The following is a 126,179-nucleotide window of genomic DNA, read 5'->3' on the forward strand; positions in this document are numbered from 1 at the left end:
TTCCCCAGTCCTGTGTAAGTTCTGGCAGCTCAGTGGTGGGGTTAATGGCAATCTCCTCAAAGAGAGCTTATGCCACACCCAAATCTGCTTAGACTTGGGACTAGATCTGATAGAAAGTGCCTGCCTGATTAACTATAGATGGAGGTTCATGACATTGTACAGGAGACAGGGATCAAAACCATCCCCAAGAAAAAGAAATGCAAAAAAGTAAAATGGCTGTCTGAGGAGGCCTTACAAATAGCTATGAAAAGAAAAAAAGTGAAAAGCAGAGAAAAGAAAAGATATACCCATATGAATGCAGAGTTCCAAAGAATAGCAAGAAGAGATAAGAAAGCCTTGCTCAGTGATCAGTGCAAAGAAATAGAGGAAAACAATAGAATGGGAAAGTCTAGAGATCTCTTCAAGAAAATTAGAGATACCAAGGGAATATTGCATGCAACGATGGGCTCAATAAAGGACAGAAATGGTATGTACCTAACAGAAGCAGAAGATATTCAGAAGAGGTGGCAAGAATACACAGAACTGTACAAAAAAGATCTTCATGATCCAGATAATCACGATAGAATGATCACTTATCTAGAGCCACACATCCTGGAATGCAAAGTCAAGTGAGCTTTAAGAAGCATCACTATGAACAAAGCTAGTGGAGGTGGTGGAATTCCAGTTGAGCTATTTAAAATCCTAAAAGATGGTGCTGTTAAAGTGCTGCACTCAATATGCCAGCAAATTTGCAAAACTCAGCAGTGGCCACAGGACTGGAAAAGGTCAGTTTTCATTCCAATCCCCAAGAAAGGCGATGCCAAAGAATGCTCAAACTACCACACAATTGCACTCATCTCACACACTAGTTAAGTAATGCTCAAAATTCTCCAAGCTAGGCTTCAACAGCATGTGAACTGTGAACTTCCAGATGTTCAAGCTGGATTTAGAAAAGGCAGAGGATCCAGATATCAAACTGCCAATATCCATTGGATCATCGAAAGAGCAAGAGAGTTCCAGAAAAACATCTATTTCTGCTTTATTGACTATGCCAAAGCCTTTGACAACAAACTGGAAAATTCTGAAAGAGATGGGAATACCACCTGACCTGCCTCTTGAGAAATTTGTATGCAGGTCAGGAAGCAACAGTTAGAACTGGACATAGAACAACAAACTGGTTCCAAATCGGGAAAGGAGTACTTCAAGGCTGTATATCGTCACCCTGCTTATTTAACTTATATGCAGAGTACATCATGAGAAATGCTGGGCTGGATGAAGCACAAGCTGGAATCAAGATTGCAGGGAGAAATATCAGTAACCTCAGACCTGCAGATGACACAATGCTTATGGTAGAAAGCAAAGAAGTTTAGCCTCTTGATGAAAGTGAAAGAGGAGAGTGAAAAAGTTGGCTTAAAACTCAACATTCAGAAAACTAAGATCATGGCATCCGGTCCCATCACTTCATGGCAAATAGATGGGGAAACAGAGGCTGACTTTATTTTTCTGGGCTCCAAAACCACTGCAGATGGTAATTGTAGCCATGAAATTAAAAGACACTTACTCCTTGGAAGGAAAGTTATGACCAACCTAGACAGCATATTAAAAAGCAGAGACATTACTTTGTCAACAAAGGTCCATCTAATCAAGGCTATCGTTTTTCCAGTAGTCATGTATGGAAGTGAGAGTTGGACTATAAAGAAAGCTGAGTGCCAAAGAATTGATGCTTTTGAACTGTGGTGTTGGAGAAGACTCTTGAGAGTCCCTTGGACTGCAAGGAGAGCCAACCATTCCATCCTAAAGGAGATCAGTCCTGGGTGTTCATTGGAAGGACTGATGCTGAAGCTGAAACTCCAGTACTTTGGCCACCTGATGTGAAGAGCTGACTCATTGGAAAAGACCCTGATGCTGGGAGGGATTGGGGGCAGGAGGAGAAGGGGACAACAGAGGATGAGATGGCTGGATGGCATCACCGACTCGATGGACATGAGTTTGAGTCAACTCCAGGAGTTGGTGATGGACAGGGAGGCCTGGTGTGCTGCGATTCATGGGGTTGCAAAGAGTGGGACACAACTGAGCGACTGAACTGAACTGACTGAACTGAACTGAGGGAGGCCTGGGGTGCTGCAGTCGTGGGGTCGCAAAGAGTTGGGCTGAGCAACTCTTTGGGATCAACGACTGAGCAACTGAACTGAACTGAACTTTGCGCTCTAATCAGAAAACAGAGAGCAGTATCATGAGGCCAGTGCATCTCTAAGGAAGACTTTAGACTGAGAGTATGAGTGAGCACCCAGGTCTTGGTTCTAAGGTCTAGTCTGAAGAAGAAAATTGTGACAAACTAAATGATGCAAGCTAAGGAGTTCAAAATTGACATCTACACACTACTATATTTAAAATGAATAACCAACAAGGACCTACTGTATAGCACAAGGAACTCTGCTCAGTGTTATGTGGCAGTCTGGGTGAGAGGGGAGTTTGGGGAAGAATGGATACATATATATATGTATAGCTGAGTTCCTTTATTATCACAGTATTGTTAATCAGCTATACTCCAATACAATATTTAAAGTTTAAAAAAAAAAATTAGCAATGCAATCTAGAATTCCTGTAGGCACCCATACACTGTGAGAGGAAATAAGGGGCTGTGTCTGAACTGCCCTTGCAGAAATTCAGGCCTGAAGATTTTTGAACCCCAGAGTGTAGAAATGAAAACAAACAAAAAATTTTAAAGCTGATTTATTAAAAATGCAAATGGACAAATTTTTGGACCCAGAAATTTGAATGTTAGGCATCTATTCTAGAGAAATCTTTACATCTCTACACAAGAGTATTTCCCTAATAGTCATAGCAGCATTTAAAATTAACAAGACTCATGGTCTTGTTACAGTGACTTAACTCATAAAAATGGGCTTGCTGTAAAGTCTAATATGAGTCTCTCCTCTTATATCACACCCTAGAGGACTAGCCAAATAAAGTAAATCATGTCTATACCATGATATGTTCTATAGCAATTAAAAAGTAGATACTTAAGTATATGTGTATATATCTACACATACATATATACTGATATGGAGTGATCTTCTAGGCATATTATTAGGTGAAGAAAAAAGCAAGTAACAAGAGAATGCATATAAGATGCCTTTTAAATGTAAAAGGATAGAAATTTTTTCTGTGTAAAAATTAAGGGCTGTGTGTATGTGAACACATATATATATGTATGTATACAAATACAATACACATATGTACACACATATATACACATGATTTTATATGTTTTTAAAATATTTGCAGCAAGCTGTTGACAGTGATCATCCATGGGAAGAAAAGTGAAGTGAATTGGTGAACAAAGAAGACTCTTGATTTATCTATATTATTTGAATTTTATTATGCATTACTTCTGTAATTAACTTTCTTTAAAAAAAATTCCTTCAAGCTGCAAGCAATTTCTATCTGGCACGAAATGGAAACATCAACAGTCCTTTAGTACAGAGAGTTTCTTTGTTCTAAGGAAATCACCTGAATAAGGATTTTAATGATATAAATGGAAAATTAGGACTGGCTTCTGATCTCAAGATGTGGTTGCCAGGAGAAAAAGAGGGGTTTTTTGCAGAAGGTGGGTAATATTTCCTGTATTAACATATCCCTGGGTTAGAGATGGATATGTATTAACATATCCCTGGGTTGGAGCAGAGATGATTGGACTAGGAGATTTCTGAGAACATGTGGCTTAGTTGACAAAGGAATGAGGACCAGAGGAACAGCTTTTATTTCTCACCCAGCCGCACAGCAGCATGCTCTGGAGTTGAGTTCCTGTGGTTGGAAGTCTAAAGACAAGAGGCTTGGAATATTTTTATAAGATGTTTCATGAGACTCTGGCTGTAAGTTGCTCTTTCCATGCCCAGGTGACCAAATGAAGCCCTGGGTCTTGAGACATCCTTCCTTTCTGCCTTGCACAAAAGCACCCTTGGACTGAAGATAAATAACTATTTTGAGCGGTGTTTTTTTCCACTGTACTTTTCCAATAGGCCATTATTGATATTTAATAAAGCTCTAGATTTTCATATATTTATTTTATATCTGGCTACCCTGCTGATCTCTTCCTAGTTCTCATAAATTCATTGTCTCAATATTTTTAGGCATTCCATCTATTATGAGTTGAATTGTGCCCCCACCCCAAATTCATACGTTGAAACACTAACCCCCAGTATTTTAGAATGTGACTGTATTTGGAGATGAGGTCTTTAAAGACATGATTAAGTTAAAATGAGGCCTTTAGGGTGGGCCTCAATCCAGTTTGACTAGTATTCTTATGGGAAGAGGAAATTTGATCCCATAAGATGTGAACACACAGAAGGACAAGCATGTGAAGTACCAGTAAGAGGGTAGCCATCTGCAAACCAGAGATGCCTCAAAAGAAACCAAACTGGCTGACACTTTAATTTTGGACTTCTAGCCTCTATAATGATGACAAAATAAATTTTTTTTCTTCAAGCAACACAGTCTGTGGCATTTTGTTATGTCGCCCTTAGCAAGCTAATACACCCTCATTGGCTGCTCTTCCCCCTCACTGACCTACACTTACTTCTGTTCCTGGCCTTATCACATTGGCTATCTATACACATTCTTTCATATTTTAGGTTACACCAGGAGAAGAGATCCACAAACTTTTCCCACTTTCCCTTCCAAACCTTCCCTACTTTCTAATGAGCCCATTTTTTTTATTTGTTAAGTCACTCTATAAAAAAAATCTTGTTGACTTTGAAGGGTATTACATTTATATTCATTAATCCTATAAAGTTGGTACTGTTATCCTGCTGATTAGGTGTGTAGATTGAAGATCCATGAGGGAATGTGACTTGTCTGGGGTTATAAGTCATAATCAGTCTCAGGTTTTCAGATTTAAATTAAATCTCTTGTTTTTTCTATCATATTATATCCACCAATCAATTGAAGAAAGAAAATTTTGTATTAGGAATAAATAAGTAAGAATTTAGTATCTATTACCATGATACCTTCTTTCTGGTGTTTAAAGTGTCCTTTTTCTGCCTCCAGCTCTTCTCACTTCCTAGAGGGGAGAGGTATTGTATTCAACTCAAAAGCAGAGTAGAATAACTATGGAACAGAATCTTCATCTCATAAGTTTCTCACTCCCAGAGATTTCTGCCAGATTGCTGAAGGAAAGAGTAAATAATAGTGAAAAGTATTCAGTATGGTACAGATAGCTTCTAAGATGTGTTTTAAGGATTTCTGCCCCTTGGTATTCAGGAGTGTGGGTCATACACAGTAACTCACTTCAATGACTGGGTGCAGCAAAAATGATGATCTGACATCTCCAAGGTTAGATTAGAAAAAGACTTTGGCCAGGGTGTTGCTCACCTTCTCTTGCTCTCTTACTTATTGACACTGATGAAAGAATACAGCAGCTTTTTGTGAGCTGCTGTATGGAGAATGATATATGACAAGGAATTTAGGGAGGCCTCTGGCCAATAGTTAATGGAGAACTGAAGTTCTTAGTCCAACGGCTTATGAAAAACAGCATCCTAACAAGTGAACTTGTTCAGTGAGTTTGGAAGCAGATCCTCCCAGCTGAATCCTGAGATGAGAATGCAACCCTCACTAATGCCTTGATTGAAGCATCATGAGAGACTGTGAACCAGAGGACTCAGTTAAGACATTCATTTTCCTGACCCATAGAAACTATGAAATAATATTTATTAATGACTCTAAGCCAGTAAGTTTTGGGGTAATTGCTTATACAACAATAGATAACTAATACATTCAGTCTGGAAATAAATAGGTCCGGATCCTAGTCTTAGCTCTACCAGTAGCTTACAGTAAACTCCAGTATTCTTGCCTGAAAAATCCCATGGACAGAGGAACCTGGTGGGCTACAGTCCAAAGGGTCACAAAGAGTCAGGCAGGACTGCATGACTCAGCACACATGCACAGTGAAACCACGGGCAAATACTCTATCCTCTCTGAGAAACAATCAGCTCCTCACCCATGAAATGAGGCGTGTGGGAAAGAAGATCTCTATAAATCCTTTCCACCTCTCCAACCTTATGAGTCTATGACTATTCCTGGTGCAATCTCCCAAACCTTTCCCGATGCCCCACCTCCGTCTCTCTACACCCCGTCATGCCCAATCTTTTACCAGGTCCCCAGTTCTTCCTTAGGGCTCTGCCTTCCCTGCTCTTTTTCAATCCTGCAGTGAAAGAGAAAAGATATTACTGGGGCAAAGAGGTCCAGTCGCTGTAGCTATCCAAGACCCTTACTGGAATTCCAGGAGCTGAAGGCAAGAGGGGACAATGCCACTACACACCATTGATGGCTATCACTTTTTTAGACCCTTAACTGACTGCGGCTGACAGCCATACCTCAGCCCTCAGGCCATTCTTCAACTCTCATGAGCCACCCATCACACATGCTTCCATGCTTCCTGAAAGGAGCTCCAGGAGACCCTAGAAACCTGTCACCTGACTTTAGAGAACACTTGGGCTCCGAATCAGCCTGGCACAGTGCATGCAGCAAATAGCATCTCAGAGGACCCAGCCCATCTGCCTAGAATGCTGACATGGTGCTTTCTCCAGAACATCTGGTTTGGTTCCAGGGAAAGCAATTCTTGGGACTTGGGAGGAGGCAAAGCGATCATCTGGAGGGAGAAGCCTGGTTGAGGACCTCAGACTCTGGAGCTCAAGTCTCGGTAATCCTGCTGGATTGTCTGGGGTGATGCAGGATATGATCTGCCTCTAAGCCTCAGTTTATCTTCCCCAAAAATAGAGAGAAGTCTCAGAAAGTTCTACCTCTCCTAACATGTCTCTGGTACTAAAGTCCTTCCTCCTACCCACACCCTACATCCCTCTCTTCACACCCTCTTCTTCAAACCTCCCCCCAGAACCTAGAGGGCTCTGCATCTCCAAGAGAAAGCATGAGGGACTGAGAGTTGCTTCCTTAAAGTCAGTAAGCATGAAAAGAAGAGCTGCTGGTGCCATTGAAGTACAGAATCTCTTCCTCTGCTGCCTCCTGCTCTGGTCTTTGGCAACACTTGCCCACACAATCCAATATAATAACCAACAGGCCCTGGCAAATATGGTGGTGACATTTGTGCTGCCTAAAAGAGGAAAATGAAATACAGAAAAGAATTCACTTTTTTCAAAGGTATTTTACTTCTTTTTTACTCCACCTGCATCCATTAAAGTAATCAAGGAGGTAAAGTGATTCATTCATGTTCAGAAGAGTAGATGCCAGAGGAGGCAATGTACCTACCTGCTGTCTCTTTTGACTGTGTGTAAAAGAAAAAAAAAAATCTGACTCAAATAGCTTGACTCTTAAAAGGAATTTATTGGCTCATTTAATTAAAAAGTTGAACGTATACTAGCTTCACTTAGAACCTGTTCTCTTTCTATCTCTCTGTCCTAACTTCAACTTCACCTTAACACTGACTCCCTCCTATTAAGATGGCTTCCAGCAGCCCCCAAAACCATGAACTTTGTCCTTGACATTTATAAGGAGTGTAGGCTCTCTATGTCCCAGTATTCACAACAGAAGTCCTGCTACTCACTCAGACTTGATGAACTTAAGCCACTTGCCACTCTACAAGAGATCATTATTGGCAGGGGATGGGATACCTTATTTGACTAAGCTCCCACTGAACCAACAGCAAAGGTAGCTTCCCCTGAATCACTTGAATTTTCAGACAAAATTGGAGGCCTTTAAGGAAAAGGGGAAATGGAAGCCAGGAAGACAAGAAGTTCATATCTGGTGTAGATACTAATGGTTCTTCAAGTTCGGAGCCCTAGGGTTGGTTAGTTGGTTTCTTTCATTGTTTTTAAGGCCTTGCTTTTATAGTAGCTTTAAGTTTACCAAAAAATTAAGAATATGGTATAGATATTTCCTATGTAATCTCTGCTCCCACAAGCATCTTCATTACCAACATTCCCTGCCAATACACTTGTTATGATTGATGAACTTTCATTGGCACCTGATAATCATCCAAAGTCCACAGTTTACATTATGGTTCACTCTTGATCTTGTACACTCTGTGAGTTTGGACAAGTAGTAATAACATGTATCCATCATTATAACATCATAAGAGTATCTTCACTGCCCGTAAGGTCCTCTGTGTTCAGTCTATTCATCCCTTTCTCAGCCTCTGGCAACTCTAATCTTCTTACTGTCTCCATAATTTTGTCTTTTCCGGAATACCATATAATTGGAATCAAGTGTGTAGCCTTTTCAGATTGACTTCTTTCACTTAGTGATCTGCATTTAAGATTCTTCTAGCCTTGTCGTGGCTTGATAACTCTTTTCTTTTTAGCCCTGAATAGTGTTCCACTGAATGAATATACCACAGTTTATTTACCTACTCACCTACTGAAGGACATCTTGGTTACTTTCACGTTCTGCACTTGAATAAAGCTGCTATAAATTTCCACATTTTGTGTGGATGTAAGCTTTCCATTTTTTAGGGCAGATACCATACCTAAGAGCACAATTGCTGTATCGTATGGTAAGAGTATATTTAGTTTTGTAAGTAACTGCCCAAATGCCTTCAAAAATGGCTGCATCATTTTTCATTCCTACCAGCAAGGAATGAGAGTTCCTGTTGCTCTATACCTCACCAGTGTTTGGTATTGTCTATGTTTTAGATTTTGGATCTTCTGTGATAATAGGTATGGGGTTTCATCTCACCAGTTGTTCTGATTGGCATTTCCCTGATAACATGTAATTTGGAGCATCTTTTTATACGTTGATCTGTTGGCTGCATATCTTCTTTGTTAGGGTATTTGTTAAAGTCTTTGGCCCTAACCTGTTTGAAACCTAACTCCTCATCTGTAAAATGAAAAGTTAGAATAGATCATGTCTAAGTGCTACTGCATGTCCAAGATTCCATGACTGTTTTATGTATAACAGATGCACTAATTGGGTGTCTTAATCCACATCAAGATTTGTGCTGATTAGTCTTTATTGCAAACTCATCTCTGCTCTTCTTGGCCCAGGAAGTTTTTTATTTTAATTGGAGGATAATTGCTTTACAACATTGTGGTATTTGCTCCCATACATCAACATGAATCAGCCATAGGAATATGTTTGTTCCCTCCTTCTTAAACCCCCCCACCCCCACCTCTCACCCCCTCCCTAGAACTCTATGCACAGGCACCCTTGTTAACTGGCTCTAGTTGAGTTTGGCCAGATAGGGTCTTTGTAGATATAATTAAAGTTCTCAGAATGAAGTCATCTTAGATTTATTGTACACTCTAAATCCAATGATGATGTACTTATAATTGAGCACAGAAAGAAGAAGGTCATGTGAAGATGAAAAAAGCAGAGATTGGAGTGATGCATCTACAAGCCAATAAATACCAAGGGTTACTGGCAGCCACTAGCAGCTAGGAGTCATAGAACAGATTATCCTCCAGAGCCTACAGAGGAGATAGTACTGCTGACATCTTGATTTCAGACTACCGACCTCCAGAACTGTAGAATAAATTTATGTTGTCTTCAACCATCCAATTTTTGGTCATTTGTATGGCATTCCTGCTGCTGCTGCTGCTAAGTCGCTTCAGTCGTGTCCGACTCTGTGCGACCCCATAGAAGGCAGCCCACCAGGCTCTGCCATCCCTGGGATTCTCCAGGCAAGAACACTGGAGTGGGTTGCCATTTCCTTCTCCAATGCATGGAAGTGAAAAGTGAAAGTGAAGTCACTCAGTCATGTCTGACTCTTCGCACCCCCACGGACTGAAGCCTATCAGGCTCCTCCGTCCAGGGGATTTTCCAGGCAAGAGTACTGGAGTGGGGTGCTATTGCCTTCTCCGGTATGGCATTCCTAGGGAACTAATATAGTCTGTGTTCTAACTCAACTGCATAGAATCACGTACAGCTTGGCCAGGAATCTACCATCACTCTGCTATCCAGTTTGGATTACTTGGAGATCCACTGGCCTGTAAAAGCATCTATGCCCCAGTGGGATTCCTTATAAAAACGTGTTTATCAAAGAATTTTAGACTCCAAGAAACCAGTGAGATAAATCACATTTAATCCCTCATAGAGTCTTTACTCAGACCATTCAGTTCTAAAGGAGATCAACCCTGAATATTCATTGGAAGGACTGATGCTGAAGCTGAAGCTCCAATACTTTGGCCACCTGATGCGAAGAGCCAACTCATTGGAAAAGACCCTGATTCTGGGAAAGACTGAAGGCAGCAGGAGAAGGGGGCGATAGAGGATGAGATGGTTGGATGGACATCATCAACTCATCATCAACATATCATCAACTCAATGGACATGAGTTTGAGAAAACTCCAGGAGATAGTAAAGGACAGGGAAGTCTGGTGCACTGCAGTCTGTGGGGTCCCAAAGAGCTGGATATGACTTAGGAACTGAACAACAGAGTACTCAATGACCCAAAAGAGTGTGTAGACAGATACATTTGAGTTCTCAGGTTTACTTGTAGGTGTATATATGGCCCACAAACTCACAGCTAGAAGGCAGAGACTAAGTCCATTTCATTTAGTTTTCCTTTTTTTCCATTCATCCTTCTTGAGCTCATATGATGTCTTACACACACAAGATCTGGGACCAAAGTCTGATGAATAAATGAAGGGAAGAAGAAATGAGTTAATTGGCTATTAGTGAGTTCCCAGGCCAGGAGTTTCAGTCAAGAGAAGTAGGTTGCTCTTGGATACATTAGAAAATCCCTTTGCTAATCTATCCATCCAAAAAGGCACAAACACTAGACTGAGAATCATAAATCTGTGGGAAAGTCAGAATTTCATCCAAATTGAATTACCTGTGCCGAGAACAGGTTCATACCTGTCCAGGCTCCTACCCACAACACTCAGACACACTGTTGTTTCCAATGTACTTGGGTATGTAAAAAAGGGCTAAGTGATCCTGTTAGGTAATTTAAACATCTTAATTTGATGAGCAATTAACGCAGTAAAGTGAGTGAATAAAGACATGGTCTGGAGCCAGCCTTCTTGGACTCAGATCTTCTGTGCTATGGACCACTGGTGTATAATCTTAGGTTAAATGACTTAACCTCTGTTCCTACATCTGTAGCTGGCCTAGAAGAAGCACTATGTAGCTGTTTGCCATTGTTGTTATTGCTTTTTGCATACAGGTGTAGCTTGACTAATGGGCAAACCCAGAACCCACAGAGCTTGACTCCTGACCACAGAATACTTCGGTGTGAGAAGAACTCAGAGACTCTGTAAGCATGGACACAAGCCAGGGAGTCGTGCCCACTTTCTTGTTTAGTTAATAAGAGTCTTTGCCCCATTTACTACTTGTGCCTTGACCTTCCTTTTACCCATCAATGAAGCTTGAGAAGCTAATGGTGCAGGTTGAGATGGAGATGAGAAAGCAGGAGAAGCAGGAAGAGGGTTTTCCTTTCTCTAAAAGGAACAGAAATACTGCAGGAAGCCCTGGAGGCTTTATCTCAAATGCCTCTCTTTGCTTTGCACGGGCTTCAACTCTTCCTCTCCTTTTCTAAACTGAGAACACTGTCATTTTGTGAAAAGAATAACAAAGATGCATATATGCCTATAAATGGAAGATGAAGCGGTGACTGAGGGAGTCCTTCTGCCAAGGAAAACAAGTGCAAGGCAGCTGGAAGAGAGGAGCCAGGGGCCCTGCAGAATCAGAAGCTCACCATCTCCTCGGGAGCTGGCTCTGAGCTGTGCAGGCCTGGATGACTGGGAACAGTGGCGCCATGGTCCTGCAGGAAAGGCCTGCCAGGAAGCTTGAGGCCATGGACCTAGGATTTCTGGGAGCAGAAAGCTGAATCTGCCATGGGAAGGGAAGAGAATTGGAGGCTGGGGTCCCAGAGAAAGCACTGTTTAGTTCAACAGGCATTAACTGAATAATCTTTGTGCCCCAGGCATGGGGTTGTAGGGCAGAAGAAGCAAGAGAGTTGTGTTCCTGCTCTTGAAGACCTAGAGTCAATGGAAGTGGACCTGAAAGGGTGTGTGTGTGTGCTAAGTTGCTTCAGTCATGTCTGACTCTCACAATCCCACGGCCTGTAGCCTACCAGGATCCTCTCTTCACTGGGATTCTCCAGGCAAGAATACTGGAGTGGGTTACCATGCCCTCTTCCAGGGGATCTTCCCCGGGATGGAATCCTAGTCTCTTGCTGCTCTGGCATTGCAGGCAGACTTTATTGCTGAGCCACAAGGGAAGCCAGGTTAGACAAATAGAGATGCAGCTGCACCGTTCAAGTAGCACGAACTAGGAGGCTTCCAGAAGTAAGGAGTCACACTCAGTTTGAAGAAGTGGTGTTGAAGGGTCATTTTAAAAGAACGGTAGGATTTTGGCAGATGGGATCATGGAAGGACATTAGGAGCAAACACCTAGCAAAGCCCAGTCAATCCACAGAGCTCAAGAAGATGACAATCCATTTTGTTTTAAATCATTAGGTTTGTGGGTAGTTCGTTATATGGTAATAGATAACTGAAGGGCTTCTCATCTTTCTCTGGCCCTCTTCTTTCTCTTCCATGTATACCTATCATCATGTCCCACCTGGTTGATCACTATCAAACTTCAGGCCCTAGCCCATTTCAAGGACAGGTGTGACAAGACAGGAAGGCAAGGAGACAAAAGGCACCTCTCGGGGAGACAAGAGATCCAATAGGAAAGGTTGGGCCAAAAGGTGAGAAGAGTGTGTAAGTGCGTAACTTGGCAGAGGACCCAGAAAGCTAGGTTGGAAAGTTGATGCTTAGTTCAGGAGGTGAGGAGGACTCCCTGAAAGTTTGCTACAGGGAGCTTATGACCAGTACTGGGGCTTAGGATAACCTACCAACAGAAAGTGAGGATGGATTAGAGGGAGGAAAAGGAGATTCCTATGATTATCAGCTCTTGGAAAGCAGAACATCTAAGGGTTGTGTGACACTTTAGAAGAAATCTAAATTTCCTCCCTAGCTTAGCTACAAGGACCCTGCTGGGCTCATCACTCCTGCCTCATCTTGTGTCACTTTCACTACACTCTAGCAATACAGGTATCTTCCTGGTCCACTAACACCCCAAGCTTTTCATATCTCTAAGACTTAGCTTATCTCCAAGAAGGTCACCATCAATCCCTTCCCTCTTGAATGCACCAGCCATTCTCCTTTTGAGTGGTGGTTTCTAATCCTCCACATCTTAGAATGCAGGCTGGCTCCTGACTGCTTTAATCAACAGGATGCTGCAGAGGTAACATTAGACCAGATTCAGGTCTATCTAGTCTTTCACAAGTTGAAGAGTTTCCTCCTCCCCACTCACTCAGGAGAAAGCCAGCCTCCCCCACCATCTGGAGTCCTCCATGCCATGAGGAAGCCCAAGCTAGCCATACGGAGAAGCCATATGAAGAGACATCATTGACAGTCAACCTCCAGCTATTCCAGACAACCCAGCCCACACACCAGACATATAAGGGAAGAAACCATTTTGAATATCCAGACCAGTCAAGCCTTCAGATGACTCTAGTCCCTGCTGCTACCTGACTACACTTCAAGAGAGACCCTCAGTGAGAACCTATACCTAGCAAAGCTCGATCAATCCACAGGGCTCAAGAAGATGACAATCCATTTTTGTTTTAAACCTTTAGGTTTAGGGGTAGTTTGTTATGTGGCAAGAAATAACTGAAGGACTTATCATCTTTCTCTGGCCCTCTTTTTTCTCCTCCATGTTCACCTACCCTCATGTCCCTCCTGGTTGATCACTACCAAACTTCAGGCCCCAGCCAATATCAAGGTCTTCCTTTCCCACCCTAATTAAACATCCTGGGTTCCACCCTACCCTGAACATGATTACTTTATCTCGCATCCTCTGCTCCCTTCCCAGTATTTTCATAATTGAGTTATTCTGTTCTTAGGTATTTCTTCCCTCCTTTCACTAAACAGACTCTCTGAAGTCAGAGACCATGACAACTTTGACCTCTTCCTCATCTTAATATTTAGCATATAGTATATACCCAATAAATATTTGTCAAATAGAAAAGTCACAGCCTCTCTACACAGCAGAGCCTCTGACAGGATGATGATGGGTGGTGATGAATTTCCAGAGCTCCAGTTGTCTGCCAGGCAAATAAGTGAATAATTATATGTAGTCTTGACATTAGCCTTGATCCAAGGGACTTCTGTGTGCATGCATGTTGCTAAGTCAATTCAGTCATGAAATTGCAACAGATCAGGCTTCCCTGTCCTTCACCATCTCCCAGACCTTGCTCAAACTCATGTCCATCAAGTCAGTGATGCCATCCAACCATCTTGTCCTCTGTCATCCCCTTTTCCTCCTGCCTTCCATCTTTCCCAGCATCGGGGTCTTTTCCAAAGAGTCAGCTCTTCACCTCAGGTGGTCAAAGTAATGGAGCTTCAACTTCAGCATCAGGGAATCCTGAATATTCTAGGGAATATTTCCTTTAGATTTCCTTTAGGACTGACTAGTTTGATCTCTTTGCAGTCCAAGGGACTCTCAAGAGTCCTCTCCAACACCACAGTTCAAAATCATCAATTCTTCGGTGCTCAACCTTCTTTATGATCCAACTCTTACATGCATACATGACTACTAGAAAAACCATTGCCTTGACGTACTCCTTTTCCTATTTGGAACCAGTCTGTTGCTCCATGTCCAGTTCTAACTGTTGCTTCCTGACCTGCATACAGATTTCTCAAGAAGCAGATCAGGTGGTCTGATATTTCCATCTCTTTCAGAATTTTCCACAGTTTATGGTGATCCACACAGTCAAAGGCTTTGGCATAGTCAATAAAGCAAAAGTAGATGTTTTTCTAGAATTCTCTTGTTTCCCCTATGCTCCAAAGAATGTTGGCAATTTGATCTCTGGCTCCTCTGCCTATTCCACATCCAGCTTGTACATCTGGAAGTTCTTGGTTCATGTACTATTGAAGCCTAACTCAGAGGATTTTGAGCATGACCTTGCTAGCATGTGAAATGAGTGCAATTGTGCAGTAGTTTGAACATTCTTTGGCATTGCCCTTCTTTGGGATTGGAATGAAAACTGACTTTTCCAGTCCTTTGGCCACTGCTGAGTTTTCCAAATTTGCTGACATATTGAATGCAGCACTTTCACAGCATTATCTTTTAGGATTTGAAATAGTTCAGCTGGAATTCCATCACCCCCACTAGCTTTGTTCATAGTGATGCTTCCGAAGGCCCATTTGACTTCGCACTCCAGGAGGTCTGGCTCTAGGTGAGTGATCACACCACCATGATTATCTGGGTCATTAAGACCTTTTTTGTATAGTTCTTCTGTGTATTCTTGCCACCTCTTCTTAATATCTTCTGTTTCTGTTAGGTCCATACCGTTTCTGTCCTTTATTGTGCCAATCTTTGCATGAAATTTTGGTCTCTCTAATTTTCTTGAAGAGATCTCTAGTCTTTCCCACTCAGAAGGAGGAAAACAAATATCATGTATTAATGCGTATATGTGGAATCTAGAAAAATGGTGCAGATGAACTATTTGCAAGGCAGGAATAGAGACACAGACATAGAGAACAAACTTGTGGACCCAGTGGAAGGAGAGTGTGGGACAAACTGAGAGAGTAGTATTGACATATACACATTACTAGGTATAAAATAGCTAGCTAGTGGGAAGCTGTTGTACAGCACAGGGAGCTCAGCTTGGTGCACCGTGATGACCTAGAGGGTTGGGATGGGGGTGGGGGCATGGGAGGCATGCTCAAGAGAAAGAGGATATATGTATACATACAACTGATTCACATCATTTCACAGCAGAAACTAACACAACATTGTAACGCAATTATCCTCCAATTTTTTTCAATAAAGATAGGAGAAAAAAAAACATTGCTGCTTTGATTTCCCCGTTTCATCTAAGTTCCCACCTATCCAGATTATACAGACCTTGGAAGTAGGAACCATACCACATCCCTTATCTTCTCTTCCATCTCAGTTCCCTGCTCCCAGACCACAGGATGCAGCAAGTGGCTGGATGTGGAGGAGATGTGCTATAAATTCTGTGGCCCACGGGCTGGGAGCAATACTACTCACTGTAAGTCCCTCTCTTGTCCTAATGCAGCTGTATCACTTCCCCCACTTCATGGAGGGGACTTCCTGGTCTCAGAGGAGGAATTCACAGAATTTCCCAATCACCTGCCGAGGAATGGGTGGGTGCTGGAGGACGTGAGACTTTGCCAGAGCCCCCAGGAGCACCGACCTCTCAGCCCTGGCAACAGTGGTGGCTGCTGTTGCTACAGGCCTTCACCGTGACCCGGCCCTGGGGGAACATCTGCAGACCAGTGGTTGTCTTGGAATAGGCCATGGGAAAGTCCAAGAGAAGCCACGGCTCTTGAAAACCATCCCAGAATCCCACTGAAATGCTTTGCCAGAGTACACTGAGCCCGAAAGGTCTTGGGTTTTATGCTATTTTATCCATTTTTATTTTTTGGCTGGACTTTTCAGTTGGAAATGCGGAACACTAAAGCTATCCCAGGCCATTCGCTCCAAACATGCCACGAGGCTCCCCTGTGGCTGATCACTAGAGGATCGGGACTCGGGCTCCTCAGCCCAGCACTGCAAATGCCAGGCACCCTGAAAACTATGACTGAAAGAGATCCAGGGCCAAGGAAGCAAGGACTGGGACCGAGACCCAGATCTTTGCCTCCAGGCCCAAAATCTTCCTGCTCTGACTAGGGAATATAGACTACCTAAGAGCAAGCACTTTGTCCACGTCTGAGACCCTGATACCCAGAAGAGGCCCTCACTCACATTGGTCCTCAGTAAGAATTTGATGGAATAAATGGATGAATTGCCAGGCTATACAAAGAGATTCTCCAAGCAGAGTGACTTCACCCAGACACACCACATCTCATCTTAGATTGCGATGAATTAGCTGACCACCACCCATGAGCTAAATTCTGTTTGTACAGCCCATGAGCTGAGCATGTTCATTACAGTTTTTAGTGGTAAAAAAAGAAAAGCAAAGAAAAATCATACAGTTGACTCAAACAATATGGGTTTGAGCTATACAGGTCAATTTATGCAGATTTTTTTCAGTAGTAAACACAATACTATGCAATCTGTGGTCGGTTGAATCTGCGCATGTGGAGCCATGGATACAGAGAAATCCGCATACAAAGGAGCCGTGAACATAGAGGAAGCAGGGATACAAAGAGCTAACTGTAAGTTTTACACAAATCTTCAACAGTGCTGAGGCTCATCGCCCCTAACTCCTGCATTGCTGAAGAATGCACTGTGCTTCTTTGCTCATAAAACTTTCATAAAATTCAAATTTCAGCATCCACCAATAAAGTTTTATTGGAGTACAGTCACTCCCATGCACTTCCTGGTATTATCTGTGGCTGCTTTTGCGAAACAGCAAATTTGCTACAAAGTTGCAACAGAGACTGCCTGACCCACAAAGCTGAAAATATTTACTGTGTGGCCTTTTATAGAAAAAGTTTGCCAACCCCTGACCTAAAGATTCTTCCCAGTTAGGTACATGTCTAAATCCACCAGCATTCATTGTTTTGGATTAATGGTTGCTCACTCTCTGGTTTCTCTCTTTCTTTCTCTCTCTCGGTATAGTTTTTGTCTCTGTTCAAAGACAGGGGGTCTTAAGGAAAGAATTTCTAGAGGGGCTAAAGGGTTCAAAACAGGGGACCCCAGGAAAAATTCGGTCCACTTTCTGTATTGCTAAGGCTGAGCACTGTCACCAGCGCTCTGATGAAAAATACAAAAAAGCTCACAGGAGGGCCCATTGCCTTACCCTGGAACACTCATGCCCTCTGCCTGGACTTGCTTTCCCCACCTTACCTCCCTGGATGCCTCATCCATCTTGGAGCAGCACAGACACGCCGGCTTCGGAGGTCTTCCCTGAGCCAGCCACCACGCACACACAGCTCCCCTGGGCGGCAGAGATCGAGGTATGATTTACCTAGATCTAGGGGTTGGCATCCATCCCTTCCTGCCCCTCCCCCAAACACACACCCATGGCCAACACAGTCAATCAGTACAATCTTGTCAGTGAACAAAAGCATAATTCCTAGCCATTTCTGGCTACCTGCTCCCTCTAGACAACCAACTCCTTGCATGTATAAGCCCTGTCTTACAATTTTTATTTTCCCATCTGACACTGTAGTAGGTGTTCAGCTGATACGAATCCTCTCCCGCTTTCCTTCTGTCACCCTACCCTGCAGAAGCAGGTGCAGAATGAAAGCCAAATCTCTTTGCACTAAGGCGCTAATAACTACTTCTCCGGGATCCCTGTAAACGGGCAAGTTCTCCACAGGTGAGAACATGCATCTAGAACTTCAGCCCAGGAGTTCAGATCAGCTTGATGCCAACACCCACCCAAGGTCCCGGGGTGGCTAATATGGTTTTTTCCTCCCAGATAGGGCTACTCATTCTTTGGCTTGTAGAAGGAGAAGCCATAGTCTGTGTTTCCCCTCTAATCTTCTGATGAGCTGGGAAGGTCCTCCATTCCATCTGAGCCCTCTTTCTTCACACTGGGGGGAAGACGAAGCAACAGTCATCCCTAAACCCAACTGAAATTCCTGATTCTTTCCAAGCCAAAGGAAAGTAACTTTCCAGTCTCTCCTTAAAAAGAAAAGACATTCACCTCTCTCAATAGGCATTTCCAGCTGCAGACAAGGTGTTTCAGAAAATTTGAATACAGTGGCCTGTGTCCTGGCATCTACAGCTACCTTAGCGACCTAAAACTTTTATAGATTGCCTGGGATACCAAGGGAATTGGTGGCAGACATCTTAGGCAACCAAACTCCCCAGAACTGATTCCTCCAGCGACCTAAACCTTTTGGAGAAGAGAAGCTTCCTAAACTTCAATTGAAAGGGAAAACTTGAAATCTCTATCTACAAAAAGGACAGAAATCCTACGAAGTGTTGTCTTACTGACCTGCCGTGGTATAGACATGGACGATTTAGAATTTAAATTCTATTGTGAAAAAAATCATGCCTCAATTGAGAATTGAAAATGAGGGATGCAAATCAAGTGGACCAGCAAATGGAAAGAGAATATTTGGAAAGTGTTAGTTGCTCAGTCTTGTCCGACTCTTTGCAACCCTATGAACTGTAGCCTGCCAGGCTCCTCCGTCCGTCAAATTTCCCAGGCAAGAATACTGCAGTAGCTTGCCTTCTCCAGGGGAACTTCCAGATTCAGGGATCGAAGCCAGGTCTCCTGCATTGGAGGTAGACGCTTTATCGCCTGAGCCACCAGGGAAGCCCGTATTTGGAATGGTGGTTCACAAACCTGGACCACTCACCTGGGGAAACATGTTCAAATACAGAGTCCCATGCCTTGTCCCCAGAGAGTCTGATTTCTGTAGATCTGTAATGAAACTTGGGTCATTTTTTGGAAGCTCTCTCAGTGATTCTGATAAGCATTCAAATTTGGAAACCAGCCATGCAAAGAATATTCCTTTCTTTCTCCCCATCATCATGTTCCAGGGTCTCCTGGATCTTAGTTCCCTCAGTTCCTGCCAGCTTCATATTCTAAATCTCAAGTGACAAGAACTCATTTTCTTTAAAATAAAAAAAGGAAGCCGCAGCCACTAAGTGCTATGCTCGGCGCTATGCCCAAAAAACCTGGGAATTTGACGCTGCATCTGGCCCCGGGCTGTTGGAAGGCTGTGTGGTTTCTGTTGAGCTTGCTGCCTGGTTTATTTTAGGTGTTGGGTCTGCAGGCTAGTAGGCTGACCTCCCTTGGCCATTCCCCTGGGAGCAGGCTACCAGTCTCCTGCTGTCTCTGCAGCTACAAGGTACAATTTCCACACGTGGAGGTAATAGGAGCTGACAGTCAGCAATGGCTGGGGTCAGAATTAAACCTGGGGAGACAGCGTTCTGGGGAGAAAGAATTCCTGGCGTTGAGGCTTTATAGGTGGTCCTAACATTGCTACTCACAAGCTATGTGATTTGGTCACTTTCCCTCACTGGATCTCAGTTTCCCTAACTAGGGAACAAGGAGTTGAACTAGATAAAGGCAGCATGGAATGGTGGAAGGAGTGAGTCCTGTGACCAGGCTTCATCACTAACTTGCTTTGTGACTTTGAGCAAGTGAGTGAACCACTGCACATCAGTCTTCTCATCCATAAAATGAGTCTAACAGTATTTCCTTCATAAGATTTATGTGCGAATTTAAGGAGACGATATACGCCAAGGGCTTGACTTAAATTCCATTTGAGGTCCTAGGCACACACATACACACTCACACTTTCTCACCCCTAAACCATCAATCTGATGAAGGGGGTGCCAGATTCAGGTAGAGACGGTGAGTTTGAAGGGAGTTTAGGAAAGGGAGAACTCACAACTCAAAGGGCAGATAAGGAGGAAGGGACATATGACCTTCTTTGAGCTTGAGTTGGAATTTTAACCAATGCCCAGAATTTTAATAAGCAACTGAAGAAAGCAACCCAGGAGTACATAGAGAGAGTTAGTAATTCTGGGTAGGGAAATTTGGGTTTTAATATCTGCCATCTCACTGCCTAGCTCTGTGATCCTGCAGATTCTCTGCTTCTTTGTAAAAGGGAGTTATGGTGAGACTGGTTATGATGATGCAGGAGAAAACACCTTGTATGGTCCTGGAACATGGTAGGTGTTCTATGAATAGATGGATGGATTTCAGATGAGAAAAGTGGCAATGGAAAGAAGAATGCCCAAGCACCTTTATAGGTCATTGAGTGTATTAGTAGAGCTCAGCAATTTCCAGAGTATTCCTGGAACTCTAGAACCCTAAGATGCTCCAGGGAGAAAAAAGTACTCCCTGGTCAATTAACTTTAGGAATGGCAACATGATACATGTCTCTCTTGAAGATTTGCAATCAATTTCAACACATTAGTAATTCTTCAAAGTTCTAACTTTACTTCCAGCCAGTAGTTCCCATACTTAATTCACTTCTCAACCAATTTTCCACATTAAACCTATTAACCTCTCACTGAACTTGGCAGGGGTCTTTCTGGTGTGAAGTAAGGGGAGGGTGGTGAGAAATTTGGAAAAAATTACTTGGGTTTTGCCTGTGTTTCCACTGCATTCAGTTGAGGAACAATCTGTGCAGTGGTGGAAGGAGAGCAGCCAAAGGAGTAAGCGCACGTTCTTGGAAACAGAGAGACCTGCGCTTAAATGCAGTCCCTCCACTGTGAGTCACGCGGCCACGGGCAAGTCCCTTCACCTTTCTTTACCTCCAGCTCCTGATCTATAAATTTGCAGCACTCACCTCCGCAACCCACTGCAATATTCTTGCCTAGAGGATTTCATGGACAGAGGAGCCTAGTGGGCTACAGTCCATGGAGTCGAAAAGAGTCGGACACAACTGAGAAACTAACACTTTACTTACCTCCAAAGATCATTGTGAGAATCAAATGAGTTAATGTACCTGAAGAGGTTAGCATTATGCCTAATACAGAGTAAGCGCTCAATAAGCAGAGAATTGGAGAAGGGAACGGCTGGTGTCATTTTCGTTATGCCACCATTCAAATATCCTCTATCCATCATTTTGCAACGTCCAGTATGACTCAAACATTGAGCCCTGAGTACACATCAGAGTCATCTTTGCCTTCCCCTCTTACATGGGGATCAGCCTAGAGCCCCATCAAGGGGAGAGTAAGCCCATTTCAAAGAAGGCAGTGGTAGGGGTGTCTGATGTGTGCTTTTTCTGAATACACAGCAAAGGAAGAGGGCTCTTTTGGAAGGAGGAGTTGTCCTCCCAAACCTGTCTGGGCTGATAGTGTCAGCTCTTGCAGACTGGCAGTTGGCCACTGGGAGATGGAGAATCTGCTTAGTCATTTCTCAAGAGCAAGAGCAAGAAGCTTGAAAAAGAAGCCAAATATACCCACTGAGAGGTCTGCCAAGTACCTCCTAAAAAGAGAAACGAGGAGCAGTACAGAACTCTAAGCACCAGGATCTGATCAGGGTCACACGGCAAAGACCCCTGGCCACCAGGGTCAGAGACTCACACCCTGTCCAAGTGCCACCACCCTGGGCTGGGGGAGGTTGGCCAGGTTTATCCCGGACCATCAAACTCAAGTCCTCAGCTCTCTGCCCTTTGTTGAAGCATGTTGGCCACTGGCAGCTGCAATCCCTGCAGGGATCCTCTGGTCAGTTTCTCTCCACTGATTTATTAATTACATTCAACATTCATTGAATACTTATTATATATGCTATGGGAAACACAGTTACATAAAAAAATGAAAAAATGTCCCTGCACTTATGGAGTTAACATTCTAGTGGAGAGAGACAGAAAGCACCTAAGTAAGCAAGTAAGAAAATAATTCCAGGGAGTGTAAAGTGCTTTAGGGAAAAACTAGAAGGCTGAGAGCTCAAAGAATTATAAGCTAGAAAAGAATGAAGGTGGGTACTCTGCCCTTCAAAGAAGAGACAAATTTGAGCCAAGACCTGAGTGGGGCAAGGGATGGAGCCAGAGAAGATAAGGAAAGAGAGTGCCCGAAGCAGAAGGGCTGGAGAGCACCACGGCTGCAACAGAAATGAGCCCAGTGTGCAGGAGAGCAGCCAGCATGGCTACAGCCAAGTTAGGAAGAGGACAGGAGGGCAGGAGCGGGTTAGAGATGAGTCAGAAATCCCCCCAGGCCAAGGCACGGAGTCTTATTCCAAGAAGTTTTTGGAAGTTCTTTAATGGTGGAAAGGATAAAGAGCTCAACCTGACTGGAATGTGAAAACCAGATGATAGGAGAGCAAGAGTGGGATCTGGGAGAACAGTTGGCACATCCAGAGAAGTGATGATGGCTCAAGCTAAGAGGTTGGCAGGGAGGGGCTGAGATTTGGGGTGTATTATGATGGTAGAGCAACTGGGCTTGCTCGTCAGTGGGCTGCAGGCTACGCCTGCATGTGAGGTTGATGAAGGGAGACCCTCAGAATAGTGGCCTTCTTCCTGAGATGTGGAAGGCTGCAGGAGGAAAGGTTTGGGGAAAGAAGATACCATGATGCTTTGACAATGACATGAGAGGTTCGAGGTTATATTGGACTCCCAAGGTGAAGGGCTCACCTGGAACTTTGGTGTGTCTGGAGTCCAACTGTCAGCACTGTGGTCATCAGCAAAGTTGCTTAAAGCCCTTCAAATCCCCACACTTCGACAAGACTGAACGTAGTCAGAAGAATGCCATTCGGGAAGAAGACTTTCGCAAAATGTGTAATCCAGTCCCTTTGTTTTACAAGATGAATATGGAGGCCCAGAGAAGGGAAGCAACTCACTCAGTCAAGATCACACAGCAATTTGCTTACCAGGATCCACACCCATGTCCGCCCTACCCTCCAGGAAACATCCTCCAAGTTTGAGTTCTTTTTCTACTACTCACAAAATTGTTTCACACTGATTTCTTCAAGCTATTTACACACTCCCTAAAAACTTCCCTTGCTCTACTACAGGGGAACTTTTCTTTTCTTGTCAAACTTTCTTATCTAACTGAATTTTCTCTACCTCCAGTTTAAGTTCATTTTCTGTTGTAATCACTCTTGTATTATTTTTTCACACTGTGCATGATGTTGTTATACCTGACTTCTCAGAAAATCATGTCAAGTAATTAGGGTAAGTATTTTGATCGCCATTTACAGATGGGGAAACTGAAGCACACAGTCAAGTCAATTATATTCAGTCCCTTAGCTAGGTGAAGATACGGAAAAAAAAACTAGAACCTTGAGGGTCTTAAGTCTCAGCCCAGGGCTCTTCCCTGTGGCCCAGAAGATCTTTTAAACCCATATCCTGAGTCCTCCTTGGTTGATGCCTCTCCCAAGCACTTTATAAACAGAAAGATAATTAACATTACTGCCATCTTTTTTCCACTCCATATAATCCTTTGTCTTTTTAGCTCTCCTCTCTGTGGACTAGATGGATTCTCACTGTCCAAATCCTTTTCCTCTTTGTCCTAGGCACACAGCTAAACTACATTTCCCAGTCTCCCTGTAGTTGAGCATTTCTTTGTGACTGATTTCTAGTCAACAGAATTTGAGCAAAGTTAATGCACACCCTTCACCGTCTGGCCCATAAAAATACTCCAGCTCAACTGTCCGTGCTTTGTCCCACATCAGCTTGATATGCATGAGTCTGGCCACCTTGGAGCCATGTATTAAAGATGGTAGAACTTCAAGATGGAAAGATCCTAGATCCTTCTATCTACATTGGAGAAAAAGAGACTACCAAACAAGAAAATACATTGACACCTTTTGTAAATAACAAATAAGCTTTGACCATGTAAGAACCATTATACATTTTGTGGTCTGTTTGCTACAGTAGCTAATACCGACATGGGTTAGAGACAACCTGTTCTGGCCCAAGAAAACACTCTGCAACACCTAGTGACCACTTTCCAATGCTCAGACTCTTAGCTAAAAGCCAAAGTAGAAGAAAGAAGCTCAGAGACCATAGACTGTGTCCTTTATACAAGAGAGGTTCAGAGGAAGAGAGATCTGGCATTGTCTAAGGTCAAGGACACCCAAAGGTCTTTGCAAGACTAGGGCACTCATTTTCTGGATTCTCCTCCAGAGCTCTCTTCTGAACAAAACATTGCCACTCTACAGACCAATGGTGAGTACAACGTCCAAGACAGGCAGTAGAACAGGACTTAGACAAAGCTCACTATCGGAAGTGTCTCCTGTAAAACAAACTTGTGGTTACCAAAGAGGATACCAGGACCGGGTGAAGAAGGATAAATAAGGAGTTGGGAATTAACATAAACACAAGACTATGTATAAAATAGGTAAGCAACGAGGATCTCCTGCATAGCACAGGGAACTATATTCAGTATCTTGCAATAATGGAAAAGAATCTGTAAGAGAATATATGTACGCTTCACATATATATAAAATAAAACGGGGGTGGGAGGCTTCCCAGGTGGCACTAGTGTTAAAGAAACCTCCTGCCAGTGCAGGAGACATAAGACTTGGGAGTTCAGTCCCTGGGTCAGAAAGATTCCCTGGAGGAGGGCATGACAACCCACTCCAGTATTCTTGCCTGGAGAATCCCATGGACAGAGGAGCCTGGTGGGCTACAGTCCATAGGGTCACAGAGAGTCAGATACAACTGAAACAACTTAGCATGCATGCACGTGTGTGTGTGCGTGTGTAACTCAACCATTTGGCTGTACACCGGAAACTAACACTTGCAAATTAACTTTAATTTAATGTTTTTAACATGGTTTAAAAAAAAAAAAAGAAAGAAAGAAATGTCTTCTGTAGTTGTAACCCAACTCTCCCTATCAGCAGTTTACATTCACCTGTTTATGCTATGTCCTCAGAGAAGTTGACAACTGTCTCATCATCTGCCTTCCTATAATAATCTTCCAGACATTAAAGGGTGAGTAACAAATCGGCTTCCCTGGTGGCTCAGATAGCAAAGCATCTACCTGCAATGCAGGAGACCCAGGTTCGATCCCTGGGTTGGGAAGATCCCCTGGAGAAGGAAATGGCAATCCATTTCAGAGTTCTTGCCTGGGAAATTCCACAGACAGAGGAGCCTGACGGGCTACAGTCCATGGGGTTGCAAAGAGTCAGACGTGACTGAGAAACACCCACACACATCATACGGCCCCTCCATTCTCATTTCTCCAGCACAGCGATAGTCTCACAAGCATGTCTCATTTTCTAAAAAGTAAAAACAATCATGACCATAAGAGCCCCATAATCTTGGCGGCAGCGGTTGAAATGTTTGTCTACCCTGAACTGGCCCCATCATCTGGTTGTCTCTTCCATCACTCAGCAGGGCCTGCAGTCTTCACATTCAGGACAGCCACTCTGGCAGAAAGAAGAGAGGGATACCTTTTGTTGAGGGATGGTTGTGTTGATGGTTTGTGTTGGTTTGTGATGGTTTGCAATCAATCTTGCTATAGATATTCTCCCCACTCCCACATTCCCTGAAGTCTTCTGGACCCTGAACTGTAATCTACAGTGTTAGTATTATTTCAGGCAGAGAGTAAACAAATATGCTTTGCCAAGACTGTCCCTAGTGGTCTTGAACCTTTCTTGATCCACATCCCTATCAATAAAGTCCTTTAATCATGTGCCCATAGTATATCTAGTGAAATATTATAATATCTATAACATATATTGGGCTTCCCTGGTGACTCAGATGGTAAAGAATCTGCCTGCAATGCAGGAGATTCAGGTTCAATCCCCAGGTTGGGAAGATCCCCCAGAGAAGGGAATGGATACCCACTCCAGTATTCCTGCCTGGAGAATTCCATGGACAGAGCAGCCTGGAGGACTATAGTCCATGGGATTGCAAAGAGTCAGACACAACTGAGTGACTAACACTATCTGCTACATTATATCATACATTGAAATGTTTAATAGATACATATTTAGGTATACTTAAGTACCTATTTAATATCTCAATAGATATTTAAGTAATATCTATTGCTATTTAAATAGAAATTATATCTACTGGGGCTTCCCTGGTGACAATGGTAAAGAATCCACCCGCCAGCATAGGAGACATGGGTTCAATCCCTGGTCCAGGAAGATCCCGCATGCCATGGACCCACTAAGCCAGTATACCACAGCTACTAAGCCTGTGCTCTAGAGCCCAGGAACCGCAACTGATAAGCCCATGAGCTGCAGCTGCTGAAGCTTGAACTCTCTAGAGCCCGTGCTCTGCAACAAGAGAAGCCTCTGAAATGAGAAGCCCGGGAACCACAGCTAGAGAGTAGCTCCCGCTCTCCCAGCTAGAGAAAAGCCCAAGCAGCAATGGAGACCCAGCACAGCCAAATAAATAAATACAATTATTTCTTTTAAAAAAGAAATAAAATCTATTGAAATATTTATAAGGACACACATGTGCGATACACAAATTAGTTATATAAATGATACAGTTTTCACAAAAATGAGAACTGTTAAAGGACAAGATAAAAAAGAACAGCATGAATAAAAGTGCTGACAATTTCCTCCCTGGCCCCAGTGGGCCTTTCTGCACAGCCTGCTCTTTGGAGAACACTTGGTTCATCAAAGTTTTCGAACTGAAGTCACAAACTGGCAACCAAGAGGCCAAATGTAGCCCACAAATGTGTTTGGTTTGGCCTGAATAATGTTTTCTAAATTTTCTATTAGTCCCCAACTTGTAAAAAATTGGACCAATTCTTGTAAAAATCTTAGAGATTTTTGAAATTCATTTTATTCACTGCTTTATCCCTGGTGCCTGGAGCATAGTAGGCACTCAACAGACACTTGCTTCATTGAATTTCCAACTTCTCTCAAAAAAATCATGCTGGTACCTCTTCCTGGCAATAACCACCTGGAGCTGAGTAGTGAATGCCCCCTGTACCAGGATGTGGATTCACCAGTCCTAAGCCATAGACCCCACCACCCACTAACGAAGCCCTGTAACCAACCAGCTTCACTCACACCACCTATTGTATGCCTGGTAACTGAACAATTGCTTCTGTTTTAGGACTTCTTGATTACATGATGGCCTTGGTCACCCTCCATGAGCTCAGACCAAACCAACATTCCATCTGGAGTCCAAAGATACAGGTTTGAGTATGATTCTGTCAATTACCATTCTTGGGGGATTTGCTCTCTGAGCCAAAATCTCCTATCTGGAAAATGGGAATTGCAATACCTTTTTTCAAAGGTTATTTGAAAATCAAAATAAATGAAATCATATTTGTGGGCTGTTTTGTAAATTTTGTAAAGTATTACAGAAATTAGAATACAGGCTCAGACAGTAAAGAATCTGCCTGCAATGCAGGAGACCCACGTTTGATTCCTGAGTTGGGAAGATCCCCTGGAGAAGGGAATGGCTACTCACTCCAGTATACTTGCCTGTAGGATTCCATGTAGAGAGGAGTCTGGCAGGCTACAGTCCATGGGGTTGCAAAGAGTCAGACATGCCTTAGCAACTAACATTTTCACTTTCACCATTGTAACAGCTGTGTTCATCTACCAGGAGGACTAGCTGAGGTTTAGGGATGAAACAGACCACATTTCCCTATATTAACTATATATCTCTACACCTCTACCTTCCATTACACCACTCTGATTTTCAGATGTACTGGGAAGACAAATGACAGGATAGGCCAAAAGTAAGGAATAAGCCACCACCCAAAGAGCTGGGTTCAATTTCTCCTACTGAGGGTGACTCTTTTGTTTTCTCTCTTTCTCATATGTAAGTCACTAACTGCTTGTGACTTGTCAGACCCAGGTCTCCATGCCTTGCTCCCAAAGACCAAAGGTATTACCAGTGTCTTTCTGCACCTAATCCTAAGAGCCAATACCTACAACCTCCACCTTTATCTCCTTGAGTCTAGACCTGTTGTGAATGTCTAATCTTGTTCACCCGTTGGAAATAAGCCCGAGAGCTTTTCTCTCCCAGCTTTTTATCAGCAGAGAAACTATTTCTATTCCATATAAGACTAGCTTCGCAGCAATGTTCCCGTTACACACACACAGACACACATACACACCACACACTCTCTTCTCCCTCTGACTCTCCCGTAAATATTTGCCAGCTATCAGCTGACCCATATAAAATAACCAATATTCAACCATTTCTGACTTAGGAAAGGAGGCAATTTTATCACCGCCATACCAATATATTTAACCCAGAGACTCAGACTTGGGGGTTTCTGTAACCTCTGAATCTTCCTGTTTTTAAGCCAAAGCCAGTTGTTCTTATCCATTTCCCACGATGATTGTACCGAGACTCTGAGAAAAATGCTTCAGCATCTCAGGCATGCTGGGGAGTTTCCTTCCTCAAGGACCTATAGTTGCCAGACAATTCCGTGAACTAAAAATCCTGGTCAAGATATAGATTCTAGATGCAACAGATTCTTGCCTGTTCAGCCTCTTCCTGTTCCCTGGGGAGAAAGGGTGTAGAAAATTTATAAAATATACGCTGCTGACTTGGGACTAAGAAGTGATAGCCTCTTTAAGGAAGGAGAACATCAACTCAGGATCCCCCAAGTCCCACCATCTTGGAAGCCCCACCCCCCATTTCTCCTCCTTTTGTTCTTTTAGCCCTTTGTGAAGAGGTCCCCAAATTCCCTACCTCAGGCTTCTTCTGTTCTGTCCATCAGCAGGAGCTCTCATTGCTATCTGCTGCATCACCTAAAGCCCTCCCTAGATGTTGTCCTCTCTTCAACCCAATGGAGAAAATGGGGAGTCTCAGGAAAGCTGAGGGAATCCCCCCAACTTCCCACGGGTATTGGGAAATGCTATGTATAACATTAGCCGAAATCTTGTGGTGTTAAACATAGTTCTCTCTGTTGTGGGGTCCCTATTTAACAAGCAAATTCCCCACATATTAAGCATTTCTGAAACTGTTCCTTAGAATACGAGTGTTCTAAGAGATATTCCTGAGTGTTCCTAAAAAAGGAGTTCTTTGATCAAAAAAGTTTGGCAATCCCTATATGCCATTACTGGCCCCTTGCAGGAATTTCATAACACACAGCTTCACATTCAAGATTTTGAGAGATCTTGCAGAGGAAACCCTATGTAACTTTGTTTGATCTAGTGTTTCCTAAACTTACTCAGCAAAGGAACCCTCTTCTTTCATGAAAATTATTTTTTATCATTTCCTGGACCCTTATGTTTCATAAAATACACTTTGTGAAATCCTGCTCTATCTTGTGAGGGAGGATAAATACTTCACCTTCCCTTTAGAAAATAGAGCTGGTGAGGATGCAGGACCCCTTATCCAAGCCCACCACCCCTGGAGTGAGCACCACTCACGAGTCTTGCAAATGGCTTTCCTCCCCTGCCCTGCACACATGCAGTGTCTTCAAAGAGCAAAGGTTTTCCAGATGCCTGTTCTAGCCCATGTCCCCTCATCAGTCTGGATCCTGAGAAACCCAACATGAGCCTTCGACAGACATGGTTAAGACAAGGAGATCCAAGAGGCGTCCACCCAAAAGAGAAGAATCTGAACATCCAAGTATGAGACATTCTCTTTAGTCCCATTGCCCAATTTTGATTAGACACACCCTGCTCTCCAAACTCATGCATAAGGGCTTTAACTCGTCCCACCCAGGTGGGAAGCCCTTAAGGACCATGCCGAAACCACAGACTTGGATGTGGTGTGCTTTAGTCAAATTCCTTGTGATTCATCTGGATCCCACACTTTAGCATTTCAATCCGCTCTCCTGTTTATTATTCTGTTCCGTCGATGGAATTTATCTCCCCACCTAGAACGTAAATTCCAGGACACTTGATTCCATATGTTATCCTTCCTCTCTTTGTCCCTAAAGTATCTATATCTCAACAGTAGGTACAGTGGAATAATAAACAATACTATAAACAATATTAAACTGAACTTAATAGAATCCCTTCTGCTTTTTATCTACCCCAAGAAAGAAGGGTGGTAAAATAGGAAATTTCTCTTAACCACCTCCTTTAATAGACTCATGTGCGTTAGTTGCTCAGTCGTATCTGACTCTTTGCAACTCCGTGGACTGTAGTCTGCCAGTCTCCTCTGTCCGTGGAATTTCCCAGGCCAAAATACTGGAGTGGATTGCTTTTTCTTTCTCTAGGGGATCTTCCCCAGGCAAGAATATGGGAGTGGATTGCCAGTTCCTTCTCCCAGATATCTTTGGGATATCTCCCGGATATCAGACCCAGGTTTGATCCCCGGGTCTCCTGCATTGCAGGTAGATGCCTTACCGTCTGAGCCACCAGGGAAGCCCAACAAACTCACAGACTCAACCAGTACCCTCTACTCCAACTGGGACATAAACCAGACAAGCCCACAGGATCTAACCTCTCACAGCCACAGGGCCAAGCTCTCACGCCCTAATGCACTCTGTTCTCACTGACTGCTTGCTTATCGAGAGTCAGGTGTGTTCCTAAATTTGTCCATGCCAGTTGTATGTGTTACTATAGATGTACGTTTTAAATAAAGGTACTGGGACGGACGTTTGTCTTCCACTGGATGGTCTCCATTTGCCTCTCCAGTTCCATTCTCTACTCCGCTCGGTGCCCAGGGAGGCTGACCTTTATAGACTGGACCAATCAAGCCTCCCTGTCCTCTGGCCTCTGCTTGGCTTCTACCAACGGAAGTCATCTGTAGGAAGTGGGAGGTGGAAGGAAAGCAAGGTTGGGCTATTCACCTCCCCGACTCTCTCCTTGCAGGTCTGGAGCTTAATAGTGGCTGAATTCTTCTAGCAAAAAGTGTTGCACCTGCCAGGCAGCTATCTCTTGCAGCTACTTGACATCATTACACTCAGGGATGGGCGCAGCCCCCCACAGTGCCAGTCACTGTGTGCCCCACACCACTGCTTGGCTTCCCTCAATGCTGTCCACACTGTGCACTCCCTTTGCTAAACTTTTTATTTTTTTATTTTTTTTCCATTTATTTTTATTAGTTGGAGGCTAATTACTTTACAATATTGTAGTTGTTTTTGCCATATATTGACATGAATCAGCCATGGATTTACATGTGTTCCCCATCCCGATCCCTCCTCCCACCTTCCTCCCCATCCCATCCCTCTGGGTCTTCCCAGTGCACCAGACCTGAGCACTTGTCTCATGCATCCAACCTGGGCTGGTGGTCTGTTTCATACTTGATAATGTACATGTTTCAATGCTGTTCTCTCAGATCATCCCACCCTCGCCTTCTCCCATAGAGTCCAAAATTCTGTTCTATACATCTGTGTCTCTTTTTCTGTCTTGCATATAGGGTTATCGTTACCATCTTTCCAAATTCCATATATATGTGTTAGTATACTGTATTGGTGTTTATCTTTCTGGCTTACTTCACTCTGTATAATGGGCTCCAGTTTTATCCATCTCATTAGAACTGACTCAAATGTATTCTTTTTAATGGCTGAGTAATAGTCCATTGTGTATATGTACCACAGCTTTCTTATCCATTCATCTACTGATGGGCAGGGCATCTCGGTTGCTTCCATGTCCTGGCTATTATAAACAGTGCTGTGACGAACACTGGGTACACGTGTCTCTTTCAGATCTGGTTTCCTCCATGTGAATGACCAGAAGTGGTATTGCTGGGTCATATGGCAGTTCTATTTCCAGATTTTTAAGAAATCTCCACACTGTTCTCCATAGCGGCTGTACTAGTTTGCATTCCCACCTACAGTGTAAGAGGGTTCCCTTTTCTCCACACCCTCTCCAGCATTTATTACTTGTAGACTTTTGGATAGCAGCCATCCTGACTGGCGTGTAATGGTACCTCATTGTGGTTTTGATCTGCATTTCTCTGATGATGAGTGATGTTGAGCATCTTTTCATGTGTTTGTTAGCCATCTGTGTGTCTTCTTTGGAGAAATGTCTGTTTAGATCTTTGGCACATTTTTTGATTGGGTCATTTATTTTTCTGGAATTGAGCTGCAGGAGTTGCTTGTAAATTTTTGAGATTAATCCTTTGTCTGTTGCTTCGTTTGCTATTATTTTCTCCCAATCTGAGGGCTGTCTTTTTACCTTGCTTATAGTTTACTTTGTTGTGCAAAAGCTTTTAAGTTTAATTAGGTCCCATTTGTTTATTTTTGCTTTTATTTCCTTTTTAACCATCCCTTCTGGTACCAGCTTTTTTCTGCCTCCCCCTGCAAACCCTGACTAGCCCACCTACCAACAACCATTCCTTTCCCTCTTCTTTTCTAACAGAGCCCGTTTGCTCTAATTCCAGGATTCCAAGTGCTTCAGGGAGCATCTCCTTCATGCCAAAGGAGAACTTTAAATATATATAATATATATATATTGTCATTCATTTCTTCATTTCTCCCTGGTGCAGGTGCTTATTACAGGTTAGGGGGTATCCATCTCAAGAGTTTGGTTTGATAAATTTGGTCCAGACCTCCTTTCTCAGGGGCTTCCCTGGTGGCTCAGATGGTAAAGAATCTATTTATAATGCAGGAGACGCAGGTTCAATCCCTGGGTCAGGAAGATCCCCTGGAGAAGGAAATGGCTACCCATTCTAGTATTCTTGCTGGAGAATCCTATTGACACAGGAGATTGGCAGGCTAGAGTCCATGAAGTTTCAAAGAGTCAGACATGACTGAGTGACTCTTTTTTTTTTTTTTTCTTCTTTCTCAGGAGGCCTGATTTTATGGTCCACGGGACGATGAGTCCCCTGGAGCAGAAATCGGTCATATTAGTGACTCTTCAGACCTAGGCTGTCATTAAAACTAAAAGGTGCTTGCTCCTTGGAAGAAAATCTGTGACAAACCTAGACAGTGTATTAAAAAGCAGAGACATTACTTTGCCAACAAAGGTCTGTACAGTCAAAGCTTTGGTTTTTCCAGTAGTCATGTATGGATGTGAGAGTTGGACCATAAAGAAGGCTGAGTGCTGAAGAACTGATGCTTTCAAACTGTGGTGTTGGAGAATACTCTTGAGAGTCCCTTGGAGTACAAGGAGATCAAACCAGTCCATCCTAAAGGAAATCAACCTTGAATATTTATTGGAAGGACTGACGCTGAAGCTGAAGCTTCAGTAATTTGGCCACCTGATGCAAAGAGCTGACTCAATGGAAAAGATCCTGATGCTGAGAAAGATTGAGGGCAGGAAAGGGGACAACAGAGGATCAGATGGTTGCATGGCATTACCGACTCAATGGACATGAGTTTGTGTAAGCTCCAGGAGTTGGTGATGGACGGGGAGGCCTGGTGTGCTGTGGTCCATGGGGTCACAAAGAGTCAGACATGACTGAGCAACTGAACAACAACAACTGCAGACCTAGGCAGTCCCTGGCACAAAAATTAGTGGAATTGAGCTAAAATATTTAAGTTGGGTTGATTCATAAAGGCTCTAACCGATTCCTAGAGAGCACTGGTTGCCCAAATTCTCAGGCTCGGGTGCAGAAATGCAGGAGCTAGGGTTTCCAGTAAGATTCGTCACTGAGTCCCTCTTCCTACCGGCTGCCTTTCTTGGGATGTCTTTAACCATATAGAGTTCCCTTCACATCATCTGTGTAAATCAGAGCCCAGAGGAGCAGCAACAGGTGGAGAGAGCCAGGATCCTATAAACAGAGGCTTGCCACCGAGACATATGGAAACATTTTGTCCCCTTTTACAGCAGGCCTTTAGCCACTTGCCTCCCCATATCATTCCATTTTCACATTTTCCACGCACCTGCTAGGCGCTAAGCACTATGCTTTTATATAGATTAGTTCACATCATGAAGAACAGAAATTCCAGATTATCCCTGGGCTGGTGGGGATGGGGAATGATCTTGGGTAAGTCCCTGGCCTGTTTCCAGATCTCTAAAATGAGTGGGTGTGCTATATGATCTCTCAGGAATCTTCCAGTCCAAATTTGCTAAAATGCTCTACAGCTCTGAGATCGAGTTTCTCCTTCCAGAAGAAGCACCAGTAAACCCCTCTTAACCTGAATTTCCCCATCGGAGAGGGGAGCCCGAGCCCAGGGCTTGAGTGCAGGCGACTTAGTTTTTTGTTTTACTTCATTTCTGAATCAGCTCATGTTGCTAAATTCTTTTTTCTTTGTTTGTTTCTATGGGAGTATAGCTGCTTTATAATGTTCTGCTAGTTCCTGCTGTAAGGCAAAGTGAACCAGCTAAATGTATACATATATCCCATCTTTGTCACCACAGAGCATTGAGTAGGGGTCCCTGTTCTATACAGGAGGTTATCATTAGTTATCTATCTTATGCATAGTAGTGTATGTGTCAGTCCCTACCTCCTAATTCACGCCCTCTTCCCCCACCCTTGCCTTGGTGTCCATATATTTGTTCACTACGTCTATGTCTCTATTTCTGCTTTGCGAATAGGTTCCTCTGTACCAGTTTTCTAGATTCCACATATATGCATTAATATATACTATTTATCTTCAGGAAGCTTAGTTTTTGAAGTGATCCCAGGAAATAGGAGTGGGGCAATGGGAGGAAGGGAGGGAAGGAGTCTAACACAAGGGTGAGTTGTTAAGCTAGTCACCACTCTAGGAAACTGAGGCTCAGTCTCACTGGTATCCTCTGAAGAGCCAGACAGAACGCATTCATAATTCCATGCCCTAGAGGAATGGAAAGAGAGGAACATTTTACATCAGCTCCCATCCCACTGGTCATGGTTGTCCCGTGGGAGTTAACTTCCTCCCTCTTCCCAAGGTGGACCTTGACAGTGACCAGCAGTTCTGTACAGTGACAACAGAGAAGTCCCAGCAAGAAGCAAGCTTACAGCTTAAGGGAGGACTGCCAGAGGCTAAAAGGTAGGCCAAGAGAATCAGAGTTTGCCAGACTTAACAAAAATAGAGTATGCTCACTTAAATTTGAATTTTCATATCAACAATGAATGCAATATATAGGACATGCTTATGTTAAATAAATTTTTCGTTATTGATCTGAAATTCAAATGTAACTGAGTGTCCCACATTTTTTATGGCAACCCTGTGTGCAATGCACAGCTGGGAACAGAAGGCAGGCCATGCTAAGCGCCAGCCCTACCTCTCCAATCTCCTTTAAGGAATTTACCTATCTGCCTTGAAGACCTTTAAATTTCCCATTTCTCCAAATTTCTGATATAGAAGTAGCTGAATTATGAGTGATGACCTGCTCTGTACAAGGCCAGAGAGGTAACAGGGAAAAACGCAGCCAGGTAAGATGAAGTGGGACACAAAATTTCTAGTTCTTCGGGGACTCAAAGCCCAGAAAAGGAATCCTGTGCTTGTACTCATAAGACCTCAGGCTGAGCAAATCCAGGCTGATGCTGGGCTCACCACCACGTCCCTCCATGGCTGTGAATATCTGCAAGAATGCCAAGACCTACAGGGAATGAAAGAACAGAAATATGAATTTTCATTAATAATGAAGATAAGAATGACAAAAGCCAATACTTTTTCCTGCAAATCCTTTTGTTGTTTTCAAGCAGACTTCTCCAAAATACCAAATGTGATCATCTTCAAAGCTCTAGAGTTACATGTTTCTTATTTTGAGTTCAGGAATTTAAGTGCTTAAAAAACAATGCTTTTGTAATGTCCTAGAAGGATGGGATGCGGGGGCAGGGGTAGGAAGGAAGCTCAAGAGGGAAGGGATACATGTCTAAATATAGTTGATTCACTTTGTTGGACAGCAAAAACAAACACATTGTAAAGCAATTATACTCCAATAAAAAGTCTTTGATAAAAAAATATTTTAAAATCATAAATAGAAAAAATAGTGCAATCTATATCTTTTTTCTTGTAGCTTCAAAATTTCCAGAACTTTCACATTGTTCTTTAGTGAGGCCTCCTCAGCCCTATGCTTTCAGAAGCCTGCTGCCCTCCTGCCCAGGTTCTTAATCTAACCAGAGTGACAACTCCATTTGAGTCCCAGGACTTTGTCCCTCATCCCTGGTGAGAACAAAGCTGAATTGTATGGGAGTTGGAACCTTGAATCTATCTCACACCCAGGCCCTCTGGTCAAGAGGCTGCAGCTGTACACTCACCTTCATAGAGTATAAACCCCATCAGCAGATGTCTGGGCTGTAACAATTCCACAGCATGGCTCCTGTTGAGTCTGAGTTTCCAAAAGTGGGATGGAAAGGGCCATGGGATCATCTTGGCAAGCCTCCCTATTCCATCGATAAAGATGCTCCTTTCCACAGGTGGAAGGCAACTGGTCTAAGATTCATAACTGCATTTCTCCATTTGACAGAATCAAAAGAACTCGGTGCTCCTTCTATTACCCCAACAATAGCCTCATCCCACAGCCCCATCCTTCCCTCTGATTGTATTGCCTCCTTGGTATTTGTGTTACTCCATTATGGCAGGAGCTTGGGTGTTATAACAAACACAACTCCCCTATATAATCCACAGGGAGCAGTTTTCAAAAACTACTGTGGTGAGCATTTATTCTTAACCACACATCAGAGCCTCACGCCTCCCAGGGCAATAACTATGAACATCTCACTATAGAGGAAATCTGCATTCAAATCCTGGTTCTGTCATTTAATAGTCATGTAACTTTGGGCAGGTCACATAATCTTCTAGAACCTTCAGTTCAGTTCAGTCACTCAGTCGTGTCTGTCTCTTTGCGACCCCATGGACTGCAGCATGCCAGGCCTCCCTGTCCATCACCAACTCCTGGAGTTTACTCAAACTCATGTCCATTAAGTCAGTGATGCCATCCAACCATCTCATCCTCTGTTGTCCCCTTCCCCTCCCACCTTGAATCTTTCCCAGCATCGGGGTCTAGAACTTTAGCTTGGCTAAAAATGGACAAGTGATCTCTGTCCAACTTATTGTGAGGAGCAAATGACTTCCCTTGTTTCATGCAGGAGCCACTAGCCACATGGGGTTCTTTAAGCTGAAACATAAATAAGATAAAATAAAAATGCAATTCCTTATCCTCACAAGCCACATTGCGTGTGCTCAGTGGCCACATGTGACCAGTAGCTACCATATTGGACAGGACAAATACAGAACATTGATCCATCACAGAAAATGCTATTCCTCAAGGCTGCCAGAAGGTACTCAAAACACATCAGCCATGGGGTCCTTCATGGTTTGGTTCCAACCTTCCAGTCCAGGTTCTTCTCCTGTCACACCCAGCCATCTGCTCCTTTATATTTTCCACCAAATCACATGTTCTTCCTGGCTGTTACTTCCACGGTGACTTGTTTCCTGTGATTTTCTTGTTGAGAATGCCCTCCTTATACTGGATTCCAAGCTTTTCAAAAACCAGTTTTCAAAAACTACTGTGACGAACATTTATTCTTAACCACACATCAGAGCCTAACACTGCCCAGGGCAATAACCATGAACATCTCACTACAGAGGAAATCGGCATTCAAATCCTGTTTCTGTCATTTATTAGTCATGTAACTTTGAGCTGCTCCTGTCTGCATAGAAAACCGTGCTCACGCCCAGGCCCAATGCAAAAAGTTCCTCCTTAGAGGCAGTGTCTGCCATGCTCCTGGAAGGAATCAATCAATCCTCTTTCTCCAGATCCTCTATTGATGACCCCACTACAACATTTCCACCCTGAGACCGACATGTGCTCATCTCTGAAGGCCTTGAGGGCAAAGACTGGGTCTCATTCATCTTTGTGCCCCAGATCTGGGAAGAGCAGAGATCTTGGTCAATATCGACACCACGGATCTCACTACCACCACGCTCCTTCAGCTCATCAGTTCCCAGTGCTGGCTCAGTCTTAGCTAAACATTTTTCAGGGAAAGGTTTCCCCACAGGCTGCTGGTTCCCTCCAAGCAGGCAAAGCTGTGGAGGGAAGCTGGAGGTGGAAGCCGGGGCTCAGGCTGGGTCAGTGGCCATGGGGAAGAGGTCAGTTGAAAGCCAGCCCCAAGGGGAAGCGCTGGAGGGAATGATAAGGGCAGTCCCAGAACACACACTGACCATTCTCTCCCAGTGGAATACCCTCTGCCTGACCTCTCTGACGACCAGCGCCGCTGGCTCTCCCCTCCTCTCACTTGGGCATTCTCCTCAGGGCACTGCCCCCACGTGCCTCCCCACAGGCCCCGGGGCCAGCAGAGCCTCCTGCCGCTCAGTGGCCCCTGCGCCTGCCTCAGGATCCCTTCCAAATGAGTATATCTCTACACCACCTCCCTCACCCATGTCTTCTCCCATGTTCTTTTTTTTTCTTTCCTACAAATGTCACATTAAAGCGAAAGTGAAGTCACTCAGTCGTATGCAACTCTTTGCAACCCCATGGACTATAGCCCACCAGGCTCCTCCGTCCATAGGATTCTCTAGGCAAGAGTACTGGAGTGTGTTGCCATTTCCTTCTCCAGGAGCTGTTCTCAACCCAGAGATTGACCCAGGGTCTCTCACATTGCAAGCAGATGCTTTACCATCTGAGCCACAAGGGGCTCACAAATGTCACATTCAGTTCAGTTCAGTTCAGTTGCTCAGTCGTGTCCGACTCTTTGAGACCCCATGAATCGCAGCACGCCAGGCCTCCCTGTCCATCACCAAATCCCGGAGTTTACTCAAACTCATGCCCATCGAGTCGGTGATGCCATCCAGCCATCTCATTCTCTGTCATCCCCTTCTCCTCCTGCCCCCAATCCCTCCCAGCATCAGGATCTTTTCCAATGAGTCAACTCTTCGCTATACCATTTCTGTCCTTTATCGAACCCATCTTTGCCTGAAATGTTCCCTTGGTATCTCTAATTTTCTTGAAGAGATCTCTAGTCTTTCCCATTCTGTTGTTTTCCTCTATTTCTTTGCATTGATTGCTGAGGAAGGCTTTCTTATCTCTCCTGGCTATTCTTTGGAACTCTGCATTCAAATGGGAATATCTTTCCTTTTCTTCTTTGCTTTTCGCTTCTCTTCTTTTCACAGCTATTTGTAAGGCCTTCTCAGACAACCATTTTGCCTTTTTGCATTTCTTTTCTTGATGGGAATGATCTTGATCCCTGTTTCCTGTACAATGTCATGAACCTCCATCCATAGTTCATCAGGCTCTCTGTCTATCAGATCTAGTCCCTTAAATCTATTTCTCACTTCCATAGTATAGTCATAAGGGATTTGATTTAGGTCATACCTGAATGGTCTAGTGGTTTTCCCTACTTTCTTCAGTTTAAGTCTGAATTTGGCACATTAGCATGCTTTAATTTTTTTTAGGCCTTTATTGAATTCATTACAACAGTGCTTCTGTTTTATATTTTGGTTTTTTGGCCACAAGGCATGTGGGCTCTTGGCTCCCTGACCAGACATCAAACCTGCACTTCTTGCAGTGGAAGGTGAAGTCTTAACCACTGGACCACCAGGGAAGTCCCCTCCTGTGCTCTCTTTTTTTTTTTAACAGGCTATGCAAATCAGTTAAACTAGAGAAACATATATAGGTTAAGTAGAGTACCTTGTCTAAGTTCTTAGTCTTCTTTTTTTCTAATACAATTATTTTATTACAGTTCTGTAAGATACTGTAATCCAAATGCTTTCAGACATTTTGATTTGGGGAAGAGTTTTAAAGATACACAGTTTTCTTTAAGAAAAAAGTTGAAATCACAATACATTTTAGATCTCCTAACCCATTAGCTCTTTTTCCATTCATTACTTAGGAAGAAAGTCTTCTTTTTTCTTGTTGTTCAGTGGCTAAAGAGCCTCTTGATGAAAGTGAATCAGGAGAGTGAAAGAGTTGGCTTAAAACTCAACATTCAGAAAACAAAGATCATGGCATCTGGTCCCATCACTTCATGGCAAATAGATGGGAAAACAATGGAAACAGTGACAGACTTTATTTTCTTGGGCTCCAAAATCACTGCAGATGGTGACTGCAGCCATGGAATTAAAAGACGCTTGCTCCTTGGAAGAAAAGCTGTGACCAACCTAGACAGCATATTAAAAAGCAGAGACAAAGGTTCATCTAGTCAAAGCTATGGTTTTTCCAGTAGTCATGTATGGATGTGAGAGTTGGACTATAAAGAAAGCTGAGCACCGAAGAATTGATGTTTTTGAACTATGATGTTGGAGAAGACTCGAGAGTCCCTTGGACTGCAAGGAGTTCAAACCAGTCAATCCTAAAGGAAATCAGTCCTGAATATTCATTGGAAGGACTGAAGCTGAAACTCCAATACTTTGGCCACCTGATGCAAAGAACCAACTCATTGGAAAAGACCCTGATGCTGGGAAAGATTGAAGGCAGGAGGAGAAAGGGACAGCAGAGGATATGAGATGGTTGGTTGGATGGCATTATGGATGCAATGGACATGAATTTGAGTGAGCTCTGGGAGTTGGTGATGGACAGGGAAGCCTGGAGTGCTGCAGTCCATAGGGTCACAAAGAGTTGGACATGACTGAGTGACTGAACTGAACTGAGTCGTTAAGTTATGCGGGACTCTTTGCGACCCCATGGACTGCAGCATGCCTGGCTTTCCTGACCTTCGCCATCTCCCTGACCTTGCTCAGATTCATGTCCACTGAGTCAGTGATGCCATCCAACCATCTCATCCTCTGTTGCCCCTTTCTCCATCTGCCCTCAATCTTTCCCAGCATCAGGACATTTTCTAATAAGTTGGCTCTTCACATCAGGTGGCCAAAGTCTTGGAATTTCAGCATCAGTCCTTCCAGTGAATATTCAAGCTTGATTTTCTTTAGAATTAGCTGGTTTGATCTCCTTGCTGCCCAAGGGACTCTCAAGAGTCTTCTCCAACACCACAACTCAAAAACATCTTTCTTTTTTTAGGTTACTAACTTTTTAAATTTATTAGTATATACTTTAAAATTTCTTACCTAGGTAACACTGAATTATTGTTTCACAAGTACAACATTATATTTCTACTTCTGTATTACTCTACAATGTCCTCACCACCAAAAATTTCTTGATCTTTCACCGTGCAGCTGATTTCCTCTGCTCCTTCTTTCTTTGTTTGGTGACCACCCCACCATCCTTCCAGCTTCCTGACTAGAAACCCCCCACCAAACTTGTCCTCCTCCTTCCTTCTCCTCCAAGATCACCTCCTGCCATCAGTCAGAAAGTCCTGCCCATCAGACCCTAGCAGTGGCCTGAACTCTGCCTCTGAACTTAGTGGGCCCCCATGTCTTCTCGGGTGGGCCATATCACTGTAACAGCATCCTAACCAGGCTTTCCTTCTCTAATCTGTGGTCTTTTCCATCCATTTTGTCAGAATCATCCTCCTAAAATACAAATTGTTCTCCTCCTGGCCTCTGCCCTCCACCATTGCCCACAGGGCCGAACACAAGCCTATCTCCTTAAACAAATATTCAGGTTCCTTCCAGATCTTACTCTCACTTACCTTGGCTGCCTTCCCTTCTCTGGAACATGCCGTCCAATTCCCCACTTGTGTGCCTTTTCTCTGCCTCCCTCATCCCCAACACCCACCCTACACTTGCACAAAGTCTTCCAGGTTCAGCTCCAACATCAGCCTCTCCATATGGTCCTGGAAGCAGGCCACCATTGGGTTCCCACCCGACTTGCACACAGATGGGCTGAGGGACCTCAGGAAAGTTACCAAATCCCACCATGGCTCATTTTCTTCATCTGTAAAATGGGACCATATCATTGCCTACCAGTTGTTAGCAGATGGAATGAGCTACTTCATTAAAAGCATGTAGCATCACACCTGGCACATCTACCTTTGGTGATGGTGCCTCCCAGGGAGAGGTCTCAAACTCTCCAACCATAGGCTGCCTGAATCTCAGGTATAGGGCTTAATTATTTGGTTCTGTAATGAAATTGTTTTTGCCTCTGGTCGCCTCACTCAGAAGACTCTGGAATCCAACCTGGTTGGCCGGTCACCTCCCAAGCCCGGCACACAGTAGATCCTATGAAGCCTCCTGCTCAGATCCTGCCACCCCACCCCCCACCCCTGCCTCCAGTGACTTCCAGTAAAATTCTTTTTATTTATTTTTTCCCCTCTCTGAGTTGTTTACTTTTTTTTTTTAATGGGAACATAGTTGCTTTACCGAGTTGTATTAGTTTATGCTGTACCACAACGTGAATCAGCCCTATGTATACACATATGCCCTCCCTTCTGAGCCTCCCTCCATGCCCCCATCCCAGCCCTCTAAGTCATCACAGAGCCCCGAGCTGAGCTCCCCGTGCTCTACAGCCGTTTCCCACTAGTTACACACGGTACTGTCTGTACACAGTGCTATTCTAATCCGCCCCACCCTGCCTTTCCCCTGCTCTGTCCACAGGTCCATTCTCTGCGTCTGCATCTCCATTCTGGCCCTGTAAATATGTTCATCAATACCATTTTTCTAGATTCCATGTATATGCATTAATATACAATAGTCAAAGGTCTTTTTAATTATGACTCCACAAGGATCACTCGTGAGACTGTGGGGGATGGAGAAGGTGTTTCTGAGACAACGTGTGAGAGCGGGTGAGCAAGCTTCTGTGTGAGTCTTCTTGAAAACGTGTGTGAGCGAGAGTATGTGTGGAAGCGAGTGTACTGAGTCTGTGTTTGAATGAGAGCACTGTATGAGGGTGTACAGGAGTGGATGAGAATGTGTGTGTGAGTGTGCGTCGGACCAGGCTGCTTTCCAGCACAAATCTTGTCGTTTTCCTGTCCCTTCAGCTATCCCTAGGGTCAAAATTTCCATATGTCTGTCAGCAGTCAAAGCAAAACCGTGCAGAGCTACGAAAGACTCGGCAACTTATTTCTACTGCTCGTATCCTACACAGCAGAGAATGTACAGAGCTGAAAGTAACAAGACACCAGGGCCCCCGAGGGATGTACCCCGTGCATGGAGGCTGCAAATAACACCCCTTCATCTCCAGATGGCTTGTCTCGTTGGCAGTCAGAGAAGTTTGTTCTGCCTGTACAATAAGATTAGCAAATATCTACTGAGCACTCTTTATGTATTGGGCATTTTACTGATCAGCAAAAGATTAACTCTTAGAAGTAGTTACTCTCATGATTTCCAGTTAAAAAAAAAAACTAAGGCACAGAGAATCTAAATATCAATAGCCTGCCCAGAGCCACACAGTTAGTAAGTGATGGTGCCTTGATTCAACCCAAGAAGTGTAACAATCATGCTCGTGTGTGTAACTACCACACTTGCTGCCAGAAGTGGCTGTTTCAGGGCTCTGTCCCATGCCCCATGCTGCTGAGATCTGAGATAAAGAATGTGTGCAGCAGAGGAGAAGGGGACCTCGGTAACCAGAACATGAAAACTGGGCAACTTGGGCAGATGCTGGAAAGAACAGAAGAATGGGAGCCAAGGAGAAGTCTCGTGATTCCCAAACATCCAAACGTGGAGGTCTCTGAAAAGCGCCCTGGCTGAATCAGAGCCATGTGTAAGTGACCCTGCCTGAAGGATCAGCCTGACACCAGGGGAGTGCCAGTTGGATGGTAGGCAGCAGCAATTTGTTCCTGGCTGAAGCCAAGCCACTTGGAGTTGTGGGATCAGCAGATGTCAAGGTAGGGTGGGGCTGAAGAAGCCCAAGCCAGCAACCAACTTGTTACCGGTTAGCGCTGTCCCAGGGCTGCAGCCATGGCTCTCCAAACGAGGCTCCAGGGCCACAATGCAGGAACCCCCCAGAGAGCTCACCAAACTGCGGATTTGAGGGCCCCACCCTAGTCAACTACACTTTCTGACACCTGACCTTGAAATCTGCATTTTTCACAAGCTCCTCTAGTAATTCCGATTTTCTCTCAACTCTGAGAACCACCAACATGCAGAAATGCACAGCCAGCTGTCTTAGATTCAGTTCCCAAGAAGTAGATCTGAGAAGGGGGATCTTAGACAGTGCTCTTACACACTGTATTATGAAAGTGCTCCCCAAAAGGGCTGATAAGAAAATGTGGAAGCAGAGCAAGAAGGGAGGACCCCAGGAAGGATGTGAAGTCCAGCAGAAGGTGGCTTCCACCCAATCTCCCAGGGCCTCAGGAAGGTAAGTCCTGTCTCCAGTCAGCCACCCCAAGTCCTTCGAGTATCTGGTTCTTAATCACATCAAAGCTACGGTTTTTCCAGTAGTTATGTGAGAGCTGGACCATAAAGAATGCTAAGCAGTGAAGAACTGATGCTTTTGAACTATGGTGCTGGAGAAGACTCTTGAGAGTCCCTTGGACCACAAGGAGATCAAACCAGTCAATCCTAAAGGAAATCAACCCCGAATATTCATTGGAAGGACTGATGCTGAAGCTGAAGCTCTAATACTTTGACCAACTAATACAAAGAGCTGACTCATTGGAAAAAACCCTGATGCTGGGAAAGATTGAGGGCAGGAGGAGAAGGGGACGACAGAGGATGAGATGATTGGATGACGTCATTGACTCAATGGACAAGAGTTTGAGCAAACTCTGGGAGACAGTGAAGGACAAGGAAGCCTGGCGTGCTGCAGTCCATGGGGTCGCAAAGAGTCAGACATTACTGAGCAATTGAACAACAACAACACTGTTAATTTTCTAGTCAAAACTGGGTTTTCTTACTGGTCCCTTGTTTATTAGCATGAAGAATAATGGAAATGGGTTCTTTCCTTGAAATCAGAAAAACAATATGTAGATTGGCTAAAATAAGTTAGAAATGCTCACACCTCACAAGAAGAGGGTGTAAGAACCACCCTCTGGTGCCAGGCAAAGGGCATGGACTTTGATAAATACACGAAGGCAGTAAAAGTGGTAACACCTCTGTCAAAAACAGGGGCAATGGCCAAAACCCAGATTGTGTCATCTCTTCTGATGACAAAGGCCTCCAGTAAAGGCTGAGAGCACTTTGGAAATAACACAATTTTCTTGGGACCTGGGAGAGAGAGTTGAAGAAACTGCAGCTGATGGCAGAAAAACTCAGATCTTTAACTTTACAAATGATACATTGCTCCAACACCACGAACAGAAGGAGAAATGAAAGCATAATGACAAGAAAAATGAGAGATGGAAAATCAGTGGGTGCAGTGTATGAGGAAAAATGTCACCTGTGTTCAGATCTATGAAAAAGCAGAGTAAAAATTTCATCATCATGTTTGATGACAATTAGCTTTGAGATGATATGCAAGTTCTGTCTATATCTTCATATGCTTTTTTTCCTTTTCCTCATTGCATTTAATTATTTTTATCACAAATATTTTACATGCAACTATTTCAAAGTATTCCTTTAATTAAGATCAACCCTTTGGTTAGTAAATAAATGTGGTTTTTCTTTCTTTTTTTTTCCTAACCATGTGGCATGTGTAATCTTTAGTTCCCCAACCAGAGACTGAACCCACGCCCCCTGCTTTGGAAGCACAGAGTCTTAACCCCTGGACTGCCAGGGAAGTCTCATAAATGTGGTTTTACTTTAAAATAAAAACAATTCAAGCAGGAGGCTAATTCCCAACAGAGCTTCTGGCTATTATCCCACCAGAAAAGATGTGCAGTTGTAAGCTTGCAGGATGGTGCAAAGTTCTAAAATCTATAACTTCTCCTACATCCAGTAAAACAAAGATGCAGGCAGATAGGGTAGGAGGTGATGGGCTTACCTTTGATGACAGGGAGGAAATTAGCTAAAGCCAGTCTTTGTTGTGGGGGAGGGAGGAACAGAGTAAGGAATGGAATGGAAGGGGACAGCTCCCCCAGAGAGAGGAAGGGGGAAGCTACACTGATGAACCCAGGCAGGAGTGGCCATCACCTGTGCTACAGCCTGAAGCCAGGCCTTGGGCTAGGTCTCTCCCTTACATGATCCTATTTAACTTTCCTAACAAAGGCTGTATCCAGTTTTTCTCTTTACAGATAAGGAAACTGAAACCCAGAGGGGTTCAGTGATCTACCCAGGTCGGTTGGTAAGTGGCAGAGTCCTGGAAGTGATCTGCATCAGAAATGTTCCAGGCCCAAGGGGGATGCGGCATAAGACACATTTCAGGCTCCAGAGGAAGCAGGAGAAGCCTAGGACCTGAGCGGGGCAGTGAAAGTGGGGAGCAGAATGAGGGGGAGAGCAGCAAGAGGTAAGCCTGGCTGCTTCAGGCAATCCCCTCTTTGGAGAAGTCCTCTAGACACACACCAGCAGATATTAATCAACCCCTCTGTTCTGGCCATTAGATTAATGCACTCTCAGCTCCCTTAGACTCTGATCAGGGGAAGGAAAAAGAAAAAAAAAACAGCTTTGTCAGTGCGTATCCAATTACAAAGTTAAGACGCAGAAAATCTTGGAGCCAGAACCTGCAAGCTCAGCAGTCTCTAAGTTCAGTTTGCTTCAGACTTTGATACTTGAAAAAGCAGGGGTCCCTGCAAGCTCCATTCGCTTTCTTTCCTCTCCGCCTCTCTCCTTCCCTCCTTCCTTCACCCTTCTCTTCTCCTGTCTTGTATTCATGCAGGCAGCAAAGATTGCTGACACCCACTGTCAGACACACTAAGGAAAAACAATTTCCCAAGCATCTTCCTTTTCATGATCTCCTCTGACCCTGAAGGGTAAGGTGTCATCATCCCCATTTTAAATGATGAGGACACTGAGGTTCCACAGCTGGTCACCGGTCATGTGTGGACTTGAACTCAGGATTCTCTTAGTCGAAACTCCTTGGTTTTCATTGTTTTTCCCCTACGCTAGAGACTTGCCCTCACCTTTTCCATTCTGAGGCAGCTGTTGAACAAACTCAGCCAACTCCATGAGCGCCACCTCCACCTCTGCCCAGGTTGCCAGCAGGGAAGGGACAGGCAGGGACAGTAAAAAATAAAAAGCCGTTTGGCAGGCAGTGCTGAGTGTCCCAGGTCACGGGCCATGCCAGTGCTGGGCTCTAAGATGAGCCCAAGTGGCAAGGGAACAAGAAACTGAAGGAAAGAACATGTGAGCCATCTTCAAATCTCATACTTGAGAGGTGTGAACAGTGAGAACCAGAACAGGATGTCTACCTGCTCCAGAGGGGTGCCCAGGACCAAGGGGCTGGAGACGGTCAGAAGTGGATGGAGGGGAAAGAATGGGAGAGGAAAGGGGCAGACTGGAAGATGGAGGTGGAGGGAGCCTGCCCCCATAGGATGGGGATATGGACTAGAAGGACCACTTACCGAAGGACTAGCAGGATAAGCCTGGTTTGGAGTCTTCCAGCAGGGAGGGTTCACTACCTCTGCCTTCTTGCAGGGAGTCCCCAGTGGGCAGAGAGGTCCCTCCCCCTGCCTGGAGGGCTGAGAGGATGGAGATGGGAGGGAAGACAAGGCTAACCTCAGAGGGGAACTCTGGGATGGGGGCAAGGCAAGAAGTGCCCTGGCCTGAAATGCATTTGGCAGCAGAATCTAGAAATTTCGCCTGATCCAGAGCTTTACCACGTGTTCTTTTCTGTTTCTGTGATGACAACGATAAAGAGAGAGGAAAACAAACCCAAGAAACAGGCAGAACTCCTCTCTCACCTCTCTTGACCGGGTAGAAAGCAACCCCTTGAGGAGACAGGGGGTTGGGAGAGAGTCTAGAAGGAAGTCCCATATGGAGCTAGAAGATTCACCCTGTATTCGAGAAGGTCACCCCGGCCACCTGGGCAGGAGCTGGCAGCCAGCCCCACCTCTCCCCACTCCCACCCACTGGCTAGGTAAATGAGCGGGATAAGCGGCCCCCAAGGTAGACGCCAGCACAGGTCACCCAGTCTTTGGAAGTGACGGCCCATTCCCTTATCTCCGCAGCTGTTGGGCAGCCTAGCAGGCACAGGCTCTGGTTACAGGGTATAAACAGCCACAGAATCAGCTGGTTTTAGTCTGACCTCTGCCCTGGGTTTCTGCCTTAGGGGAGTAGGGTGGGGGAAGGGCAGCAGAGGGGGGATACTCAAGGTGGACCGCCTCCGTCTCAGTTCTCCGCCTCCTCGTCCCCCCCGGCACTCCTCTGAATTCTCTCCAGAAGTTGCAGTTCCTCCTTTCCCAGGGTAGTCCTGTGTGCAGGTCCCGGCGACCTTGATGTGGGCTGTGATGCACGTGAGCAGCCCATCTCACAAGTCTGTCAGATCACAATTGTGTTGCTTTTGGACAAAGGCCATCCCATCCATCACCTTGTGCAGACACACACAGCCCCTCTCCTTTGAGCAACAGATATGCACCTTTCTTCAGACCTTCATCCTGGGGGATGGGAAGTTTATCTTTTCGGCTCTGTGATCCCTTGCTGCCCCCAAGATGGGTCCTGTATCTTTGGAGTATTTCCCCAAGAACTGCAGATGATCAGAGTGTGTGCACAGAGGGGGCATCCAAGCTTAACAGCAAACCCAACCCAAGGGGCCTCACTGTCTCTGGAAGAGAATCCAGAAATTCAAAGCTGGTTTTCTCACCAAGGGCCTTCCCATAACCTTCAGAACCAAGACTGCTGGGCTGGGCTCTTCTGCCAAGGCAGCTGAGACGTTCGGAGAACAGATGACATCGGGGGAGCCCTGCCAGATGCGTGGATTACTCCAAAGAGAGCAGAAGAAACAAACCACTGACAGCCCAACCAAATACACCCTTGTGTTAATCCAGGCAGGGCGATCAGCTAGCAAAGGGCAGAGGCCTGACTCAGCCCCAGTTCCACCTCCAGGTTTCTATCTGGCAGGCTAGTGGAATTTCTCTCCAGCTCTTGCTTACCAATTATTGTAGATTCATTCTCCATCGGTCTCAGAGGGCTAGGGTGCTGCTCATCCATGGCTGTGGGATCTTGAGACTCTTCACTTCTCCACAAGATTGTTTCTTCCCATAAAGTGCAGGGGTCTGATCAAACTGGAGGGAAACGCTAGTCACTCAATCGTGTCTCTTTGTGACCCCGTGGACTGTAGCCCGCCAGGCTCCTCTGTCCATGGGATTCTTCAGGCAAGAATACTGGAATGGGTAGTCACTCCTTCTCCAGGGGATCTTCCCGATGCAGGAATCAAACCCAGATCTCCCGCATTGCAGGCAGATTCTTTGCCATCTGAGCCACCAGGGAAGTCCCTCTGATCAATCTAGAAGTGTCTAATCAATCTGTATGTGCTAATCAATCCACACTTACCAATCACGGCAGCCTTTTTTATTTTGATCATGTGAAAAAACAGGTGACTACAAGAGCAGGGGGCCTTTAGAAACTGGGGGAAGGTGAAAAAAAAAAATACTCCCAGAGGGAGAGATTAGAAAAAAGAGGAGACAGGGGACAGAGGTTGGACTTCAAAACACTGAGCTGCAAAATCTGAAGCAGGCTCCTTGTTTTTCCAACGCCACCAGGCCAGGCCAAAACTGTGGTTTTAGTTATGCAGCTACCGTGGTCCTCTGCTTTCTATCATTTATGAAGGCAGTTTGTGTAGATCTGGGAGGAGGTGTGTGTGTATGTGTTTTAAGTTGACTGACTTGAAACTTCCTTCATGGAAGAAGAAATTTCCTTCTCTTTAACAGTATTTATTGATCATGCTAGTGCTAAGTTGCTTCAGTCATATGACCCTATAGACCATAGCCTGCCAGCCTCCTCTATCCATGGGATTCTTCTGGCATGAATACTGGAGTGGGCTGCCATCCCCTCCTCCAATGGATCTTCCCCTTATTGATTATATTTGCAACTTAAAAAAAAAACAAACCCTATGTACCACAGATAAACACTATGTACAGCAATAAATACCCAGGCTGAGGGGTCCCAGCCTAGTGCCACCCCTCCTGGACAATAGCTTAGCAATAAGTCCTGCACACACACAACAGAGAGAGGCACCAAAGATAATGCCCTGCCCAGAGGTCAGAGCCCTTGCCCGCCCTACACAAGAGGCTCTGGGCTTCATCATGCATCCCACCCCAACTCCTCCTCACTTAGATCTTTAACAACCCCGTTTGCAGACACACATCCAAACATACACATACACATACACACACACAATGGTTTACTAAAAGTATGTTGAAAGAAGACACTTAGTTACATATTTCAGGAACTGTTCATATCTTTAGCAATGATTACATTCCTGATATGCAAGGATCTAGGTTAAAATTAGGCCAGTTACACAAATTCGTGGGCTAGAGCAGAGAAAACTTCATCCAGGGCTGTTAAGCCATTTAATCAAAGAGCGAAACTATTTTTAAAATAGCTCTGAATGACACTTTTTCTTTTCTACACTTGGACAGTCAGGCACACGGCCTTGGCATCGAAATGTTCTTGAGATCCAAGCCGGGGTGAGGCACGGAGCTAAAAAGACCTTCAAGTACTTCCAGTCCTTTCCCTGCTCCTGGAAGGTTTTTAAGGGAAAAAGAAGAAAGAAAAAAAGAAACATCCACGGGTTTTGATAAGCACTCTGTGTACTTGCATTTGTCTCTTTCGCCTTGGTTGGCCAAAGAGTCTGCTAAAAATATAATGAAGGAAGGGGGGCAGGCAATGCGGAGGGGGAGAGAATTAGAAACTAACCCTGTTCAACTCTGACTGCTCCCTCACACACTTACCACAGTGCTGAAGCTTATCTGCCCCTCTTCACAGCCCACTTTTGGCACTTGACTGGAGTAAGTTATTTTTTAATAAAAGAGGAAAATACTCTCATTTCTGTTCTTTCGGTGGGGTTCAAAAGTCTCCATGACTGAGAACAACTCTCCAGTTCTACTTGTGTCTGTGTTGAGATGGTGCCTCCTGGGGAAGATTGGCCTGTTGTGTGGATACCAGAACCCACCGGATCCCAGAGGTAGACCAACATCCATCTCAGAGATTTCCCGAGGGCTGGCCAGCCAGGAATAACCAAGGGGCCTATTCCTCAGCTTCCAGGGTCTGATCAGCCCTGTCCAGGCTGGAGTTTGCCCAGAAGCAGGAGGAGGTGGGGGGGAGGGGACCCAGCAGGGGCAGCCGGTAGCCGGGTGGTTAGCTCACAAGCTTCCTTGGAGCGCTCTCTCTCTTTAGCGCCTTCCTTTCAGCCAAACCCAAAGGTTACTGGAGCAGGCTGGGCCTGCTCAGACTAGGAGAGCTGAGTCATCCTCGGGACAGGACGGCAGCAGCTATAAATTATCCTGTGTTTAAGGATGGCTTTCTCAAACCCTGGCTTTGGGTTTGGAGTCTTTATTTATATCTCTCGCAGGAATATTTTTCAAACTCATGACTGCACTCTGTATTGCTCTGGGAACACTCCAAGAACCTGGTCTCCTCTATAATGAGCCCTGCAGGCGACAAGTCCCCAGAGGCCCTGGGCCTGGACTCTGGGTCGACTCACACTCAACGCCCACACGTACATCCCCTCGCTGCTAGGCCAGGGCCTCATCTCATGAGTGGAAGTGTGTCCATCTCTGCTGGCCCAGCGTCACAGGCAGGCACACAGATACATTCAGTGACATGCACCCACACACATGCACACATGCAAGCACACGCACGTTCCAAACACAAACTACGTGCTTTATTAAGGAAAAATAAAGTTCCTCCTATGTGGTAGAGACAGTCTCTGCTCACAATGAAACATGCACCATGCAAGAACTATTCTGCAGGCTGCAGGACCCTGCAGGGGTGGGACACCCAACCCCCTGACTCAGAGAAGGGCATTTGGCAAGTGACTGACAAGTGTGTATTTCCTTACGCAACTTGGCTCGTTGTTGTGTTGGTGGTTGTAGCTTGTTCCTTACTTGGTGCATAAGGAAGTGTCCCAGACCAGAGTCTGCCAAGCAGTTCGCAGGCTTGAAAACAGTTCCTTAGACCAAACGCTCACACATCAGAATCCAGGAGCCTATAGACAGATGTTCCCTCTTGGAGCATCTGCAGGAGCAAGGCAAGTTTTGTTAAGAAGAATTAGGAAAAAAAAAAAAGAAGAAGAATTAGGAAAGGGAGCCAGGTTGTCTCTCCCGCTAACAAATCCGAATTCCTTTAATCCCTCTGTAGCCATCACCCTGCCCCCCTCACCCCGAGAGGTTTTCACCCTTCCCTCCCTAGCCTTTTGTTTTTCTTTCCTGTTCTGTAATTAGATAATTTTGTGTAGTTTGGTAAATCGCTGATTGTTATTTATTTATTTCCCTTGGTTTATTTACCATTATTTGTTCTTTTCAAAGGCTCTTCAAGATAGAGAGAGCCTCATTCTTCCCGTGGTCCTGAGGCACAGAAAAGGCAAAAGATACAGCCTGGGGCTACAGAGCATGGTGGCTGTGATGGATCCAACCCTATCCCCAGACACTCCCTGGCAAATTCCGTCTAGGAAGATGAGCCCAGGACACGCATGTCTGTCCTCTGAGCCCTGGGCCCTCCCTCATCTAAATGGTAGACCCTCTGCCACCTTTCTGTAAGCAGAACTCCTGGGGCTTTGAGCCTAAATCTTATGAGGTTGTCCTCACTTGTCAGTAGAAGAAGTGATTAGGAGGCTAAAAGGGGCAATAGTAACCCTATTGTTGATTGAACCACAATGCCAGAAATGTATAAAAATGTCAAAATCCTCCATTAGGTGACACAGTAGTTCCCCTAGTCCCTCCCTCTCCCCATTCTGTTTACCCACCCCTTTTAAGCACCTGCTGTTCGCACATCTTTCATCCTCTTATCTCGCTATCATCTCTATCTTTCAAGCATGGACAGATGCAAGGAATCACTTCTTCACCCCCAGGGCCTCCAGCCGTCTTTGTCCCCTTACTTAAACATCACTAGAATTTCCACTTCTTCTGGCCACTTTTGCCAGATGAATGTTGTCGTTCTCTAACTTCACAAAGCACGAACTCTTGCCACATTCAACTCAGGTACGTTTTTGGACCTTATCCTTCCAGGTCTGTTCAAAGGTTACCATTCAGTTGTGTTTTGCCCGCAGTTGTGTGTGTTCTGGGTGGCTTCCAGCTGCCCTTCCAGAGCCTCTCTCCCGCCTGCTCCACCCTGCTTTGAGTCTCTGGAGGCCAACCCCAATGGACCATATCAAGGGGTCTCCATTGTGGTTTTCCTCTGGATTAGGCCGGTGCTGGCGGGGGGGAGGGCATCATCTGGAGGTCAAAGAGGATGAAGAAAGTGAGAAACCAGCCCCTCCGCTCCCTCCTTGCCGCACTCTATTGGGTTGACCCAGCTTCTCTGCATGAGAAGCAACGCAGTCCTCCCCATAGAGGAGAGGACTGTATTCATTCCCTGGGGCTGCTCTAACAAATCACTACAAACTTGGTGGCTTAAAGCAGCAGAAGCTTGCCCTCTCACAGTGCTGGAGGTCAGAAGTCTGGAACCAAAGTGTCAGCAGGGCCACGCTCCCTGGGGACCTCTGAGGGGGATCTGTGCTCTGCCCCTCAGACTCCAGCGCTGTCGGGACCCATGTGGGCCCGTCACTCCTCTCTGCCCCTGTGGTCACATGGCCTCCCCCTTTCCCCTGTCTTCTCCTTTGCTGTCTGTCTTGAACTCCCTCGGCTCTTCCTTTATAAGGACACATCATTGGATTTAGGGCCCACATGGATAATCCAGGATTATCATCTCAAAATCTTTAAATAGATTTGTAAAGACTCTTTTCCCAAATAAAGTAACATCTACAGATTCCAGGGATTAGGGTGTGGATTTATCTTTTGGGGGCCACCACTCACCCCATGACAACTATCCTCTCTGGGTCCTAGCTGTAATTCTCACCAGAACTACCTGGAAGGCCCCTTAAAACCCACAGGCCTCGGCCACATCCCCAGAATTCAGTGGGTCTGGGTGAGACTCAAGAATTTATATTTTTGACAAGTTCCCAAGGGAGGCTGAAACTCCTAGTCTGGAGACCATAGTTTTAAAACCACTGGCTTAAACAATAAAGAAAATGTCCTCTCATAGGCAAAATGTCCTTGGAGAGGGTGGTCCAAGGTCAGCTGATACACTGGCTCAGTCAGGTCCTTTAGGACCTGGCTGTACCCTGCTCTGTCTTCCTCAGCAGATCAGCCTCAATCTTGACTCGGTCCTCACAGCTGCATCCTGGTCCAGCAGCTCCAGGCATCCTCTGAAGACCAGTGGGTGGTCTGCAAAAGAGATCTCCCTTCTTTAGAATGAGAACCTTTCTCTGAAGGCTTCCAGTTAGTGTCTCCTTATACCACTTTGGCCAAAAGTACATCCCATGCTGTGTCTAAACCAACCACTGCCAATGGGAACAGAACAACAGCAATGAGGTTATACTAATTTGTCTTTCAAAAGGAGAGTAGACAGCAAAGACATTAATGGGCTCTGCTGACAATGGAAAAAGAGTATATACCTCCTAAAGCTTTGTACCTGTGGGAGCACTTATTGGTTGTGATGTGTTCAGCAAACGTTTTCATCTTCCTTCTTCTGGTGCCAGAATCTAAAGTCCTATATAGGGGGAGGGGGGCATGTCCAAGGACCCAAAGTCTAGCGCCCATGTTCAGACAACACTGGTTTATAACCCAAGTAGGAAAACTCATAACCCTTCCCTAGGATCGAACGAAGAATACCCTGTTTCTGCAGAAGCTGCTAAGTAGGGACTGCTAATGGTCACATACCTACCAGAGGAAAGCCTCTCAGAAGGGGTCACAACTAACTAGCAGTTGAAGAAAAGCACAAAGAAGTGGAGATAGGCAAACAGTGATGAAGAGGGGGGTCCTGATTTTGATGCCAAAAACTCAGCCTCTGTGCACAAATCAAATCTTAGAGACAAGAGTTTTGGGTGAAGTGGAAAAGAAGAGCTTTATTCCTTTGCCAGGCAAAGGGGGACACAGCAGACTCATGCCTTGAAAACTGTGCATCCCAAGTTGGAAGGATTTGGAGAGGAGTTTTACAGCAACAGTTCAAGGGTGGGCTGTTGATAACATCAGGGTGTGGGCAGGGCCTACACTCCTTTAACCTGGTCTCAGTTAATCTCTCAATGAGCTTCTCTAGTTCCTTTAATCTGTGGGTGCAGTGCTAAGTCACTTCAGGGTCCAACTCTTGGTGAGCCTGTAGACTGAAGCCTGCCAGGCTCCTCTGTTCATGGGATCCTCCAGGCAAGAATACTGGAGTGGGTTGCCATGCCCTGCTCCAGGGGATCTTCTCTTCCCAAGCATAGGACCTGCATCTCTTAAGTCCCCTGTATTAGTAAGCGAGTTCTTCACCACTAGCACCACCTGGGCCTCGGGTGATCTCTCTGGAACGAAGTATGCTGACATCTTCCATTAGTTGGGAGCTTTAGTTCTATAGAGAGCTCAAAGATATTGTCAGGTGTAGTCCTTGAGGTGTAATCAGGACCCTGCCCCAAGGCTACGCTATTGTTTCTTGGCTGTTCCACCGAGGAGGCTGGGGTCTATTCCCTACAAACAAGAAACACTGGTTTCAAGAGACAGAAAGGCTTCCGTGACAGCATGGTTCCCACGCCCATGCCCATAGGGTTCCGCTCGGTTTCAATTTCTGTAACTCTTCCTTTATTTCTAGGAGCACCTCAGTGTCCGGCCCAATTATGGAATAAATGTTTCACTTGTCTAAGCTCATTGGAGCTACATTTCTGCTCCTTATAACCAAACATTTCAGGTTTAGACACAGTTGGTGTCACCAAGAAGAGAAGGAGATCTGACATCCATGTGTGAGTGGAGGAAGCCAGGGCTGCCTTGGCTCCCTCTCACATCCTACTCTCAGCCACACCTTTCAGACTGGAAGCAAACTGAACAGGAGGCCCTCCAAAGACTCCAGCCGCCTCCATTATCAGGACCCAAGGAAACAGAAGGCCCCTGGAAACTTCAAAGGCAGAGCAGAGGCAGAGGAGAGACACACACCAGGATTAGAGGGCATCATCCTTCTCTTTGCAGAAGTAGTCTTGGCCATGGCAATTGGGGAACCTAACCAAAGAGCCTGTGCCCTCAGAATACCTCTTGTCTTTTCTACCTGGTGCTAGGGTGACTTGGGATGGGGGGGGGGGGAGCGTGGTGGCGGGTAGGGGGTGGGGTAATGGTCCTGCAGCAGTAAGTGAGGCTTGAGGATTTTTCCAAGGGTGGACTTCACCAGAGGATGACCAACTCCAGACAGATTCCTTCTGGGATTTTTCTGTTTGTTTGTTCTCAGGAGAAAGGAGCTACCCAAGCATTTGCTGAAACAGAAAGTTGTTTGTTCTTAATGATCATACTTGTCAAGCACGCCAGCAATTCTGCTAAGGCAGTAGAGGTCTGTCCAGACAACACTTCTGTTCCAAAGACTCATTAGGTGTAATAGTTACCGCAACCAATACTGCTCCTGCCACCCCCACTCCATTTATCAACCCAGCTACTCTGCCCAGCTCCCCTCCACTCTCCCCCAACACCTGCCCCCCATGGCTCAGTAATAAAGAATCCACCTGCAATGCAGTTTTCACAGGGTCCATCCCTGGGTTGGGAAGATTTCCTGAAAGAGGAAACGGCAATCCACTCTAGTATTCTTGCCTGAAAAATGTCATGGACAGAAGAACTCTGGCAGGCTAGATAGAGTCCAAGGGGTCACAAAGAGTCAAACTGAGTGACTGAGTGCACACATATACTCTGTCCCCAGCACTGGGTGAAGCTCTTTACATGCTACATGATTCACCACAAAACAAGAGAAAAGTTTTTGTTTTCCATTGACAACGGAATGAAAGCAATTTTTATTTATCTTTTTCCTTGCTGACTTCCAGTGACCCATCCCATCAGAAATCACAGTGGGAGAAAGATAGAGAAATAGGGGCAGAGCTCAAGAAGAGAAGAGAGATGGGCGAGAAATGCCACAGTTTGGCAAAAACACGAGTCAAGGAATCTCCCTTTTTCTAATTACAGGAAGGACTTGCTGGAGCTCTTCTTGTCTCTAGATGTAAGGGGCAGAGATGATGCTCCCCCCTCCCTGGGTTGCTGAGAATCCCTGCAATCAGACCAGTGGTGGTAGCTAGTGGGTCCAGGGCTGGATTTTGGCAAGAGGGACAGAAGAGAAAAGGAAGCGAAACGGGTGTGTGTTTCTGCTCTTGTTGAAATGCTATTTGTCCTTCAAGGCTTCCTTCTCTGTGAACTCTTCCCCAAACTCCTTCCCACCCCACCCACCACTATCAGAATGTACTACTCCTCCTCCTCCATCCTGCCTAGCAGTTTGTGATAAGAGCTATAACAGAGCGTTATCAGTCTTCTGACCATAATAAGGGCTCGTGGGTATAGAGCAGAGGACAAAAATGTCTCTGTCTCTTCCCCCAACCAGAGGTGGAGCCCTTTCCCCCACCCCTTCAATCCAGGCTGGCCTTGTAACTTGCTTTGGTCAGTAGAATGTGGCCAGAAGCAACTTCAAATGTGTCCCAAGCCTGGACCTCCAGAGGCTTTGTCTGCTGCCCCCTTGGAAGCCTTCCCCTGCATATGACCAAGCCCAGGTTAGCCTGGGAGAGGATGAGAAGGCATATAGAGAAAGGCTGTAGTTGTCCAGACCATCACTGATCAGCCAGCTGACCCACCCACCACAGAGCCCGATCCAATTCAGCAGAACTGCCCAGCAGCTCATTAGACTCAGAAGCAGCATTAAGGAATGGTGTCAGAAACCACTCATGTTGGGGGTGTCTTAGCACACAGCACCAGCTAACTGATGTGTACCCCTGTGCCTCACTGAAAAAGGGGGTGCCTTGAGGCTGCACATCTTAGATGTTTCAATATCGTCTCTTCACTGGTATATTATATCCCCTGGAGAAGAAAATGGCAAACTGCTCCAGTATTCTTGCCTGGAGAATCCCATGGGACAAAGAAGCCTGGTGGGCTATGCCATGGGGTGTCACAGAGTCAGACACGACTTAAGTGAGTTAGTATGTATGCACTGGTATATTCCTGGGACATTCAATTCTCAACCAAAACTTTCAGGATGGAGCAGTATAGAGTGGAATGAAATAGAGCTAAAATGTTGGTAAAGGGCGGGCAGCCACCCAGCACCCATGCGGGCACTATTACGAATATCTGGCTCCTCTCCACCTCCCCCCAAGGCCAGTGCTTGGGAAAAAGGTTACCTGATCACCACAGCCTTTGTCTATCAATTCACTCAGGGCTGGGTTAATCCCTACTCAGTTTCTCCCCACCTCCCCAGTCTGGCTGCCCAGATGATGTAACCAGTAACCAATCTTGCAGTTGGAGCAGTCTGTTGGCTGGCTCACTTCCGTGTCCATTAAGGGAAGGCAGACGCTTTAGAAAGAACTGGAAAATATTACCAGCCACCCACTCCATTCAACTGCCCCCTCCCTTGCCCCAGTCTCCACTTCCCAGTCACATACACCTTAATCCCAAGAGACCAGGGCTCAGAGACACTGAAGCCAAAGAAAGAAGAAACTGGAAGTGTAACCCTGCAGACCTCATGAGCTGAACCACAAGACTGTTTTGGGCATGAGAACTAGTCCTGGAAGAAATCAACTGGGGGCATCTGGGGAGCCCTGCCAGCCACCTCCTCCTTGTCCCTGGCACCTTTCCCTCCAGAGACTTTGCTGTTTGATGCCAATGAAATGGGCATGGAAGGGTCAGAGTGTCCACATCTGCATTGCAGAGGGGGCCATGCAGCAGATCTCCACCATTTAACTGAATTATCAGACTCACTTCCAGGAGATGCAGTGGGGCTCAAGATTGATGACTTGAATGGATTTGGGCAAAAAAATATGGTCTGTTTGCTGAATTCAGGGTTTTGAAAACATTTCAAGACCTATGCTACTTCTCTCTGTATCAAATATAGGTGTAGAGAATTCTACCATTGAAGAGTCAGCCCTTCCTGCCTTGGAATCTTCTGCTTTGAATGTATTCAATGAAAATGACAGTAACATCCCAAACTGACCCCTCAAAAGCCATGAGGTCTTTGTCAAGCCCCTTTACCATTTTAGACCTTTTTCTTGTCTGAAAAGTGAGATGAGAATGCATCCCTACTTCACAGAGTTGTTGAGTAGAACAAATGAGATGACATCAATAGAAGGTGATCATGCTATAGCTTATGAAAAGCTCAGTGGCAACTCTGTACTTCCTGCTTGATTTTGCTGCAAACCTAAGGCTGCTCTTAAAAAGTAGTGCTGGACAGGGCTTCCCTGGTGGCTCAGTGGTAAAGAATCGTCAATGCAGGAGATACAGGTTCAATCCCTGGTCCAGGAAGATCCCACATGCTGCAGGGCACTTAAGCCCGTGTGCCACAAGTATTGAGCCTGTGCTCTAGAGCCCCAAAACCACAACTGCTGAGCCCACACGCCACAACTACTGAAGCCCCCTCACCCTAGAGCCTGTGCTCTGCAACAAGAGAATCCACCACAATGAGAAACCTGCACACAACTAGAGTGTAACCCCCGCTCACCACAACTAGAGAAAAACCTGCACAGCAAAGAAGACTCAGCACACCCAAAAATAAATAAAATTATTTTTAAAAAAAAAGCAGAAATTTTATTTTTTAAAAAAAATAGTGCTGGACAAATGTGTGTTGAAGGGATGATGAATGGTTGCTGCTGCTGCTGCTAAGTCACGCCAGTCATATCAGACTCTGTGTGACCCCATAGATGGCAGCCCACCAGGCTCCCCCATCCCTGGGATTCTCCAGGCAAGAACACTGGAGTGGGTTGCCATTTCCTTCTCTAATGCATGAAAGTGAAAAGTGAAAGTGAAGTCGCTCAGTCGTGTCCGACTCTTCGAGACACCATGGACTGTAGCCCACCAGGCTCCTCTGTCCATGGGATTTACCAGGCAAGAGTACTGGAGGGGGTTGCCATTGCCTTCTCCAATGAATGGCTGGGACTCATTTATTTAACACTCAAGGACTAGCAAAGAAGGCAGCATTTCTATGCTATCATGTCTATGGAAAAGGTGGGTTCTTAGTCTATTAATGGGAAGGGAAGGACTGCATTTACTCTGAGAAAGCTTTGGCAGTCACAGTCTAGAGACCAATTGGACATGAGCGGTGACACTTTGGGAGGAACAATGGCTGATGTTGGTCACCTGAGTTTCTGCCCAGTTCAGGACCGAGCACTGAGGAAGGGCAGACACTGATGTGGTGTCTCTCATTCTGTCTTTCTGGCACCCCTTCTCCCTGCTTCTAAGAAACGCACCCTCCTTTCATCAGGGTGTCTTCCTCCCACCCCATGCCACTGCTGTTTTACCAGGAGCTACCAGTGATGAAAATCTGCCTTTCTGATCACAGCTTGCATAGATGACCAAGGTAGGCCAACGCTTTCCTAAGACTTTCTGGACCAGACTTCTGGAAACAAAAAAGGCAGTTCCTGCTTGGGGTAAAGATAGTAGGCATGAAACTTGACACCTGGGCAAAAACCGAGATAAGGGACTGTCCCTCCTCTTTTCCCCATTCCCAGTTGTCCCTGAGGCCAGCTGCACTTTGCCTCCCCTTGTTATGGTTACAGGAACCAACAAATCCCCCTTGTAGCCTGGGCTGACTATAGAAATTCTGCCATTTGTGACTATACTACTTACAATATACCACTCACAATATAACACTGGGTTGGCCAAAAAGTTCGTTTGGGTTTTTACATAACATCTTACGGAAAAACCTAAATGAACTTCATGGCCAGCCCAGTATAATTATAGTTGAAGTATACAACCTTGTCCCCTCCTTCAAAACCAGTATCACCTCCTGAGAAAGAAAACACTATAAACAAAATAACTGGAAAGTCATGCAAGATGGCACTAGATTGAGTATCTTTGAGTTAGCTCCTTATTGCACCTATGTATTTCTCTCTTTGATAGGCATTTTTCCCCAACTAACCACTAAGAATATAAAATAGAACCTACACATGAAAATCTCACAGTCAAGAAATGAGGAAGGCAAAAGCATAATTGGCACTATTATGGAATTTACACCCAGACCAGGGGAGCATAGAGAAGGGCTAATTCATTCTGAATGTCATAATCCTGGGACAGGTGTCACGAGGCAGGGTTATTATAAAGAGCTTTAGAGAGAGCCAAGATTTGGGAGTTTACAATAATATGGATGGGGTAAAAGAGACAGAAATCCTAGGAGACTGCAAGGGTAGACAAAAAGAGCAGAAACCATAGTAGAAGTGGGTCATGTGGAGCCTGGAAGAGTGAGATTGTTCAGGGTCCTAGACAGCTCAAGGAACCAGATGTCTTCCCTCTACAGCCTACTCTAACTTCAGCATCTATATCCAGAAGTTCAGCTAGTAAGTGAACCTAGCTCCTCCCCTTCCACTGATATTCCTCCTTCCACTGTTGACCACTATCTCACCCAGACTCTGAGCATCTCACCCCTTTTCTCCTGGATTCTGCTTACTCAAATTTCAGCTCTCCCATATGGCAGAGCTACTCCTGCCATATACTGACACACTCTCTGTGCTCTAGCATTTGTTCAGTTCAGTTCAGTTGCTCAGTAATGTCCAACTCTTTGTGACCCCACGGACTGCAGCACGCCAGGCCTCCCTGTCCATCACCAACTCCCAGAACTTGTTCAAACTCATGTCCATTAAGTCGGTGATGCCATCCAACCTTCTCATCCTCTCTCATCCCCTTCTCCTCCTGCCCTCAATCTTTCCCAGCATCAGGGTCTTTTCAATGAGTCAGTTCTTCCCATCAGGTGGCCAAAGTATTGGAGCTTCAACTTCAGCATCAGTCCTGCCAATGAATATTCAAGACTGATTTCCTTTAGGATTGACTAGTTTGATCTCCTTGTAGTCCAAGGGACTCTCAACAGTCTTCTCCAACACTTCAAAAGCATCAGTTCTTCGGTGCTCAGTCTTCTTTATGGTCTAGCTCTCACATCCATACATGACTGCTGGAGAAACCATAGTTTGACTAGACAGACCTTTGTCAGCAAAGTAATGTCTCTGCTTTTAATATGCTGTCTAGGTTGGTCATAGCTTTTCTTCCAAGGAGCAAGCATCTTTTAATTTCATGGCTGAAGTCACCATCTGCAGTGATTTTGGAGCCAAAAAAATAGTCTGTCACTGTTTCCATTGTTTCCCCATCTATTTGCCATGAAGTGATGGGACCAGATGCCATGATCTTTGTTTTTTGAATATGGAGTTTTAAGTCAGCTTTTTCACTCTCATCTTTCACTTTCATCAAGAGGCTCTTCAGTTCCTCTTTGCTTTCTGCCATAAGGGTGGTGTCATCTGCATATCTGAGGTTGTTGATATTTTTCCTGGCAATCTTGATTCTAGTTTGTGCTTCATCCAGCACAGCATTTTGCATGATGTACTCTGCATATAAGTTAAATAAGGAGGGTGATAATAAACAGCCTTGACGTATGGACTCCAAAAAATGGTCCCTAGCATCTTCTAGGGAAAGCAAAGAAAGCTAATATAGAAGAGGATAAAACTCTCTACCAGGGATCAGCAAACTAAAGCCCATGGCCAAATCTGGCTGGCCATTTGCTTCTGTAAATAAAGTTTTATTAACACACAGTCAGAGTCATTTATTTACATATGACTTGTGCCTGCTTTTACACAACAGCAGAGTTGAATAGCTGCAGCAGCGACCACATGACCTGCAAACCTGTACTGTTTACCATCTAGATCTTTCCAAAAAAACTTTACCAACAGCTGCCCTATGCCAGGCTGCTTTCTCTGAACTTTAGCTCCAGACATCCCAATATCAAATTTTACAGTAATGTTTAAACATAACATCTCAAAAAAAATCAGCATTTGAGACATATGAAAACTTCCTAGGCTCCTTTTTTTAAAAAACTTTTTATTTTGTATTGGAGTATAGCTGTTTAACAAGCTTCCCAGACGGCTCTAGTGGTAAAGAACTTGCCTGCCAAAGCAGGAGACATAAGAGATGTGAATTTGATCCCTGCACCTGGAAGGTCCCCTGGAGGAGGGCAGGGCAACCCACTCCAGTGTCCTTGCCTGGACAGAGGATCCCGGTTGGCTACAGTCCAGGGGGGGGTCACAAAGAGTCGAACATGACTGAAGCGACTTAGCACGCACTCAAGCATAGCTGATTAGCAATGTTGTGATAGTTTCAAGTGGACAGCAAAGGGACTCAGCTGTACACAAACCTGTAACCATTCTGGAAGCCTCCTGGAACCCTCTTGTCAGACAGGACTAGGTAGACGGTGTGGTCTCTCACCTGGCTTGTGCCATAGAGATTAAGTCATATACAAAACCAAAAAATATAAAGAAAAATAGATTTTCCCTTAGAATCTTTTTTTCCCTTATTACTTTTTCAGAAAATTCTTTAAGAACTCTCAGTTTAGGACAGACAACACTTACATCTGTCATGGACTATTTTGCAGAACTTCGAAGAGTTCTGGTGTCATCTGCCACCCCTGAGTCCTGCGAGGATTGTGTCCCAGACCATTCCAAACTAGCGAAGCTGATCCTATTTCTAAAGCTCTCCCCCAAAGAGCATTCCACAGCCTCCCTCCTATCGCCCCATTCCGGCCCTTAAACCCATCCTCCTTCTCAACCACCCCCATCCACTTCCTGAGCACCTGTTGCTACAACAAAGAGAAGCTCAGAGTGGAACCCTCTGTGCTTGTCCAGGTGATAAACTGAGGCCATTCAGAGATGATCATGCCATTTGTTGGATTAGCTCCTTTCGATCACCAGGCAAAGCTCTGGGGTGGGAGAGGCGTTTAGAGAGCTGCATGTATATGAAAAGGTGATTATGTCTAAAAGGAGATCTCTCAGTAGGCGAAGTCCACCAACAGCTGACATGAGGCAACTTCAATGATGGAGGTGCAGCAGGCAGGATCGGATTTGTGTGGCTCTGCAACTCTCCTGTAGGGCAGATCTGGAGACCACCCTACCCCGGGGCTCCCCCTGGGAGCTATGTCAAGTCAGCCCCAGCCAGGAGAAGCTCAGGCTGCTCCTCTCAAACTCCAAGAAGTCAGAGCTAGAGTGACGTTGCAAAGACCCAAAGATTTAAGGGGAGTGCACACAGCCAATGTGAATGTTCAAAGACTGGGTCTTGGCTCGGAGTTTCTATTTGCTTAGTTTTATTATTCTCGAGCAGGGGCAGCAAACTTTTTCTGTAAAGACTAGACTGTAAATATGTTGGGCTTTGAAGGCCGTACAGTGTCTGCCGCGGCCGCTCACCTCTGCTCTAGTAACGCGAAAGCAGCCACAGACATCAACCAATGGGTGTGGCCATACCCTGATATGACTTCATTTATTGACATGAAAATTTGAATTTCATATCACTTTCACATGTCATGAAATATTATTCTTTTGATTTCCCACCCCCCCCGCCAAGCCTTTTAAAGATGTAAAAGTCTTTCTCAGACTATGGGCTATACAAACACAGGAGACAGGACAGTTTTGGCCTGTGGGCCATGGGCTATAGACCCCTTGTTTTAGAGGATCCTGCTCAAAAGAGAAAGAATTAAAGAGGAGATGATCTGATTTAGCTCTACCAAGAGTCCAAATAACTTCTCTATACACAGCACTCTAGGGGCTTCCCCGGTGGCTCAGCGGTAGAGAATTCACCTGTGATCCAGAAAACATAGGAGACACGAGTTCGATCCTTGGGTTGGGAAGATCCCCTGGAGAAGGGCATGGCAACCCACTCTTGGATTCTTGCCTGGAGAATCCCATGGACAGAAGAGCCTGGCAGGCTACAGTCCATAGGATCGCAAAGAGTCAGACACGACTAAAGTGACTGAGCACACAGAAATGCACATAGCACTCCAATGTTAACAAAATGTATATTGATCTTATCCAATACCCAGGACAACACTGAATTAGGTAGTATTATGCTGATGTCATGGGGGCTTCCCTGATGGCTAAGACAGGAAAGAATCTGCCTGCAGTGTGAGAGACATGGATTCGATCTCTGGGTCAGTACGATCCTCTGGAGAAGGAACTGGCAACCCACTGCTATATTCTTGCCTGGAGAATCCCATGGACAGAGGAGCCTGGTGGGCTACAGTCTATGAGGTCGCAAAAGAGTCAGACATGACTTAGTGACTAAACAACAATGGATTGAATTGTATCCCTGCTCTGAAAAGAAACAAGTTTGGTCCTAACCCCCAGTACTCAGAGTGTGACCTTATTTGAAAATATGGCCTTCACAGAGGTAATCAAGTCAAAACAAGGTTGTTAAGGTGGGCCTTGATCCAGAATGACTGGGGTTCTCTATCAGAAGGGGAAATCTGGACACAGAGACAGACATGCATGGAGGGAAGATGGTGTGAGGTCTAGGGAGAAGGCGACCACGTGTTTGGAGTGAGTTATCCACCTACAAGTCGAGGGACACCAAGATTGCTGGCAAACACCAAAATCTAGAAGAGACAAGGACTGGTTCTCCTCTACAGCATCGGAGAGGGCATGAGCCTGCCAATACCTTGATTTCAGACTTCTGGCCTCCACGTGGTGAGACAATACTTTCCTATTGTCCCACCCAGTTTCTTGTTCTTGGTTAATGACAGCCCTAAGAAACAAATAGAGGCAACCTCTGTACCTCATGTGACACTTTCCCTGTGGTGCTGAACTTTTATTTACATGCATGTCTCCTCGTCTAAGTGAAGTCATTCAGTCGTGTCTGACTCTTTGTGACCCCGTGGACTGTAGCCCACCAGGCTCCTCCGTCCATGGGATTCTCCAGGCAAGAATACTGGAGTGGGTTGCCATTTCCTTCTCCAGGGGATCTTCCTGACCCAGGGATTGAACCCAGGTCTCCCGCATTGCAGGCAGACGCTTTAACCTCTGAGTCACCAGGGAAGCTCCTCCTCTTCTAGGTTGTTAGCTTATCTCTGAATCCCAGGTCTAGGTATTGCTGACTAATGATTGATAGTTGCTCCTCGAACTGAATTAAGGTTCATATGTCCTGGATGCTGAGTCTGTGCCATGGTGACTATGTGTGTAACTGCCTTCTTGGTCCAGTGATATTACGTCAGCAGGAGGCCACAGACGAGCTTTTTACACTTTTTTTCTGGTTCTATACCTTGTGAATTAAAAACCTCAAATGCGAAAGGCTCAGCGGTCAACCCATTGGGTCTGGCCCCTCCCGAGTCTTATCTGCTCCCATCTCCTTGTCCTCTCAAACTGGGCTGGCTGTTCCCCAGCCACATGGAGCTTTCAACCTCCTCAACTGGTCTCACCAACAGCAGTTCCCTTTCCCCTTAGATCAGCCAAGGAAAAGTTAGAAAGGACAAAAGTAACTTTCACCAAGAGAAAAAGAAGTTAAAGGAAAAGAAAATAATATATCAAAGCATGGACACAGGCAGATCACATGGCCCAGAATTCTATCATCACATGACATAAGACAACACACAGGGCACTCAGCTCCTAGTTCCCAGGCTCACCTGTGACCCAGGTAAGACATTAAACCAAGTTGCTCATCCTTCTAGATCACGAGAAGGTCAAGCTCTCTACTGCCAAGCTTGGTGTGATTCTTGGATGCTTTCAGAACGAGCTCTGGCTTCAGATCTCCTTGCAGAGCTCTCTGCACTGCCCTGACGACCTCTCTGAGCCTTGTCTGGTCTCTGCTTTGCTGAGCATGAAGGGCACCCTTGCCTCAGTCTGGCTGCAGATAGTCCCTGCCTTTCATGGCTCAGCAGTTCCAGCCTCCCTCCTCATCACCCTCCCGCCCTACCAGGCCTTCAGCAGATGCTTGTCACATATTCACCAAGGTATGCCAACATCAGTTCTACCTTCACATGGTCCATCTTCTTCCTAAAGAAAAGAAGTGACCTCACTTAATTATTCAATAAATATTCATTATGGGTTGAATTGTAACACCCTCCTCCCCCTAAAATGTTAAAATCCTAACCTCCAGTACCTATGAATGTGACCTTATTTGGAGAATGGTCTTTGTTGATGATCAAGTTAAAATGAGGTCATCAGGATGGGCCCTAATCCTAACCCAGTATGACTGGTGTCCTTATTAAAGGGGAAATTTAGACACAGACACACACAAAGAAACGGCAATGTCAAAACAGGAAGAATGCTGTCTACAAGCCAAGGAACTCCTGAGGCTACCAGACGCTAGGAGAAAGGCTTGAACAGATTCTCTGTCACAGCTCACAGAAGGAACCCAACCTGCCAACACCTTGATTTCAAAGTTCTAGCCTCCAGTTCTGGGGGATAATACGTTTTTGCTGTGTAAGCCGCCCAGTTTGTGGTCTTTTTTTGTTATTCCAAATATAAGCCGCATACCTTCATTCATGCCTTCCTGGGACTCACATTCTATAAGAGAAGAACAGACAATAAAACAAGTGAGCAATGTGTATAAAATATTGAGTAATAATAAGTGCGATGGAGAAAAATAAAGCTGAGAAGGGAGTTGGAGGTGGCAGAGAAGGCCACTCCAAAGTGTTTTGAATAAAGAGGTGAAGGATGATGTGAAAGGGATGTCCATGAACATTGTGTTCCAGGCTCTGGAAACAGCGCATGTATTGTCTTTTGTATGCCACAGTGCCCAGCAGCGGGCCAGGCAGGATTAGGGGATGACTGGGAAAACTATCATGGCAAGAGGGTCATTTGGCCTTTGCCTCACAGGCTTAAGAGCCTCAAATATAGATGTTGACCTCATCTCTCAGTGAGACTATGCAAAGTCATGGAGACTGACTAAAAGAACTGAATGAAGATTATTCACTAAGAATAATTTTTTTAATAAATTTGCAATTATCTTGTGAATATCATGAGTGAGTCTAAGACAAATAAGACACAACCCTTGGCCTGGAGAGATGGGGGCAAGTTAAGAGAGAGGAGTATGTAAACATTTGAGGTAAAACATTTCAAAGCAGTATTGTAAATGCCATGATGAGAGTATAGGAGACGTCTTTGGAGGGATTTTTAACAGTAAATTTTTTTTTAATTATTAGGGAAAATTAAGGCAAAACTTTATATGGATGAGTGGTTTCCAGCTATAATTTGACATTAGTTACTTGGCAGGAATGGATTTAAAACATTCATTCACCTGAAAATAATATAACATTGTAAATCAACTATACTTCAATAAAATTAAAAACAAAAATATAAAGGAGACACTGGGAGTGGACAAGAAGGAAGAGTTTGGAGTGGGTGGGTATAGTCCCTCTATTTATTCGACCAGAGCAGAAAATAATAAGCTAAGATTCCATGGTCTTAAAAGAAAAACACTAATTAATCTTTACTCGGTTTATGCCTCTCTAGCTGACAAGGTCTTCTCTAACCACGACCCTGTGGCGTTGCCATCCTAAAATATAAGTAGAGAATCCTTAGGCAAAGAGTGATAGCCCAAGTCCCAAAGGCATTGCCTTCCACCACATCCTAGCTCCTTGTCCAGCATTTTCCAGCACCATCCTCTTGTTCTCTCATGAAAGTAGGTCTCCTCGAACTTATCCAGCCTCCTTGACCTGACTGTGCTTTCTCCCCAAAGCTTGGTCCCTTCTTTTACTGACGAAGTTTTCAAGCCACTCCCATCATCTGCCTTCTGTTCCTCACCACCCTCTCTACTCTTACTTACCCTACAACTTCCTTCTGTCTCCAGTCCCTGGGAAAACTCTATACCAAACCATTTAGCTTGGTACGAAAAGTGAAAGTGTTAGTCCTTTAGTCAGGTCTGACTCTTTTCAATCCCATGGACTGCAGCCCACCAGGCTCCTCTGTCCATAGAATTCTCCAGATTAGAATACTGGAGAGGCTGATTCATATCAATGTATGGCAAAAACCACTACAATATTGTAAAGTAATGAGGCTCCAACTAAAATAAATAAATAAAAATAAATAAACTTTTTTAAAAAGGAAACATTGTTATGAACTCTTATCCTCTCTCCTCTTCTTTTCTATGACCTTTTTTTTAAAAAAAAAAAAAAAGAATACTGGAGTGGGTAGCCATTCCCTTCTGGGGATCTTCCCAACCTAGGAATTGGGAAGCCCATATGGCAGATAGATTCTTTGCCCTATGGGCTTTTGTCCAGGGCTGGATCTTCTTGCCCTGGCTGCTGTATGTGGCATCATGGACCACCCCTTCCTCCTGAGATGTTTTTCCCTTTTGATTTTCCAGATGACTCCCTACCCCTGTTCTGTCTCAGACCATTCTCATCGTCTACTTGTTTGGCTTCCTTCCTCCTCTTTCTTTGAAAATTTAACTCATGCTTATGGTTTCATCTCTCAATTTTTTATCAATAGCTTCAAAATCTATAGCTCCATTCCTTATCTGTTCAGACAAATCAACTGCCTACCCATATCTCTGTTATTTCATATTACTACTGCCTCAGATTCAACATGTCTCAACTGGAACACAATTTCTTACCCTCTAAATTATTCCCTGTTCTGACTCCTTAACTCTCATTCATGGTAGCATCATCCTTGTTCTCATCCTGACCTGAAACCATATAGAAACATTTGACCCCTCACTTCTCCTAAGTTCCCCATGTACAGCTGGCTGATTCTTTCTTTAAAAATTTCTCTTTTGGACCTCCCTGGCGGTCCAATGGTTAAGAATCTGCCTGTTAATGCAGGGGACACGGGTTCCGTCTCTGGTCTGGGAAGATTCCACTTGCCACGGAGCAACTCAGTCCTTGCAGCACAACTTCCGACACCCGCACTCAAGAGCCATACTCCACAACAAGAGAAGCCACTGAGAAGAGAAGCCCATGCGCCACAACTCGAGGGTAGCGCCCACTCACTGCAACTAGAGAAAGCCCACCCACAGCCGCGAAGACCCAGGGCAACCAAAAACAAAAATAAAGAAACACATAAATAAAATTTTAAAAAATAAAATAAAACTTCTCTCTCAATAGAACAGATGGCTATTAATTCTCTTTCCCACTGTCCTCTCTCATCAGGGCTATATGAATAGTCATCACACACACCTTCTCCCATCTGTCATGGGACCTTCACACAGAAAACCCACTTCCTGGCCACTCTGCTTGCTCTTCTTCTATAATCCTTCAGTTGTGAGCCTTAACATCACTTCCTTAAGGGAAACTTTCTTGCCCTCTCTGACTGTGTAAAATCCACACTCTACTATATGAGCTCATAGACCCCTGTTTCCCTCCAGGATTACATTGTCAAAATTTTATATTTTTGGTATGATGGTTTGATTAATGTCTGTCTCAACCACAAGACTGTCAGCTCTAGGAGGTTGGAATGATGTCAATTTTTACTTGTCATTCTATCCCTAGTCTCTAGTATGATACCTAAGACATAACAGACACTCTACAAACATTTGCTTTAAATGAATGGCTTTTCCCATGTCACTCTTTACAGCAGGTTGTATTTTGAAAAAATGAGGCTAACAAGATGCTTGGTCCCATATACTGCTCCTCCATTAAGATGTAGACTCTACTTTCCCTCCGCTAGGAATCGATCAAGAGTTTGCCGATGTCTTGATGAACAGAATCTGCAGAGAGACGCTGCCTAACTTTTGAAGTTGCGTTAGAAAAGGCATTACAGCTTTCTGCCTCTCTTGGGATGCTAATCCTTGGAACCCATGTTAAGAGAAAGCCCAGCCTCCAGGAGCAGCCATGAGTACATGTCCTGGCAGACAGACATGGCCAAGGACACAGTCGACAGTCAGCATCAATTGCAGACATGCTAGTAAACAAGCCTTCAGATGATTCCAGCCCCAGTCATCAAGTCACCACCAATTTTCAATCTTCTAGTAAAGCCTCAGTCATTAGGAAGCAAAGACAGATGATTCCTGCTCTGTGCAGTCCAACTCTTTGACACATCTGACTCTGAGAACATAACAAATGGTTGTTTTATCCACTGTGTTTGGGCATAATTAATTCTACTGTGATAGGCAGCTAAACCATTCCCTTATCATAATAGCAGTGCCTCCCATTGCCTCTAGGATACCCTGTGAGACCCTAGGTTTGGCCTTCAAGACCCTCAACAAGCTGCTTCCAACCTCTTTGCCTCCATTTATTGCCCTCTGGAAGAAACTTCTGCTCCTAACAAATTGGTTTACTCACCACTTCACCAACATCCTCTATTCTGTCTTTGGTCCCTTGGACCTCACTGCTGCCTGACAAGAATGGCCTCACCAAGCAGCCCAACCAAATTGCCTTCACCCCTCAAGGTTTAGCTGTTGACAGTTCCTCCCCACAGCCTCTAGGAACATGCCAGGTAAACAAGGCACTTACTCTCTTTTGAACTGAGAGTTTTCTTTATCTAGCTCCATCATTTTCTAAACAGAAAATCAAGATCCATGGTCTTAACAATTTTTTAATGATCTGTGCATTTACTCACATGGAGAATTGTATAAAGAATTTGAAACTTAAATCCATTTATTCATATATTTAACAAATATCCTTCCCTGAAAACTGTAAGATTAAAAACCTCATGTTTAGTCACTAAGTTGTGCCAGTTCTTTGTGACCCCATGAACTGCAGCATGCCAGGCTTCCCTGTCCTTTGCCATCTCCCAGAGTTTGCTCAAATTCATGTTCATTGAGTCAGTGATGCCATCCAACCATCTCGTCCTCTGTCACATCCCCTTCTCCTCCTGCCCTCAATCTTTCCCAGCATCAGGGTCTTTCCCAGTGAGTGGGCTTTTCACATAATACAATAAAGTATTGGAGCTTCAACTTCAGCTTCAGTTCTTCCAGTGAATATTTAAAGTTGATTTCCTTTAGGACTGACTGGTTTGATCTCCTAGCTGTCCAAGGGACTCTCAAGACTCTTCTCCAGCACAATTTGAAAGCATCGATTCTTTGGGTTCAGCCTTCTTTATTATCCCCATTTTATAAATGAGGAAATTGAGAATTGGAAAAAATTGAATAAAATTACCTATAATCATACATATAATCCCACCTAATATTTGGTGGGATTGGGATGCAAACCTGGATCTTCTAAGCCAGATCTTAATCACTACTTCACTTGGTAGTAAAATATGTATTGTCTTATATTACATTTTCATATTTCATGTTTCCTTTTATAAATCAGTTCTTCATTGAAAAAGTAATACATGCAGTTGTTGTTGTTGTTGTTGTTGTTTAGTCACTAAATTGAGTCTGACTTTTTGCGACCACATGGACTGCAGTTCATCAGGCTCCTTTGTCCATGGGATTTCTAAGGCAAGAAGACTGGAGTAGGTTGCCATTTCCTTCTCCGGGGGATATTCCCAACTCAGGGATCGAACCCATGTCTCCTGCTTTGGCAGGTGGATTCTTTACCACTGACATACATGCAGATACATACATACATACATACATGCCCAATACATGCAGATGATAATGCAAGTGAAAGATGAAAGTGTTAGTCTCTCGGTCATGTCAGAGTCTTTGCAACCCCATGGACTGTAGCCCACCAGGCTCCTCTGTCCATGGAATTCTCCAGGCAAGAATACTGGAGTGGATTGCCACTCCCTTCTCCAGAAAATCTTCCCAACCCAGGGATAGAACCTGGGTCTCTTGCATTGCAGGCAGATTCTTTACTGTCTGAGCCAGCAGGGAAGCAGATGATAAAATATATATGTATATATATATATATATATATATATATATATATATATATCAAATAGCTCAGAAAGATATGCAATATAAGAGTATATTTCTCTTCAAATTTAGGCTCTATCCCTTTTTCTTAAAAGCAACCCTGCTGCCTATTCTTTTGTATATTTCCAGAAATCCACGTGTGTGTACAAGCAGCCCTTTATTTACAAAAGGAGTAAACTATTTGCATCTTTTTCTTTGCAATGTTGCTTGGCAAGTGTTCCAAGTCAACATATATAGAGTTCTTTATTTTCTTTTTCCTGGCTTCATAACATCCCATGGCAAGACCATACCATGACTTATTCAACAAGTTCCCTATTAATGATTTCATAGTAGACAGAAGCTATTGAGAGAGGAAGAGAGAAATAAAGAGAATTTGGATGGAAAACTACAGTAAAATGAGAAGGGGCAGGAAAGACAAGCAGTACTGAAGGAGGAAATGCCTGATTCCCAGGTATATTGCAAAGAGAAAGAAAGCCTGGCTGGAGAATAGAAGTGAAAACAGAGGAGGTTCTGAATACGTTGTGTGAAAGTGGGCTCAAGAAGAAGCAGAGGGGGAGTCACCCCTGCAGGCTTAGTGGGATGAGAATTTGCCCTCTAACATCTTCTTTCCTGATGATTTCATCACAGTTTCTTATGCTCTCCTATTTTCTGCCAACCCCATCATTTAAAAAAAAAAAAAAATACCCCACCCAAAAGAAAACAAACATGTTACTATTTATTCATGCAGGAAGGCCCACTGGACACAATAGACAGCAGCACCAGCCCTAATTAAATGAAATGGGGCAGGTGTAATTCAAACCACCTCGGGGAAAGTATAATCTGCCACTAAAAAATATTCCCACCGTTCAGACCACAGGGAAATCAGACCAGCCTCCTACCCAGGTTCCCAAGCAGAGAGGCTGGACTCAGGGCAGCAAGACAAGAGGAGGTCAATTTCTCGCCAGCAGCCTCCTCCCTCCCCTCCAAGCTCGGTGCACCCCCAGCCCTCGGAGCTTGTTAACTGACAGAGCAGAGCTGCTCCCTTTGTGGGCTGGATTGTTTAGCTAATTCACCCATGGAAAATGGTTTGGTTCAGATTCCAGGCTGAGGCAACCAGATACCCACTGTAAATCCAAGCTTGGGAATTGTATCTCTTTCGCAGCTTCCAGACATAAACTGCATCCCTCCTCCTCCCCAGGCAGCTTCCGTCTCAGCCTGGAAGGGACTTCAGAGAGTCTCCAAGTTGGACCCTCCAGTTAGAGCAGATCCAAATCTAAAAGATGGGGAGGGATGCTGAAGAAACTTTCAGCTAGCCTCGCAATTCAGACATGGACCCTGAGAGTCAGAAGTGAGCTTGATCTAAGGATGCTCCCTGGGTACCAATGAAGATCATGTTGCCAAATGGAAATCTGACTGCATTCTCCACATTCCCCTTACCAGCTGCAGGTGGGCTCTAGAATTAGATCTGTCCTGATTCAAACTCCAACTGTACAACATTGCAGGCACATTCTTTACCATCTGAGCCACCAGGGAAGCCCAAGAATACTAGAGTGGGTAGCCTATCCCTTCTCCAGCAGATCTTCCTGACCTAGGAATCGAACCGGGGTCTCCTGCTTTGCAGGCAGATTCTTTACCAGCTGAGCTATCAGGGAAGCCCCATTAACTATGCAGGTTCGGGTAAATTGTTTGATCTCTTCCTGCCTTCATCTTCTAATCTATAAAATGGGAGAGTAATCCCTCCCCTCTCTCCCTCATTGAATTACTGAAAAATTTAATGGGAAACCCATTTCATAAAGTTCTTGGCAATAGTAGGGATTCTATGAGTGTGAACTTGTTCCCCGCCCCCAGAAAAAGAGTCCTTACCCACCCACTTTGGCCTCACTCCAGTTCTTCCTTCCAGGGTCCAGTGTAGAAGTGGGTGATCTCATGCAGAGGGTGATTGATGGACACTAGACAGGCTCCCCACCTGTTCAAGACTGTCTCCACCACCCCCATGCCAGCTGTCTGAAATACACCACTCACGAGTCATTCTCAAAGGCCAGGAGGGCTTCAGGATCTGTTAGTTGCGATGGCTGAGAGTCTTGGCCACTCTCATTGACAGAAGGGGGTAACTGTGAAGATAACCTGAAAATGCATCTCTGCCTTGCCCTGGGGTTTCCAATGCACTGGGAACTCACGGTCCACCTCCAAGAGCAAAGTCACACGTGACTCTGATTCCATCCTGACCTGGCCAGAGTAGAGCTAAGACCTGACCCCTTGGTGGCTAGAAATGATTCTTTCCCCAGTCCTCACCCCCACCCTGTCCCTGTCCAGGTGGAGCCAGTCCCATTCCCTTGACCTTGCCTCTGAGCTCCAGTTTCCAGCCATTTCATCACCTCTGAACCCTCTCCAGGTTCCCCGTGTCCCTCTCAGGCTGCCCGTCCGTCAACACTCATTACTGAGCCCCAGCTCTGTTCAGATGACTGTACTCGGAACTGGACAAGGGGCGGGAGCCAGAGTCTGGCCAGGGTGGACAGAGTATCCTGGGGAGATGACCTCATGGGCCCTTCCTCCACCGAGTATTTTTAGACACCGCTTCCCTCCCTCTCCCACTCAGCTTCTATGGCCTTCCAGAGCAACCCAGATCTCCCCCACATCCCCCAGAATGCTACACCTCTTCTCATTGTTTTCAAAAGCTTATGGGGTAGAAACAATAAATATCCTTCTGAAGACTCAACTCCTACTTTGGAGGGACTGACTCCTTTTCATTCCTATCCCACTTCTCTTAAAAAAATAAGCACTTGACTCTTGTTCTCAAATATCAAGGAGCTCAGAGCATCTTTTCTCAAGGCAGGCGGTCCCACCCACCTCCATAGCCTGGCCCCTCTTTATGCGGCTGTGTTGTGGTTTTCTTTGTTGCTAACCTAGTTTCGAGTCACACAGCCTAAGATCCTGGGAGCCGCTCTCCTCTCTGGTGTATGGAGAGACCCAGATCTTTTCGGAAAATTCCATGCAAGCAGCATCAAGAAATCCCAGCCTCTGATTAGCAGCAGCACATACAGATGAGAACTTGAGTCTGGGACCCAGGGTGTCAGGGTCTCTGTCTAGTCCCACCTTCACATTGCCTACCTTTTTGGAGAAATTAACGACTCTGAACAGTCTGAAAATATTCTCTCCTCTTTGCTTTTTTTATTTTTTTAAACCCCCAAAGATACCCTGTGGTCAAAGAACTTGACCAGTAACTTACAAACATGTCCACAGGAGACTGCATCTCAGGACCTTGAGATGGAGGCGATTCCGATGCTGCTGGACTCAGCCACCCGTCTCCTCCTCCCCTTCATGCTCTGTCTCATCAGCTGTGTTGTATGCTTAGTCGCTCAGTTGTGTCCATCTCTTTGCGACCCCATGGACTGTAGCCTGCCAGGCTCCTCTGTCCATCAGGATTCTCCAGGCAAGAACACTAGAGTGGGTTGCCATGCCCTCCTCCAGGGGATCTCCCCAACCCAGCGATCTAACCCAGGTCTCCCGCATTGCAGGTGGATTCTTTACATCTGATCCACCAGGGAAGCCCATCTCATCAGCTATAAGCACCTAATCTAAACTGAGCTCTGGGAAACCCGACTCCAGTCCGTGCTCTGGCCATGGCTGCCAACCACTCAATGAGTGCTGAATAGTGAGAAAACCTTCACCATCTGCAATGAGCAGAGGGGCAGAGGTGATATAGGAGGAGAGAAGGGTCCTGTCTCACCCCACCCGACCCAACTCCAGTGAAGATATTCGCCAAATGGAAGCAGTGCTGCTAAACAAACATCTGGCTGTCAATAAATATGTGTCCATTTCTTCTGGGTGATAAATGCTGCCGAAGTCCAAGGTGGGCTGGAGTGGGAGCAGGCAAAGCTTTACCCGGGCCTGTGTAGTCAAGTAAGATCTGAGTCACTGGGGAACTAGGGGCAGCTCCAGCAGAGTTCAGGGCTCGGCACAGGGCACCGCTCACATCGTCCCAGATGACAGATTTGTGTGTCTCATCTGTGATGTCCTCCTTGCCCAGAATAGCATCTGCCTGCATCCGCTAACACGGTCTCCAGATCAAAGGCACCCCCTGGCGAGCACTCCCCAAGCCCCAGATCCAAAGGCTCTCCCCAACCTCGGGGCCCCCTCTCCAAGCACTTTGTTCAGAGCTCTTGGAGGACACTTATCTCCTCTCACTGCAGGGCAGGCAGGCACCAGGGGGGCAGCCCCTTTGCCAGCCATCTGGGACATCACTGCCTCTTGCAGCCTTTGCAAAATCAGAGGCACCCTGGCCGGGAGCCAGGACAGGCAGCTTCCAGGGGAGATGGTCAAGGGGACTGATTTGTGTAGCACTCATGAGACATTCTTTAGGTTTCCAAAACCTCTCTGGGAGAAACTAGAAGGAGTGTTGCACAGATTTCCCAAAGACACATCAACCAGAGCAGAGAAATAATCTTTGGGAACTTGCTATGGCCTAATTTTTCCCCAATCAGGTAATCCCTGGAACGTGAGAATACATGTAAATGTTTGCATTCCACCCAGGAGTGTGTGTTGCTTCACAACTCCCAGTTTTATCATCCCAGATCCTATTTGAATTTGATCACTCCTAGTAGGGATGAAAGGCAGCTCCCAGCCCAGAAGAAGGAGCCTCTCATCTGAGAATGTAGTAAATATTGCAATCAATAAAGCAAGCAAAGAAAAAAACAAATAAAATATAAGGATTTAAATATAATGCTTTTCAAATGTTTTTTATTGAAATATAGTTAATTACACTGTCATGTAGCTTCAGGCATACAGCAAAGTGATTCGTATATATACATATTCTTTTCCAGATCCTTTTCTATTATATGTTATTATAAGACTGTGAGTATATATAGTTCCTCGGGCTATGCAGTAGGTCCTTGTTGGCTATCTATTTTATGTACAGCAGTATATATCCATTAATCTCAACCTCCTAATTTATCCCTCCCCAATAAACACAATGCTTTTTTGCAAGAAATATTTGTGGAAATATACCTTGAAAATTGGGAAGGAAAGTAGGGAAATAGGATGAGCAGGAAAAGAGAGTTTGCTTGCCACTGTCACTCCTCTATAATATACAAAAATTTGCCAACATGTATAGGACATTTTTTATTTAAAATAAGTAGACAGGTCGATGGATGGATGATAAACAAGGAACAATCTAAGGCAGTTGTTTAAACCCGCTGTTGTGGTTAGGTTTGGTGTGCCAGCCATCATATCATGAGAGGTTGACTAAACCTCATTCTTAATGCCAGAAATAGTCAGGTATCCTTTTCTTTTTAATGAATAAAAAGAATAGGAGAAACCAAAAGCTGATATTTGGATCTGTTAGAAATTATTTACTGGATCAAATCAACCCCCTCCTCACTCTCCCATATCAGATCACTTGTAAAGAGATAAAGGACAGGGTCATCTGGTCACCTGTAGAGACACAAGAAATCCCCCCTGGGGGTGTTATAGGGATAGAAAACGTCTGTGTGAGCTCCCTCGGGGATGAACCTAGTTCATATCATCATTGCAACAGGCGCTGAAGGTATGAGAAGTGGCTCCATGAAGCATCTCACATGAGGATTTGGATACAAAGTCAGCATCTAAGGCAACTCTATCATGAGGTCAGCATGAGCTTTCGATTCTATCTGCTACAGAGCCTACATTAGCTCTCAGTATGTCCAGCAAACTCCATTTTAATTCCAGGGTAGAAAGAGATCACGGCTTCCCAGATGGCACTAGTGGTAAAGAGCCCGCCTGCCAACGCAGAAGACATAGGAGACACGAGATCTGTCCTTGGGTCAGGAAGATCCTCTGGAGGAGGGCAGGACCACCCACTCCAGTATTCTTGCCTGGAGAATTCCATGGACAGAGGGGCCTGGCAGGCAACAGTAAATGGGGTCACAAAGAGTCAGACATGACTAAAGTGACTTAGCCCATACACAGAAAGAGATCAGGGTCTCTGTGCAGCAAGTGAAGTCTCTGAGCAGTGTTCAGGGGCCATGGTGTAAACCTAGAGCCACCCTTCACCTAGTGAGCCCCTCATGCTGGGTGGTACTTGGGGACCGAGTTTAGAAGGTAGTGGCAGATCAACACACCCATCTCAGGCTCACTTCACTACATGCACCATTGCAACTGGCTCACTCTTTCTTTCTTGCTGTCTTTCAGTTTCATACATTTGAACTCACATTATTTAATTCAATGCCATTTCAAGGGCTGCTCATTGCTCAGTGACTAACAGTGAAAGTGAAGTCACTCAGTTGTGTCAGACTCTTTGCGACCTCATGGTCTATAGCCTGCCAGGCTTCTCCATCCACGGGATTTTCCAGACAAGGATACTGCAGTCGGTTGCCATCTCCTTCTCCAGGGGATCTTCCTGACCCAGGGATCAAACCCAGGTCTTCCACATTGCAGGCAGACTCTTTACCATCTGACCCACCAGAGGAACCCCAAGTGACTAAAGAGGAACATCTAACAGATAAAGGGGTAGATGACCCAGAACCACCCCCACCTCTACTGTCATAGAAAATATAGTTATAGAGAAAAGGAGGCGTTAATACTTGTGGTCTGACTGAGAGTCCACTGTTGGAGGTGAGTTGAAACAAGATCATGATAACCAGGGCAGAAGACAACTGGTGAGACATCATCTCCATGTCACTAATTAGGCAATATCAGATAAGTGGATACTGACCATTCGAGTTGTTAAGAACTTTAGGATATTAGCCAGAGTCATTTCAAAGCCATGAATTTTCCTTCTGAAGTCCTCAAGGAGAATTGGAGTGGTTAGCATTGATTGAAAGGACAAATGAATCCTTTACTAAGGCACAAACCATGTGTCAGGATGGTTCCTGGGACTGGGCAGAATCACTGTGGAAGAAAAAGCAAGATCACCAGCTCCCAGGAGTCTACTGTCCAACGCAAGCCGCAGGGAGATGAGCAAGCACTAACACTGCACACACTTCAATGTGTATCGTAACAAATAAAAGTACAGAGAAGAGGGAGCCACTATGTCTCCAGAAAGAAGAATCCAGGGAAGTGACACTTTTCAGCCCAGCTTGGCTCCTTCACAGCACCTGCTGCCAGGATACCTCCACTGCAAAGCCATTTGTGGACTGAGATAAGCATGCCTGATCCTGAACTTTCCCCACCCGTCTCTGCAGCCCTAGTCACAGGCTCCTCACGATGTCTCAAGCGCCATGTCTGCCTTGTCCTCTGTCGTTGATGGAAGGCAAGACTTTGGCTTCTCCAGACCACTGCTCAGCTGTCCATCCTGGCAGAACTGCTCAGAACACCATCTCTGATCCCCTGTAGAGCTCTCTCTTCTCTGGGGACCCTCCGTCCTGACTCTCATCCCCTGCCAGAGGAACATGAGCCCATTCAAGCTGGCCAGCTACAAGTTTACTAAGTGGAAAGAGGCATGGCTTTGCAGGTAGAGGAAGGTCTGCGAAGGGGAATCAAGGTGCAAAGCAGCATGAGCACTGGGAATTGGGAGGCTCTGTGGTTGGCACTTTCAGGGGACGACAGTGGTAAAGAATCCGCCTGCCAATGCAGGAGACACAAGAGATGCAAGTTCGATCCCTGGATCAGGAAGATCCCCTGGAGAAGGAAATGGCAGCCCACTCCAGTTTTCTTGCCTGGGAAATCCCATGGACAGAGGAACCTTGCAGGCTACAGTCCATGGGATCGCAAAGAGCTGGACGCGACTTAGCACCTGAGCATGAGCACTGACCCCTCCCTACTCTAATTCCAGCTGGGCGTCTTTGCCAAATGAAGTTTTGCAGTTCCCTAAAATACTGCTTTCACCAAATTACTCAAGGAACTTCGGGGTCTCCCCGCTTGTGGACATAAGTGCCCTACATTGGATTTCTGGGTCTTTAGGTTGGTTCTACAGTACCTGATCACTATCCTCCTGTGGAAGTTCTCCAAGGCATGCTCTTCACTCACCAGGGAGACCATCTCATCACCCCCTACACATGCCAAGGCCGCCCCTGCCTCCAGGTCATTGCTGATTCTGTCCTTCCAAGTCTGGGAAGACCTCAAACTGCTTCTCCACAGTCAATCCTACTTTTCTTCCTGACTCAGCTGGAATCCCACCTCCTCTGGGCAGCTACACTTGACTGTTTCAATGCTCTTCCCTCACCAACACTGCAGAGAGTTTAGTACTTAACTCCTTTTTTAATTTTTATTTTTTTAATTTAATTTACATACCACATGATCATTTATTTAAAATGTGTAATTCAGGGACTTCCCTGGTGGTCCAGTGGTTAAAACTTTGCCTTCCAATGCAGGGGGTGAGAGTCCAATCCCTGGTCTGGGAGCTAAGATCCCAAATGCCTCTTAACCAGAAAACTAGAACATGAAGCAGAGGCAATATTGTAACAAATTCAATACAGACTTCTTAAAAATGGTCCACATCTTAAAAAAATAATAATAATAAAATGTGCAGTTCAATGGTTTTTAGTATATTCAGAATCACCCATTAGTGACAAAGTATAACCAACATCACTTATTGATTTTGAAACATTTTCATCACCCTGAAAAGAAACCCCAAACCCTTTAGCAATTACCTCCTCCCTTCCCATTCCTTCCCAACCCTCCAGCCATAGGCAATCACTACTTTACTTTTAAACTTCTTTCTGCCTCTAAAGTGTTGCCCATTCTGGACATTTCATATCAATGGAACACTACAATACATGGTCTTTTCTGTCTAACTGATTTAACTTTTCATAATGTCTTCAAGGTTCAGCCATATTGTAGTATGTATCAGTACTTCATCCCTTTTTATTACCAAATAATATTCCATGGCATGGACAGACCACATTTTATTTATCCATTCATACAATAATAGACATTTAGGTTGTCCTCACTTTTTAGCTATTACAAGCAATGCTACTATGAATATCCATGTACAAGCCTTTGTGTGGACATGTTTTCAGTTATCTTGAGTCTATACTAGGAGTGGAATTGCTGGGTCTTATGTTAACTCTATGTTTAACTTTTAAGGAACCCCCAGACTATTCTCCATCGAGACTGTACTAGTTCACACACCCACCAGCAATACATGCCATGTGTTCAGTTGTGTCCAACTCTTTGCGATCCCATAGACTGTAGCCCACTAGGCTCCTCGGTCCATGGGATTTTCCAGGCAAGAATACTGGAGTGGGTTACCATTTCCTCCTCCAAGGGATCTTCCCAACCCAGGGACTGAATCCACATCTCCTGTGTCTCCTGCATTGCAGGTAGATTCTTTACCCATTGAGCCACTGGGGAAGCCAATGTATGAGAGGTCTCATTTCCCACATCCACACTAACACTTGTTACTATTATTATCTGACATTTTAATTATAGTCGTGAAGATGGAGAGATATTTCACTGTGGCTTTGATTTGTATTTCTCTGATGGCTAACAAGGTTGAAAATATTTTCAAGTACCTATTGAGTATAAATACATATATACACATACATACACATAGGGGCTTCCTAGGTGGCCCTAATGGTAAAGAAACTGCCTGCCAATGCAGGAAACGTAAGAGACACAGGTTTGATCTCTGGGTCAGGAAGATCCCTGGAGGAGGGCATGGCAACTCACTCCAAGCTATGGTTTTTCCAGTAGTCATGTATGGATGTGAGAGTTGGATCATAGAGAAGGCTGAGCGCCAAACAATTGATGCTTTCGAACTGTAGTGCTGGAGAAGACTCTTGTGAGTCCCTTGAACTGCAAGGATATCAAACCAGTCAATCCTAAAGGAAGTCAATCATGAATATTTATTGGAAGGACTGATGCTGAAGCTAAAGCTCCAATACTTTGGCCACCTGATTCGAAGAGCTGACTCATTAGAAAAGACCCTGATGCTGGGAAAATTGAAAGCAAGAGGAAAAGGGGACGACAGAAGAAGAGATGGTTGGATGGCATCACTGACTCGATGGACATGAGTTTGAGCAAGCTCTGGGAGATGGTGAAGGACAGGGAAACCTGGCGTGCTGCAGTCCATGGGGTCGCAAAGAGTTGGACATGACTGAGCGACTGAACAACAACAATAATATATATATTGTATATATATATATATATATATATATATATGTGGGAGAATTGTGTATTCATATCCTTTGCCAATATTTAATTAGATTTTCTATTATTAAGCTGTGAGTTCTTTATACATTCTAAATATAAGTCCCTTATCAGATATATAATTTGGGAAATATTTCCTGCAATTCTATAGGTTGTCTCTTTACTTTCTTATTGATATCTTTTGAAGCATGAAAGTTTATAACTTTGATGAAGTCAATTTATCTGTTTTACTTAACTCTTTAATATTTAACTGTACTCTACTACTGAAATCTTGTCTCTGTGTTTGGGGATGATCTAGTAGTTCTGAAGGCAGGAGGAAAAGGGGACAACAGTGGATTAGATGGTTGGATGGCATCACTCACTCCATGGACATGAATTTGAGCAAGCTCTGGGAGTTGGTGATGGACAGGGAAGCCTGGCTTGTTGCTGTCCATGGGGTTGCAAAGAGTCGGACATGACTGAGTGACTGAACTGAACTGAATTGAAGTAGTTCAAACTAAACTTATGACGAGGGTTCACGCACTGTGTTCTGGATGTTAAAAGGCAAAATAGAAACTAATCCTGAAGGAAAGGAGCAAGGCAAATGACATGATAGTAATATTTTGTGTTGGGGAAAATGTGTGTGTGTGTGTGTGTGTGCACGCGCATGTTAATTGCTCAATCATGTCCAACTCTTTGCAAGCCCTATGGACTGTAGCCCATCAGGCTTCTCTGTCCATGGAATTCTCCAGGCAAGAATACTGGAGTGGGCAGCCATTCCCTTCTCCCTGGGATCTTCCCTACACAGGGATCAAACCCATGTCTCCTGCATTGCAGGTGGATTCTTTATCACCAGGGAAGCCCACTGGAAAGTAGGGAGTATTAATGGTAGAGAAGAGTGAGAGTCTTAGATTAAAACAGATGTGGGTTCAAATCACAGCTACACCACATTCTAACAGTTGTGTGACTTTAGGCAAGTTACATAATTTCTCTAATCTTTCTTAAAAAAGGGATAAATAATAAAGTGAGTATAGTGGATGAAAAGGTAGCATAATATCTGCCTAAAAGGGTTTTGATGAAGATAAAAGGGTCAAGCATATAGAACTTAGCACAGGACCTAGCACAACTATTTTGTTCTTGTCGTTCTTTGTTGTTTAGTCACTAAGTCGTGTCCAACTCTTTGCAACCCCAAGGACTGCAGCCGGCTAGGCTCTTCTGTGTATGGGATTCCCCATGCAAAAATACTGGAGTGGGTTGCCATTTCCTTCTCCAGGGGATCTTCCTGACCCAAGAATTGAATCCGTATCTCCTGCTCTGGCAGGCATTTTCTTTACCGCTGAGCTACCTGGGAAGCACAACAATACTTAGAATAACTGCAGGGCTGGTTTTTTGTTTTTGTTTTTGTTTTTTTCCTAAAACTGAGTGGACTCCATATGGTAAATATAAGTTATGCATTAATTAGCGCTTAAGGTTTTGATTTTAAGTACTTGGAACATGGAACGCTAACTTAAAGTTCCAAATCACGAATATTCCATAATGTGGAGCTCAGGTGACAAGAAAGGAAATCATGGCATCCTCAGTGATGAAAAAAGAGGAGAACTTCTCATTTAATCCAACCTCTTAATTTTTCAGTCCAGAGTCTCCAAAAGACTCTTAAGGCACAGATCCTACCGCCTCACCCAATTCCCTGCTTAGGTAGAAGCATTCGAAAAGGAATGAACTTTCCCATATCTTCAGGATGTGAGGTCAAATAGGAATCTGGTCAAATGCAGAAATTCAGAGAGTTTTCTGTTCTTTTCCTTGTTTTTGTCTTTTTGAATGTGATTCGATGTCAGGCAAAACAACCAGGTGAAATACTGCGGGTCTGCCCCAGACCCACCTCCTTCCCTTACTCACCATCATCAAAGTCAACAGGCATTTATTAATAAGCACGTATGCCTGACACCGCGCTGGGTTCTGTGCAGGGGCAATACAAGATTCCCTGACCTGTGGGAGTGGACAAGCTCAGGCAAAGCCTTGCTGAGCTACTTCCAGGCAGCCCCAGGGAGGACTGGGGGATGGATGGAGAAGGGGAGACAAAGGAGGGGCCAGGAACCCCAACCAGAGTGGAGACTGAGAATGTGGACAGTACCTGGTAAGATCAACCTGGGCTGCAGTCTTGAAGGCTGTGTGGGGGTGGGGGTGAGTTAACAAATGCACGACCCAGAGTCCTATTCACACTTTTTTTTTCTCCACACTTTTCTTTTAATGCTAATTATTTGTTAGACTCAGTACAACTTTGTGTTCCACAGAATGTATTTCAAGCTGGAATTCAAGTTGAACCTGACTCCCCAGGGAGAAATTGATCAAATCCAAAAAATATTTCATTTTTTCAATGCATTAAACAATGCTCCAATTAAGCTGAACTTTCTGAAAGCAATCATCTTTCAAAACGGTTGCTTACACACATTAAAAAAAAAAAAAACACCTCTCTAGATTTACAAATCATACTTCTTCTCAGCTACAGACCACATTGCTCATCTGGGGTTATACTTGCAGGTCCTCCATAAAGTCTTTGAGAGAAAGAGAGCTTAAGGAGACCAAATATAAATGAAATTCCTTTTAAGGTGATGACCTGGAGGCCTTCCTGCAGGCGGTGTGCTTTGTTGGAAGCTAATTACAAGCCCCAGGCTCTGCCCTATTTGTGAATATAATTATGGAACTAAGTACTCAGAAAGTGTAAGCCTTCTTCTGGGAAGAGAGAAGTGACTTTCTGGTGTCTTACAATAATTAGACTGGGGATATTCTGGGAATTCTATTTTCTTCACCCCTTGTCATTCTTTCCATCTACAGGCTTTGAGATCAATTTGTAGAATCTCTAACATATGGCATTTGTTTTCTCTTCTCCATTCAGGGCAGGGTGTGTTCATAGCTCTTCCCCCAAGCTTCTCAGCCCCCTTCCCCAGCCCAAAGTTCCCTTAGTTTTCCCTTTGACAAAATGTTAACCCTGGAACTCAGAAACCAGAAAGCAAGCAAAAGGAAACCCCTAACCCCGGCCTCTGGAGAAGAATAGGCTGCTGTGAGCCCAGAGGTTGCCTGCCTTGCCCCACCCCCCAAAGCCCAGGCTCCTTCCTCCCCATGGAAGGCCATGGGCCCCACCCCACCCCCCACCCCAGCCTCTCTCCTGTCACCCGCCTGGAGGAGTTAAAACAAACAGTCCTTTGGAAACTCAGTGAAAGAAAACGGCTGAGTCAGGCCTTCTGTTTAAATAGTCCCCACCTGTTCTCCCAGCCCCGGCCTCCCCCCGACTCCCACCCTGGGCTCCCCCACTTCCCTTTCTCTTTTCTTTCTTTTCCCCTTTGTTGCTCATTTTCAAAAGGGCAGAGTTGACAGCTCTCGCCTTGAGCAAAGCCAACCCGGGGAGCCAGCCAGGAGCCGCCTGGTGCTGCTGACCCAGCGCTCTCCCCCGTGGCTCCCCCCTACAGCCTGCACGTGGCTGGGCCCGATCAACCGGGGAGGGGCGAGAAAGGGAGGGGGGCCAAGGTCCCCAAGAAAGAGAGCCCCACCCGCTCCGCTTACCCCCGGCTCCCCAGGACCCAGCACCCAGGCACCTCCGCCCAGCGGGGTTCGTGAAGCCTTGGAAGGAGAGAGATGAGAGGGAGGGTATGAGAGAGAACAAAGGCAGGCAGACAGACCTTCACCGAGGGAACCCTCCGTGGCCCATACACTTGGTGCTGTGTGTAAAAATAGGGTCTTGGCATTGGAGGAAATGGTTTAGTTGCCCATATTCACAATTGAGGAAACGTTTCTAAGGTGGCATAAATTGTGTTAGAGACAAGGCCTGAACCCACTTAAGTGCCCTCAGGGCACACACGCCGCCTTCTAGAACTCCCTTGTTCCTCCTTGGAAGACTGGCCACCTCTCCAAGCCCTGTTCCAGGTGCTGGAAGTCAAAAGCCTTTTTGTTTCTTTAATTAAAGTTTGGGACCGCTTCATGTGAATCTACAGTTTTGAGAAAACCGGAGACTCACCTGCAGTTGTAAGAAATAATACAGAGAGATCCCTGTACCGTTTTACTGAAGTCCCACCGAGGTTAAATCTTATAGACCCGTAGCGCAATATCACAGCTGGGATGCTGCTGTTCATACAGACAAGATGCAAAAGGTCGCCATCACCTCAAGGGTCCCCTGTTTGCCTTCTAGAGACATGCCCCTTCTTCCCATTCTACCCTCTCCTCAACCGGTGGCAACCACCAATCTGCACTCCATTTCTAAAATTCTATTATTTCAAGAATGTTATATACCTTCATACTGAAAAGAATAAAATACCTAGGAATAAACCTGCCTAAGGAGGCACAGAGTGCCTACTGCTGAACAGAGCTTGTCTTATGAGAGGGGAAGAAGAGAGAACGTAGGACTTCTCTCAGGCTCAGCTCCAGACCCTGAATATTTCCTTGTTTATCCATACACTTTCTGATTGGCGTCTCCCTTCCCAGACCAGACCTGTTGCCTGCTGTTCCATTCCACGGGACACACACCCTCAGCCTCTCTGGGCCTTATCCTATCCCTCCGCAGATAGCATCAAAGACTCAGAGAGCCTCCATTCAGCAAACTCGAACCTCAGCCCAGACTGACTCATGAAAAAGACAAAGAGTTTTGGGATTTTTAACTTGTCCGTTCACTGAGATGATTTCCAATAGAAACCCATGGGCCCGAACCGCGCTCGCCTCCCTTCCGGCTGTGGTGAGCACGGACGTTCGGACTGGAGTGTTTGTGTCTTGGTCAAACAACAGAAACTTGAACCTAGCCCTTTTTTGCTGCAGAAAGTGGTTTTTTTTTTTTTTTTTTTTTGGTCGCTTTTTGAAACTGAGTGGCATTTTGTAATGAAATTAATATAAAACCATTATTTGGTTCCTGAGCCAGTTTTGGACCTTGTGCCCAAGTGACTGACCTGGAGGAAGCGCGGCTGGAGTGGAGGCCGAAGGTTCTGCCAGCGTCCTCGCCGGCAGGGGCCGCTCGTCCCCCCGCAGGCGCGGCCGCCGCTGCTCAGGGTAGAGACCGGGGCGCGCCTCTCCCGCCGCTCGGCCCGGGAGGAGAGAGAGAGTCCAGGCTCCCGGGGTCTGCACCCCGCCCAGCGCAGGCAGGCCCCCCGTGTGCCCTGTATATACGGACAGCCAACAATGTGTCTCACATTTGATGATATTCCACTTTTCGGAATTTTAGTATTTGTACAGAGAAAAATGGGTTTAATAACTCGCCCTGGTCCTGATTTGTCCGCTAGTCATCATTTCTTAAAACTCTTGTATGTGTTTTTTTATAATAAAAAGTGAAAGTAAAAAAAAAAAAAAAAAAGAAAGAAACCCATGGGTGCTGCCTCTCTTACACCCAGACACTGCTCTGCAAAATCAGCATTTGGAGTTGCATCCACTTGTTTTGTTTTTTGGGTTTTTTTTTTTTTTTTTAATTGGAGGCTAATTACTTTCCAATATTGTAGTGGTTTTTGCCAAACATTGACATGAATCAGCCATGGGCGCACATGTGTTCCCCATTCAGAACCCCCCTCCCACCTCCCTCCCCATCCCATCCCCCAGGGTCATCCCAGTGCACCAGCCCTGAGCACCCTGTCTCATGCATCAAACCTGGACCGGCGATCTGCTTCACATATGATAATATACACATTTCAACGCTACCCTCTCAAATCATCCCACACTTGTCTTCTCCCACAGAGTCCAAAAGACACCTCTGTCTCTTTTGCTGTCTCACATATAGGGTCATCGTTACCATCTTTCTAAATTCCATATATATGCATTAGTATACTATATTGGTGTTTTTCTTTCTGACTTACTTCACTCTGTATAATAGGCTCCAGTTTCATCCACCTCATTAGAACTGATTCTAATGCATTCTTTTTAATGGCTGAGTAATATTCCATTGTGTATATATAGAAACCCATGGGTGCTGTCTCTCTTACAGCCAGACACTGCTTTGCAAAATCAGGCATTTGGATTGCATCCACTTGATAATGAGCTAGGCTTTTGTCCCTCTGACAATGATTCTAGAAAGTGAAGAGTCTAGACTGTGGATGAAGGAGCTCCAGAGAAATAACGTCAAAAGGACCCTTTCATGAGGACGTGAAAGTGAGGTGACAATTACCTAAATGAGCAGTTCTTAAGTGAAAAAGTGAATCAGAATCACCTTGGGGGGAGGGGTTTGCTTTCCTGGTGACTCAGTGGGAAATAATCTGCTTGCCAATGCAGGAGACAAGGGTCTCCCTGGTCCAGGAAGATCCCACATGCCTTGGAGCAACTAAGCCCATGAGCCACAAATATTGACCCTGTGCTCTAGAATCTTGTAGCCTCAACTACTGAGCCCATGTGCCACACCTACTAAAGCCAGCAAGCTCTAGAACCTGTGCTCCACAACAAAAGAAGCCATTGCAATGAGAAGCCCACACACTGTGCTTATGTGGCTTTTTTTTTTTTTTTTTTTTTGGTACCTGCACATGGGGAGAAAGAATTGATCTTTCTTCCTCTTCTTGTAAGGACACTAATCCCATTGCAGGGGCCCCACCCTCAAGACCTCATCTACACTTAATGACCTCCTAAAGGTCCCATCTCCAAATACCATCACACTGGGAGTTAGGGCTTCAACATAGACATATGAAGGGACACCCACATTCAAACTACAACAGGGACAGAGGTAAGTTCCGAAGAAGCAGCTCATGTTCATTGGAACATGTAAGAACCTACTAGAGGAGTCTAGAAAAATGGTACAGTTGAACTTATTTGCAGGGCAGGAGTGGAGAAACAGACAAAAAGAACAGACTTGTGGACACCATGGGGGAAAGGGAGGCTGGGACACATTTCGAGATTAGGATTGACATATATACACCATCAGGTATAAAACAGATAGCTAGTGGGAAGCTGCTATAGACACAGGGAATTCAGTTCAGTGTTCTGTGATGACCTAGAGGCGTAGGCTGGTGGGGAATGGGAGGCAGGAGGGAGGTCCCAAGAGGGAAGGCAGGAAGAACCCACTAGAGAGAGTGTGTCAGGGTAATAAAGATTTCTACTCCTAAGGACCATAGCATTGAAAAGAAAATAAGACATTTATAAGGAGACTGGATGCTTTTACAGCCACTGAAAGACATTATTGTACTGCTGTTGATGACTGCATTGTAGTCATTAATGGCTCATCAGTGCTGTCTTGAGATCTTTAATCACATCAAGTGCTTTTCAATATGATGCCACAAGTGCAAAAAAAAAAAAAAAATTGGAAGCCACCAAGTTAGGGACATAGTCCTACTCTACTAATTTTGCTTAGGCTGTTCTGTGACCCATGTGGAGCACTTTTGAAAGTGTAATCATCTCTATAGAAGGTATTAAAATCTCTGTAAAGTGTCCTTTTAAGCTCTTTTCTAAAATTGCCCATTTTAGGACTTCCCTGGGGGTCCAGTAGTTAAGACTGAGCTTCCAATACAGGAGTGCACATTTGATACCTTGTCAGGGAACCAAGATCCCACATGCTGTGTGGTGCCATTAAAAAAAAAATTAAAATTACCCATTTCATGCTTCTAGGGATGTTCCCTTCTTCTCATAGGGAAGATGTTGAAGATCATATCCACGTTTTGTCACCTTCCAACTCTGGAAGCTTCATATGTACCATATGCACCAAATATGCACCATATGTAATTCCCCAGGCTCCACATTTTCAGCATGGAGAATCCTTTGGTAAAGCAGACAGAATGTCTTCCATAAGCTGGGTTATGGTGAGAACTTCTCTATTATTTTTATTTGAGACCCAGCAGGTAGCATGTTTTGGCACCAAGTTTGGATGAGGAGGGCAGGGCCGTGACTTCTGGTTTAAATATCCTTCTTGAAGCTCAGCACGGCATTGGCTTCCTTCTGCCACACCTAATGGCACTGTCTTCAGGAAACAGTCTGCAGAACTCTTAGTTTCTGTTTTTAGGGCTGCAAAATTCCAACCAAAATTAAAGAAGTCCTGCCTGACCCTAAAAAGTCACGGTGAAGAATTTCCCACCTCTCAAATATGTGTAACAAATTTAACAGATTTTTTTGATTATAAAAGCAGCATATGTTCATGTAGAAATCTGTAAAATAAAGAAAAGGGACAGAAGAAAACAAAACTCGTATTTTGTGTATCTATCTACATAAATATTTCAACATAATCAGGATCATTCCATATCTCTTCTGCTTTTTTGGTGTATCTTCTGCTTTTTTGGAATATTTCTCCTGTCAATTATGTAGATCTTTGCCAACATAATTTTTAATAGGAGATCGCATGCTATCCTGTGAGTATATCATGATTTATTAAAGCTACCCCTTATCATTGACAATTTGTGCTGTGCTTAGTCACTCAGTCATGTCCAACTCTTTGCGACCCCATGGACTGTAGCCCACAAGGCTCCTCTGTCCATGGAATCCTCCAGGCAAAAATACTGGAGTGGGTTGTCATTTCCTTCTCCACATTGATAGTTTAGTCCACTTCTAATTTTTCACTACTTCAAGCTATCCTCTGGAAAGGGGTTACATATTGATCCTAATCTACAATTCATTACAGAGGAAAAGGTTATCAAACATAAAGTGGGTCTTTGGCATGCTCCTTTCATGATTACTAACCAGGATCTAACTGACAGCCATGTAAGATGATAACTATGATGGGAACAAGGAGAAAAATCAAGGGAAACTAGAAGAGACCTATATAAAAGACAGAAGGTGGTGTTGTTTCAGTGAATTTGGAGACATTTAAGTACATCAACCAACTAAATGATAATTCATCAAACCTAAAGTGCATTCACTGTAACATGTGCCATTTATTAATAGTTTAGTTCCCACTTAGGAAGGAAAAAAAACTGCCAAGGTATCAATTGTGACCAACATTCAGGTAGTTCAAAAGACCAAATGCCCAAGGAAGAAAGCCCTGCTAGAGAGATGCTGAACAGGAATAGAACCTGGGTTGGCAGGAATGATGAAGTGGCAGAGAGAAAGGCAGTTTTCACCCTAAACCCAACGCCATTGGTAAGAACATAAGCCTTTAGACAACACGCTAGTCTTTAGTCATCATCGACTCACAGCTCCCTGACTTCATCAGGCTGTTTCATCCTTCTGTGCCTTTTCAAAAACAGTTTTCTGCTTGAAACACCTGTAATCATCCAGAAAATGCAACTCAAGACTCGCCTTTTGGGGGGCCTTCCCTGACCTGCTCTAGGAGGAGATGGAGTCTCCAGAACCAAAAGAGAACATTGCTCTCTCCTTGGACCCAACACTGACTCTGCTGACCAGCTCCTGTTGTCAACCATGGCCCTTCCAGGAGGTCAAAAAGCTGGGCAAAGACAGAGCCCCAAGACAGGGCATCTTGCCTGGTTTTGTGACTCTGGAGGCCAGAATCTTGTCTGATTGTCAAACCAGGTTCTCACAGCCTGGAAGCAATAACCTGAACCCGCAGCATTTTAACTCTGAGCTGTCTGAAGATGCCCAGACGGTCTGATGAGGCAGGCAGAGCCCCAACTCCACAATGAGTTCTCCTGACATTTTACTAAGCCATTAACTTTACCTACTCCAACCAAGCACAAGTCTGGGGGGTCGGGGTGAGGGTCTCATCATCTGCCAGTTTTCCCTCCCACTAAAGCATAAAAAGCCTCAACTTTTAGAGAACAGACTGTTGAGTCTTGGCCTGTCCTCCAAGCTGCGCCTGCAGCTCCTCTCTCCTTACCTGTTAGTCCCACGGCTTACTCTTCATCTCCCAGGCTCACTTACTAAAGTTCAAATTGCTCAGTTTGTTTAATTAAACAAAAAAAAAAAAAAAATCATACCTTGCCCTAGTAATAAAACAGTGCAAAAGTTTGAGCCTGTGGCAGCTCTTGGGCTAATCCAGGCATTAAGATCTCAGACTCCCAGTGTTCTCTACTGCCAGGCTTGGAGGATCATTTCAAATTCTTTTTGGCGGGAAATGGAAGGTCCTATTTGGAGACTAGGCTACAAATGGATCTGGTGTTCATTCCTCAGGACCTGTAGTGATTTGGGAACTTCATTGTTTAACTGTTATGCCCACTCCCTTGTGGATACCAGTAGGCCTAAGTAAGCTTACCGTGTTTTAATCACAAATTTGCGTTGGAGTAACTGGAGGTCTGAAACTATGTCTTGATTATCTTCAAATGCATGGTGCCTACAACTCACAATAGGTAATTAGTTTAAGTGAATGAATGCATGAATGAATAAACAAGCACTGAGGATGATTCAAACTGGATATAATTTACTATCTCTTGGGGAGCTCTCGGCACTGAAGTTTGAGTTAATCATGCTCCCATACCACCAGCCCCATCATGTACCATCCTCATGTAACCACTTGTCCCTAAAAGACTTTTCTCTTTGTCCATTGGTTTCTTTCTGTTTCCTTTTTTCACTGTTCCTCATTTTATCCTCTCCACACTCCCCCCAATAAGCACATAGAGTCTGAAATGCAGTACTTGGGTGCAATCTCAAAAATGACAGAATGATCTCTGTTCGTTTCCAAGGCAAACCATTCAATATCACGGTAATCCAAATCTATGCCTCAACCACTAATGCCAAAGATGCTGAAGTTGAATGGTTCTTTGGTGACCTACAAGACCTTCTAGAACTAACACCAAAAAAATATGTCCTTTCCATCATAGGGGACTGGAATGCAAAAGTATGAAGTCAAGAGATACCTGGAGTAACAGGCAAGTTTGGCCTTGGAGTACAAAATGAAGCAGGGCAAAGGCTAATAGAGTTTTGCCAAGAGAATACACTGGTCATAGCAAATACCCTCTTCCAACAACACAAGAGAAGACTCTATACTTGGACATCATCAGATGATCAATATTGAAACAATATTGACTACATTCTTTGCAGCCAAAGATGGAGGAGCTCTATACAGTCAGCAAAAACAAGACCAGGAGCTGACTGTGGCTCAGATCATTAACTCCTTATTGCAAAATTCAGACTCAAACTGAAGAAAGTAGGGAAAACCACAAGACCATTTAATGACCTAAATCAAATCCCTTATGACTATACAGTGGAAGTGACAAATAGATTCAAGGGATTAGATCTGATAGACAGAGTGCCTAAAGAGCTATGGACAGAGGTTCATGACATTGTACAGGAGGCAGTGATCAAGACCATCCCCAAGAAAAAGAAATGTAAAAAAGGCAAAATGGTTTTTCTGAGAAGGACTTACAAATAGCTGAGAAAAGAAGAAAAGCGAAAGGCAAAGCAAAAATGGAAAGATATACCCATCTGAATGCAAAGTTTTAAACAATAGCAGGGAGAGATAAGAAAGCCTTCCTCAGTGATCAGTGCAAAGAAATAGAGGAAAACAATGGAATGGGAAAGACTAGAGATCTCTTCAAGAAAATTAGAGATACCAAGGGAAATTTTCATGCAAAGATGGGCACAATAAAGGACAGAAACGCTATGGACCTAACAGAAGGAGAAGATATTAAAAAGAGGTGCCAAGAATACACAGAAAAACTATACAAAAAGGATCTTCATGACCCAGATAACCATGATGCTGTGATCACTCAATTAGAGCCAGACATCCTGGAATGTGAAGTCAAGTGGGCCTTAGGAAGCATCACTATGAACAAAGTTAGTGGAGGTGATGGAATTCCAGCTGAGCTATTTCACATCTTAAAAGATGATGCTGTGAAAGTGCTGCACTCAACATGCCAGCATATTTGGAAAACTCAGCAGTGGTCACAGGACTGGAAAAGGTCAGTTTTCATTCCAATTCCAAAGAAAGGCAATGCCAAAGAATGCTCAAACTGCCACATAATTGCACTCATCTCACACACTAGCAAAGTAATGCTCAAAATTCTCTAAGCCAGGCTTCAACAGTACATGAACCCAGAGCTTCCAGATGTTCAAGCTGGATTTAGAAAAGGTAGAGGAACCAGAGATCAAATTGCCAACATCCATTGGATCATAGAAAGAGCAATAGTTTCAGAAAACCTTCTACTTTATTGACTACACCAAAACCTTTGACTGTGTATATCACCACAAATTGTGGAAAATTCTGAAAGAGATGGGAATACCAGACCACCTTACCTGCCTCCTGAGAAATCTGTATGTAGGTCAAGAAGCAACAGTTAGAACTGGACATGGAAAAATGGACTGGTTCCAAATTGGGAAAGGAGTACACCAAGGCTGTATACTGTCACCCTGTTTATTTAACTTATATACAGACTGCATCATGTGAAATGCCAAGCTGGATGAAGTACAAGCTGGAATCAAGATTGCCAGGAGAAATATCAATAACCTCAGATATGCAGATGACACCACCCTTATGGCAGAAAGCAAAGAGGAACTAGAGCCTCTTGATGAAAGTGAAAGAGGAGAGTGAGAAAGTTGGCTTAAAATGCAACATTCAATAAATGAAAATCATGGCATCTGGTCCCATCACTTCAGGGCAAATAGATAGGGAAACAATGGAAACAGTGAGAGACTTTATTTTCTTGGGCTCCAAAATCACTGCAGATGATGACATCAGCCATGAAATTAAAATACACTTGCCTCTTGGAAGAAAAGCTATGATCAACCTAGATAGCATATTAAAAAGCAGAGACATTAGTTTGCTGACAAGTGTTCGTCTATTCAAAACTATGGCTTTTCCAGTAATCATGTATGAATGTGAGATTTGGGCCATAAAGAAAGCTGAGCGCTGAAAAATTTATGCTTTTGAACTGTGGTGCTGGGGAAGACACTTGAGAGTCCCTTGGACTGCAAGGAGATCAAACCAGTCAATCCTAAAAGAAATCAGTACTGAGTATTTATTGGAAGGACTGATGCTGAAGCTGAAGCTCCAATACTTTGGCCACCTGATGAGAAAAACTGACTCCTTAGAAAAGACCCTGATGCTGGGAAAGATGGAAAGCAGGAGGAGAAGTGGATGACAGAGGATGAGAAGGTTGGGTGGCATCACCGACTCCATGGACATGAATTTGAGTGAGCTCTGGGAGTTGGCACGCCAGGCTGCAGCACGCCAGGCTGCAGTCCATGGGGTTGCAAAGAGTCGGACACAACTGAGCAAGTGAACTGAACTGGATTGCAGGTCTGCTGCAGGACCTGTCTCTCCTCCCTCCATGATCCAGTCTTGAGATGACCCAGGTTGCACCATCTCAAGCGTCATAGGTGTCAGTGACAAAAGGCAAAGTGGAAGGAGTGTGGTGAACATCAATCCATAGTAGCTTTGAAAACCTCTAACAGGAAGTGAGACTTATCACTTCCACACACACTCAACTGGCCAAAGCCAGTCGCTGGCCACATCTGGATTCAAGAGGGCAGGGAAGGGTGACTCTACCCCATATCTGTAAACAGCCCTAACAATGACCACACACGGTGTCTCCCATGGAGTTGGAGGTCAATTAATCTGTTCGACAGGGAGAAAAAAACCCATTCGGCCGTCCCCTAGGAAAAGGGTAAGGAGACCCTTGTCTTACAGAAAGGAGGGGAAGTGGATGTACTCATAAGGAAACAGCAAATGAGCCCTGGATTCTTCTTCATAAGAGAAAGATGAGTCCAGGGGAAGGATAGGAATCATGTGTGAGTGGAAGAGGCCTGGACCTTCTTTGGGGAGGGGAAAATAGAAACTAAAGGGGAGAGTCTGTATCAATGGAGAGGAAAAGAATGCCTTAGCCACCAGATGGAGAGCCCAGATGATTAAAGGTTATAGAGTTCTGTCGTATGGGATGGAATATACCCTTTAGGGGCATCTCCCCCACTTTAGGTGCATGATTTGTGGGTTTTTAAAGTGACAACATGCTGAGACTAGTCTCGGGGGAAGCACAAGATGAGGCCAGAGGTTGCCAAGGAAGCCCAGTTGCTGTCTACAGGGCAAAGTCAAGTTTCATTTCAAGTCAAGTTTTGTTTTCTTGATCCGGCTCCATCTAACCTACCCTTTATCCTGCATTGTGACCTGGTACCTCTCCAGGGGGTGGCTCTGCTCCAGCCCGTCATCTCCCATGGGCTGCTCAGCCCTTCCCACCCTGAATCCTTGATTCCAGTCTCACCCACCTCCTGATCCCCAGCCCCAAGTGTCCACTTTCCACGTCTCCATCTCTCAAAGCATCTCCACTCTTCGATCTGCATCTCAGAGGTCTTCATTCCCTTGAACCCTAAAATGAGGTTCACCCCTCTCTGTGCCACAGTCATCCTTTCACAAAGAAATGTCACATGCTAAAATCACTGGTTGACGAGTTGTCTCCCCTAAAAGCCTGAGACCATCAAGGGCTGGGTGTAGTTTCTACTTAGTTTAACTTTTTGCCCACAGCCGCCATCACTGGATTTAGCAGGAAATAACAACCATAATGACAGTGGGTGGGCTTTCCTGGTGGCTCAGATGGTGAAGAATCCACCTTCAATGCAGGAGACCCAGGTTTGATCCCTAGGTCAGGAAGATCCCCTGGAGAAGGAAATAGCTACCCTCTCTAGTATTCTTGCCTGGAGAAACCCATGGAGAGAGGAGCCTGGGGGACTATAGTCCATGAGGTTGCAAAGAGTCGGACATGACTAAGTGACTATTATCTTTATTTTTCTTAACAACCACAATGACACTGGGTAGTAGAAATAGTGATGGTCACATTTATCAGGTCTTTCTGGATTGGACCCTGTGCTAAGCATTTAAACACATCATCTTTTTATCCATACAAACTTCTGATGAATATTTTTAGCTTCACTTTACAGATGAAAAAATGGAGGCCCACAGAGAGCAAGCAACCAGCCCCAAAACACACAGCTCTGGAGTCAAAATGATCTCAGTTGAGACACCGACCTCTCCACTTAACTCCAGTGGTCTATTACTTCTCCAGAGTTCTCAGCACACACTACTCAGTAGTGGGACTCAGTATTCATCTTAAGTCTTTCTAATGCCAAAGATTATGCTCTTAAACACAAAGTGCTTGCAGCAGAGACTATCTGTTCACTGAACCATTGGCCTTTACCTCCAGAGCCACACATTCCCAGCTTCCCAAATGTCAGGTCGACCAAGTGCCTAACACTCACTGGGGCCGAGGGGGGGATGCGGGGCGGGCCAGGGGGGGCGGTGGTGAATACCGACAGACCCAGACCATAAAAACTTGCCATGGGTTCCTCCAAGGTCTTTCCCACGCCATCCCTGCCACCAAGAATTGAGTGTCCATGGAAGACTCAGAGTTATAGATAAAAAGAGCCTCTGGGTAGATGAGTGACGTCGTGGAGCAGAGTCCTCCCATGACCACTCCAGGCAAGTCTACCGCTCCTGCCCTAAAGATGTGAGCAAGAAGTCAGTGTCCTCGGCAAAGCCATTGAGATCTGAGTGTGGACTGCTGAAGCAGTTCACCCCACCTTGACCACAACAGGGCCCAATAGACGGCTGATCTCAAAGTGATATTTGAAGCAGACCGTGAGTGGTAGGAGCCATGTTACGTCAGCACGGGTAGGGAGAAGGCCCCCGGGGATGCTTAGAGAAGACCCAACATCCATTCATCCCTTGACCATGCACCTGGAAGGCAGGACGCTGACTACTCTGGGTGAACCAGCTGCTTAAAATAAATTTAAAAAAAATTTTTTTAAGTTAAAGGTAAGAGTAATAGAGAAAAAAAAAAAAACACTGAAGTGGAAAAAAAAAGAAAGAAAGAAAGATGAAGAGCAGGCTGGAGATGGCTAAGCCACATTCCCAGGAACAGGAAGATATAGGAGACCTGCCTTCATGTTCTCAGAGCAGGGCTACTTGTGTGTAGAGGGACCAACAGGAGCAGCTACAAAGAGGGAAGAAGTTATGGCTCCCGACGAGGCTGCACCAGCAGGCGGGAGGGAAAGCCCGTGTGGCGGGCGGGACAGGCAGCTTGGGCAGCACAGAGGCCTCATGGGAGACCTGGCCCGGCTCTTTCTCTAGCAGTCTCTGAAACACAAGCTGGCACTGTGTCCCAGCCACTGACTTCCCACTGCCCAGTCTTTTTCTCCATTTTCTTTCTCTGAACCCTCCTCTATCTCCCACCACTCACCTACTCTTAAGTCACTGCATTGGGAAGAGATTGACAGCCCCCTGGGGCAAAGGACACCTGAACCTGCAAGCAGACCATCCCTCTGCCCACCCACACACATTCTGCCCCATTTATTTGCACATCCATACCCAGAATGCCCTGCTGGTCCATGCCAGAGCCATTAGACACATTAGACAGTCCTTGCCAGCCTCTGGAGACTGGAGTTGGCAGAGTTAGGCATCCCTCAAAGGGCGATGTGTTTACTTTCATGTAATTGAAATTGGGTTTGAGCTGGTTTGCCTGCACCTTCAGTCCCCTTGGCTCAGATTGGCATGGGGCAAAAAGAAAACCAGATGCAATAAGAAACGATGTTTAAAGCCATGTGACCAGCTTTCAAGGTCCCCATGCTGCTCACCAAGTTCATCCACCAGCCCAGATCTTCCATGTTCCAGCCCAGCCCAGCCATCAAGAGTGTGGCCTCTCTTAACTTTTAAGGGTTTCAAGAGAAGTTTTCACAATCCAGATTCAGGATATTTTTCTACCCCTTTCCTTTCATTTCATGGTGCAACAGCTTCCTCTTTGGGTTCAGAGAGGGCAAGAAACTTGCAAAAAATGCACCTGGGCCTGATGAGCCCCAGCCTCGGTCCCAGGGTCTCAGAGTACCCCACCCCCAAAGCTGCTGCTCCAGAGGTATCTGTTCAAAGTCCCAGAGGGCAGCTTGGCGAAACCCGCCTCCTCAGGGTCAGTGAGGAAGGAGAGGCAGGCAGCAGGTGGGAACAAGCACCAGGACAACACCCAGAGAACAATCGGAAGAGAGGATGATGCGTATGTGTGTGGAAAGTGAGAGGGAAGGGGTGGATATTAGAGAAGAATACGAAAAACAGCAAGCAGAACACAACCGCATGTTCTGCTTCGTCCAGAAAGGCTTCTTTTGTGCAGTGTGTATCAGATGCATCTGCCCCTATGGGAATGGAAAGTGCAGCGTCCCTGACTCAGATTTTTTTTTTTAATTTTTATGTATGTATTTATTTCTTTATTTTTGGCTGTGCTGGGTCTTCATTGCTTCACACAGGCTTTCTCTAGTTACAGCAAGCAGGGGCTACCCTTCATTACAACTACAGCGCTACAGCGCATGGGCTTCTCACTGCAGGGGTTTCTCTCGCAGTGGAGCTTGGGTTCGAGGCTTCAGTAGTTGTGGCACATGCGTTTGTGGTGCATGAGATGTGGAATCTCCCCATCTCTCAAATCTGTATCCCCTGCATTCGCTTAGCTGCGTTAGTGGTTAGCTTAACCCATGGACCACCAGGGAAGTCCCTCAGACAGGTATTAAATAGCTGAGCCATCCATTCATTCAGTTCAACCCAACTTGTTCACTGAGTTGCCTGGCGCCATGGTGGTCACTGGAGCCGCACAAATGAAAGATGTGACCTCTGCCAGGTGGTACCCACATGTGCCAGGCTCGCCAGTAGGGGACGACTGCTTTCTGGGCATCAGGGTGGGTCCCCCTGAGTCATCCACACTCCCTGGTCAGGGCAGCAGCAGGCCTAACAGCCCAGGGGTGAGCGTGGGGACACAGGGTTCATGTTCAGTGGGAGGTTCTGCTGCTTTTGAGCTGAGGGATCCTGGGCAAGTTCCCTACCTCCGTGCCCCAGCTTCCTCACCCGCAAAACGGAGCTGATAACAGAACCCACTCATGGAGCTGAGATGAGAACTGAATGAGTTAACACGCGTAACTCTCTCCACACAGTGTCAAGCACTCAATAAACATTTAACTATTGTTATCATTGCAGCTGGCCGCACATATTAACAAAAGTCATTGCCAAGCTTCAGGGAGCCACAATCGAGGCCACAGACCTGAGCAAAGCTAAACGGTTTTTACAAGAAACTAGACCATGAGTTTGGCCTTCTTGCCCAGGGCTTTAACCAGGTAAGTACAAGAAAATGAGCACTTATCATGTGTATAGACCATGAGATAAATTGATTATTGGAACAGTGATTAGCCAGGAAGTAAGAATTTCAAATCTTAACATTCAGATGAAAGGCCTGCTCTGGATCCCTGGATTTCAGCCACCTCCCAACTGCAGGTTGGAGGGTACATGAGGCATGAAGGGGGTCACAGAGAACCTTCTGAAATAGTGCTCAGGCCCAGACCTAGGAAAGGCAGGAGTCCTGACATGAGGTCAGTGTAAATCCAGACCCTTGAGAAAGGTGATCGGAGGGAGCATTGATCAAAGTCTCACAACCTTGACACCACCCTCTCCTTGGTGTCTTGCCACCTGCCCTTCCCCATCCCAAGCCTCAGGGTGGGGTCAGAGACAGACAGATTTGGAGAGCTGAGTCCCAAGTCCCAGGAAAACCCCTTCCTCTATTCCCCAGGATTAGACGATTAGGAGGAGAACAAAGGAGCAATTCACCAGTGGATTCTGCAATTCTCCCACGTCCGACTCAGCAACCGCTGAGTTCCCACCATCTCAAGTGGCTGGAGAGAAGGTGGGGGCCAGCTGGCTGGCCTGAAACAGTGTCTGTACAGATGCCCCTCCCAGAAACACTCCGATGCCTTCTGTGCATACAGCTTGCAGCAGAAGGGAGTGTGCGTGCGTGTGTGTGTGTGTGTGTGTGTTCAGATTGCTCTGGAAAAAATCAGAGATGAGGGACATAAGTACTGAAACTTGGAACAAAACCTCCCATAGATCCTCTGTTTGGAAAGATGCCTGGATTCCACCCAATTTTCTTAAATCCAGAAGACAGTCAATGACCAGGCTGAATGACTGATACAACCCAACGCCCCCTCCAACTGATTCACACTCTGCAAAAGATACATTTTGGAAAACAGAGAGAAAAATTTTTTTCATAATTTCATCATGGGTAGTACTTGAGTTATATTTCTTTGAGTTTTTTCGACAATACATGTAACTATCATCCAATTCAGGTTTCACTGGTGGCTCAGACGGTAAAGAATCCACCTGCAATGCAGGAGACCCTGGTTGATCTCTGGGTCAGGAAGATTCCCTGCAGGATGAAATGGAAGCCCACTCCAGTATTCTTGCCTGAGAAATCCCACGGACAGAGGAGCCTGGCGGGCTACAGTCCCTGGGGTCACAAAGGTTGGACATGACTGAGCAACTGAACAACAAAAGTCAACCAGTTCACACCTTCTCGGTCCTGTGATATCTTCTTGTTCCTATCATTTTATCACAAGCAGTTTTCCATGTTGTGACATATTCTTCCCATCCTGGCTTCTTATGGAATGGAGCCCAATTTGAGGACTGGTTGTGGAAGGGGTTCAAGGTTTTAAAAAGGGGCAGAAGACCAAAGGAGATCTTTGGCTTGTGTGTTTAAGCTCATGAAAGGCTACTTCCAGACACAATATGGAAGGCACTGTCTTCTCCATTGCTTTACAGTCTGAATAAAATAAGAAGAAAACAATGAACACTGAAGCTGTGAAGGAAATCATGCTGACCATTAAGATGATTATACTCTAAAGTGGATTAAAGTTCCCTGGATCTTTCTGTCCAGGGTGGATTGTGGTCACTCCCTTCTGGGTTCCAAGAGATGCACAAAATGTGGCTCCTCTTACCAAGAGGATTTAGTATTTGAAGGTTTTTATTGGACCCTTTCTTCAGTTCTTATTTTCCACTGTAAATTAAATTCATATGCATTCTCATTTCCTAGAACATACCTTCCCACCTCCTAAACATCCATGCCCTCTCTTTCTCCTTTTTTTACAGACTGGGCATGTTCCAAGGAGGCGGTGTAGAGGGAGTCTTAAAAATACTGCTTTACCTCAGGAATTGAAGACTTGTTGGCAAACATAACTTTTAGCCAGGGTGAGGGTATCCTGTTTCACAAGTCCTTAGTTTCTACCCTCTTTTTCTTTAGACAGAAATTCCAGAAAGGAGCTTGATGAGATGTCTGAAGCAGAAGGGTGTTGATGTAACAAAAAAAAAAAAAGAGGTGCTTCCCAGGTGAAGAAGCAGATACTGCTTTGTGGGGGAATAACTATTGGAGAGGTGAAGGTCCATGTGGGAGAAGGAACAGAGAAGCTTCCAACCTTAGCTTGCAGAGTTGACACATCCTGCCGCTCAACTCCCTGGTTGGTCCATAGAGCAGGGATGGAACACCAAGAGCCAGACCATCCTCACTCTCCAGGCTCCAGAGAGGTGTCAGCTGTCACCAGCTGGGTCCAAGTACAAAGGACCTCAGCTCTATGGGGTCCTCATAGAGCAAGCCACCAGTCGCCCTGCACAGTTCTGCCAGGACCCGCAGAGTTCAAGGAAGAATAAAGATGGTCGCAGCTCCCTGGTGGTCCAGTGGTTAAGACTCAGTACTTTCATTGCTATGGGTCTGGGTTCAATCCCTGGTCGGAGAACTAAAATCCCACAAGTTGCGTGGTGCAGCCAAAAAACAAATTTAAAAAATAAAAATGAAGATGGGAGTGATCACAGTTTGGAAGAAAAGAGGTTCTTCTTTTCAAGATTAGTTGCCTAAAGGCCTAGGATGAGAGGAAAAAGGAGAATATTTCACAGTTACACAGTTATCATTGGCAATTTGGGGAACTGACTGATACCATTAATAACGGTCCCCTCCACCTCCTTTCTTTGGACGGCTTATTCCCAACTTGGCTTCTGCCTTCGGTGTCTGAGTTCTCAGGCCCCTCATCTCGCTGCTCAGGGGAAGTGCCCTCCTGACTAAGGATAAAGCAGGGAGTGGGAGATGAGGGCTGAAGCAGATAGTATGGGTCTCATAAAAAGCCCAAGCCAAAGCTGAAGAGAAAAGACAACGTCATCCTCCAGCTTGCAGAGCCACTAAGAGCCCCATTTGGAAAGATGTCATTGCAAGCCCTAAGTGGTTGGGGAGGCTCAACACTGCGGGGAGAAGGAGTTGGTGGTTCTTTCAACAAAATTTCTTTCAAGTCATAACATACCAGTAGTTGGAAAAAATGAACCTCAAAGCTCATCACAAAAATTCCTCCTTCTGAGATGAAGGCATCCAGGTTTAGTCAGCCTAAATGGTTTCTCCAAAGTTCAAGTGGGAGCCAGGATTGCAGCCACAGTGTTTTGAATCTAGCCCTAGGCTTATCTGTGTTACTCTCTGTTTACATTCACACCACCAGCATGTAAGCCCTCCATCCTCTCCCATAAACAATGCCAAATGCATCTTGCTTTAGAGTGAGGATTATTTCCCTTGCAGCAGGTGGCAAAGCATGCTGCAGAGCAGAACATCAAGTCTCTAGGGAAATTCTCAGGAAAGGGGCAACTGGCCAAGAAATAAGGAAAGAGCAACGACACCCAAATGGTTGGAACCAGAAAGGTTAAAAGCTTAGGGTGGTGATGTTGGAGGAAAAGCTTAAGAACGCTTCTGCTCCAGGCAGAGCCCAAGATGTAAGCGTTTGTGTTCCATGCTCCCAAGTTTCCTTTTCTCTGCCTTTGTCCCTCTCAGACATCAAGCTCCTCTTCCTCATAAGCAACATTTGTTTTTCAGGAAAGATGTTAACAAATGCATCCCTTTGAAGCAGAACTGACTGAACATTCTCTCAGGCAGATTCTCTAAGATGTCAGAGCTAGAAGGGACCAAGACTAACATTGCCAAGTTAGAATGGGGGGAAAAAAATGTTTTTAATCTAGAAGCTAAATACTAGGTATTATCATCACCCATGCTGTGGACCAAGGATATAAATCCAAGCACTTCTCAGCCTGCCCAGCATATAGCAAGCCCTCAGCAGAGGACCACAACTCAGGGCTTACCCCAACTCTGCCTCCCTTCTCAGGAGAGCTTGACCTAGGTAGGTATTTGCAGAATCAAACATTATTTCATGCGTATATTCTTTCAGGATACTCTGCCACCGGCTTTACCCCTGGTTACCCTACAGATCTGGAACCACATCCCGTCCAGGATGTCATTATCCATCTTCTACTGGAACCCAGGGTGAATCAAGATGAGACAACACGTCTCTCTCCTCTTTCTTGGCCACCACAATAGCATTCCACACTGCAACTATATGCACATGGCTTTGCTGAAGAACTAGGGAAAACTCAAAAGGAAATGGTCATTTAGACTGGTCAGACTTTGAGTGAACTATGAACATGAAGTCTCTCTTTCAGCTCCCAAGGGACAGCATCTAACAGTTAGGCTTTGACAAGAAAGAGCTCATCTGTGCAGGTCTACCATATATTGCACAACTCCGGGGAGCACCATTCACATAACAGTGTAACACCTCCTTGGGCAGGGCCTGGTCTACACAAATAGAAAAGCAGCTTTGCCTCACCCCTAAGTGGACCCCTCTGCACTCAGGTTATTCACAAGGCCTTTAAACACCACTTCTTCAACTCTCTGTGTCCTAAATGCTATTCTTCTTCAGGAACCTTTCTCTCCTTTGCATACAGAGATGCCAGCTCCCTAAATCAATCCTATGGTTTACAGTCTGATGTACAGCTATGGGGGCTTCCCTGGTAGCTCAGCGGTAAAGAATCCACCTGCAATGCAGAAGACTTGGGTTCAAGCCCTGGGTCAGGAAGATCCCCTACAGGAGGGCATGGCAACCCACTCCAGTACTCTTGCCTGGAGAACCCCATGGACAGAGGCGCCTGGCGGGCCACAGTCCACTGTGTCACAAAGAGTCAGACACAGCTCTAACAACTGAGCATACACACTTGCATGTACAACTATAGATGAGGCTCTGTGGTCAACATCAGTGTGTTGGTCATCACTGAGTCTCAAAGACTGTAGAAAAATGGGCTCCAGTCCCGCAAGCAGTGAAGATGAATCCTCCAGTTCTCCCACCAGGGAGAGCTGTCCTAAAGGCAAACATTAAGTGCAGGAGAGGAGGGAAAAGGGGATACAAACCACAGTGGATAAGATCTCTAGCTCCACCCTTCTGGTCAATGGGTACCCACTGTTGTGCAACAAGCATTTGGTTTCCTAGGGGCTCTCTCCCATGGACAGCCATATCCACAAAACGGCTACACTGGGGTATATGTGTTTCTCCATCAAGTCAAGAAACTTTAATAATAACCTACATGACTCCCCAGATAGCAGAATTCTCTCTAATACATGCATTCTCTCAACAGGGAGAGAATGTTCTCACTGCGAACATTAGTTCTTAGGGGGAATTAAAAATATCTTAGATATTACAATGATTTGGGCCTTCAAAAGGTTAAAGTATATGAAAATATACAGAGTATACAGCAGAGGAGAAGAAATGATGAAAAAAACCAATGCTTCAAAAGACTACTTGCATGCATATATGCTAAGTTGTTTCAGTCATGTCCAACTCTTTGCAACCCTTTGGACTGTAGTCAGTCAGGCTCCTCAGTCTATGGGATTCTCCAGGCAAGAATACTGGAGAGGGTTGCCATGCCCTCCTGTGGGGGATCTTCCCAACCCAGGTATCGAACATGCATCTCTTACATCTCCTGCATTGGCAAGCAGGTTCTTTACCACTAGCGCCACCTGAGAAGCCCAAAAAGGCCACATGGGGGAGTAATAATGAGAAAACTTGGGAAACACTGCTCTAATAGAGGAGAAAAATGGGGATGAAGGGAAGCTGCCAGTTCTAACTGCTATGATAGTTATCATCATCGTAATTAAAAACATTTTGTATGCATGCCCTAAATTAATCCTCCTGACAGTCTTCAGGAAGAAGGACTATTATAGTCATTTAAGATGATGAAATAGCTTTAGAGGTATTGTCCAAGGCCACACAACTAGCAACAGGCAAAGGCACAATTCCAGCTGAGTTCTGTCTGCCTCCAAAGTGCATGGTCTTAACCATCCTCGAATGCTGACTGAATCGTCAGCCCAGTAGAAGGAAGGTTGGCAAGACAGCTACCCATCTTTAGACTCTACCATCTACTCCACCAGCTCAAGTCTACCTCTAAGACCATGGAGGACAGTTAAGTTCTAAGGAAGGAATCAGGCAACTCTGGGAAAACTCTGGGTCGAGTTGAGAATGAGAAGGAAGGGAGGTGGCCCCACTCTCCTCTGCGTCTGCCTTCTCTTCCTCCAGTGGGAGGCATGGAGCCACAGGGACCAAGATCCTGGAACCTGGGATAAAGAGAGAAGTGAAAATGGGGGAGGGTGGTCCCTGCTGTGAGCTCAGTTACTACTGCTGAAACCCAGTGCAGGGCGGCAGCCAAGCCCCAGGGATGGGGTGACCTCTGTACAAACAGAACTTCCCTAGGCAGCGCTTCTGCAAATATAAACACAGATTCACCACGTGACGGGTTCAACCAGTTCATGTAAACACTAAAGGGAGGAAAAAAAAAAAAAAAACTCAAGGGAAAAAATATGCTCCAACAAGACGAAGCAGGGTCCTGTGACTCAGAGAGTGGAAGGTCAAGAGCTAAAGGGCTCAGAACCCACTGGGCCTGCAGCGAGGCCACAGAGAAGCTCTTGCTACTTGGGCACAGGGTGACTTGAGCCCCCCACCACAGTGTGGGAAAGTCTTTGTCAGGAGCAGTGAAAATGGGTGGTTTTCCGTGGATATCTGAAGCACACTGGGTTAGACTTTCCATGGGAAACAGAGGGAGTCCTGAAGCAGCAGGGCCTATAGGTAGACACCAGGAGGACTTCCCCATGACCCCTTCGTGGAAACAAGGTGCCTCAAGAGATCTAAGCCTGGGAAGAGCCGACTGCTCAGAAGCAGGGAGTGGATGGGATAAATTCTGAACAGCACACCCTTCCTCCCTACCCCCACTCCCCTCACCCTGTTGTTTGTACTGACAAAGAGAACGCTCTCCGCCACACCCCCACGCTCTCAGGAAGATTGCTAGCACAGTATCTGGGTGTTTTGCAAACAATCCGCGCTGCCCCAGTAAGAAGAGCCAGCTCTGCAAAGCATTTGCAAATACCCTGCTCTCCTGGGCCAGGAGAGTTTTGACAACACTACAGCTCGGTCTTTCCAAGACATCCATTAACCTAAAATAAACCAGGCAAGGAGGAGGTTGGCAGATGGACCCCATGGATGGTGCGGAGGCAGGATGCTGTGTGCTGGTGCTGTGGCCGCCCCAGCATTTCCAGAAGAGGCCACAGAGCTCAAGGATATCACAGTAGTCAAGGCAGTCAGAAGTCTCTAACTCTGGGCTGAACCAAGGGGACTGTGGGGTCCACTCTAGGACCTACCACCGTGTTGGGGTTCGTTCAAGCAGGAATCACCTCCTATATAGCTCAGCAGGGGACCCACGGGCCCACCTGACTCAATGGGAGCTGAAATAACACCAAAATGCAGTTCAGTACAGGAATGGAGGAGGGACAAAGAGAAGGAGACCTGAGTAGGCCCAGCCCAGAGGAGAATGAAAGGGGCTGGGAGGCAGTATAAAGAGAGAATAAAGACAGGTGGATTTCAATGTTTTAACAGCAAAAAACCCTTGTAGGTATGTACTTATCGCAAATGTTTACTTTCATATTATCACATGCAGGCATGTAGGACTATTTATAGGGGCCAAATCAATAATAGATAAGTCTTACAACAACAGAAGATATTTGGGGCAACCAGTCCCTGGCCCCACCGCGTCTTATCTGTACAACCTTGGGCAAGTAACAGAACTTCTCTGTATCTAAGCTTTAGAATGGGATTAAGAATAGTGCATATCTCCTAGAGTAGTTATGAGAATTAAAGAAGTTAATATTTGTGAAGCACTTAGAACAGTGCCTGGCACATATCAAGCATTACTAGCATTTGTTAAACACACAGAGACTCCAATGAATTTGCTTAGCATTTAATGCCTAACCATTCCTCACTCTATTTTCTTTCATTTATTTACTCAATAAATATTAATTGGGTGCCTACTATATGTCAACTTCTATGCTGATATCGCAGCTGTAAAAATGAGCAAAAATAACCATGACTTACCCACTCTTCGGGCTCAGAGTCTAAATGTCACTCTTTAGATGAGCTTTACCCCCAAGCACCTCCAAATCCATGTCAGGCTAAACCAGCCCAGCCCCGGATCATATCTTGCCTAGGGGCACACAGCCATGAATGCAGGATCTGAAAAGGAAAATTGCTTGTGGTTTTACAGCTGACCCAGGCTTGTGTGCCGGAGAGAAAATTGCTGGAGTCACCGGAATGAGCCCCAAATTCTGGAATGCAGATGGCATCAACCCAAGCTGAGCCGGGTGGTAGTTTCAGTAGATTACCTTCCTAGTAACCATGCCAGCTTCTAGCTGACCTTCCTCCACTGTAGAGGCTAAAAACCCAGAAGGTACATTTCTCAGATGTCCAAGCAGCTAAGGTCGGGTATGCAGCTTGGGACTTATTAACCATATACACTCATTTAAGACTTTGATTTGAAATCAAATTATGAGGGATGAGAGGATCAGTGTGGGATGTATATTCAACTGCAGCAGGCTGGAACAAAGGCAGGGGCGGGGTGGGAGCAGCCGGCCATGGCGATGCTAACTTTCTAACCACAGAAGAGGCAGCAGTTCCCATGGGGGTGCAACTCTGCAGTGTGGTTTAGGCGTCATTCCTGAAAGCTCAGCCTAGAATCTTTTTCTTTAGCCATTCCGCTTGGTCCATGATATATCTATCTATGCATGCCCTGCGTGTGTGCATGCTCGGTCATGTCCAACTCTTTGAGACCCCATGGACTATAGCTTGCCAGACTCCTCTGTCCACGGGCTTTCCCAGGCAAGAATACTGGAGTGGGTTGCCATTTCTTTCTCCAGGGCAGCTTCCCTACCCAGAGATCCAACCCGTCTCTCCTATGTCTCCTGCATTGAAGCCGGGTACTTTACCACTGAACCACCAGGGAAGCCCCAGTATCTATATTTCTTAAAAAAAATCCTTTTCAGCCTGTACTAGTTGGAGTGGTTTTCACTTTTGGCAACTAGAAATGGGAGAACCTATTTAGAACTGACCATCCCTAACAATGGTTGAACCATAGCCTAAAGCTAGTGAGAAAACTGTATTCCCTAAGGAAGGGGGTCCCCTACCCCTGGGCCAAGGACCCGTGTTGGTCCACACACAGGAGGGGAGCAGCGAGCAAGCAAATGAAGTTTCATCTGCTGCTCCACTTCATAGCTGCTCCCCATTGCTCACATTACTGCCTGAACCCTAACCCTAACCCTAACCCATCCCCTAACCCACATTTGCCACATCCCTGGAAAAACTGTCTTCCACAAAACCAGTCCCTGGTGCCAAAAAGGTTGGGGACCACGGCCCCCAAGGAACTAAGAAGGAAGACACTAGTTTCTCTAGCCTTTGGCCAGCACCAACAGTAGGAGCTGGCATGAAATTCAACAAATCCCTCCCAGGCATTTGCCTTTACAGTAAGCTTCCCTGCTCACCAGACAGAGAAGAGTTTGGAAGGTTTTAGCTGCACAGGGCACAGTGAAGTACTAAATTTACACAATGAAGTAGTAAAGGATGAGATGGGTATAACACTGTATTCTTTCTCCCCTTGAGTTCTCAGTCATGCGGGACTTCTTGCTCTCAAACACATCAAGTGTATCCATGCCCCAGGACCTTTGCACTTGCTGTCCTAGCTTCCAGAAGTGACTTGCTATCATATTTCCCTATTCTATCTTTTCTGTAGCTCTCATCAGTTACTTTATTGCTCTATTTATTTGTGTATTTATTATGTGCTTTCCCCATTAGAGTGTAAGACTATGGAGGTCAGGAGTTCTGACTTGTTCACACTGAATACCCAGACTGTAAAACATGCTTGGCACACAGTAGGAGCTCCAAAACAGATCTGTTGACTGACTGATTTGTTCACTGACTCTTCATTTCTCAAACCTACTTCCTAAAGATCAAAGGGGGAATTCCCTAGTGGTCCAGTGGTTAAGACTCTGCGCTCCCACTGCATAGCACACAGGTTCAATCCCTGGTTGGGGAACGAAGTTCCTATATTCTGTGGGGCACAATCAAAAAGGAAAAAAAAAAATCACAGCCATTTGAGTCAACTGAAAGGGCCCAGGCTTTGGGGTATGAATTAAATCCCAAGTACATCTTGAGAACAAAAGGGGTTCATGGGTTAAAACCTAGAGGTTAACGGCAGGGAATCTTTCTCCCCTGAGAAATTAATAAGTTAAATCAGATGGAAATAAATTTAATCTTCTCCTTCTCCCCTTATTATCCTAATTGGTTTAATTTTGTGGCAACTTTTCAGCATTCTCACAACGGAAAGCAACTCATGTTGCGTTGGTAGCCCAGAAAGTAATTATCCTGTGGTTTTATTCTAATTCACTAGCAGACACTCTCTTTGGCTTTGAGGACCCCTGAGAGTAAAAAAGTAAATACTGAAGATTAGGAAATGCTTTTTTCATTCCTTGTGCTTTTTAAAAATTAAAAGCTTTGAGAAAACAATTAGGTATGATGATTATCTTTTTTTTTTTAGTTAAAAAGGAAAGCATGTGATTTAGAATACAAAGTAAGACATGAATAAATAGAAGCAAACATTTAAACACAACTGGGCATCTCATTCGCTGACCTTTAACTGGCTTCAAATATTGCTGAATGCAGCCTTGGTTTTACTCCAGAATTGAGTAAATTAAACTCTTTTTGATTATCCTAACTTGGACATAAAGTCTCCCCAGGGCTTATCCCAACTCCATTGGGCTTTGTGTCCTCCTAGCAGTTTTTTATTTTGTAACCAAAAAAAAAGTTCAAGGAGCTTCTATCCAGCTTTAATCTCTTTGTAACAAGAAAGACTTTTAGTATCCTACTTGCAATTTATTAGAGAAAAGTCCAGTTTGTCCTTTTAGGCCCCCAAGCTCTTTTTCTGCTTCCTTTCCCACTCTGCTGCCCACCAAAAAGAAGACGTAAGTCAAACAAATGTTTTTCAGCTTCTCTACAACTTCAGTTCGAGATTTCCAATCCAAGAAGTACCTGTAAATCTGCAGGTAGTCACTCCCACACTGCCAGAAAATATCTGCTGTGGCTAAAAAGTGTCCTGTTAAGAAAGGAATCTAAAAAGACATGATACAGATGAATTTATTTACAAAACAGAAACAGATTTACAGGCTTAGAGAATGAACTTATGGGCTTCCCTGGTAGCTCAGATGGTAAAGAATCTGCCTGCAATGCAGAGACCCGGGTTTGATCCCTGGATTGGGAAGATCCCTTGGAGAAGGAGAATGGCTACCCACTCCAGTATTCTCATCTGGAGAATTCCATGGACAGAGGAGCGTGGCGGGCTACTGTCCATGGGGTGGCAAAGAGTTGCACATGATTGAGCGACTAACACATGTACTTCCAGCTGTCAGAGGGGAAGAAGGGGGAGAAGGGACAGTTAGGAAATTTGGGATGGACATGTACACACTGCTATATTTACAATATGTATAACCAACAAGGTCCTACTGTACAGCACAGGGAACTCTGCTCGATGTTATGTGGTACCCTGGATCAGAGGGGAGTTTGGGGGAGAATGGATGGATATATTTACATGTATGGCTGAGTCCTTTGGCTGTCCACCTGAGACTATCACAACATTGCTAACTGGCTATATTCCAATGCAAAGTAAAAAGTTCAAAAAAGCTTCAATCCAGAAGAAAAAAAAAAAATAGAAAGGTATCAGTTCTTGCCCAATGACACCAAGCTAAATTTAAACAGGCAAGAATGCTCTTTTCAAAGGTATGGAAGCAATGTCTCTACCAGGTTGGCATCCCACCCACTGCACCCAAACTCACCTGCAAGATCCTTTGAAAGTCCTGAATAAAGCGACAACATACAGACTAGCACAACTGCCAATAGAAGGAAAAGTTACCGGGGAAGGTCACCAAGCTGCCGTAGGTGACTCTGGCCCCATCCATGCCTCTTTGTTCTCAGTTTGGCAGTGTGGATGTCGGGGGTAGAAAATACGCCTCTGTCCCAGGGTCGTGAGGTTTAGCCCACCCCTCGCCAGACAAAGGGGTAAATGTTCACAGCCGTCACCCCAAGTCAGCTCAGCCACACAGATATTGACAGTGTGGTTTACAAAGAAGAGAGCTAGGGGAGGAAAGGGTGGGGACCAGGAGTGGGGCAGGGAAAGGGATGCAGCTTTGAGGAGTCTAGCTCTCAAAGGACACACCAGGTCTGCGATTTCCATGACATCCCTACTTCTGACCTGTCTCTCCCTGTGCCCTGGAACATCTATGTGCAGGGAACCTTCTATGGTGTATAGCTTCGATTCTCTGCTTATCCCATCCTTCTCAGCACCTTCTTCCTTCTAGATGGTTTCTCACATTTGGGGAAACCTCTGTGCTCATCTAATATGGCAGTTGATAGGTTATATGTGCATGCTAAGTGGCTTAAGTCTTGTCCAACCCTTTGTGACTCCCATGAACCATAGCCCACCAGGCTCCTCTGTCCATGGGGATTCTCCAGGCAAGAATATTGGAGTGAGTTGCCATGCCCTCCTCCAGGGATCTTCCTGACCCAGGAACCTGTGTCTCTTAACATCTCCTGCATTGACAGGTGGGTTCTTTACCACTAGCTTCCCTAGTGGCCCAGATGGTAAAGCGTCTGCCTACAATGAGGGAGACCTGGATTCAATCTCTGGGTCGGGAAGATCCCCTGGAGAAGGAAATGGCAACCCACTCCAGTATTCTTGCCGGGAAAATCCCATAGATAGAGGAACCTGGTAGGCTACAGTCCATGGGGTCACAAAGAGTCAGACACAACTGAAAGACTTCACTTTCACTTACAACAGTAAAACATCTTCCAAAGTTTAGGACCAATGAGGGAGAGGAAGGAGGAGGTGCCAACTCCTCATTTTCTACCTATGACATTGTGATTTCTGATAATAAATATATATTTGGTCTTTGTCCATGTTTCTGGCACAGACCCCTGAAACCCTTGACATTTCCCAAGAGATAAAAGCCATAAAGATGTCTTCAGTGACTTCTGGACAGCACTTAAGCATGGAGGCGGGTTGCCTGGAGAGCCAAACTTGGTTAGAAGGTTGAAACTTTTAGTCCCACCTCCTTGGCCTCAGGGGAATTGAGAGAGTCTGGAAGTTGAATCACTCACCAATGGCCAATGATGTAATCAATCACGCCTACACGATGAAGCCTCCATAGAAACTCAGAAGAACAGCATTCAGAGAGCTCTGAGGATGGTGAACATGTGTTGCTGCAGGGAGGGGACCACAGGGAAAGGACACAGAAGCTCCAAGTCCCTTCCCCATGACTTGCCCTGGGCACGTTCTCCACCTGGCTACTCCTGGTAATTTTTTTGTAAGAAACCAGGGATCCAGTAAGTAAGTGAGTTCTGTGAGTCACCCTAGCACATGAATTGAACCAAGGGAGGAGCCACTGGAACCTTCAATCATAGCCCATCAGTCAGAAGCACAGGTACCCTGGCATCTGAAGTAGGGATGGGGAGTGGTCGCAGGAGGACAGTTTTGTGGGACTGAATCCTTAACCTGTGGGATGTGATGCTATTAACCTCTCCAGGTAGTATCAGAATTTGGGTAATTGGTGTTATTGGAAGAAAGACACCCAGGCACAAACCAGAACTGGATGTAGAGTTGGGATCATTGGTAAGTGCTATATCAGTGAACAGGCTTTCAGAGGCGAATAATGGAGAATCCAACTCAAGCTGGATCCAGCAGTATGAAGAATGACCTTCTCATATCACAGGAAGAGCAGAGGGTGGCCTCAGACAAGGTCACAACAGCATCCTTGCGACACCCTACCAGTGGCAATGGAAACTAAAACTTTTCACACCCAACAAGAGGAAGCAGAGAAATCTCTGCCCCAGACATGGAATATAAATCTTTCCATGATCTGATCTGATTGGGCTAATTTGGGTCACTTACATAACCAATAGCTGTCACCAAGTTAGAACAGCGGTTCTCAAATTTTTTTCCACTTGGGACCCCTTTAATATTCTAAAACTGGACACCAGAGAGCTTGTGTTTAGGTGGATTAAAGGTATTGATGTGTATTGTATTATAAATTAACACTGGAAAGTTTTCAAAACATTTGTCAGCTTATTTTAAAACAAAAATAATAAACTCATTACATGTGAACATAACATATTTGTTATTAAAAAAAAACTCCTTGTCAAAGCTTAGTGAGAAGTGTGGCAGTGTTCCACATTTTTGCAAATCCCTTTAATTTCCAGTTAATAGAAGACAGCTGGGTTCTCATATCTGCTTCTGCATTCAATCTATTGCAATATCACATGACAGCCTCTGGAAAAGTCTAGTGTATACTCATAAAAGAATGAGAGTGAAAAGGCAAATAATGGCTTAGAATAAAAATAGTTTTGACCTCCCAGACCCCCTGGAAGGGTCTCAGGGACTTGGAGAATTGGTGCCTTAGACTATTTGGAATTGCCCTCTGAAGCAGGAGATGAAGTGGAAATCTGAACAAAACTGAATTCTGTTAGAAAAAAAGGAAAGAGTCTGGGTTTCAGTAGCAATCAACAGCAACTCCATCACTGATACTGAAAACACACCAACAGACAAAAACCGCTGCCATCTACCATCTCCTATGCTTCATTTTTTCTAAGCATTTTGATATTAAGGACAGAATATGAACACAACTTGGAGTACAGAGTAGTAGTTTGGATTGATTACAAAATAATTATGAAACACTGACTACAATGATTGGACATGGGAGGAAAGCGGAAAGAGAAGATACACATGGTCTCTAGCTCGAGGAGTAGGCGAACAGAATGGTATGGACTGAAACAAGGAACCAGACAGGGGGCACGTTTGGGGCAGAAATGATGGATTCCACTTGGAATACATTGACTGGGGTCTGGGAGAAAGCCAAGTAGAGCAGTCAGGACCCAATGCAGAGATGTGGGGCTGAGGGAAAAGATCCTAGGCAAGTGAAGGATGACTGAAGGCTCTGTAATAGGGCAGGTGCCCAGGGGACCACGCAGACAGGAAATGGAAGATAGCCCAGGGTGAATCCTGAGGACTGCCATTTTTAAGGGTGGGTAGAAGAGGAAAGACAGGCAGAGGATAAGGAAGAGAAGTTGCCTGAAAGCTACAAAAACATGTTCTAATCCATGGTCTTGAGAGCATTCGGGAAGGGATTAATGATGACCAAGCAGGTGTGATTAAGCCAGCTTACAAGACTTCCCCGGTGGCGCTGGTGGTAAAGAACCTCCCTGCCAGTGCAGGAGACATAAAGAGACATGGGTTCGATCCCTGGGTCGGGAAGATCCCCTGGAGGAGGGCATGGCAACCCACTCCAGTATTCTTGCCTGGAGAATCCCCATGGACAGAGGAGCCTCGTGGACTACAATCCATGGGGTCACAAAAAGAGTTAGACATGACTGAAGTGACTGAGAGTGAGCAAGCAAGAGGTCTGTGAACGTGGGCACAGAACCTCACTTGCTGGCAGCCTTATTGGCTAGCCTCTTACCTCCAGCACCTGCAGCCTCCAGCCTCCAGCCTCCTCACTATTAAAAAAAAAAAAAAAACCTGCTTAAAAGAACTTCTAAGAATATTTTTAATGACCATCTACTCTTTTGCCCCATGGATGTACCATCATGTAATGGGAAGTGCTCACAATACATTAGCAAGTGAAAAGGAAAAAAAAAAAAAAAAAGACACCAAACAGTGTAAGAAGGAAGACTCCTGTTTGGGGGTCTACCTAGACACTTTGCTCCAAGTGTATCCATGTGTGTGAGTTGACCCACACAGGGCTGGATGAGACGAGGCCCCGGGGGTGTGCTTGGTCAGGATTTGGCTCTTCAGTTCTATTGACTGCAGCTGCTGGCTTTGTGAGCTGGTGAGACTTTGAGGGGGTGGTGGGAGGATTAAGTGCCAGGTGGCTGGAGAGGCTGAAGATGAGTTTCTTGGGAAAGAGAGAGGAGAGAAAATGGGACAATTTCCACCAGGATTAAACTTTGGAGAAAGCTCACAGATGTTTAAAGTCTACAGAAAGGGGCAGAATTTGCTGCAGAGTGTGATGTAAACACTTTCATCATTTCCCTAGATATTCTGGAACAATCTACTTCACTCAGCAATGAGTTAGGAACTGGCATTGGATAGGACTGGGGACCACAAGGACTGGCCTCCAGAGAGCACAGACCAACAATCACAAAGGCAACCCAGGGAGGCTTAGCTGTGCATGAGTTACAAAACCAAAACATCCGTAATGCATGCTAAGTCGTTTCAGTCGAGTCCGACTCTTCGCGACCCCATGGACTGTAGCCCACGAGGCTCCTCTGTCCATGGGTTTCTCCAGGCAAGAATACTGGAGTGGGTTACTGTGCCCTCCTTCAGGGTATCTTCCTGACCCGGGAATCAAACTCACATGGGTTCTCTACCACTAGCCTCCTGGGAAACCCAACAGCCATAACAATACTACTACTAACAATTATCTTTTTTTGAGCACTTTCTGTATACCAGACAGTGCTCTAAGTACTTTACATGTATCAACTCACTAAATCTTCATCATAGCCTTATAGCATAGCCACCACAATTATCCCCATTTTACAGATGAGGTAACTGAGGCAAAAAAAAAAGATTTTAGTCATTTGTAGAAGAACACAAAGCTAGTAACTAGCCTAACACCTTGCTGAGAGATTTTGCTTTTATCCTCTCAGTAAACTAAGCAATATGCCCCACTAGAAACTAGAACAAAACTTCAGCCACAGTTGTCTCTGGGTTTTAAGAACATGGGTGATTTTTTGTTTCTTTATTTATGCATTTTCTCTATATTTTTCTCTAGTGGTCAGGGGTAACTTTTTTAATTATATGAAAGTAAGAAAACATCTTATTTCATCACCAATTACATAGACATCAGTTGCAACTGATCAGAGCATATCTGAATCTTTAGAAAGATTTACATTTCAATGAGCAGCAAATTCATAAATGGAAGGAGTGTGATCTCTCATCAGCAATTGTGAGAAAGCAGGGGAAAATGTCTCAGACTCCGAAGGCATCTCACTGCCCACCAACACCTGGACTAACTGTGCTCCAAAGAACAGCCCCCAGAAAAAAGCAAACCCTGCAGGGGCCACGGCTATAACTGAATCCTGTATTGGGGGGGTGGGCAGGGGAGGGATGCGGCAGGCAGGGGGCGGGGGGGTAGGCCAGTGACCTGAATCTGAAATCTGGCTTCCTGGACAGTTGGAGCTGAAGAACATGTGAACTCCGACTCGTCCATCTCGGTATGCCTTTAGTTTAGCACAGTGTTACACCAAAGGGCTCAATAAACATTTCATGAATTAGTTAATACGATTTTCCCAGCAAAGAAGGGAAGAATGAAATCCACACCCAGGGATAACACTGGGAGGAACTTCCTAATCTAAAGCATATGAAACCAAAGCATGGGGTCCAGAGAGAATGAATTTGCCTCCCTGGGGTATTTCCCATCGTGATAAGACTTCGGTCAGCTTTATAGGAGTGAAGAGGTGGAAGGATGGCCATGGTGACCTTTGATGGCCCTAATGGTCTGGGCAGAGGTAGCATGCCCTAGCTGAAAATCAAATAAGCAAACAACAAAACAACTCCAGGCCTGGGTTGAGTCCCAGCTTAGCGAGATTTGTAGAATCTGGGGGTTTGTGGGGACTTCAGGGATTTTCTCATCCCCCTCCCCAATCCACAAGCAAATCCCTCCCACAGTCTCACCATCCGGCAACGCTCCAACCTCCATCTGACCACACCTCCCTGGTTTCCCAAAGAACCTGTTCTATTAACAGACACTTGGAAAGACATTATACAAGCATCTCTGGAAATGTCTATCCCATGCTGGACAGATGTCCTGAATTATCACTGTACGTACAGCCTGGTTGATAGCCAAGCCATAACATCCCGGGAACCCATTCTGCTGTCTCTCATGGCCACTGGGGCTAGAGCCTCTCATCGAAATAACACAAACCCACCTGCCAGCGTTCTCCAGGATTCCTGATTCATTTCTTCAGTTTTCCGAAAAAGACGAATCACTGCTAACTCTGTGATCTTCACAAACTCCCTGATCTTTCTTAGGCCTCCATTCCCTCATCTGGAAAATGAGAAAACCACGTCAGAGGACCTCTCGCTAAAATCTGATCCAAGGCTAACATGATCATCCTGTGATTACTCCTGCTGGTAAAGTGGCAGGTGGCAGGAGAGAAGGGACTCGGGGTTTACGCGGGTGCCACTGTGAACTCTAGGTAGAAATGGCCTTGGCAACGAGCAAGGGCTGAAAATCTGAAAAGTGTGTGTATTCACACCTGAGAGCTGGATGGCTGCCCAAGGCTCCAAGAGCACAGAGCGAGGCCAGGGGCTCAAGCCACCTAAGGGGACGACACAGCTATCGGGCTAGAAGAGAGGGCACCCAGCTCCCCTCCAGCTGCACCTGAACCGCACAAAGAGAACTCACCTGGGGATTGGCGATTACTTTGGGGGCTGACATAGCTGGATCCCAAGATCAAAGGAAAAACTGGAGGCCAGGTTCAGGCAGGCTGGGTCCAGAGTGGGTCAGGGCAAGTGTGGAGCAGCGAAGAAGCCCAGTGTACCAGGAGCCCATCTGGAATGGGCTCCACCAGCATGGCTCATCCAGCTCACTAATCTCCACTAAGTCTCAAGAGAGAAAATCCACTAGCTGGGGCATGGACCCACCTCTTGGTTAGACCAGGGCAGGACTTTACCAAGACCGAGTCTGCACCCACTTCCTAGGTAGCGCAGTTGGTAAAGAATCCGCCTGTCCATGCAGGAGATGCAAGAGACACGGGTTCCATCCCTGGGTCAGGAAGATCCCCTGGAGGAGAAAATGGCAACCCACTCCAGTATTTTTGCCTGGGAAATTCCATGGACAGAGAAGCCTGGCGGGCCACAGTCCACGGGATCACAAAGAGTCAGATACGACTGAGTGAACACACACACACTGCACCCACAGGTAATTCCACCCTGTGAAATCAGGGTGGTGTTTTCAGAAAAAAAAGAGAAAATGGATCTTGAGCAGCTGATACATGTGTTCTCATAATCATGAAGTTTCACCAAAATGTCAGGTTGAAAAGCACTAGAACAGGTGACCCAAAGACACTACAACAACTCCTTCTATAGTCATTTCTAGGAAAAGGCCTATACAAACCCCTTCCTGAGATTATCTGAATGGATAGATTTGCCTAGAAATAGAAGAATGAGCAAGGTAACATCTTTAGTTGTTCCCACATCTACAAGAATCAAAGTTTCAGGACAACCAAGGGGGCCTGGAAGGGTTGGTGTTGTCTTTTAGTATATCATTTTATGTGCGATAGTACAAAATCAGGCTGTGGCATTTTTGGCTTGGTGGTGGTGAGGCAGAAGAGGACACGATGGGGTGAACTGTTGCAATAACCACCTTTAGGCTGGCTGGGTAACATCTAATTTACCTGTAGATGCGCCTTCAGTGTTGCAGGTGTTTACGACAAGATAGCCATCTAGATGTGTTGATAGGCTGCAGGCAAGTTGCCCTCCCTGTTGGAGCACCTGGGATTTACAGACTTGGAAGGGGCGTCCCCGTGCAAGCAACTGTCAAGAATGATGGATGCTGGAATCTCAGGTTGGAGGGAGGCATGAACCAGAGGCCTGAGCCCTGGGAACCTGTTGGAACATAATTCCATTCTTTTCTCCCTCGACTATTAAGGACCGATGACTGGTGATACTTTCCAAATTGCCTAGAGGACACGGAGCCACGGCACCAGAAAAGTGATGGGAAAGACAGTAGAAGCAGCTTAAGAATTATGTGTGGGGAGTGGGGGTTAGGGAAAGGAGATCAGAGGGGAGGTGGTAGGGGACCCAGTGGGGGAGACCAAGAGGTGATTTTATATGTCAGTAAGAAACTAGAATGATTTGCCTTTGAAATTACTGCTTTGGACAAGAAACTCGATTCTGTATTCCAGCTTTAATACCCATCACCTTTCACCTCATTTTTAAAGCTCAAGAGCCTTTTTTCATGACCTTCCTGAGTTACCGTGCCCAATTCATCTTTCTTTCCACTTCCCATTCCCCTATTTCCTATATAAAATCTGGGAAAGACTTGCATGTTAAGCCTTCAAGATGTTAAAGCCCACAGACTTTAAATAGCAGCTATCTTTTTCATGCATATTGTCCTGACCAGGTTGAAATGCATTTTCACTTATATAATCTCATCTGATTGTCACATCAGCCTATGGAAAGAGTAAGGCTGGCCTTGTTTTTCTTCAAAGTTAGGAAATAGTAATAGTGAAGTAAGGTTATATGTTCAAGATAATGTACCTGGTGAGGAATCAAGCAGAGAGGTTAGCCTCAATGTGTTTTTTTTTTAGAATTAAAAATATCTTTCATACATGTATGTTTAAACACTATTCACAAGTTTTACAGTGTGGTGGTCATATTCATTTACTGCAATAGCACTGATCTTAAATCTGCTTGCAAGTAGCTCACACAGAATCATCTTTCTCCCCCAACTTTACTGAGGTATGATTGACAAAAAAAAAAAAAAAGGTATATATTTAAGGTGTATAGTATAGTGTTTTGATTACCACATTCAAGCTATTAAACATATCCATCCCTTCACATGTTACCATTCGTGCATGTGTGTAGTGTGTGTGATGAGAACACTTAAGCTCTATTATTCGTCTAGCAAATTTTAAGTATACAATACAATACTAGAGGACTTCCCTGGTGGCTCAGATGGTAAAGAATCTGCCTGCAATGCAGGAGACCAGAGTTTGATCCCCGGGTGGGGAAGATCCCGGGGAAGATCTCTCTCCCCGGGAGAAGGGAATGGCAAAACACTCCAGTATTCTTGCCTGGAGAATCCAATGGACAGAGGAGCCTGGCAGGCTACAGTTCATGGGGTGGCAAGAGTCAGACATGACTGAGTGACTCTTTCTTTTCATAGTCACCATGCTTTACATTAGCTTCCCAGAATTTACTCATCTTATAACTGAAATCTATGCCCTTAAACCAACATCACCCCATTTCCCCACTCCACCCCCTAGCCCCTGAAGACCACCATCTTGCTCTCTATATCTCTGTGTGGTTAGTCACTCAGTTGTGTCCGACTCTTTGCAGCCTGCCAGGTTCCTCTGTCCATTATGCTTAGTGAGATAATCCAGACTCAGAAAGACAAAGAGTGCCTAGTATCATATATATGTGAACTCTAAAAATGTAGAACTAGAGAAATAGTTCATCCACATTATTGCAAATGGCAGATGTTCCTTCTTTTTTAAAGCTGAGTAATCAGTTCAGTTCAGTCACTCAGTCATGTCTGACTCTTTGAGACCCCAAGGAGTGCAGCGCACCAGGCTTCCTGTCCATCACCAACTCCCAGAGCTTGCTCAAACTCATGCTCATTGAATCGTGCCATCCAACCCTCTCATCCTCTGTCACCCCCTTCTCCTCCTGCCTTCAATCTTGCCCAGCACCAGGGTCTTTTCTAATGAGTCAGTACTTCACATCAGGGGTCCATTGTAAATATATTCATTTTCTTGATCCATTCATCTCTTGACAGACACTGCATGGCACTTTCCATAGCTTGGCTATTGTGAACAATGCTGCGATGAGAATGGGCATGCAGATAACTCTTCAAGATCCGGATTTCATTCCTTTGAACAGATACCTAGAAGTGCACATTCAAGAGTTCTTTCCCTAACTCCACACTGCCTGAAATCTATGCTCTCCTCTGCTCACCAGAGGGAAGCATGATTTGCTCTGAACAAGAGGAAGGAGAACACCGCAAGGCTACTTCTTGAAATGGGAGCCTATTCCGGATGCTCATCTGGCTGGGAGGTACTGTCTAATCCACGCATGATGAAGCCATGCACAGAGCCAACAACGCCTCACTCCACCGTCTTTGTTTTGCAGCACTTGTAATTTGGGTAGAGCATGACCCAACCTGAACTCCAAAGCTGAGTCCTGATTGGTCTAAGCTAATCAGATAATTTCACCCAACTTATCATAGGAATGGGTCCAGCAAAGGAAACCATAAACAAAACAAAAAGACAACCTACAGAATGGGGGGACATATTTGTAAATGAAGGGACTGACAGGGATTAATCTCCAAAATATATAGATACAGAGAGCTCATGCAGCTCAATATCAACAAAACAAACAACCCAAACAAAAATGGGCAGAAGATCTAAATAGACATTTCTCCAAAGAAGACATACAGATAGCCAAAAAGCACATGAAAAAATGCTTAGCATCACTAACTATTGGAGAAATGCAAATTAAAACTACAGTGAAGTATCACGTCACACCAGTCAGAATGGCCATTATCAAAGACTCTACAAACAATACATGCTGGAGAGGGCCTGAAGAAAAACCTCCTACACTGTTGGTGAGAATGTAAATTGGTACAGCCACTATGGAGAACAGTAGGGAAGATCTTTAAAAAACTAAAAATAGAGCTACCATATGACCCAGCAATCCCACTCCTGGGTATATATCCAGAGAAAACAATAATTCAAAAAGACACATGCACCCCAGTGTTCATTGCAGCACTATTTACAATAGCCAAGACATGGAAGCAACCTAAATGTCCATTGACAGGGGAATGGATAAAGAGGAGGTAGTACATATAAACAATGGAATATTACCCACCCATAAAAAAGAGTGAAATAATGCCATTTGTCACAATACGGATGGACCTAGAGATTATCATACTAAGTGAAGTAAATCAGATGGGAAAGGCAAATATCAGACACTATCTCTTATATGTGGAATCTTAAAAAATTATATAAATGAATTTACTTATAAAACATAAACAGGCGCATAGACTTTGAAAACAAATTTATGGTTACCAAAGGGGAAACGGTGGGGAGCAGGTGATAAATTAGGAGTTCGGGATTAACATATATACACCACTATATATAAAATAGATAGTCAACGAGGACCTACTGTAAGCACAGAGAAGTCTACTCAATATTATGTAATAACCTATATGGGACAAGAATCAGAAAAAGAGCAGATATATGTATACGCATAACTGAATCACTTTGGTGTACACCTGAAACAAACACAATATTGTAAATCAACTATACTCCAATATAAAACAAAAATTAAATTTAAAAAAAAGGAAGAATTGGTCCAAGAAAGAACAATAATTCAAATAAGTCAATCAGTTCACAGTACCCTTCTGGGAATCACAATAATTAGTTCAAGTTAGCCCAAGAAGAATAAGCATAGGGCCATAATCAACCTCATGGGCATATGACCGATACAGTCTCCCAGGGCTCTTTACTTACAAGGATTCCATAATTGGTTTAATATTCTGGTTTTTCCTTTGTGAAATTCTCAATAATTTTTGAACAAGATGCCCACATTTTCCTTCACACTGGATCCCACCATTCCTGCACAGGACTTTAGCCTGTTGGTTGAGGGTGGACAAGATCAAGGAGTGTGTAGCCATGGCTACTGTACGCTGCCATCTTGCAACCATGAGAAAAGCAACCTGAAGACAAAGCCAACACGTAGAGGGCAGAACTGAGAGACACAGAGAGCTGGCGCCCTGACTGGGTCTTGCCTGAAGTCCACCACTCAACTGGACTTGCTGATTATACAAGCTAAAACATCCCCTTTTTGGTTTAAGCCAATTGCAGGGAAATTCTCTATTACTTGCAAATAAGCACATCCTATCTGATATAATGACTAAAGACAGTTGCCTAATGCAATAACTTAGACACTTAGAGACACATCTCTAGGGCAGGAAAGGGTGCCCTCAGCTACCTCCCCCACATATTCTGCACTCCAATCCCACCTTCTCCATGACATCTGTCTTGCCTGTTCAACCCCAGCTCTCTCTACCTACTCTGCCTTGGGAACCATCCAGGTATCTCTATAATATGTTGACAATTGAATTTTTGGTCTTACTAAAGTTAGAGAAGTCACAGTAGCCCTGCCAGTCACAGTTTGATGTTTGAAACCCCTTGCACCTTCTCCAAAACATACACTCCCTCAGACATGTATAAGTATCAGAATCTGATCAATGTCCCATCATGAAAAAAATTGCTTTGGGGGCCTCCCTGCTGGCTCAGTGGTAAAGAATCCACCTGCCAATGCAGGAGACATGGGTTTGATCCCTGAGCCAGGAAGATCCCACATGCCGTGGAGCAATTAAGCCTGCGTGCAACAACTATTGAGCCCGTGCTCTAGAGCCTAGGAGTCATGATTACTGAAGCCCAAGCGCCATAGAAATTGTGCTCTGCAACAAAAGAATCCACTGCAATAAGAAGCCTGTGCACCCCAACTAGAAAAAAAGCCCACGCAGCAACGAAGACCCAGCACAGTCAAAAATAAATAAATAAATATTTTTAAATTGCTTTTTCTCCCTATTGGAATTTAATCATTTATACTCTGGTATTAAGTAATCTGGAGTCACATCGTGGATTCTTGCATTTACTAACTTTGTGATCTTAGGCGAGGTTTTCGATATTTCTATGACTCAGCTTTGTCCTTTCTACGAGATAATCATTCTTACCTCAGAAGGGAGTAGTAAAGATCAGTATCAGTTCAGTCACTCAGTCGTGTCCAACTCTTTGTGACCCCATGAACCGCAGCATGCCAGGCCTCCCTGTCCATTACCAACTCCCAGAGTCCACCCAAACCCATGTTCATTGAGTCAGTGGTGCCATCCAACCATCTCATCCTCTGTCGTCCCCTTCTCCTCCTGCCTTCAATCTTTCCCAGCATCAGGGTCTTTTCCAATGAGTCAACACTTCACATCAGGTGGCCAAAGTATTGGAGTTTCAGCTTCAGCATCAGTCCTTCCAATGAATACCCAGGACTGATCTCCTTTAGGATGGACTGGTTGGATCTCCTTGCAGTCCAGGGGATTCTCAAGAGTCTTCTCCAACACCACAGTTCAAAAGCATCAATTCTTCGGCGCTCAGCTTTCTTTATAGTCCAACTCTCACATCCATACATGACCAATGGAAAAACCATAGCCTTGACTAGACGGACCTTTGTTGGCAAAGTAATGTCTCTGCTTTTCAATATGCCATTTAGGTTGGTCATAACTTTCTTTCCAAGGAGCAAGTGTCTTTTAATTTCATGGCTGCAATCACCAGCTGCAGTGATTTTGGAGCCCAGAAAAATAGTCAGCCACTCTTTCCACTGTTTCCCCATCTATTTGCCATGAAGTGATGGGACCAGATGCCATGATCTTAGTTTTCTGAATGTTGAGCTTTAAGTCAACTTTTTCACTATCCTCTTTCACTTTCATCAAGAGGCTCTTTTGTTCTTCTTCGCTTTCTGTCATAAGGGTGGTGTCATCTGCATATCTGAGGTTATTGATATTTCTTCCCGCAATCTTGATTCCAGCTTGTGCTTCCTCCAGCCCAGTGTTTCTCATGATGTACTCTGCATATAAGTTAAATAAGCAGGGTGACAATATACAGCCTTGATGTACTCCTTTTCCTATTTGGAACCAGTCTGTTGTTCCATGTCCAATTCTAACTGTTGCTTCCTGACCTGCATACAGGTTCTCAAGAGGCAGGTCAGGTGGTCTGGTATTCCCATCTCTTTCAGAATTTTCCATAGTTTATTGTGATCCACACAGTCAAAGGCTTTGGCATAGTCAATAAAGCAGAAATAGATGTCTTTCTGGAACTCTCTTGCTTTTTTGATGATCCAGAGGATGTTGGCAATTTGATCTCTGGTTCCTCTGCCTTTTCTAAAACCAGCTTGAACATCTGGAAGTTCACGGTTCACATATTGCTGAAGCCTGGCTTGGAGAATTTTGAGCATTACTTTACTAGCGTGTGAGATGAGTACAATTGTGCAGTAGTTTGAGCATTCTTTGGCATTGCCTTTCTTTGGGATTGGAATGAAAACTGACCTTTCCCAGAACACTCAGGACAGGCCTGGCACAAAACAACTGCTCAATAAACATTAGCTATTATTATTTAAAGTATTATAATAATACTCTTCTTCATGATATTGTCCATGGTTATCTTGCATTGACATTTAATGCTTAAGTTGATGTTTAGCTTTTTGTGGACACATGTTACCCTGGTGGCTTAGACGGGAAA

The 126,179-nt window shown here is 45.0% G+C and overlaps 1 long non-coding RNA gene across 2 annotated transcripts; it reads right to left on the bottom strand.

Annotated features, from left to right (window-relative positions):
- Positions 1-51,348: 51,348 nt before the first annotated feature.
- Positions 51,349-118,936, bottom strand: LOC122698705. 2 transcript variants are annotated; one of them, XR_006342396.1, is made up of 7 exons: positions 118,804-118,936; positions 118,086-118,204; positions 108,159-108,296; positions 67,043-67,072; positions 66,538-66,559; positions 52,841-53,030; positions 51,349-51,834 (listed from the first exon to the last, which is right to left on the bottom strand). It is a non-coding gene; the product is annotated as an uncharacterized LOC122698705 (long non-coding RNA). The 2 variants fall into 2 exon arrangements; XR_006342395.1 differs by having other exon boundaries at positions 52,575-53,030.
- Positions 118,937-126,179: the final 7,243 nt, after the last annotated feature.

The sequence above is a fragment of the Cervus elaphus genome, chromosome 8, assembly GCF_910594005.1.
Source record: "Cervus elaphus chromosome 8, mCerEla1.1, whole genome shotgun sequence".
Taxonomy (NCBI): domain Eukaryota; kingdom Metazoa; phylum Chordata; class Mammalia; order Artiodactyla; family Cervidae; genus Cervus; species Cervus elaphus.